Raw genomic sequence first — 144,179 nt, 5'->3', positions numbered from 1 at the left:
TGGAAAATGCAAATAGAAAAACACATTGTTTATTTTGCATCCCATGCCTGTTTGAGTGAATGTTGTCTGTACAGCGAATGGGGGAACATCTGAAAAAAATAGGAAAAAATCTGAGAAAAATGTGAAATTCATAATCATCTTTTCAATTCAATTTTGACTTATTTGTTATTGTAATTACATGATTTGAGAGCATTGTATTAAACTGTGGACATTCATGGATAAGTATTGGGAAGCTCTGTATTGCAGGATCCCTGGTGGTATGTCAAAGCTCTCGGTGCTTTTTATTTGTCTGAAGCAAAAGCTGTCCATTGCCTCTTTCGAGTCTTAACGTTCATCTCATGAAATAAACTACAAAGCTAATCTCTGATCAAGGTTAAAGTGCAACTTCTGTCAATAACAGGCACTGCATCAAGTGTGCCCATTCCCAAAAGCATTGCTAGTAGAGATTAGCTTTCATCAATCATTCACTAAAGCTAATGAGATTCACTAATAAAAGGTTAAGGCTGCACCGGGACTGCGACCTGATTCCCAAGCACTTACTCAAGGCTATGTCCTGTTGCAATCTAAACAAAATGAATAGTTGATGGATTAACTCTTTGTGTTGACGTTTGGATTTCCTACCCTTGGAAAAGATGCCTATAGATAAGTGGAAAACTTCTGTTTGCAGGAAGACAAGTTACACTTTTCAACAAATAAGTCATTTAAAGGTATTGGTCAAAGTTTAAAACTAAAAAAAAGGATGCACTGAGTTGCAGACTGGTGCAAGTTAATTTTTAGCTAAAAAAAAAACTACAGGTTCATTACCTAAATATTTACTCAACAGCTTGAGGTTCTCCCTTGTGAAAGTTGCTAAAAGACTTTTAAAAAGGGGGAAAAAAACACTTTTTAGACAACCTGGGAAATCCAGTTTGGTTTACACTGTAATCTAACACAACCACTACTATCAACCAGCAATGAACGGCAACTGGAGTGTTTTGCATACCTCTGCTGCCCTCTATGTGTTGGGAAAGAAACCAAGTCAGTTGACCAAAATAAAAATAAAAAACTGGGTGGATCACCTCCTCACACAAAGTCCTTGTAGCCTAAACGAATCGAACTATGACGGTCAATTTACTAAATACATTTAGGGTGGTAAATGACCTAAACAGGCGTCTTGAGCAAGAATAAACACAGCCTACCCCACAAATACTGGCACAACTGGTAAAGATGAGTATTAAGGATTATAGGATATTCACAATTTGGTAAATTAGCTTAATCTCACACTAAAAAGAGAGAAATCCAACCCTTAAATAAAGTATATTTATTCAGAGAGAAAGAAAAATCAAGAAATAATTATTTTTAACAAAACCACACATGCACAATTATTGGCACCCCTGAATACAATCTTGTTTTGTCAATAAAATAGCAAAGTCTTCTTACACAACATAAGGTTGGACAATACAGTTCAGGTAATTTGAGACTCTTTGTCTTTACAGAATCTCTCCAGATCATCTAGGGTCCTAAGTCCACTCTTGTGCACTCACTTCACAAGCTTCCCCTTCAGCTTTTCTATGGGGCTCAGATAAGGGTCTGAGATGGCCATTGCAGAAGCTTGATTTTGTGTTCGGTAAACCAATTTTGTGTTGACCTGGACATATGTTTGGGGTACTTGTCTTCACGGAAGATCCCAGAAATCCATAGTTTCTTGCCAGCGTCAGACAGATTTAGATTTTTTATTTTTAAGTCCATGATGCTAACTTTCCTAAGGCCTTTGTAAAAAAAACAGCCTCACGATATACATCATATTCTTTTCAGTGTTGTCATTTTTTATGCCAAACAGCTCAATTTATGGTTCAACCATAGAAAATAGAAAATGCATTTATTGCATTTACTTTGACTTGTATGTCATTGTAGACAGTTTGAACCCAAGATAGTCCATGTTTTGCCTGCTCAACTTCATTTCATTTGTTAATATACCTCCATTCCTGCTTTTCAGGCCTGCAACACATTCCAAAAAAAGTTGACACGGGGGCAATTTAGGATAAGTAATGAGATTTAAAAAAACTAAATAATGACGTTATTCCAAACAGGTGATGTCAACAGGTGATTGTAATCAAATTCTGGAAATATATTAGGGGTGTTTGACATGATGTGCTGCATTTCCATAGACATTTACAAAAATCAAGTGCATTTGGGCAAATGTGGGGTGGGTGTGGGTGTGTTAAGGTGTGAAAGTGTTTGTGTGTATGTCTGCCCTGCGATGGACTGGCGTCATGTCTAGGGCCTTGCGGCCATTGAGAGCTGGGATAGGGTCGATAGGATTGATGTAAACAACATAAGTTGGAATACTGTAAATTGTTGGTAATGGAATGTAATGTAATATAATATTACAATTATATATATATATATATATATATATATATATATATATATATACTGAACAGCCATAACATTAAAACCACCTCCTTATTTCTACACTCACTGTCCATTTTATCAGCTCCGCTTACCATATAGAAGCACTTTGTAGTTCTACAATTAATGACTGTAGTCCATCTGTTTCTCTGCATGATCTGTTAGCCCCCTTTTATGCTGTTCTTCAATGGTCAGGACCACCACAGAGCAGGTATTATTTAGGTGGTGGATGATTCTTAGCACTGCAGTGATAATGACATGGTGGTGGTGTGATGAGTGGATCAGACACAGCAGCGCTGATGGAGTTTTTAAATACCGTGTCCACACACTGTCCACTCTATCAGACACTCCTACCTAGTTGGTCCACATTGTAGATGTAAAGTCAGAGACGATCGCTCATCTATTGCTGCTGTTTGAGTTAGATCTTCATCAGTGGTCACAGGACACTGCCCACGGGGCGCTGTTGGCTGGATATTTTTGGTTGGTGGACTATTCTCAGTCCAGCAGTGACAGTGAGGAGTTTAAAAACTCATACTCAAACTCATGCTGTTTCTTACCCACTCATACCAGCACAACACACACTAACACACCACCACCATGTCATTGTCACTGCAGTGCTGAGAATGATCCACCACCTAAATAATAACTACTCTGTAGTGGACCTGGGAGAGTCCTGACCATTGAAGAACAGCATAAAAGGGCTAACAATATAAAATAACAAAATACTTAAAATTAACAAAGTTTGCATGGTAAAATACTAAATATCTCTATGTTAATAGTGTTATGTTATAACTTGTTATTAATCAAATATCAGCAAAGGACAGTTTACAAGTCTCTGCAGCTTGTTTTTTTTAGTGGCATTTTACCTACTGTCCCAACTTTTTTTGCAAGAATGGTTTTGCAAGGTATATTCAAGTAAAACCTTGCTATATAATAGCAAAACAAAGGTATAAATATGGTATATGGTATAAAATAGTACAAATGTAGTAATAACAACATAGTAAACAACTTACACTATTAATAATAATTACAACTTAACAAACTTACACTATTAATAGCGTTTGTACTGTATTGATATTCATTTTTTAGTTCTAGAAACTTCTAGAAGCAGGTTGTATGACAGTGGATTAGTGAGAAGTGCAACGATTTAAAATGGCACCACTGGAGGGCAGAATAAAACTGTGTTAAAAACACAAATATCTCGCCTATAATACAAAACTGGGCCGTCTTTATGATCAGTCAGTTGTCTTTACGGAATATAGTTTGGAGATAGTAACCCTGTAGAAATAAAGACTTAAATAGGTCACTACTAAAACTATGAGTAATGTATATAGCCTGATTTCCGCATAAACAGCAGAACTGTGTTGATACAGTTAAAGGGGAAATGACCTGCAACTGAGGAAGTTTCTTAAAGTGGGAAAAACCCACACACGAAGCTAAGGAACTGGCTTGTATTTGTTAGCCTCTGAGCTAATGTGTTCGTTTTACTTGTGCTTTTAAATCTGTGATATTCGTATGTTTAGTATTATTCGGAAGACATACAGTTAATAATAACGAGTATGAGCTCCAGTATAAACTCGGACACGTTGGTTCGAAAACTGAACCACTCCACTCTGCGAACACTTTCTGACTTTCTGGACCCACAGGATGGGTGGAAAACTGTTCTGGTCGACATAAAGAAAGAGACTGGGGAGCCGAGGTACACCCAGCTACACCTCAGGTACTGTAGCACTCCATGAAAACCTTACCTATGCCCGGTATCATTAGTAGAAAGTAAAGTATTTAAGATAAGGTAACGGGTGGATGGGCAAATCGATTCTGTATCGAGCAGGAATCATTTTAGGAATCGATTCGCGATAAATGCCAGTGACGTACACTATACTGCCAAAAGTATTCACTCACTCATCCAAATCATTGAATTCAGGTGTTACAATCACTTCATTGGCCACAGGCAGGGATGGACTGGCCATCGGGAGGGTCGGGAGTTTTCCCGGTGGGCCGCTCTGTATGTGGGCCGCTGAGAGGGAGTGAAAAATAAATTCTGTTTTAATATTCCTGAATAATAATCCTGAAGTGTGCATTAGCCCACCACAGTATCCTCACTGCATGTCCATTGGCCAATCACAGAAATGTCCCTCCCCCAGGATAAACCGCAATCACAAGCACCGGTACAAAAGCCATGAATGAGTGCGAGATGGAGAAAGGGTCGAAAAAGCGTAAAGGAGGTGCAGAAAAATCCCGTGATTAAAAAACAGAAAAAGCTGCAAGCAGATGCAGAAAAGTGCAGGAAACTGGACAACCTGTTTGGCAGTGAGGAACTACAGCATAGCCAAAGAGCAGAAAAGGAAAAGTTAGTGTTCAGTGACTCTGCTTCGTTAGTAAAGCCGTTTAAGAAGAGACTGTGGGCCCATCTCAAATGTCGCCTATGCCCTACTTAGGGTACTTCCTAACAGTACAAAACATTTCTTTTAACAGTCGCTGAATGATTAATAAGTAGTTATCTAAGCTACTGTTGGATATCAGGGGCTTTAAACCAGCCGTTTTAAGGACGATTCTTGTGAAAGTTCTATGATATCATGTCCAACATAGTGCACTACATAGGGCGGTGGATATAATTTGAGATGGTACCATTAGTCTCTGCTCCTCAGAAAAAATAAACACTATCTTGTCCTCTATAATACAGAAAAGGAAAATGCAGGTGTTCAGGACATTTTTTTGAGTGATTATGTGCATAGCTCACATGGTTAATTTCCCTTGTCAACATATAAAGTATTTATTTCTTTGCTCATCGGAGCAATGCACTAATTTGGAACAAACGTGAATCACGTGTAAATAAAAGTGTAAAAAAAGCATATTTACCAGTGTTAAAGGTTTAATGAAAGAAAGGTTTAATTTTATTTCTTGCGGTTTAATGAGACAGGATGGGGAAATCCAATAGAACCATTTAAGAAATTGTAAATTTTATGTGTGTGATAGATGGATAGAACTATTAATCCCAAAAGAAAGTGTTGGAAATATATATATTTGTTTGTAGTTATTTTTTTATTATTTTAATTTTTAATATAGTGAGTTATTAACTTTAGTGGTAAGATAGATGAAAACTATTAATATCAATCATCTAACATTTGATTAGGGGGTGATATGTGTGGCGCAATGTGCTTGTAGTGGGCTGGTCAAGAAAAAAGTCCAGGGCTGAATTTTGTTCCCAGTCCAGCCCTGGCCACAGGTGTATAAATCCAAGCACCTAGACATGCAGGCTGCTTCTACAAACATTTGTAAAAGAATGGGTCGCTCTCAGGAGCTCAGTGAATTCCAGTGTGGTACCGTGATGCCACCTGTGCAACAAGTCCAGTCGTGAAATTTCCTCACTACTAAATATTCCACAGTCAACTATTATAATATAACAAAGTGGAAGTGATTGGGAACGTCAGCAACTCCACAAAGTGGTAGGCCACGTAAAATGACAGAGCGGGGTCAGCGGATGCTGAGGCGCATAGTGCGCAGAGGTCGCCAACTTTCTGCAAAGTCAATCGCTACAGACCTCCAAACTTCATGTGGCCTTCAGATTAGCTCAAGAACAGTGCGTAGAGAGCTTCATGGAATGGGTTTCCATGGCCGAGCAGCTGCATCCAAGCCTTACATCACCAAGCGCTATGCAAAGCATCGGATGCAGTGGTGTAAAGCACACCGCCACTGGATTCTAGAGCAGTGAAGACGTGTTCTCTGGAGTGACGAATCATGCTTCTCCGTTTGGCAATCCGATGAACGAGTCTGGGTTTGGCGGTTGCCAGGAGAACGGAACTTGTCCTTGTGTGTCTAAAAAACTATTATTAAATATTATAATAATTATTTCAAATGAATGGCATTTAAAGAACAACACTGGCAGAATAATAATTTTATTGTTTTAATATATTATAATATCCTCGTTTGTATTGACTGCTTTCAAGGATTTGCTCTTTGGAAGACCCAGACACCGCACACCAAAATTTTTAGGTAGTCCTAAGATTTCATGTTGCCATGCACACAGTCAAGGCATCTAGTGCCAGAAGCAGCAAAGCAACCCCAAAACATCAGTGAACCTCCACCATGTTTTACTGTAGGTTGCTTATGCATCTGTGTCAGCAGTGGGGTTTTCCCAGTATCTTATTTATTCAGGTGACAATAGATAGTGTGAGCTGATACTGTTTTACCCTGTGTCTGCAGGTCTGCTTGAATTTGTTTGGAGATTGATGAAAGTACTTTATACAGCTTTTACGTTTACATTTTCAGCATTTAGCAGACACTTTTATCCAAAGTGACTTACAGTACTGTGGCAGTATATTGTCTAAGCAATTGAGGGTTAAGGGCCTTGCTCAAGGACCCAACAGTGGGAACCTGGCAGTGGTGGGACTTCACTAATCCAGTTTCTTAACCACTAGGCAACTACATTTAAATTATTATCCACTGAGGTCAGCTACAGTACCATGAACTATAAACTTCTTAATGCATTGGACACATGAACATGTTTGTTTGTTTGTTTATTTGGATTTTAACATCATGTTTTACACTCTTTGGTTACACGGTAGTTAGTCGTTCTCCAATTCACCTCATTTGCATGTCTTTGGACTGTGGGAGGAAACCCACGCAGACACAGGGAGAACATGCAAACTCCACACAAAAAGGACCCGGACCGCCCCATCTGGGGATCGATGCTGTGAGGCGACAGTTCTTCCCATTGTGCCGCCCACAGGAACATGAGATTGTCCATGCTTTTGCACAATTTTGGCACTCACATCCTCTGACAGTTCTTTGCAGTTCTATCTTTTCTCCATGTTCAGTGTGAAAATTACTGTTGGCTCATCTTTATTTGTCAAGGAGCACGTTATGAAATCTTGATGGTGCGTGACATTGCAGTCTGTCCTCTAACTTTGCGATGAACAGTCTGTACAGACTAACATTATTGCTTGTGGGTTTTTTCTCTTTACAGGAGATTTGAGAGTTTGGTGGCTAAGGGTAAAAGTCCTACTGTGGAGCTGTTATATGACTGGGGTACCACAAACTGCACGGTGGGGGAACTAGTGGACATTCTTCTAAAACACAAGCTTAATGCTCCTGCAACAGTACTACTGCCAGGTGAAAAAATAAATTGAACAAGTTATTTTACAGCTATCAAATAATTTTAAGTCATCAAATATGATTATAATGAGGATAGATTTAAGCTCTGTTTACAGGTGTTATAAGTACTATTGGTAAAGAAAAGCACCATTTGCAATTTTTGTCTTTTCAAATGGTTTACAAAAACACAATTACATCACAATTATAATAATAAGAAATAATTTCAGTAATTAATTTGGACAATTGAAATTGGAAATGGGAAAAGATGGATACAATTAGAGGAATAATGAACATGCCATTAAGAAAAGAAGCCCGAAGACCCAAACATACATTATGGAGAAACACTATCCAAATGTCTACTCAGTTATTTATAGAAACATTAATTATTATTTCATTTATTATAGGTCTTTTTGTCATATAATGACTTCATAAATGTTTGGTTTTGAAACTAGATATAGCTGCACCACCAGCTGTTTCTACAAATTGGACAGCATTAAAATGCCCTGTCCCTGAATACCATCAGCAACAGACCCAACCTTGTGGGATTAGACTGAGTAAATCACCAGTACAGGAAGATATACTGTACACAGCATCTGACAGCAGTACAGGACCAGAGGAGGATCAAGAGCCTGATGAAGAAGGTATGACTTAATTTATGCATGTGCTGTTCTGATACACAATTTATAATTATATACTTACAGAGTAATAAAATAAAAATTATTTTCAGTCTGGGTCAGATTTGAGACAAAAACTGGTGATGGTAGTGCTTTTTTATTCTTTTCTCCTATACCTCTTGGAGTTTTCTGGTCAATCATTTAAAAGCCATGTCATAAAAGAGATTTCTGCAAAACCATTGAATGTGACTCCCCTAAAATCTTCCCATTGTCTTGGTCATTCATCTCAGCAGAAAATATCCCAGTAATGCCATAAATTTGATTATTTTTCGATTGCTTTATTTTAAGTGATTGCACCAACACATGGACACCCCTTTGAATTACTAAGTTTAGGTGTTTCAGCCACTCCATTTACTAACAAGCTGCAGTAAAGGCTAATTACATTCTTTTCTCTCCCGAATGTAGGGTTTTACAAGTTTACATATAACGAGCTGACTCAGATTACTGGCAACTGGAATGATCACCCAGTTTCAGCGGGAGGCAACCGACTTGGAGAGGGTGGATTTGGAATTGTTTTTAAAGGCCTGCTCAAGAGCACACCTGTAGCAGTAAAGAAACTGAATTTAGTAAGTATGTAAACATTGTATATTAAGACCAGTGCAGATATTTTTTATCTGACTTATGACAATTACCAATTAATAGTAAGTGGTGTCCAGTAATGAACTTGTCATGTCCAAGGCGTTTCTGATTTGACCATAATCATGATGTAGGAATTATTAAATAAATAACAGGTTATACTAAATAAACGTAATTAAAGTTGTTTCTGTACTAAAATTAAGACATTAAGTACACTGAACTGTTTTGTGGTCTTTTTCCTACTTTTGATCCACTAGGTATAAATGCTACATAGACATGTACAGTCTGTCATCCATAACCACACAGACCAAATTACAGAGAAAACTTCAAATGTGTCAGATAATGTGTTGGCTCTACACCGATCAGCCATAACATTAAAACCACCTCCTTGTTTCTACACTCACTGTCCATTTTATCAGCTCCACTTACCATATGGAAGCACTTTGTAGTTCTACAATTACTGACTGTAGTCCATCTGTTTCTCTGCATGCTTTGTTAGCCCCCTTTCATGCTGTTCTTCAATGTCCAGGACTCTCCAAGGACCACCACAGAGCAGATATTATTTGGGTGGTGGATCATTCTCAGCACTGCAGTGACACTGACATGGTGGTGGTGTGTTAGTGTGTGTTGTGCTGGTATGAGTGGGTAAGACACAGCAGTGCTGCTGAAGTTTTTAAACACCTCACTGTCACTGCTGGACTGAGAATAGTCCACTAACCAAAAATATCCAGCCAACAGCACCCCGTGGGCAGCGTCCTGTGACCACTAATGAAGGTCTAGAAGATGACCAACTCAAACAGCAGCAATAGATGAGCAATCGTCTCTGTCTAAAAAAATGAACAGTGAGTGGACACGGTATTTAAAAACCCCAGCGCTGCTGTGTCTGATCCACTCATACCAGCACAACACACACTAACACACCACCACCATGTCAGTGTCACTGCAGTGCTGAGAATCATCCACCACCTAAATAATACCTGCTCTGTGGGGGTCGTGACCATTGAAGAACAGGGTAAAAGCAGTGCTTCTATATGGTAAGTGGAGCTGATAAATTGTAGTGAGTGTAGAAACAAAGAGGTGGTTTTAATGTTATGGCTGATCAGTGTATAGTCTCTATCAGAAAATAAATTGCATTTTATTTTACACCTGCATAGTAACTTTAAAACATATTGTGTTTGAAGATCATGAACCATTGTGCAGGGGAGGTTTTGTTTTTAATCTGTCTCTATAATAAAATATGTTGTTTCTCTGCTCTCATCTGGCAGGTAGAAGACATGCCTCCTGATGAACTGAAGACTCAATTTGATCAAGAGATTCAAACACTTAAGAGGTACAAAGTAAAGAAAGTTTTAGTTGACCTTCTGGTATTTGGGTATATCTAAGCTGTTATTACTGTTTATTTTGTTTTTGAAACATCTTGTTCATGGAATATAATTACGTGTTTCAGGTTACACCACATTAATCTGGTGAATATGGTTGGATATTCCATTGATGGCCAGCACCCATGTTTAGTCTATGCCTATATGTGTAATGGTTCTTTACTGGATCGACTAGCCTGTCTGGTAAGTTAAATCAGTGTTTTTTTCTTTTAATTTGATGCAATTAGCACTACTGTGTCACAAATAATATCCAACCAAATATTCACTGAGGATGTTACAAGCATTGCTGTATTATTGTAGTCTATTTAAAACGGTCTAATCCAGTGGTTCTTTACCTTTTTATATCCAGAGGCCAGCATCATGAGCCAGATACATAAACTAACCAGCTGCTAATGTATAATAATAATAATAATAATAATAGATCTATAGTGTTAAGGTGCAGGCCTCATTTCCATGTGTCACAGGCTAGAAGATATGCACTGTCAACTGTGGGACTTTATATAAGCAGGTGTTGGCAATCCCCAATCATGTCCAATCAATTGAATTTACCACAGGTGGACTCCAATTAAATTGTAGAAACATCTCAAGCAGTATCAGTGAAAACAAAATGCACCTCAGCTCACTTTTGGGTGTCATATCAAATGGTGTGCACACTTGTGTACATATATTTTACATTTTAATTTTAATAGTACAAATGTCTAAAAACCTGCTTTCAGAATTGTGTGACAAAAAATGAACTCAATCTATTATAGAATAATGTGTAGAATCTATTATAGAATAATGTATATAACTATAGAGTCTGTAATGTAATAAAATGTGGAGAAGGGGAAAGTGGTGTGCAGACTTTCCGGCTTGACTGTGTAAGAGCAGGTGTCCACATACTTATAAAAACATGTTTGTTGGTTGAATCTCTGTTCAGGATGGAAGTAAGCCTCTTTCCTGGCAGCTGAGGTGTTCTATAGCACTTGGAACAGCTCGAGGCCTTGAGTACCTTCATCACAACAACCATATACATAGAGATGTAAAGAGGTATTGAACAGCTGCTTTGTTCCTAGTTGCTTATTTCAACCATAGCATGCTGGTACTTATTATGAATTGAGCAGAGTGTCAGCTGTATAATATTTCTGTATTTATTTTTATCTTCAGTGATATGAAAGCAGCATGAAACAGTTGGTAGTGTTACTAATTATTTTATGTTTGTTTTTTCCTTTAGTGGCAATATCTTGTTGGATGAATCCTTAATTCCCAAGATTTCAGATTTTGGTTTAACTCGTGCATCCTCTAAGCATTCATTTTCAACAGTGATTACAGAGAGAATTGTGGGTACGACAGCCTACATGGCATCAGAAGCCCTCAGAGGAGAGATCACTCCAAAATCAGATGTGTTCAGCTTTGGAGTGGTATGCTAAACTACATTTAAAGAGAGTTTGGAGGCTGGTTGTGAATGTGACAGTTAACACATAATGGCTAATTTAATAATAGTGTTTGTTATTCAGACATTTATGTAATACAACTGTTTTATTTGATTGTTATTTTATATTTCTACACTTACAAAACAAATTCTAATACAGTTGGGACAGTACAAAAAATAAATTGCAAATCCTTTTGCCCTCTATTCAGTTAAAAACCAAATCCAAGATTTTTAATGTTTTAACAAATCAACTTCATTTATTTCTTTTTTTTTTTGTATGTAACAAAACATAAGCCAAAACATTAGGACTTTTATGTTGTTAAAAACAACTCTGACCCACCAAAACATGGACTCCTGTGACATCTGTAGCCTCTCTGTAGGTCTGTAGCAGACATCATAGCCTTCTTGTTCTCTGGCATCAATGAGCCACCCAACACCCTGGTTCTGGCTTATCCCTCCTCAGACCACTGTCAGTGAGTTCTTACTTCTAAGCAAGACAGGCTCTAGCCTAGTGGTTATGGTACTGGGCTAGTAATCAGAGGGTCGCTGGTTCAAACCCCACCACTGCCAAGTTGCTGCTGTTGGGCCCTTGAGCAAGGCCCTTAACCTTCTATTGCTCAGAGGGTATACTGTAATGTATGTAAACTGTAACTGTAATGTTAATGTAAATGAGCACCCCTTGCTGTTTTGTAGATATATCAGAGTAACTCAGGTCTTTATCAGCCCAACATTTAATACATCACCGACTGTGACATGCACAGTTATTACAAAATAGGTATTGTCATGCACATTGTCATAGGTATTGTGTTTTGGCTAATCAGTGTAAACTTTTATTCTTAATTTAATGGTTGCAACATGTTCACGAAAAATTTTGGAACAGGACATGTTTACCTCTTACCCTTCCTTTTAACAACCAGTTTTTTAAATTGGCAAATTCACCACCGTAACACATTTTTTTTTCTATGGCTGTTAAGCTGCTCAATATAAATTAATGGAAGTAATAGAATTAATAAAATAATATAAATTTCAAATAAGACCTTAAACAAGGAGTTCAAGACTGAAAATCTAGCAGTGTCAGATTAAAGTCTTTTCATGTTCACTAATGTCAATGACTATTATAGACACAGTTTTGTATGTAGCCAAAAAAGTAAACATAAGTACTTAGTTAAACATGAAATTGGTTTTGCAGGTGCTGTTGGAAATTCTGTCTGGACTTCCTCCTGTTGATGAAAACCGGGACCCGAAGCTTCTGGTTAGTATTTTTTCAGCTGGGAGCCTAAAATGTTTTATTTTAATGGAAAATTTTGCATGCATTAAAAAGTACAAGTAAGAGTGGTTTGCCAAGGTTAGAAAGAAAACTCAAACTAGATATTTGTATTTCAGTAAGTCATTAGATCTCCGGTTTGCATAGTTTCAGACGTATGCATATTTTGACCCAACATACTTTTATAAAACACACAATAAATTGATCAAATAAATTTAATTTAAATCAAATGCATGGATTCCAGTCATTGTGCCACAGAAAAAAAAAGGTTTAGAGAAATGGTTAAAATACATAGCAATAGTACTGTTATTACTAAGTTATTGTCTCTTATAAGTATGTAAACTTCAATTGTGGTTAATGCCCTGTGTATGTCATATGTATTAAGAGCTTTAACAAAATGTTAAATATGTTCTTTATTTATATACAGTATTTATTTATTTACTTTAAAGATGGAGATGACGAATGAGATAAATGAAGAAATTACACTGGAGGAGTTTGTGGATAAGAAAATGCTGGATTGTGATATGGATGCAGTAGGAAAGATGAATAGTGTGGCCTGTCAGTGTCTGAGTGAAAGAAAGAACCGAAGACCTGTGCTAAAAGAGGTATGTTTTCTACAACAATCAACCAAAATATTAGGGTGCATTCACATGGGAAGCATTTTTGATTGAGCGGTGCGGTAAAACGTCATCAAAGTGTTCCACAACACGAATATGCATTTGTGTGAAATAACCGTCAAATCCACTTTTAAACCATCCACATACATCTGTGTTTAGCTGTATTTTCCTCACTGTTTCACTTTTAAACTTGCGTTATAGATCAGGGTGCTGAGAAACGCTACGAAACAGCTTTTTCAAGAGAGTCTAAACCGCTTATCATAAAAAAAATTTTTACGTATCTTGATGTACTACAATAACGACATAGGAACAATAAAGTTTTCTACGTTATTACTGGTCACAAGTTCTCACTACGAATTAAATTTCCTGGTCATTGTTTTAGTACAATAAATCATGTTAGGCTTTGTTCAATTTAAACATCGTTTGTACTGCCTTTAACCACTTCATATCAAACAGTTCGTCTCATTGGAGGCGCTTTGAAAAGGTCAGCGGCAAACTGGGTCAGAGTTCAATTACATGGAACTTAGCGTGGCTGTCCTTACACGATACGGCTGTGCATAGGAACCAAACACTGGCAGGTGATAAGAATTGGCCACTGATTGATTTGAGGGGCGTGTGGTGTGCCTACTGTCCTTGATCAGATCAGGGGTTGCGCATAATGCAATTCCAGGTGCAATTCTGGCACCCACTATTATCACCTCTTGGAAAGTGTTCTTAGATTCCTTATGATACTTTAAGTTGTTACATATTAGTAAATTGCTTTGCAGGTGATAGATACTGCTCATTTCCATTTAAAATCCATACATGCAGCTGTTTGTAACTGTAATTGTTATATCCAAGTAAAGTTCTGCTGGTGCATTTCCTCTATTTCATTCACACTCAGCATATTGAGTATGTACATTAATTTCTTTGCATAATGGTGCTAAACTGTCAGCTGTGAAAGATATGTGTAGATTCAGTGTATACATATATTTTTTCTGTCTGGCAGGTGCTTGCTGAGCTGGAGGAGCTTACTCATTCAGATCCAAAAAGCTAAACAATAAAACTGGATTCTATACTGTAATATTAAATGAAAGTATGTAATATGTTAATAAATGTATTGTACTAGAATAAAGAATATCTTGGTCATGATCTGGATATTTTTTTATTTAAAAAAAAAAACATCTTACAGGAAAAAAGGTGTCAAAACCAGCAATTATGGGACATAACACACAATATTATTCCACTTACATTGGAAAGCTATTGGCTCATGCAGATGCTCAACAGTGGTTTTCCTCAAATTTTCAGTAGATACAGGTGCCTAATAGTGACTTTTTACTATGTAACACTCATTATTTAGACACCTTGTGCTACAGTGTGGAGGAGCAGTAGTAGCTGTGGCAGATTATCAGTGATAAGAAACTTGCAGGAATCCTTAATAGACTCATGTTATAAAACTATACTTGTATTCAGTTATATAATACTTATTTTAGAATTATTCATAAAGCCTGTGAAGCCAATTGTTTTCAGTTTTGTCTGTAAAGAAAGATGAAGTATATCTCTGCTGATCTCTTATAGGATGATGCTTTGGAATAATTTGATGCTAAAAATGACATGTTCAAAAAAATATGAAACCTAGGTTGCACTGGTGCTTAGCACTGTGCTGTTACTCTGAAGAAAGAATGGATAAGCACTTTAGTGCATCCTCTGAGAGCTGAGAGAGAACTGAATCTCATGGTAAGGCTATTTCTAAAGATTTAGATTTGGATTAAACTGCTACAGTGATAATCATGTCTAGTCAGTTAATGGGTAGCTTTTGCAAAGACTTTCTCCAGATGTCAAATTTCATTAGGGAAGGTAGCCGGCCTCACAGATCGTACATATAAAAGTTTAGGCTGTGATTCCATGCTTCCTGGCCTGCAAATTGACAACTGCTGACTTAAAATGTTTTGTAAAATCAAATTTAGATAAAAGCATTCTAGAGCTCAAATGACTTTTCAGTATTAATGGCCTCTATCCTAGGTACAACTTCAGAGCCATGGCTACAGACAACAGACACAAGACAACATTATTAGAACAGCATTAATATGTACATCGCTTGCATAGGAAAATACATTTCTTGGCAAATGGGAACATGAGATAATGACAAGTCAAGTCATACAAAACCAGGACATTTATTATAAAAAGCTAATCTCTTATGTTAAAATGTGTGCGCCTAAGCAGATTTAAGAGTGAACTTACAGTGTTTTGTGTTTGTTATGATCAAGACATTTATAACTTAGTTTGTGTGTAAAAAAATACAAAAATATGTAACACTAAAGTTGGAATGGAAATTAAGGAATTTAAAGGGGGTGGGCTGTGGAGGTCTTTTTGTTCTTGTTCACATTTCAGAGCTTACATGTACATGCTAAAGTGTTAACCATATATATTTCCAATATCGCATCTCCATCTGCACTTAATGACCAGTAAATCCATTTCATATCAGTGGTTGAGTAGTACAACCCACCAGTGTTACTTGCAAATTCATATACTACAATTATTACTACATCAGTGTTCATGCTGGTGTTTTCACTTTTGGAACTCGTATTTTAAACATGTAGGTATTATTCAGTACACATATACCACCTATGTTAAAGCTGTACTGGAATTAAGAATGGATTTTTACATAAGTCTTTTCAATTAATTACTTTGAGTTAGGCTACGGAGTTCAACCACATGTGCCATTAGATGCATAGTTCACCATGAAGCTGCTGTCTTTGTGTTAAATTAAAATAAACTGAATACCCTTTTTAATAGAGATAATAGCTGTATCAAACAGGCGTGGCCTCCACTGTTTAAAATGTTCCATTTTTCCAGATGTGCATTTAATCATCAGCCTCCTCCCCATTTCCAGGATGTCGAGTGATCCTGCGATCCCCTCTTCTCCCGGCAGGACCTTTAGGTTTAGCGAAGGCCTGTTTGTGTGCATGTTGTTTGGGATGAACCTCCTCATACAGGAAGTCAGGTGTCAGCTCATCCCCATTATCGATTTCTAGCTACGAGTGTCAAAAAGGATAGGATACATTAAGAAGTTAATACTTCTGAATCAGGATGCTGCATCAAAAACCCACAAGTCCCACGATAATGCAAATGTATAAATTGTATTTTACATCACCTTTAACATACACCGATGAGCCATACCATTAAAACCACCTCCTTGTTTCTACACTCACTGTCCATTTTATCAGCTCCACTTACCATGGTTCTACAATTACTGAATGTAGTCCATCTGTTTCTCTGCATGCTTTGTTAGCCCCCTTTCATGCTGTTCTTCAATGGTCAGGACCCCCACAGGATCACTACAGAGCAGATATTATTTGGGTGGTGGGTCATTCTCAGCACTGCAGTGACACTGACATGGTGGTGGTGTGTTAGTGTGTGTTGTGATGGTATGAGTGGATCAGACACCTCAGTGTCACAGCTGGACTGAGAATAGTCCACCAACCAAAAATATATCCAGCCAACAGCGCCCTGTGGGCAGCATCCTGTGACCACTGATGAAGGTCTAGAAGATGACCAACTCAAACAGCAGTAACAGATGAGCGATCATCTCTGACTTTACATCTACAAGGTGGATCAACTAGGTAGGAGTGTCTAATAGAGTGGACAGTGAGTGGACACGGTATTTAAAAACTCCAGGAGCGCTGCTGTGTCTGATCCTCTCATACCAGCACAACACACACTAACACACCACCACCATGTCAGTGACACTGCAGTGCTGAGAATGATCCACCACCTAAATAACACCTGCTCTGTGGTGGTCCTGTGGGGGTCCTGACCATTGAAAAACAGGGTGAAAGCAGGTTAAAAAGGTATGTAGAGAAATAGATGGACTACAGTCAGTAATTGTAGAACTACAAAGTGCTTCTAGGTTTTAATGTTATGGCTGATCAGTGTATACTGTATGTTAAATATTTTACACTAGTCTTTTCCATATTTACCATAATAAAAACTGACTCATACCTTTTTCTCTATTTCCATGTTTAGTTTGTTCTCCACCATGTCTATGAGAGGATTCTTACAGCTGGAATAAAGCATCCTTTCTTTAATACTGCAGTTGTAGCCAGGCATGGAGTAGATAAACACTGCAGCAGAGAAAATGATTTTTTAATGTACAATTAGAAATACAATCACATTCACTTTAACACAGCTGTTCATGCAACATTTTAACATTGCAATGTGTTTAAACTGAAAAAAACAACACAAAGCGAACAAAAATTAAAATGACATACAGCCAGGAAAGCTGGAGCAATAATTAAGTTTTAGCATAACTGTTATATAACAGCTACATTTCACCCCAAACAGGCTGTAGAAAACATTTTATTGCTTATGCTTTTGATTCAGCATTCAATGAGTTCAAAAGCTAAAGTACAACAAGAAAAAAAAACAAGAGGCAGGGGTAGCTTAGTGGTTAAGGTGCAGGACTAGTAATCGGAAGGTTGCTGGTTCAAGCCTGACATCTGCCAACTTGCCACTGTTGGGCTCTTGAGCAAGACCCTTAACCCTCAATTGCCTCAATAGTAAGTTGCTTTGGATAAAGGTGTCCGCTAAATGCTGAAAATGTAAAAACCCCTATATCTTATGATTAAAATCTGTATTTAATCTGTGTCAATTGTTGGCATCTGTAACAAAATAAGTATTCCTATTCCTATTTTATGTTTTAAAGTAGTTAGCTCTTTTACTGGACAGTAGTGCATTAGGTACAGCAGGGACAGTTCTGGATTTGGATATGCACCGTACTGTTTTGTATTGTATTGTAATGTCATGTTTTACACTTTGATTACATTCATGACAGACACGGTAGTTATTCGTTACACAAGGTTCATCAGTTCACAAGGTTATATCAAACACAGTCATGGACAATTTAGTATCTCCAATTCACCTCACTTGCATGTCTTTGGACTGTGGGCGGAAACCGGAGCACCCGGAGGAAACCCACGCGGACACGAGGAGAACATGCAAACTCCACACAGAAAGGACCCGGACCGCCCCGCCTGGGGATCGAACCCAGGACCTTCTTGCTGTGAGGCGACAGTGCTACCAACCATACTGTACTGTAGAATACCTTGTAATGGGCCATGTGTGTAAAGCTGCATGTGTGAAATGCACAGAACTAAGACAATATAGTGGTAAAGCTATTATTCACATCATTTTAAAGAATAAAAATGCTATGTAACAGTAAAAGAGTGAAAGATGTACCTATAGACTCCAGGTGGTCTCCTTCGTGTGTATGCTTGTAGAGAAAGAAGTGGTAGCGTGCAGCATCTTTGGAAATCCTCTTGGGTAAATCTCTAAGTTCTGTCAGCTCAGTATTCGACAACATGATGAGCTCCTTGTCAAAATCGATTTTCTGTTGATATATCATTAAAGAAATATATTTTTCAGAATGTACACATCACTACCAGAGACATTTAATGGTACAGTTATCCCCCCCTTTTAACTCACTTTCCTGGGCCACATGTTGTGATAGTAATTAGGGGCTTAAATGTCACTTAAAGTTCTCTGAAGCAGATAATTAGTCCAACCACTAGGGTGCCTTTCCGAGGAAAGGCATAACATTAATATTAAATTTATAACTAAAGATATTCATTACCATGTGTTGTCATCAGACAGAAGCTCCATAAGCTTGGAAAGCAATCATTAATACTGATTTAATGCCCACTTCTACACCTTTTGAGCCTACATGAGCTTTTACTGTTACAGGCTTTAGAAGTGTGTATGTGTGATCTGTGCCCATTCAAATTGAAATGGCCTGGTTCACAAACAAGTCTATTCATCCCAAAGATGTGTAAAGCGGTTGAGGTCAGGACATCGTGCAGGCCACAGTAGTTCCAGGCCATAACGAACGTCTCAAACCATGTCTTCAGGAGCTACTCTTTCTGCACAGAGCTAACCAGTTTAAGTTTTGCTAATACTGTATGTGATCTGTATCACTTACCTACCTACTACAGAGCATTTGCGCATAAGAAAATTGTTTTTTTCATTTTACTAAAGTACTTTTTACCAAGTTGTACATCCTCTACTGCTGCAGACCCCTAGCCTGACCTAGAAGGGCTGTACCTAGAACATAGTATCGTGTACGGAGTCCCTACATTAGCATAAAGTGGTGATATACAGTGTATCACAAAAGTGAGTACACCCCTCACATTTCTGCAGATATTTAAGTATATCTTTTCATGGGACAACACTGACAAAATGACACTTTGACACAATGAAAAGTAGTCTGTGTGCAGCTTATATAACAGTGTAAATTCATTCTTCCCTCAAAATAACTCAATATACAGCCATTAATGTCTAAACCACCAGCAACAAAAGTGAGTACACCCCTTAGTGAAAGTTCCTGAAGTGTCAATATTTTGTGTGGCCACCATTATTTCCCAGAACTGCCTTAACTCTCCTGGGCATGGAGTTTACCAGAGCTTCACAGGTTGCCACTGGAATGCTTTTCCACTCCTCCATGACGACATCACGGAGCTGGCGGATATTCGAGACTTTGCGCTCCTCCACCTTCCGCTTGAGGATGCCCCAAAGATGTTCTATTGGGTTTAGGTCTGGATACATGCTTGGCCAGTCCATCACCTTTACCCTCAGCCTCTTCAATAAAGCAGTGGTCGTCTTAGAGGTGTGTTTGGGGTCATTATCATGCTGGAACACTGCCCTGCGACCCAGTTTCCGGAGGGAGGGGATCATGCTCTGCTTCAGTATTTCACAGTACATATTGGAGTTCATGTGTCCCTCAATGAAATGTAACTCCCCAACACCTGCTGCACTCATGCAGCCCCAGACCATGGCATTCCCACCACCATGCTTGACTGTAGGCATGACACACTTATCTTTGTACTCCTCACCTGATTGCCGCCACACATGCTTGAGACCATCTGAACCAAACAAATTAATCTTGGTCTCATCAGACCATAGGACATGGTTCCAGTAATCCATGTCCTTTGTTGACATGTCTTCAGCAAACTGTTTGCGGGCTTTCTTGTGTAGAGACTTCAGAAGAGGCTTCCTTCTGGGGTGACAGCCATGCAGACCAATTTGATGTAGTGTGCGGCGTATGGTCTGAGCACTGACAGGCTGACCCCCCACCTTTTCAATCTCTGCAGCAATGCTGACAGCACTCCTGCGCCTAGCTTTCAAAGACAGCAGTTGGATGTGACGCTGAGCACGTGCACTCAGCTTCTTTGGACGACCAACGCAAGGTCTGTTCTGAGTGGACCCTGCTCTTTTAAAACGCTGGATGATCTTGGCCACTGTGCTGCAGCTCAGTTTCAGGGTAATGGCAATCTTCTTGTAGCCTTGGCCATCTTCATGTAGCGCAACAATTCGTCTTTTAAGATCCTCAGAGAGTTCTTTGCCATGAGGTGCCATGTTGGAACTTTCAGTGACCAGTATGAGAGAGTGTGAGAGCTGTACTACTACATTGAACACACCTGCTCCCTATGCACACCTGAGACCTAGTAACACTAACAAATCACATGACATTTTGGAGGGAAAATGACAAGCAGTGCTCAATTTGGACATTTAGGGGTGTAGTCTCTTAGGGGTGTACTCACTTTTGTTGCCGGTGGTTTAGACATTAATGGCTGTATATTGAGTTATTTTGAGGGAAGAATAAATTTACACTGTTATATAAGCTGCACACAGACTACTTTTCATTGTGTCAAAGTGTCATTTTGTCAGTGTTGTCCCATGAAAAGATATACTTAAATATCTGCAGAAATGTGAGGGGTGTACTCACTTTTGTGATACACTGTAACATGAAAATGAACAAATAAATGATCATAGAAAATAATGAATATTGTCATCACCACTGCATTTAAAATTAATGCCTCGCTACTTTAATGCACCCTGTATGACAGATTTTATATTTTTAAGGTAGATGTTTGTATCTGTGACTGATGTTGTGGATAGATTTTCTTGGACCTGGTACCTTGCTGGGCGAAAAGGAAAAAAACAAGCTTGGTAAACAAACCTAGCTTTTTGCAAATGCAGAGACTTAGACTGCAATAAGAACATACTCAAAACCTAGACTCATACAACCTTAAACAAGTCTTTAGACAGAATATGTGAATCTTAAAAACACATGTTTGCCTCTGTAATAAATGGCTTGATTACCTGAGGTAGCAAAGTGTGTATTGATTGATTGATTAGTTTTTAACGCCATACCGACACACTGGGGTCATTTATACGGCGGTACTCAAGTTGTTTTTTCATTTTGTGTCATTTAAACAAATTATAAAAGATGTTTTAGATTTAAATATGTTAAAAAATTCATTATTTTCCCTGGTGCTGCAGCTTTAAGCAGATTTTGTATTTAGTTTTCGTTAAAAAACCTCAGTCTTTCTGAGTGTAGTGTTTTGCATGCTATCAGTATGTGTTTTATTGTTAGTCTTTCTTTACATTGATGACAGATTGGAGCATCTTCTCTAGTGAGGAGGTGTTTGTGTGTTAACATAGAATGTCCGATTCGGCATCTTGTAAGGATGGTTTGGTTTATTCGACTGTCCATTCTAGTGTAGGTTTGTCCTACTTTTGGCTCTATTTCGTACAGTTTGTTTTGTGGTTTACTGTCCCATTCGTTCTGCCATTTGTTTTTGAAGAATGTGAAGATATTTGGAAAGGCGTCTCTGGGGGGAATGGGTCGTGTGGTGATCGTGTCTGCAGTGGATGTTCTGGAGATCAGATCTGCTCGTTCGTTTCCTGGGATTCCAATATGGTTTGGGATCCAGCAGTAGACTACATTATATTCCTGTTGTAATTCTTTATCTTTTCTTAGTATTTCGGAAAAAATGGGGTGGTCTGTGTCAAGGTGTTCCAAGGCTTTTAGGCATGATTTTGAGTCTGTAAAAATAAGGAATTTTTTGAGGTTGCTTGTTTGGATATATTCTAGGGCTAATAGTAGAGCATAGCTTTCTGCGGAGAATATGGAACTGAAGCTTGGTAGTTGTATGCTATGTTGGTAGTTTGCGGACGTGATTGCTGCTGTGACTCTTGTTTCAGTTTTGGAGCCGTCTGTGTAGATTGTCATATGGTGTGGGAAACATTCTCTGGTTTCTAAGAATAACCGGTGGTATTCATTTGGGTGGGTGTTTTGTTGTTGTTTTTCTGCCAGTTTCAGTATGATTTTTGGTGTTTTATAGTCCCAGGGGGGTAAAAGCTGATGTGTCTGATTTAATGAATCCATGTGAAGTTCTAAGGCTTCCAAGTCTGGTTTAATACGAAGTCCTAGTGGTCGGATTTGTGTCGGTTTAGCCTCATATTGATTTTCAAAGTGATTTCTGAATATGGCTTGGTGGACTGGGTTGGATCTATTCCCATAGATTTTGATAGTGTATTTCAGTGCCATAGTTTGTCGTCGTAGATGAAGTGGTGGCTCGTTTGCTTCCACGTATAAGCTTTCTACAGGAGATGTTCTGTACGCACCCAAGGCCATTCTTAGTCCTTGATGGTGGATTGTGTTTATAGGTTGTAGGTATGTTGTTCTGGTTGCTCCGTATATGATACTGCCGTAGTCCAGTCTGGCTTGCACGAGTGTTTTGTACAAGTGTTTAAGCAGGTGGAATTTGCTCCCCATCTAATATTGGCTAGTACTCTTATGATGTTTAGTGTTTTTTGGCATTTGTTTTTAAGTACTGAATGTGGCGTTTAAAAGAGAGTTTTTGATCTAGGAATATCCCTAGAAACTTGGTCTCTTTCTCTGTTTTGATGGCTTCTTCGTCCATGTACAAGGTGGGTTCTGGATGCAGTGATTTTAGTTGACAGAAGTGGTTGCATGTTGCACCGCAGGATGTTATTTATGGCAAGTTGAAGTTTCCTTTCGATAGCTGGCATGTATTTCCCTTTGTAGCATATACATAGATCGTCAACGTAAAGTGAGCACATGATGTCAGGGTCTATTATTATAAGGTTACAGATAGTATGCTACCTTGTGGTACACCCATTTCCTGTGTATGAGTTTCAGAGTAGGTGTGCAAAGTGTGTATTCAGAAGGACAAACTGAATATAGTTAGTTATGGTTCCACAGCTAAACAAACAATTATATACGGTAGAAATAAAAATCTGACCATTTATCAAGTGTTCCAGAAATGCAAACTTGAGACAGTTGTAGAAAAAAACTGGCTCCAGTCTGCCCAACCATACCATTTCTGACTGGTCAACATCTCACCAAGGTTGACAGATTGAATCTGTGATGTGGTACACTGTTCTTACCAACTGCACATAGTTGAACTTCTTATCCCTGAATTTCTCCAGCGCTGCCATAGCTTCCCTGTCCAGAGGGAAAGCCACACCTTGCAGTGTCTGCTGTTTGGTGTCCACGCCGATATCAGTCTTCACCTGCACACACAAAGCAGGCCAGTGCTTTAGCATAAATTAAGCACTGCCACAATAGTAAACTTTGGATGAAAAAAATGGAGGATCAGTAAACAAAAATGATCATTTGATAACATATGTTTAGGTGTTAATAAGATAGAGGAAACACAATCAAATAAAGAGCTTTTTAATTCGTTGGTTGGTGGCAAGAGAAAATGAAGTGGGTCTGAAAAACATCGCAAAAATTAAAATGACTAAACAATGCAAACACTGAGATTGAGAGCATCAATATTTAGATTAAAAAGTTAAACATTGTCAAATATTTACACAAATTAGATTGTAAATGTGGCATGGCTGGAAATTGTGCTTATGCCTATATCTGCATCATTAAAAAACTAATTTTATTTGCAGTAATAACATTAACCTGTAACAAATTCACATGTCTGTGAGGAAATTAGGCATGGCATTTATGGATGTAACAGAGTTGCCAGGTTTGTGTTTATTTTACTTAATACATTTTCAGTAGTTCAGTAAACATGAGCTCCATTCCAAAAAAATGGGATTTTGTTAACTGACAAAAGTACAAATAAGGTTTTCATTGACTAGCTTTCATTGACAACCAGCTGCTCAACCATGAAAATCAATGCAGTAAAGCTCCTGGCACATGGTTTTTGTGCTGATGTTAATGTCAGAGGAGGTTTGCTATGATTCCTAAACACTTCCACTTTTTAATAATACCACTCACAGTTAATCATTAAATACCTAGGAGGGAATTTCCTGAACTGACTTGTTACAATGATGGCTTGGTTGCAACATTATCCCACTGGAATTTAGTAAGGACTTTACAAACACTTTACAGTGGGTAATTGTAAAGGCAGACAGCATGGATAGGTGCTTGATTTTATACACCTGTGGCAGTGGGACTAATTGAAACACATGAAATCAATGATTATGAGGTGTGTCCCAATACTTTTGTCTGTATAGTGTATGTCAGAATACGCAATAATAGTTCATGATTTAGTGTAAGTAACACATTGCTGCTCTGAGCAGACATTTACAAAATCAGTGTGAGATTGCAGTAACTAGTCTGATGAGGAAGTTTGAGGAACACTTCTGTTTCTTAAAAAAAAATCTGGGCTTAAGCAAATGTGCCATCTAAATAAATAATTTTACTTATTGCAATGATTCTTTTTCTGTCCCTCTGTCTGTCTCTCTGTCTATCTGTCAAGAGCAATGTATTAATGGGTTTCACAGCAGTGTAAAATTATATATTCTTTTAAAGCAGTACTGACTGCTTCTTCCTTTTTGCAAGTTGTTTCTCTCTGAATGACAACACCATGCTTCATTCAGTGCATTTCCTTACATGGTATGACTTCACGACTATTACCATACAAAACATGCAACTCTGTAAATACTGCACAGGGCAAAACAGACAGTGCTATGGAAACGCCTGAGCTTAAGTGGCACCAAGCCAAAGAGCTAGTTAACAAGAAAAACTGATAAGATCAATAGAACAAAGAAAAAGAAGATGCATTAAAATTAGATTGTGAGCTTACTTAAAGTAACTATACAGGTGTTGTTAATGCCGACCAATTATTTAAAGATACAAAGTATTTTTTTGCTTTGTTAGATAGTGTGTTAGATAGTGTGTACCTCAGTGAGCTTTATCTGTCGGAGCTCCTCTTCAGCAGCGGTAAGTGGTAGAGGGGCAGCCTGGGAAGTGAGGTACTTCTTGTAACCAGTAAGAGAAACATCATCCTGATGGAGAAAGATAAAAATACATAGGCTTCTGGTTTAGCCTAAACATCAATCCTTACAGCAGATCATTTAACTGTTGAGCTATGAAGTCTGTATAACCAGGCATACTGATCTAATAAATTTACCAAGTTTTTATATATAAAATGTATGAGCTGCACCACCTATGTGCCCTACCATGTACATTTAAGACTAAATTGCATAAAATTGAATGTTCCAATAAGTTCAGCAAAACACATAAAAATCAATTTATGTATATTTTCAATCACTCACAGTTTTAGATAAACTGTCCTCTGTATTTGTGGACTATACATTTGATCATTCACTTTTACCCATTTAGTGTATGTTCACACAAGGCACTTTTTATATGGAGTAAATGCTGCCTGAAGCACGTTTTGGGTTTATATGGAAAATAAAACAGCTCAACATACCAAATCTGACCCAGATAAATAGAATAATCAACTGATTCTGTCCTGAACAATTTTTTTTTATTCTTTAATCCATCATTTCATTAAGTTCATTATATTTACTATATACTTTTTACCTGACGTTACTTTTTATTAGGCATCATCTTGGTTTTACTTTACTAGTTTTGTGAGGTGTATCATGACTGGTGTGTGATTTAAAAAGTACTTTTAAAAGCAATAAAAAAAAAGTGAAAGAGTGGGTTTTAAAAAGCAGCAATAATTTGACAATAAATATACCATTACATGGTATACCACACAGATGAAATTTAATCAGGTACATCTACTATTTATGTAGGCGCACTTTGTATCTACCAAAGGTGTTAGACTCCAGTCATGGAGGACCACATTACTGCAAACTGCCGCTGATTGGTAACTAATTCACAAGCCCTACTGATTGTATGTTGAAAGAGGGCAAAATGCAAATCTTTGTTCTTTTAAGAACCGTGTTTGTTTCTCCATTGTGTACTACTACTGAATATAGAACATCTGCCATGCACACATTTTCAGTCACACTTTACTCATTAATCAGTGGCAAGGGCCTGTCATATGATTGTTCATTCTCAGCACAGCTCAACATGTTCCAACTAACATGGAAGTGACATAGTAGTGTGTGCAGTACTGATAAAAACATAAAAGCCATGACGCCATTGCTGGGTCTCTGTTAGCTAGAAAATAGTCCAAGAACATCCATTCCCTGTGTTCTCCTTGTCTTATATTACATTTTGTATAAGATAAGATAAGATAAGATAATCCTTTATTAGTCCCACAATGGGGAAATTCACATCGTTAAACAAGAAATGGTAACACATTGGGAGAGTAGGAGATAAAAAAAACCAGCAACCACATTATGCTCCCTAAGGAGCACACTATGGTAACACGAAAAAAAGCTCCTTACAGCACACAAGCACATGTAAACATAAGAACATAACAGTCACACAACGAGCCACGGGTTAGGGATGTAGGGATAGGAAAAGTAACCAACTACGACAATATTACATATTACCAAATTATGATCTCCTATTATTTAATGTTTGTTATTCCAAAAATATAAAACAATAGTTCCAAAGAGCTATTTTTTACTGGATTCTGCTGTATCTTTAATCCCATTGTTAGGTATGAATGGAACAATCATCTATCCAACTCTTCCTCTGACTTTATAGCACATTGAGCTACCATGGAGTTTAATGCATAGTTTAATTTTAAAAGTATTACTACATTATTAGAATTTTTCACATTACTGTATAATAGTAATTGCCTTTATATAGTGAGTATAGTATTTTGATTACATAAGTTGTCATGGTGATGGTGGACACTGGCGCATTTGGAACGCACATCAATAACATTACACGATCTGCCTACTTCCACTTAAGGAATATCAACCGCCTACGCCCGTTCCTCAGTCAAACAAGTACTGCCATTCTCGTCCATGCGCTGGTAACATCCCGAATTGACTACTGTAATTCAATCCTATTCGGCTTACCTCATAAATCATTACAAAAACTCCAACTAGTCCAAAACTCCGCTGCACGGATTATCTCTAGCTCACCCTCAACTAATCACATCGCTCCAGTTCTCAGACAGCTTCACTGGCTCCCCGTAAATTATCGCATACACTTTAAGATCTTGTTATTCACATTCAAAGCTCTACATGGTCTAGCACCCTCTTACATCTCCGATTTACTCCAATTCTACAATCCCACCCGCACTCTTAGGTCTTCCTCAGCCTTCCAGCTTTCTATTCCTTCTGTCCGCCTGTCGACTATGGGTGCGAGGGCTTTTAGCCACTCTGCCCCTTCTCTCTGGAACAGAGAGTAGTATTCGTACTATCGATTGTTTCTGTACTTTTAAATCCCAACTTAAAACTCACCTCTTCAAGCTAGCCTACTACTAATCTTTCAAACTTGATTGGTACTACTACCCCAATATTTGTTTAATAGTGATTACATTTGACTGTTTAGAGATTGTATTGATTTTATTGTATTTATCTTTATTGATTTTTCTATTAGATTTGAATGGTTTATTGATGTCTGTTACTTTCTTGCTTTTGTAAGGTGTCCTTGAGTGTTTTGAAAGGCACCATAAATAAAATGGATTATTATTATCATAGTCCATATTTTATATTTGTTTCATACCTATTTTATTTACTCTATCTTCAATTGTATTTACTCTGTGCTGGAGCTACTGTAACACTCAAATTTCCCTCATATTGATCAATAAAGAAATCTTATCTTGTACACACCACAAACAATAAAAACACACACTCTTTAGTGCTTTAAGTGTCAAAGGCAAACATGTGTGTGTGTGAGTGTACAAACATAGAGGGTAAATCGGTTTACATACCTTTACAGTGCCAAATATTTCATCTTTAATATGGCTGCCCCCAAACTCCTTCTTCACTGTAGCCCTGGTAGCAGCGTACAGCATTTTGTGTCGCACCTGTTGAGAGGCAATCTGTTAACACTGTGTTTGTCCAATACAGGGATGTAACACACAACCTTTTTATGTCCATCTCAACAATCCCATAATTTATTGTAATTCACTGTTTCATCCTATTTAGTGTAGTGGTGGACAGCACCAACTGGAAAAACTGGGCACAATGCAGGAATACACCCTGAAAAGGGCACCAATCCATTACAGAGCAACACAGCAGCACATTTACTTTTTGAGGTAATTGATCTACATGAATACACCCAACAAGGATGGATTCAGGTTCCCAGGACTCATGTTGCTGAGCGGCACCCACTCTACCAGCCGTGTCACCGTGCTGCCCATAATTATAGCAAATTTTCCCTTTTTTATAACACTCAGCTTTTACTTTGTTATGATGAGCCTAACTGTTGAGTGGGAGTGTTACTTGTTAAGTAAAAAAAAATGTGCTGGAGGAACAATTGCTTCTAGTTTGTTAAAACCTAACAGCTCTTCTTTGTCTTTCTGACAAAGAACTGAAACTCTAAGGTTCTTACTGCATACATAGTCTGCACTGCAGAAATGCATAATGCAGATCCCTTTCTGTTCTGTAGATATTTTAACAAATGACTTGCACAAGAAGCAAAATATGTTAACCTTATGCAAGCACCAGGTAAGAAGACACCGATGTGCTTTTATTCTAAGCTCTATATTTTGAACACAAAATACATGGATCAATTTTGGGGTCTTAAAACAAACCTTTTAAACAGGAAATTCTAGTCGCATTAGTTCCGCACAAACAACAGCACTGAATCAGCCCTGTAAGCATCCACTAAAATCTTCCCCCTTTCACACACTCAACATTTTGCTGACAAGTCCAAACCTGTTACGGCTACAATGCGCCAAGAATGTCTTGGCTCTGCTGCTGCCGTGTTCTGATTGGCTTAAAAGTCTCGCTTTGGGCAGCGAATTAGCTTGATGAACTAGTCCCTGGTGATATGGGCTATACTGGCACTTTTTATCCTGAGACTTTGTCTATCCTGAAAAAAGATGGTTTCAAATTACAGGGAAAAAGGAAAGCGCATGTCATCATACTTTAAAAACAATAACAAACTGGGAACTTCATCCACTATGCAATTAAAATATCCACAATGTTAAATAAATAGTATTTGAACACAGACTTGGTGATCAATTTGGCTACATTTGAAATGTTAGCCATAAACTCAAAAACGTGTTGCCTTTTTACTCAAGTATCCCTAATTCAGTATCTTCTTTTCTATCCACCACAGCGGATTATTTGTCTCCATCACACCCTGTCCTGAACATCCTTCTCTGTCACATCAACCACCTGCATGTCCTTCCTCACCACATCCATAAACCTCCTCTTTGGCCTTGCTCTCCTCCTCCTGCCTGGTGGCTCCATCCTCAGCACCCTTCCACTGACATAATTCTCATCCCTCCTCTGCACATGCCCAAACCATTTTAATCTCTCCTACCTAACTTTGTCTTCAAAACATTCTTTCTGCACTGTCCATCCTGTCAATCCTCATCATTCTTCATCTCTGCCACATCCAGCTCCCTCTGCTGTCTTTTAGTCAGTGCAACCTCATCCAAGCCATATAACATAGCAGACCTCACTACTGTCTTGTAAACTTTCCCTTTCACTCTGACAGATGCCCTTCCATTAAAAATCGCTCCTGCCACTTAACTTTAGGCCACCCACTTCACCCTGCCTGCACTATTTTTTCTTTTAAAATACAGTACTGTTATTTAAATAATAATGACAAAATGTGATCAATCTGATTAACAGAAAAATTCTTACAGGAGAGCTGTCTGGCGACCAGGCAATGAACACCCACTCATGTCCTTGACTGTTGGTGGAGTCCAGCCTATATAAAATGTAGCATGGATGGTCCTTTTCTAGAAGAGGCAGGACGAGAGAATTGTAGTCTTCCTCCCAATTCTTAGAGGCCTTCTTGGTGTCACTCATTACTAACTGTTCTGTAAAGCACAAAAAGCAAGAAATAATAAGTCTGAGACCAATAAGCCAAAAGACATTTTTTTAACTTATCATATTATGGCAGTACTATAAACGCAAGTGTAAACTTGTTCAAAGCTACAAACAAAGCTATGAAGTGCCATACTACATATTATGGCAAAATTTCAAAATATCAACTTTTTAATACTTAACCTTTTATGACATTGAAAAAAAACAGGAATTATAGGACCCAAACATATTGTCTATTGTTTTTTTTTAATTTTGTTTATGCATTTTCTCCCCTTTTTCTCCCTTTTAGCGCGTTCAGTTGCCCGATTGAGTCACGCTTTCTCTCCACCAATGCCGATCCCCGCTCTGATTGAGGAGAACAAAGCTAACCCACGCCCCCTCCGACACATGGGCAGCAGCCGTATGCATTTTTCTCACCTACACTTTGACGAGTGCAATGCGGACACACCCTGACAGCACTCTTTTCCCGTCTCTGTGCAGGCGCCATCAATCAGCCAGCAGAGGTCGTAATTGCATTAGTTATGAGAGAGTCCCTCTTCTGCTTTTTAATATCCCACCCCTATCTGAACAACAGGCCAATCGTTGTTCATGTGGCTGCTCAGTCAAGCCGGCAGGCAGAGCTAAGACTCGATACGATGTATTAGAGATCCCAGCTCTGGTGTCCCAGTGTGTGCTTTTACCGCTGCGCCACCTGAGCGGCCCATATTGTCTATTAGTAGTAATGCAGATGATTAGTATGAGTTACTAACATCAGGATAAAGAATAAGAAACTTGCTTTAAACTAAATGTCAGCCTAGTTTTGATTCCCGTTTTGTTAGGACACATCTGGGTGTAGAGGTGCTCCAGTTAAATATTCTCATAGTTTGTCCCCCCGAAGTGCTTAACTTTTGACATCACTGATATAAGAAGCGGTGTCTGTGTACAAATAGCAGTTCTCAAGGGGCACAAAGAAGTAACAATGTTTTTTGTGAGCAATTTAATTCAATTGAAGTTTCATGTCTAGAAATCCTTTCTTAATTTCTTTGTCAGGTCACTTAGAAATATCTATACATATAAAAACAGAGGCAGAAGCCAATTGTTTTATATAAGAAAAGCTTTTATAACAAGATACAGCAGCCTTCTGTCACTAGTCTTGAAGGCAAATAAAAATAAAACACCAAGACTAAAGGTCCACGTTTGGAATGAATCATTTATGCCAAGTAACTATGTTTAAAATGTTCCAGGCTCAATTTTAACCATTGTGTTTTCCAAATATATCTATAAGGAACTTACATTCACATTTTGTACCCATTCTGGGCATGTCTAAACCAAACATCAGACACAAAGTAGCTGGTAGGTGTGTTAGAAGCTTAATACATTGGAAAAACATGTATTTATTAATCAACTGAATATTGTATTATGACTCGAACTATAACTGCAGTATGTACACTAGGGCAGCATATGTTATGGCTAAATACTAAAGTCATTATAATAATACATATATACTGACTTTAGTATTTAGCTATAACATGTCGCTTTGGTGTACATGTGGATAAAGGGACGGAATCATGTCTTGCGTTCTTACCATCACTGATCCCAATTTTCACGAGTCTGTAATCTCCATTCCTGGCACAGGCAAATGTGTCTTTCACCTCCTTAGAAGCTTAAAGATAAAAAAAAACACAGACTGAACAGCCAGCAAGGGAATTCACAATTAACTAACTGCACATATCTGCTCCCTTTTTCTTACACCCTGTGTAAGACATGTTTTATGTCATGTCACATACAAACACCAAAAGAAAAACCAACTTGTTCTTTGGCTAGGTGTTAAACTAGAGGGAGAGTGTCAATAGTAATATTATAAATACATAAATCTGAAAACCTTACAAAATAGAAATACAAAAGTAAATATATTTCCATAAGGATGCACCAATTTCATACTATGTAAATGTATTGGGGCAATTAATGACCTAAAATTGTACAAAATTTTTGCTTTAAACTACATTGACATTTTATATAAACAACAGAGGTTTACGGTGACGGTGTAAACTCCATTGTACTGGACTGTCACTGTGTAGCTGTCAGAATCAGATCAGCCCTGGTATCGGTATTGTGCCAAAAATTAAATAAAAATTCAGCAATGCACATAATTTACCAACATAATTTATAGTTACACACAATCTGAAATGCATTACATCTAATAACACTTCTGCTTTGACAGATTTTGTGATGCATGAGGCCCCACAATAAATTGACGTGCAACTGAAGATGTGCAACTGTTTTGCACCCAGTGATTTCGGGGAAAACGACTTACCGGGACCCTGACCAGGGTAAAGCAGCGGTATAACATGAAATTTAAATAAAAATGAGGGATATTGGTTTGTGTAGATTCCAGACTTGTTTTCCGTGGAGAACTTGACTAGGTAAGTTGTAGCCAAGTAGTTAAGGTACTGAACAGTAATCAGAAGGTTTATATACTGAGTTTGTATACTGTCACAACTGTAAGTCACTTTAGATAAAAGTGTCTGCTAAATGCCAAAAATGTAAATGTAGATTTAAACGGAACTCTGGATATAGTTTAATACTAGATCAATTTAAGATCATCGTAATGATAAATGCAGATGCCCTACAGTAAACTGTAGTTTGGAACACACTGAGATTTATATGTATGGATTAGGTTTATGGAAGAATTCATTACAAACAAAGTACTGATTACAATATTGAATGATTTAATCCATTTCAAATGCCTGGTAGGTAGGTAGCTCAGACAGCAATCCTAGGAATATGCTGGCCAGCCAGGGTGTGACGTCACATTGCCAAACTAAAGTAAAGCTGTCTTTCACTACAGAATAGTAACCTAGCTCAATATACAGCAGTGTTGGGCAGTATGCTATGGCATAGTTAATACAACAGCTGTAGGTTTCAGTAGGCAGCAAATCATAATCTATTGTTCGCAGCTAAAAGCTCTGTGGAGCATTGTGCAGATTAGATAGAGCCCACGAGTTAGTCAGGTAGCGTACGCATGACAGTGTTAATAGATGAGAGAGGTTTCCTCAATAAGGTGAAAAAAAAAAAACAGATGGAGGATGAAGAGAGGAAGATCAAATATGCACCTGCCAAAGAAATGAGGTGTGTCTGCAGTTTAGAACAGACTAAAACACTATATACTGTTTGGTTTGTCAAGCCATGGCTGTTGCAAACAACAACATTATGAATGCAGTCCACATCCACATAACAATCCACATATGCAAGGACACGATTCCTCTATAGACAGTCAAGAAAGAAGCTTTCAGAGCAATAAATAAAACACTGGATTTCAGGTATGTCTTACAGTGAAAAAATACTTAAGGTCAGTTGCTAAACCAACGTTATAAGCAAACTGGAAGCAAAGATATTTAAAGTTGTCCACTTTTCTACAACAGACCAGTGGTCAAGTTCTACAAAGGAGTTTGCAAACATTGTAATATACAGTGGTACCTTGAAACATAACGTCAATTGGTTCTGGAAATGGCGTCGAGTTATTTTTTTAAGATATTTTTTTCCCATAAGGATGTATAAGAAACCTGTTAATGTGTTTCATGGTCCTGTGGAACTACATATATTTTAGGCTAATGTAAAATAATGGGGTTGTTTTTGAGTATAGTATAATAGTATTGTGTATAATACACAAGTATAATATAAAAGAACACTGAAATACAATTAAAAAAAAAACTGTTAAAAATCAATTTAAAAAAACCCAGAAAAAAACCTTTACTTCTTTATTGTTTTATTATGCTTCTTAATTAGTGTAGAGAACTTATGAGCAGTAATAATTAAGAGAGGTTTAGTGTTTCTATGTCGCTCTTTTAGTACATTAAGTCACATTAAGCTTTTTTTAACGCTAAGCGTTTTAGACTCTCGGAAAAGCTGATTCTTACAATTTCTCAGAACCCTGAGCTGTAACACAAGTTTAAAAGTGGAACAGTGAGGAGAATGCAAATAAACACAGATACATGTAGAGCTTTCAGAATGGATTTGACGGTTATTCCACACAAATGCAGATTCGTCTCGTATTCGCACTTTGAGCACATTTTACCGCACCGCTCAAGCGGAGCGCTGAACAAAGCAGCAGTCGCACACACGTCGAGTTTAAGGGAAACCTTGAGTTTAAGGGTGTTGAGTTTCAAAGATTTTAAGTTTAGGGGACGTTGAGTTACAAGGTACTCTTGTATTTAAATATTAAACAAACAATAACAATTGTATTTATTGCAGCTGTTTCATGCATACAGATTCCATCATATATTGTGACATTTTGTGGGGCCAAGCAAAGCTTGTAGTACTCAAAACCTTCATTATATACATAGTAAAATTAAAATGTTTTATATTCTATGTACTTAGTAGAATAAGCCACAGACATATAAAAAGTCCCAGTCATACAAAAAAAACAATGTGATATACTGTGAAACCGTCAGAATCTTAAAAAATACCGTGATACAAATTTTTGGTCATACCGCCCAGCCCTAAATACAGTACTACATACTGTACCAAAGTAGTAGGTACTATGTAGTACTAGATAACATCCTGCACTGGTTAAACAGTTGGCAGTGATTATGCAGGTATTCAGGGTGGAAACGAGCAGCTGTGTTTGCGGGTGAAGGCGTTGCCACTTCCACATCTATATCACTGCACACACACTTCTACAAACACTGCTGCTGCTTCTAAACGCCACATTTGAAATCCTGACTAACATAATAATATAAAGCTACAAGCAGCGGATCCAAACCGAACATATTTACACTGGTATCCAAATCCAAACACGGTCTGCTCACAGCTTCAACAGCTCAGCGAACAACCAAAACCTATACAGACCTTTTTACAATGACTCCCTGTCATAAAACCTTTCACATTAAAAAGTAAAATAATTAAAACAGTAAATTAAAGCGTGCATACCTTGAATTCCAGTTTGATGAGACATATTTACTTCGAGTAGAGCGGTTGTCTGATAGGAAAAAAACCCAGGAAGAAGGAAATGCAACTACAGTCACGTGACAGTCACCGGTAACCGACGTCATCTTTCTGATCGCGAGTTCTCACTGTTGCGCAGGTGCAGCGAAAGTGAATTTGAAGTTGTTTCTCTGGTGGGTCATTTCAAAATATCTGTTTATATTATTTTATTAAATTTTACGACGGCGTTTTAGGGCCACTTTGAAGAAAAAAATTTTTACGTTTTTTTAAGTCGTAAAAGTTTTCATTTTGAGATTAAAGTCAAAATATAACGAGATTAAAGTCGAAATAATTACAAGATTAAAGTGGAAATAATTACGAGATTAAAGTCGAAATAATTACAAGATTAAAGTGGAAATAATTACGAGATTAAAGTCGAAATAATTACAAGATTAAAGTCGAAATAATTACGAGATTAAAGACAAAATAATTACGAGAATAAAGTCGAAATAATTACGAGATTAAAGTCAAAATATTACGAGATTAAAGTCAAAATAATTACGAGATTAAAGTCAAAATATTACGAGATTAAAGTCAAAATAATTACGAGATTAAAGACAAAATAATTACGAAATTAAAGTCGAAATAATTACGAGATTAAAGTCAAAATTTTACGAGATTAAAGTAAAAATAATTACAAGATTAAAGTCAAAATATTACGAGATTAAAGTAAAAAAAATTACAAGATTAAAGTCAAAATATTACGAGATTAAAGTCGAAATAATTACAAGATTAAAGTCAAAATAATTACGAGATTAAAGTCAAAATAATTACAAGTTTAAAGTAAAAAAATTACAAGATTAAAGTCAAAATATTACGAGATTAAAGTCAAAATAATTACGAGATTAAAGTAAAAAAATTACGAGATTAAAGTAAAAAAAATTACGAGATTAAAGTCGAAAAATTACAAGATTAAAGTAAAAAAATTACAAGATTAAAGTCAAAATAATTACGAGATTAAAGTCAAAATAATGACGAGATTAAAGTAAAAAAATTACAAGATTAGAGTCAAAATATTACGAAATTAAAGTCAAAATATTATGGTCATAGCAACCTCCTTGTGTTAAAATGAGGGATGTTCATGATTTGTTATACTTTCGTGTCAGTTTCACAAATAAAGAAATCAATCTTCTGCACATCAGCACCAGTTTGTTATTAGCATGAGGACAGTGAAATGGCTTTGCAATAAACTGGGTTTATTTAGAAAAACGTGTGCCAACGGCATCTGCGTCGTCAGCAGTACTTCAACTGAGCCATATGGACTCGTACGATAGACTAAAGCCGCATGGCATCGCTATGAATGGTTGCATTGACATGTTTAGTCATCATGTCATGTGAATGGAAGTGTACAATACAAACAACCACCCAAAGATTATCGCGGGTTATTGGATAACCACAATAACACTCATTATAAGCTGCCCTTGGCGCTTGCATGCCAATCCAGGAACTGAGACCCGTGCTTCTCTGAACTGACAAGCCTACGACGGATGCACACTCTCGGATGCACACTCTTTGGCCATCATTTCGACTTTAATCTCAAAATAATTTCGACTCATAATATTTTGACTTTATTCTCGAAATCAAAACTTAAAAATATTTTTTACAGTGGCCCTAATACGCCGTCGTACAATTTTAACGCTTTTTTAGCACTTTATCCCGCTCTGGGTCATGGTGGGTCTGTTCTCCCCAGAGTCAATGCAGTGCAATGCAGTAACACACCCCATACAGGATGCCAAACAGATGTGGGCCCTGGTCATACCCCCAACCCCTCATCTTACCACCAAACATAGTCAATCAAAGTCAAGTCAAGTCAAAGTCAAAGTTGCTTTATTGTCAAAACTGCAATATGTACAGGACATACAGAGGATTGAAATTGCGTTACTGTCTGACCCATGGTGCAACATAAAACATTAATTAACAATAACCTAGAATAAAAGAATATAAAATAGAATAAGGATAAACACTCTCTGAAGCGCAAATATATATACACACTGACATCACTGACACATAGACAATCATGTCTATAAGGAGACACCCCACTAGCCAATAGCACTGCTGGGGAAACCCTGGATTGCAGCAGAAGTAGATTAGCACAATTTACCATTTCAAAATTAAATAAGTCTGCATGAGTTTCCTCCGGGAGCTCCAGTTTCCTCCCACAGTCCAAAGACATGCAGTCAGGTTAACTGGAGATACAAAATTGTCCATGACTGTGTTTGACATTAAACTTGTGAAGTTATGGATCTTGTGTAACGGGTAACTACCTTTTCTGCCATGAATGTAATCAAGGTGTGTAAAACATGACATTAAAATCCTAATAAGTAAATAAAACAATTAAATAGGGTCAAAAAAACAATTTCAAAGCCAGTTTATTATGAATAAGCTGACCACATTTCATCTTTTAGAAAAGAAGACACTGGGGGCAGGAGTGCAAAACAGAGCAGGGTTTAGAGACTAGTCTGTGGGCACTAATATCTCATACCATAAGAGATCCTATATTTTAAAATATCCCCTAGTATCAATCTACACTTTTTTCTTTGACCTGGAAAATATGATGGTCATTATTTCTTTAAAAAAATATTCATTCACTTTATTCTTGTCAGGAGGACAAAATGGATTCACAGTCATTTTTAGAGATATTTTCTGTGGATATGTGTTTCTTCCTGAAGGAAATTTTAGCAGGCCAGCTCCTCTTTTGTACTGTATACTAAAGTCCTAATGAAATCAATTCTGGTTGTGTTTAATCAGCTAAATTGATGATTACAGTCTTATGAACTGTGCTGGAGGGATGAAACAACAACATGATTGTCTCTTGATTGATGTTTTGATGAAGGCCTAGTATATGTTTAAAATTCTTCCCTAGATGTTTAATTGTGGTAAGAGTTGGTGACTTTGAAGGTCAGTGTGTAAATGTTACACAATTAAAACATTCAGTAACCCTTGTACCCTGTGGGTAGAGTATTATTACATTGAAAAAATACTATTTACTAATGTTTCCTCTGAATCAAAATACTGTTAAATTAGTTAGTTTAGTCCTTTGGAAACGTCTGCCAGCTACACAGACTATTTGCCCCATACAGGGACAATCTAATAAGGCACATTAGCCAGGTTACACCACCCCAACTGTACATTTTGCTGGTAAACATCATGCCATTAAAATACATTTAGGACGTGGGGGCAATCAAGCTGGTCAGTAATGGCCAGATGATGCACATTACTTAAAAGTTAAAAAATGAGTGCAGAATTTGTTTTCATTTGGACATAGAACATAAAGTGACCAGTCTCCATTGATTTACCGTTCTTTTGCTGCTTATGGGGTTATGATTACATTTTAACGTTGCTATATTACACACTGTTTTTATATACACATTATATTTGTGCACTCTATTCATACACTCACCCAATATAATACTGTGTACTGGTCACTGCAGCACAACAGTCATACTGTCTGCACTGTCTGGTTTTGCCTTACACTCTTCTGTTATGTCTGCAGTCTCTGTATTGTCTTGGGTAATTACCTAACTTTCCAGATACCTTAGCTATGATAGGAATTATTAGGAGTGGTTGATTGATTAGTACATTTTTCACCAAAGTTTCTTTCCACTATTTTTTTAATTTCCACGATTATAGTTCCAGCACAAAATAACACGTTGACATTACCATTACCTTTTCATGCAGGTCAGAGCTGTTAAAAAGACTTAGATGAAGTGAAGGGCTGAAGGTGTGGTGTAAAAATAATAAGTGTCCCGTCAACAACTGATGGGAACACTGATAGATTAAATAGTGTCCACTCACTGTCCACTCTATTAGACACTCCTACCTAGTTGGTCCACCTTGTAGATGTAAAGTCAGAGACGATCGCTCATCTATTGCTGCTGTTTGAGTTGGTCATCTTCTAGACCTTCATCAGTGGTCACAGGATGCTGACCACGGGGTGCTGTTGGCTGGATATTTTTGGTTGGTGGACTATTCTCAGTCCAGCAGTGACAGTGAGGTGTTTAAAAACTCCAGCAGCGCTGCGGTGTCTTATCCACTCATACCAGCACAACACACACTAACACACCACCACCATGTCAGTGTCACTGCAGTGCTGAGAATGATCCACCACCTAAATAATACCTGCTCTGTGGTGGTCCTGTGGGGGTCCTGACCATAGAAGAACAGGGTGAAAGCAGGCTAAAAAGTATGTAGAGAAACAGATGGACTACAGTAAGTAAATGTAGAACTACAAAGTGCTTCTATATGGTAAGTGGAGCTGAAAAAATAGTTTGTGTAGAAACCAGGAGATGGTTTTAAATGTTATGGCTGATCGGTATATATATATACAGTATATATATATATATATATATATATATATATATATATATATATATATATATATATATTTGGCTTCTTAGCTGGACTATATAAAAATAAAAAGGTGCCCCCTGAATAGCTGACATCACTGTAAGTGTTTAGTTACACTGCAGTCAGGCTGTCTGCTGCTGCTTTGACTTCCCCTGGTGTATCCTCTTACAAAACAATTGAAATTAAATTGATATAAAAATCTAATGGCACCAGTAATTAGCAAGGCCATAGTTTAATCCTGTCCCAAAAAAACTTATTGTAGCCGCAAGTGGGCTCCTTAACGCCGTTGATTCATACAAGAAAGGAGACTGACGAATCCTGGAGGAAGGGAGATGTGGAAGGGGGAGGGGGGTTTCAACTGAAGAGCGAGCCCTGGCTCTTTTAGGTGAGTTATATAAATAGACTCCTTTAACCATGAAGAGTCGGCTCACAAATGACTCTTCTTTCAATAGCATTGCTATTATGTTTTTTTCTCAAACTTTGTCACAAACAGTTGTTGGGTTATTTTTTAACTGTTGAATAGTTAAAATATGCCACTGGAGTTTAGCATTGGACTGCATTAAAACATTAATCTGCATTGATCTATGCACTCCAGGGCCAGATAGGATGGATTCCTGCTGTTCCTGTCTATAGGAATATGTAACACACCACTCTTAAAAATTAGCAGGTATTTATTTACTAGGATCTGAAATTAGAATTTACATTCCTCAGTGAAAGAAAACAAAGTGAGCAAAACACGAACCTAAAGCAAGCACTTTGCATCTTTTACTTTATTTTACATGAACTACACCATAGCAACATGATAAAGAAACCTCTGTTCACACTATAAAACAGGCTTATAAAACACATTTTCAAGACAACAAAACTCACTAAAAGCATAACAGTTGGAAAAAACTAAGTCTGAGTTTGAAAAAGGCAACCCTCTTCAAAATAAAACACAACTAAAGTGCATTCCAACTTTAAAGTGGATAAAACACAACTAAAGTGCATTCCAACTGCAAACAATGTAAAAATAAAGTCAGTGTCCAGAAACGCTGCAAAATCCCCCAGAAAACGAACCTAGCCCGTTAACTTTTACATAGCTAATAACAAGCAATACAACACAATGTAAACACAACCCAAAATCATATTTATTCCCATATTACATACACAGTATCAAACATGGCTACTGTTCATGAATTTGCCATTTAGTTTAAAAAGCAACAGTGACCATGTATTAAAGTAAATCAAATAAAATACAATGCAAATTTGATACAAAATGAGGACTGTTGTTGCTGCTCAATTAATCTTTAAGGATTCAAATATGCACACTGATCTACTGTCTGATATATTTATTAATCTGTTTCATACTTTTGTCATCAGATGTAAAATTGTAGATTTTATTAATATTAAGGATTGTTTGCCTTCAAAAGCATGATAATATACACATAAACTTAACAAAAATTAAGTACAGAGTTCCATGTTAGACTTTGTTCTGATTTTTTTTTTCTGAAACAACAGCTAGTGTGACCTAATTTGTTAAAATAGTGACCAAAGGATCAGTGGCCTATCATATTACTCTTATTGATCCCAGTACAAAAATAATGGGCCCGCTATGTAAAAGCTTTAATGATTCATAAAGTGTGATAGAGGATGGTAAAGTATGTTGTTAAATTATTACATAAGTAATATGATAATGACTGGACCCAATAGAGATGTCCTGGTGAATGATGTAGTATTTTAGAGTGGCAAAATATATTGTTAATACTGCTATGTCATCACAATTATGGTAGTATTTTGTTAATACTGCCATGCCACAAATGTAATGGCTGAAGATTCCACAAGTAAGGCCAGAAGCACTGCTTGCACTTACCAGAATCACTGGATAGAGTTTATCAAGGCAAAATGATGTTCCATCAGATACTGAGGCTGGCTGATTAATAAGTTTGCTCATGGACATCTGCCATAAGTACTGGGCCTAGATGTTTTTTTTATTTTTGATTTTTTATCTTTATCCTGGCCAGGGTCACAGTGGGTGCAATTCACTGTGCGAAGGGTAGGAAACATCCTAGACAGGTCACCAGTCCATCACACTCTCTCTCACACTCACACAGTCACACCTTGGGCAATTTTGTATCTCAAAAACTGCATATTTTTGGGCTGTGGAAGGAAATCGGAGCTCTTGGAGGAAACCCACATAGACAAAATGAGAAAATGTAAACTCCAAACAGTAACCCTAACTGCCGTACCTGGGAACTGAACCCAGGACGTTTTTGCTATGAGGCGACAGTGCTAGCCACTGTGCCACCGTAGATTTTTTTTAAATTTAAACTCAAAATTATGCTTTGATTGCAATGCGATTCAATTGCCATAACTGTGATATGGAAGTATTAGCAAAATATCTTGCTACGCTAAAATACATCATTCGTCTGGATGTATTTATTGATACATAATAATAATAATAATAAGATTTTATTTGAAAATCGCCTTTCATGACACCCAAGGACACTGTACAATAAAAATAAAGAAAATCTAAGCAAAATTATGAATAAAATACACATTTACAAACATGGAAAACACCAAACATGTGGCACAGTTCTGAGTAACCCAAAAGCCAGCTGGAAAAGATGAGTTTTGAGACGGGTTTTGAACACAGCTGCTGATGAGCAGGCACATAGCTCAAGAGGGAGACTACTCCACAACTTGGGGCCTGCAACAATGAATGCCCTATCACCAAATGTACGTAATTTAGAGGGGGGAACTTTTAACAGATGCAGGGTGGAAGAGTGACGAGACGGAGCTGGAGAATATGATGTTAGCAGACTTCTAAGATATGAAGGTGCGTGGCCGTGTAAAGATCTAAAAACCTGCACCAACAGTTTATATTGTATTCTGTATTGTACTGAAAGCCAATGTAGGTGTTTTAAAGTTGGGGTGATGTGCTCCCAAGATCTAGTATGGGTTAAAATCCTTGCAGCTGACAGTGCAGTTAGGCCAATAACACTGGGAACCTTAGCAGGGCTCATGGCAAGTAAACAAATAACATCTTTATTGGGTCCCATATATCACTACTTGTGTAAAAATGTAAAAAATAACCCTTTACTTCGAGTCGGCTCTCAACATACTATACACTTAAGAGTCTATTCAAAGAGTCGACTCGTTCGCGAACGACTCAATACTAGTGTGTATACGGAAAGACGGGAGACGGATGGTGAGCAAAACGTGTGAGCTTGGCTCAGCGCCTCGCTATATCAGTGCCTTCTTTTAAACTTATTTATTATTACGGCTCGTAATCGCATAGTATTGTTGGATCGTGTGCTGTAAATCTCGATCGCTTTAGTCTTTCTTTGCCTTGGTGACTGGCTGTGTAGTGATTGTAAATGGAGACGGATAAAAGGACGCGGCATTAGTGGAAAGCAGATAACCGATGATGTGATGGGGTCGAAGATGCTTCCTGACTGCTTCTGTAAGAAAATAAACCAGTTCTTACTTACAGTGTGCATGATTTCATTACCTAACATGATAGAACGAATAAAATAATAAATAAATATAGTTTCCCTTTTCAGATTTAGTTTCTAGATTTAGCTGGAGCAGGTGTTGGAAAGCAAATCCGCATGTCACCCATAACAGACCATGTTACAGTTCAAACTGTTCATTCATAAAGTGACAGTGTGTTTGTTACGTCTCTTGTGATTTATCAGTATTTACCATGTTGCTTAATAAATCTGATTTGGCTGCACCGATTACATGGCACCAAAATGCCCCAGCAGGTGCAACAGCAGCAGCGCTATTTCGAGTCCTCTACTCACCTAACCACTCATTCTCATCAGGATATTCTGAGCAGTTGCTGTTGACTAGGATCTGGATTAATCATAATGTTGGATTCATGGTAAAAGCCTGCATACATGTCCAAATAAAACCTGAATTTACTGAAAGCAGATTATTTGCAAGCAGCTTAGTATATCTGAAAGATTTAGAAAACAGCATTCAATATTTGGTAGTATTTAACAACTTTAAAGGTGGCAAGTGTATTGTTTGACCACTGGGTTGCATGAATCATAAGAACAACTGGGACCCCATAAATAAGGGCTGCTCAGCATTTTCCATGTCAAGGCCCACCTATTTATAGCCACTATGCAAGACCCACTGAACCAAACAAAATAGCATCAAGGTGGTAAATATATAATGCCCTGAGTTAGATTTGTATTTTGTGTTTTTAGTGCCTTTATTTATTGCCAGGGGCCCATTGGGACCATAAACAGGATCAGGTAGTTTTTTTAAATAAGTAAATGAAAAAAAAAAAATTCCACTTAGTGTGTGCACATAGTGTGTGACTATTCTTGATTCTGCACATGATCAGCCATAACATTAAAACCACCTCCTTGTTTCTACACTCACTGTCCATTTTATCAGCTCCACTTACCATATAGAAGCACTTTGTAGTTCTACAATTACTGACTGTAGTCCATCTATTTCTCTGACGTTAAAATCCCAATAAAACAAAAGACTAAACATACTTTTTAACCTGCTTTCACCCTGTTCTTCAATGGTCAGGACCCCCACAGGACCACCACAGAGTAGGTATTATTTGGGTGGTGGATCATTCTCAGCACTGCAGTGACACTGACATGGTGGTGGTGTGTTAGTGCGTGTTGTGCTGGTATCAGTGGATCAGACACAGCAGCACTGCTGGAGTTTTTAAATACCGTGTCCACTTACTGTCCACTTCTACCTAGTTGGTTCACCTTGTAGATGTAAAGTCAGAGACGATCGCTCATCTATTGTTGCTATTTGAGTTGGTCGTCTTCTAGGCCTTCATCAGTAGACACAGGACCCGCTCACAGGGCTGTTGGCTGGATATATTTTTGGTTGGTGGACTATTCTCAGTCCAGCAGGGACAGTGAGGTGTTTAAAAATTTCAGCAGCATTGTTGTGTCTGATCCACTCATACCAGCACAACACACACTAACACACCACCACCATGTCAGTGTCACTGCAGTGCTGAGAATGATCCACCACCTAAATAATACCTGCTCTGTAGTGGTCCTGTGGGGGTCCTGACCATTGAAGAACAGCATGAAAGGGGGCTAACAAAGCATGCAGAGAAACAGATGGACTACAGTCAGTAATTGTAGAACTACAAAGTGCTTCTATATAGTAAGTGAAGCTGATAAAATGGAAAGTGAGTGTAGAAACAAGGAGGTGGTTTTAATGTTATGGCTGATCAGTGTAAATTGGCATGTTGGTGTGTACTCTGCAAAAGGAGAAAGTCAGAGTTATGAAAAAAGTTGTGTTTTTATGTCATTCCTGTGTGATAATCGGGTACTGTTTCTAATTCCAAAGAGGCATTGATTATTTGAATGCTCAAGGCTTTCTTTCTTTGTCTCAGGTGGCCGATGGATGGCGAGAATTAGAAGAATGAAAATAGATGCCCGCTTCCGTTATTACTTTCAGCACCCATGGTCCCGCTTGGTTGTGGCCTATCTTGTCACCTTCTTTAACTTTCTCGTCTTTGCTGAGGACCCAGTGTCCCACAGCCAGACAGAGGCACACATGATAGTGGTGGGAAACTGTTTCTCCTTTTTATTAAATAAGTATCCAGGAGGAGGATGGAATGCCCTGAAAGTGATAATGTGGATTCTGGCGATCTTCACAGGCCTCATTGCTGGGAAGTTCTTCTTTCATCGAAGGGTATTTGGTATGTACACTGGTGCTGTTTATATTTTTTGACTGTAATGCTTCCTTTATTTTATGGACATACATAAAGTTGTAGGACCACACAATAGGTTAAACATATACAAACCCCATTTATGGAAAAGTTGGTAAAATGCAATTAAAGCAAGAAACATTTTTAGTTTTCTTGAACCTTTATTTAATTGACACAAGTACCAAGATTTCCATTGTTTTCACGTACCAACTTAATTTTATAAATATAAACAAATTTATATTTGATGCCTAAAACACACTCGAAATAGCAGAGGCATGTTTAACACTGTTACATCACCTTTCCTAATAAGTACACTTTTGACAGATCTGGACTGCAGGCAGTCTAGTCATGCACATGCACTTAATGTCCACAAAGTCAGTGTTCTAGTGTGTACATTGTCTTGCTAAAATAAACATGGAAAAGGCATTGTCTGAATGGCAGCATACGTCTCTCTAAAATACAGATAAACGCAGTGATGGATTGTGAGCCATGACCCATATTTGCTGGCAAAAAGAGTAGGCCTTTGGTGCGTCCTATTTTTATACCCATGTAACGATTGGGCTAACGTGACAAGAGGGGGCAGACACATGCAGAGATGTTGTAATATTTTATATTAACAAAAGACAAGACAGGGGTACACAAGACAAGACCAAACACATACACATGAACTAAGCTAAATGCTAATGCTAAACTAAACGCACATGAATCCTGACTAAACTATACAAGACCCTAAGCTAAGCTAACACCAAACATGAACTAAAACAAGACTTAAACACTAAAGAAGACTTTAAGCAAGATCATGAATATGAGCAAGAGCATTATTAAAAATCATGACCTGACAACAACCAAAGATCTATAAACAAGCATGACAAAGTAAAAACCGTGACAATCCTAAGAAACCAAAAGCATAATAACCAAACCATTACATGAGCATGAAAAACTAAAATAGTCTCTGCTGACAGATCCCTTAAATGCCCTGAGCATTACAACTGAAACAAGGAGCAGCTGTGGATCATTAGCTCCAATGACCAATCAAAATGAGGAGGTGTAGACATAAACAAAAGCCTCCTCAACCATGTGCTCCCAGAGACCGGGGTGTGGCACATACACAAACATTAACTCTGGACTCTGGGAGCACAGAGAGGCTCGTGCTTCCGATGATTCGAAACAACCCAATTATGATTTTTTCACCTGTTACCAGTTCACATGCTTATTTTGGAATGTTTCAAAATGGTATAGCATAAATATTCTATAAACGTTTCACTCTTTTTTTTTTTTTTGCTGTCCCAACTTTGTTTTAAGTGTATTTCAAGCATCGCATTTAAATTTATATTTTTTATATTTAGAAAATGCTATCAAGTTGGCCTGCCAAAACAATAAAGTCACTTTTTTGTACCTGTCAGTTAAACAAAGGTTCAAGAGAATAAAAAAATCACAGATTTTTGTTTTTATTGCATTTAGCGAAATCTACCAACTTCTGTAAATGTTGTTTGTATATTAGGCTGCCAGTCTAGTAGGTACAGTTGAAGTCATTACAGTATTACTCTTGGCATTTAAATTGCTGTACTGTGACTGTATGAGTGGAATACAAATGGCTTATCCCCAAAAATAATGTTGTTGGTTATTTAAAATATGACAAAACCTGTTTTGGTGTAGAAAGTTTTATAGTCTGTCATAAATGAGAATCTGCAAAACAAGTGACATTGTCCCCCAGTCAAGCATGATTTATATGTATGTGTATATATACAGTGTATCACAAAAGTGAGTACACCCCTCACATTTCTGCAGATATTTAAGTATATCTTTTCATGGGACAACACTGACAAAATGACACTTTGACACAATGAAAAGTAGTCTGTGTGCAGCTTATATAACAGTGTAAATTTATTCTTCCCTCAAAATAACTCAATATACAGCCATTAATGTCTAAACCACCGGCAACAAAAGTGAGTACACCCCTAAGAGACTACACCCCTAAATGTCCAAATTGAGCACTGCTTGTCATTTTCCCTCCAAAATGTCATGTGATTTATTAGTGTTACTAGGTCTCAGGTGTGCATAGGGAGCAGGTGTGTTCAATTTAGTAGTACAGCTCTCACACTCTCTCATACTGGTCACTGAAAGTTCCAACATGGCACCTCATAGCAAAGAACTCTCTGAGGATCTTAAAAGACGAATTGTTGCGCTACATGAAGATGGCCAAGGCTACAAGAAGATTGCCAACACCCTGAAACTGAGCTGCAGCACAGTGGCCAAGATCATCCAGCGTTTTAAAAGAGCAGGGTCCACTCAGAACAGACCTCGCGTTGGTCGTCCAAAGAAGCTGAGTGCACGTGCTCAGCGTCACATCCAACTGCTGTCTTTGAAAGATAGGCGCAGGAGTGCTGTCAGCATTGCTGCAGAGATTGAAAAGGTGGGGGGTCAGCCTGTCAGTGCTCAGACCATACGCCGCACACTACATCAAATTGGTCTGCATGGCTGTCACCCCAGAAGGAAGCCTCTTCTGAAGTCTCTACACAAGAAAGCCCGCAAACAGTTTGCTGAAGACATGTCAACAAAGGACATGGATTACTGGAACCATGTCCTATGGTCTGATGAGACCAAGATTAATTTGTTTGGTTCAGATGGTCTCAAGCATGTGTGGCGGCAATCAGGTGAGGAGTACAAAGATAAGTGTGTCATGCCTACAGTCAAGCATGGTGGTGGGAATGCCATGGTCTGGGGCTGCATGAGTGCAGCAGGTGTTGGGGAGTTACATTTCATTGAGGGACACATGAACTCCAATATGTACTGTGAAATACTGAAGCAGAGCATGATCCCCTCCCTCCGGAAACTGGGTCGCAGGGCAGTGTTCCAGCATGATAATGACCCCAAACACACCTCTAAGACGACCACTGCTTTATTGAAGAGGCTGAGGGTAAAGGTGATGGACTGGCCAAGCATGTCTCCAGACCTAAACCCAATAGAACATCTTTGGGGCATCCTCAAGCGGAAGGTGGAGGAGCGCAAAGTCTCGAATATCCGCCAGCTCCGTGATGTCGTCATGGAGGAGTGGAAAAGCATTCCAGTGGCAACCTGTGAAGCTCTGGTAAACTCCATGCCCAGGAGAGTTAAGGCAGTTCTGGGAAATAATGGTGGCCACACAAAATATTGACACTTCAGGAACTTTCACTAAGGGGTGTACTCACTTTTGTTGCCGGTGGTTTAGACATTAATGGCTGTATATTGAGTTATTTTGAGGGAAGAATAAATTTACACTGTTATATAAGCTGCACACAGACTACTTTTCATTGTGTCAAAGTGTCATTTTGTCAGTGTTGTCCCATGAAAAGATATACTTAAATATCTGCAGATATGTGAGGGGTGTACTCACTTTTGTGATACACTGTATATATATATAATTTATTAGTATGGTGTAGGGCCTCCTTTTGCGGCCAATACAGCGTCAATTCATCTTGGAAATGACATATACAAGTCCTGCACAGTGGTCAGAGGGATTTTAAGCCATTCTTCTTGCAGGATAGTGGCCAGGTCACTACGTGATGCTGGTGGAGGAAAACGTTTCCTGACTCGCTTCTCCAAAACACCCCAAAGTGGCTCAATAATATTTAGATCTGGTGACTGTGCAGGCCATGGGAGATGTTCAACTTCACTTTCATGTTCATCAAACCAATCTTTCACCAGTCTTGCTGTCTGTATTGGTGCATTGTCATCCTGATACACGGCACCGCCATTGGATGCACATGGTCCTCCAGAATGGTTCGGTAGTTCTTGGCAGTGACGCGCCCATCTAGCACAAGTATTGGGCCAAGGGAATGCCATGATATGGCAGCCCAAACCATCACTGATCCACCCCCATGCTTCACTCTGGGCATGCAACAGTCTGGGTGGTACGCTTCTATGGGGCTTCTCCACACCGTAACTCTCCCGGATGTGGAGAAAACAGTAAAGGTGGACTCATCAGAGAACAATACATGTTTCACATTGTCCACAGCCCAAGATTTGCGCTCCTTGCACCATTGAAACCGACGTTTGGCATTGGCACGAGTGACCAAAGGTTTGGCTATAGCAGCCCGGCCGTGTATATTGACCCTGTGGAGCTCCCGACGGACAGTTCTGGTGGAAACAGGAGAGTTGAGGTGCACATTTAATTCTGCCGTGATTTGGGCAGCCGTGGTTTTATGTTTTTTGGATACAATCCGGGTTAGCACCCGAACATCCCTTTCAGACAGCTTCCTCTTGCGTCCACAGTTAATCCTGTTGGATGTGGTTTGTCCTTCTTGGTGGTATGCTGACATTACCCTGGATACCGTGGCTCTTGATACATCACAAAGACTTGCTGTCTTGGTCACAGATGCGCCAGCAAGACGTGCACCAACAATTTGTCCTCTTTTGAACTCTGGTATGTCACCCATAATGTTGTGTGCATTGCAATATTTTGAGCAAAACTGTGCTCTTACCCTGCTAATTGAACCTTCACACTCTGCTCTTACTGGTGCAATGTGCAATTAATGAAGATTGGCCACCAGACTGGTCCAATTTAGCCATGAAACCTCCCACACTAAAATGACAGGTGTTTCAGTTATTTTGTCCAACCCCTGTATATATATATATATATATATATATATATATATATACATACATATAAAGTACATTAACTAATACAAATGAAAATGGTTGAGTAAGCTCTTTAACACACTGTATGCCAGCTTACAAGTGTATGATCACTTTTAACTGTATCTGTACACCTGTATCTCTTGATGCATGCTCAATAATTCAGCTACACAGTCCCACCAAGTTCAATGAGTTCGTCTGGATATAAAGTTGTAAAGATACGCTTGTCACTCCTGTACACCTTTGTAGTGCTTTATAAACTGGCAGCTAAATGTACACACAGTAAACAGATGTTTTGAAAGTGTTCTGAACTCTATGAGAACTGGATATTGAGGTGACGAGTTCAATTTTAATTCTTATATAGTTACATAGTTTACACTTGTGTGACTACACATATGTACAACAGTTAAAACAACATCTCACACCCCATTCATTGTATGTCCTTATTACGAGGAACGAATAAAGTTTTAAAAGCTTTTAAGGTTTACCTATTTTGCTTCAATGTTAGCACTCATATTTCATCTGCAAGAAAGCTTATAGGTTACAAAAGATTGACACTCTCAGGTGAATGTTATCACAGGAACCAGGTTTCTAATAGGATGTAACCAATAATTAGGAGGTGGTTTTATAGTAAGCAAGAACAACCTGTGTAATTTAGTATGGACGATGGGTATGTAAAAGTTGATGATATGATATTTCATAAAAAAAGGCAATCAAGTCTTTGCAGTCTTGAATTTAACATTCCATGAGTTGCCCGTAGATCCCGTTCCACCTCAGACACAGCCAGTGCTCGCGTTGGAAAGTCTTGATGACTAGTGTTTGCTTATCTGTCCAGGATGAGATGAGCTATGAGTGCACAGACTTGGGCAAAACTTAAGCTTCTGGATGGTGAATGTGCCAGGTACTCTCAGATTGATAGAAATCATGTTTATGCAAAATGAAAAGCTTTACCATTGGCCACCAGTAAGGGCTTTTAATTCTAGTGATAACTTAAAACATTAACTTACAGATTTAATGCAACCAGCACAGAAAAAACACGTAGGCTAACACTAAATGTGATATAACTGATTTAAAGGCTGTAATTTTGATTAGATTGGTCATGGTCATTCTTCAGACAGCTTCAGTTTTTAAGACTTCTTGTAAATGCACGCAACGAAGGGCTCATGACTAGAGATGAGGGCGGACACGCACGCAGAGATGTGACAAAACGTTTATTCATAATAACAATAGACAAGACAGGGTTACACAAGACAAGACACAAAAACACATGAACTATGCTAACAGCTAAGCTTAATGCCAACTGCTAATGCTAATCTAAACATATGAAACATGTCTCTTAACTAAAATAAACCCTAAGCTAAACTACAAAAGCTAACACTAAATATGAACTAGACAACATAAAACAAGACATGATTCTCTAAGCAAGATACATGAACTAGAGACAAGATTAACTAAGATCAGCCAAGGTCTGAAACAATATACTGTACATGAACTACAATACATGATTCTTATAGAAAGCTACTAAATATAACCACCAAAGTCAGCAACAAAGCAATCGTCAAAGTCAAGAACAAAGTTACAGAACGTCTATCCAATTTTCTTTCTTAATTTCAAAGTAGTAAAGAAACTGTGTATATACAGTATATATATACAGTATATATATATAACAGACATAACATTAAAACCACCCTTTTGTTTTTACACTTACTGTTCATTTTATCAGCTCCACTTACCATATAGGAGCACTTTGTAGTTCTACAATTACTGACTGTAGTCCATCTGTTTCTCTACATATTTTTTTAGCCTGCTTTCAACCTGTTCTTTAATGGTTAGGACCCCCACAGGACCACCACAGAGCAGTCAGAGACAATCACTCATCTATTGCTGCTGTTTGAGTTGGTCATCTTCTAGACCTTCATCAGTGGTCACAGGACGCTGCCCGCAGGCCGCTGTTGGCTGGATATATTTTTGGTTGGTGGACTATTCTCAGTCCAGCTGGGACAGTGAGGTGTTTAAAAACTCCATCAGCATTGCTGTGTCTTATCCACTCATACCAGCACAACACACAGTAACACACCACCACCATGTCAGTGTCACTGCAGTGCTGAGAATGACCCACCACCCAAATAATACCTACTCTGTAGTGGTCCTGTGGGTTTCCTGACCATTGAAGAACAGGGTGAAAGCAGGCTAAAAAATTATGTAGAGAAACAGGTGGACTACAGTCAGTAAATGTAGAACTACAAAGTGCTTCTATATGGTAAGTGAAGCTCTCTAATTTCCTTCAGGATCAATAAAGTATCTATCTATCTATCTATCTATCTATCTATCTATCTATCTATCTATCTATCTATCTATCTATCTATCTATCTATCTATCTATCTGTCTATCTATCTATCTATAAAATGGACAGTGAGTGTAGAGACGAGCTGGTTTTAATATTATGGCTGATCAGTGTATAGTGATTTTTAACAGATGTGTTTTAAGTGTGAGTTTTATGACCCATGTACAAGTATCTGTAAATATAATTACTTAGGCTAGCATGTATAAGACCAGAGAGAGAAGTTCTGGCTAGAAATGAAATAAAAGAGAAAAAATACTGAGAAATCAAAGACGCAGCTGGTTCCACTACAATGTAACAGTTCTGTTTTAGTCAGCTATATTTTTCTTTACTACTGGGTATCTTAGTGAGAGGAAATTCCTTTTAATATAAGCTTTATATGATGGAGTTTAGGCAGATGATAAGAAACTAAGAACCGGAAAAATAGTGTAAGCTTGAATATACTTCTTTTAAAATGTGGCTTTTACATAAACTCATGTTTTCTTGTGTTACCGCTGTTTTATTCTGGTCAGGACACCAGTCCCTTGTGGGGCCTTGGCTGCCCCTGTCATTGTCAATCATTTTTGTATGTAGATGTCCAATGGGCACTGCTGTTTATGTTAAATATGTTTCAACTGATGTACATATTAATATTGAATAAAACTAAGTTTAAACATTCAGTGTTTTTTTTTTTTTATAACAGATTAGTAGCAGTTCCTGGTGTGATATGCTGTTTTTATAAGCAATATTATGTATATTCTATTGACATATTATAATGTTTGTTACTCTGTATGCCCTAAATCTTATATTACTATTAGTGTTGTATAGAAAGTAATTAAAGTATTTATTTAAATAAATATGATTGTGCACCTTAAACTCATATTTAATCTTAGTTTTAAGGTCAAGCAGTCTGCATGTTCTATACCTGATCTATACCTCAGTTTCTTGCCAGAGGGGAGTGTGTTGAAAGAGTGAATGTCTGGGATGGAAGGGATCAGCCATGGTCTTTCCTGCTCATCTCAGTGTTCTAAAAGGGTGTAGATCCTGGAAAGATGGCAGGTTACAGCTGATGCACTGTACACTGATCAGCCATAACATTAAAACCACCTCCTTGTTTTTACACTTGCTGTCCATGTTATCAGCTCCACTTACCATTTTTGTAGCACTTTGTAGTTCTACAATTACTGACTGTAGTGCATCTATAACTTTTTTGGGGTGGCATGGCGGCTAAGTGGGTAGCACTGTCGCCTCACAGCAAGAAGGTCCTGGATTCGATCCCCAGGTGGGGCGGTCTGGGTCCTTTCTGTGTGGAGTTTGCATGTTCTCCCCGTGCCTGCGTGGGTTTCCTCCGGGAGCTCAGGTTTCCTCCCACAGTCCAAAGATGTGCAAGTGAGGTGAAATGGAGATACAAAATTGTTCGATATAACCTTGTGAACTGATGAACCTTGTGTAATGAGTAACTACCGTTCCTGTCATGAATCTAAGCAAAAGTGTAAAAACATGACGTTAAAATCCCAATAAAACAAAAGACTAAACATACTTTTTAACCTCATTCTCAGCACTGCAATGACACTGACATGGTGGTGGTGTGTTAGTGTGTGTTGTCTTGGTATGAGTGGATCAGACACAGCAGTGCTGCTGGATATTTTTTTTGGTTGGTGGACTATTCTCAGTCCAGCAGTGACAGTGAGTTGTTTAAAAACTCCATCAGTATTGCTGTGTCTGATCCAGTCATACCAGCACAACACACACTAACACACCACCACCATGCCATTGTCACTGCAGTGCTGAGAATGATCCACCACCCAAATAATACCTGCTCTGTGGGGGTCCTGACCATTGAAGAACAGGGTGAAAGCAGGCTAAAAAAGTATGTAGAAAAATAGATGGACTACAGTCAGTAATTGTAGAACTACAAAGTGCTTCTATATGGTAAGTGGAGCTGATAAAATAGACAGTGTGTGTGTAGAAACAAGAAGGTGGTTTTTAATGTTATGGCTGATTGGTGTATTCTGCCCTTGTACTTTGCAGTGGCTACAGGGTACCAGATGGTGATGGAGGAGCAGAGGATGACTCAATGATGGTTGTGTAAAATTGCACCATCAGTGCCTTTGGCAGGTTGAGCTTTTAAATAAAGGGCATTTTATGCCTTGCACCCAGTTTCTGTGTGGTGCAAGATTGCTTCGACTGTGACCCTGACCAAGACTTTTACTTTTAAGTGTGGTTTAAAAAAAAAAAAACACTAAAACCACATAATTGTTTTCATTATTAATCTAGGTGCTTAGATTTATACACCTGTGGCCATGGAAGTGATTGGAACACCTGAATTCAATGATTTGGATGAGTGAGTGAAAACTTTTGGCAATATAGTGTATGTGTTCATAGTGCCTGTATGGTGTTGTAAGCTTAGCACCAAGGCAGATCATTTTGTTGTTTACAAAGTACCTGACTTTCATCCTACAGGTCAAAGAAAGTAAGTGTGCTAGTTTTGGAGGATGTGGATTAAAAATTCAATTGGTCAAATTATCTTACTGTTTTTATATAAATTTATTTTTAATGTACTATTTTTAATCAGTTTGGTTTCTTTCATTTAGTGTCTGTTTTACCAGCCCTTTTTACTATCGAATTTTAATTCCACCAGTTGGACACTAGATGTCAGTATTTGCTTAATGTGAGCATGTACTCATTGAAATGAGATTTTTCTGCTGTTTGTGAACCTCACAGTCATCACAATATGTTTTAAAAATAATAAAGGATAATTTTAAGTACAGATATTTTAGTGCAGCCCAGTGGTGAAGCTGGTATAGTAATATGTATTTTGGGAAACTGCGTTCGAATGAGTTTAAATCTCAGCTCTGTTACCGGTCAGCTGGGCACTCCCTGTAGCTAACGAAATTGGCCATTAGTCTGCTGTGTGGGAAAAGACTGGACTTAAAACGGGTGGGTGTAAGTACCCCGGTGTACGGACCCTGGTTATGAGTGGAGAAATGTGGAGATCAGTGCGTAACTCTCCGTGCTCGAGACCAACCTGACACGCTAATTCACCAAAGTACGGGTAAATAAGAAGGCTTCGGTGGACTGCGCATTTATTGGAAAGAGCATGTGTCAGGCAAATACACCCTCCCTAGATGCAACTAGGGCCTCCAGCAGCAGAAGACTAATTGGGTATGCTAAAAATGAGAGAAAAATGGAGAAAATGCATAAATAAAATAGTTTAAAGCTGTCGCGATCTCTTCTGTTGTCCTCACTGTTGCACTGAGTCTGCAGTGAGTAAATGTTTTTTACAAGGTATGATGTCCAGCAGACTTAGATTAGAAGTAGATGCACTAAAATGCGTCAAGCTTACAGACATGTTCACCTGTTCTGAATAAAGCTTAATGGCTATTCAACAAAATCAGGTTTTATTTAAGTAAGCACATAATGAAGGCTTATGTATATGTTTTTCTCATACATACATGTTCATAGACACTGATACAAATCTTAAATATAACAGTATCACTACGCTAGCGTTGGCTGGTAAACAAAAATGTTAGCTAAGGGGTAACATTACACGTCTGGATCTTACCTTCATAATTGTGGACATAGCTTGAATATAAAACCCTTCTCGTTCTTGGTTGCTGACTACAATTACTGCAAATTAGCCTGGACAAATCTTGAAGTGACCAAAAAAAACCCAAAAAAACCGTATATCTTCTCTGTTGTATACGAGTGTTGGAAGTGACTGGTATGTGGAGGAGAGTGTTTATATAGCCTATAGGTGAAGGGCTTCAAACTCACAATTACTAAGTTAAGATCTAGACATGCAATGTTACCTTTTAGCTAACATGTTTGTTTACTAGCCAGTGCTAGTGATATATTAAAAAAATACACTTTGCACTTTAATTAGGACAGGTGTACATGTCTCGTTGAGATCAGTCTCATTAAGCCAAACTGCTTCCTCAGAGTAAGCATGGACTTCAGCTGGACTATCTCCTCTCTGAGAGATTTTTTTTCTTTGAAAACCAAGTCTGAAGCATAGTCATGGTCCTCGGAGTGTGTATAAGCCTGACAGGTGTGCCATTTTCCGCCGGTCGCTTTCTCCCATTCCAAACCTCCGATCTTGAAAGTGGGACAGAGAAATTGTTTCACTCAAACAACGCCAGAACCGCCCCCTTTTTTAAATTAAATGTCGTCCTGTCTTGGACCCTGGTGCATGAACATCCTCCTGTTTAAAATGCCGGTTATAGATGCAGGTATGCAGACTGAAGTTCTTTCGGATAGTGACTATCAGTTTATTAATCCTTTGATGCACAAGCTAAGCAAACCCCTTCTAATGCACAACATGGGTGGAAAATGACCCATATTCATCCATTCAAGAATATTTTCATATGCACATTATTCAGTTATTCATGTATTTACTGTCTTAGCTAATAAAAGCTATCTATAATAGAATATGTAAACAGCTTGCAAGCAAATAGTATTGGACATATTGAAGATACAAGAGCCTAATCTTTGGTTGTCTTTCAAAAGATCAGTAAATATGTTTTTGACTACAAACACTTACAAATGTCAGTAGTTCCTGTCAAATTCCATAGTAAATACATAAGGGTCATTTTTGACCCATGTTGTGCATTAGAAGGGTAGTGATACAAAAATGATTTTTATTAAAAAAGTAAAAAATATAAAACTGAAATAAGGATGATTTGTGATGATCAAAAACAAGTTGACTGAGGAAGCTTGAATGACAAAATTAATTTATTACAAAGATATAGAAAATAAAAACTCAGTTGGGTCACTTTTGACCCAGGTTGTGAATCAAAGGGTTTCAATAATTTTTATTCCATGGTGGTGCCCATCTGAGTGCAGCATGTGGATGTCTGGTCTTGCTCATCCGTAGGACGTGGCCCAGCCATCTCCAACGTCTCTGCTTCACCTCGTCTACAATGTTGTTGATGCCTGTGCGTCTGCTTATTTCCTTATTGGTGATACGCTGTTCCCAGTGGATTCTGAGGATTGTACAGAGGCATCGCCCTTTGAAGCCTCTGAGCCGGCTCTCTATCTTCTTGTTGGTTCTTCAGGTTTCCGAGGCATATAGCAGAACTGAGCAGACATTTGATTTGTAGATTTTCGGTTTGGTGTTCATTTGCAAGACTGATGATTTCCAGATCTTTTGCAAACTGTTGAAGGCTTGTGCTGCACAGCCAATTATTAGTCCAATTTAATTAAACCCATTTATCAATAAAACATGGCTTTTGATTATGCACCTAAGGGGGAATTACTATATTTTCCAGGGTCAATTGATGTTGGATAACTTTTATTGTTTAGGAAATAAATTAAAGCTGTATTATGTGTTTACATAGTGTTGTATATTACATTTGGTTTGAAGATGCCAAGCAATTAAGTTTGACAAATATGCAAAAATAGCACTGTGTTTTACTGTTGTACTCATTAGCAGTTACAGTGCCTTGCAAAAGTATTCAGCCCCCTTGAACTTTTCAACCTTTTGCCACATTTCAGGCTTCAAACATAAGGATATGAAATTGTAATTTTTTGTGAAGAATCAATAACAAGTGGGACACAATCGTGAAGTGGAACGAAATTTATTGGATATTTGAAACTTTTTTTAGAAATAAAAAACTGAAAAGTGGGGCGTGCAATATTATTCAGCCCCCTTGCGTTAATACTTTGTAGTGCCACCTTTTGCTGCGATTACAGCTGCAAGTCGCTTGGGGTATGTCTCTATCAGTTTTGCACATCGAGAGACAGAAATTTTTGCCCATTCTTCCTTGCAAAACAGCTCGAGCTCAGTGAGGTTGGATGGAGAGCGTTTGTGAACAGCAGTTTTCAGCTCTTTCCACAGATTCTCGATGGGATTCAGGTCTGGACTTTGACTTGGCCATTCTAACACCTGGATACGTTTATTTGTGAACCATTCCATTGTAGATTTTGCTTTATGTTTTGGATCATTGTCTTGTTGGAAGATAAATCTCCGTCCCAGTCTCAGGTCTTTTGCAGACTGCAACAGGTTTTCTTCCAGAATGGTCCTGTATTTGGCTCCATCCATCTTCCCATCAATTTTAACCATCTTCCCTGTCCCTGCTGAAGAAAAGCAGGCCCAAACCATGATGCTGCCACCACCATGTTTGACAGTGGGGATGGTGTGTTCAGGGTGATGAGCTGTGTTGCTTTTACGCCAAACATAACGTTTTGCATTGTGGCCAAAAAGTTCGATTTTGCTTTCATCTGACCAGAGCACCTTCTTCCACATGTTTGGTGTGTCTCCCAGGTGACTTTTTATAGATATCTTTGAGAAATGGCTTTCTTCTTGCCACTCTTCTATAAAGGCCAGATTTGTGCAGTGTACGACTGATTGTGTCCTATGGACAGAGTCTCCCACCTCAGCTGTAGATCTCTGCAGTTCATTCAGAGTGATCATGGGCCTCTTGGCTGCATCTCTGATCAGTCTTCTCCTTGTTTGAGCTGAAAGTTTAGAGGGACGGCCGGGTCTTGGTAGATTTGCAGTGGTCTGATACTCCTTCCATTTCAATATGATCGCTTGCACAGTGCTCCTTGAGATGTTTAAAGCTTGGGAAATCTTTTTGTATCCAAATCCGGCTTTAAACTTCTCCACAACAGTATCTCGGACCTGCCTGGTGTGTTCCTTGGTCTTCATGATGCTCTCTGCGCTTTAAACAGAACTCTGAGACTGTCACAGAGCAGGTGCATTTATACGGAGACTTGATTACACACAGGTGGATTCTATTTATCACCATCAGTCATTTAGGTCAACATTGGATCATTCAGAGATCCTCACTGAACTTCTGGAGTGAGTTTGCTGCACTGAAAGTAAAGGGGCTGAATAATATTGCACGCCCCACTTTTTAGTTTTTTATTTCTAAAAAAAGTTTAAAATATCCAATAAATTTCGTTCCACTTCACGATTGTGTCCCACTTGTTGTTGATTCTTCACAAAAAATTACAATTTCATATCGTTATGTTTGAAGCCTGAAATGTGGCAAAAGGTTGAAAAGTTCAAGGGGGCTGAATACTTTTGCAAGGCACTGTACATGCAGTAGCGGCTCCTGCCAAATCTCTCAGGGGGGGCAATTGTTGCGATGATGGCCAAGATGACCCGTTCAATGGGTAAATTAAAGCTTAAATAATTAACATTTTAAGTCATCTGTCAGTTTGCCCTCACAAATAACTTTGAACATGGAGAGAGACCAGCTTTACCATTACTCATAAAATTAAGTAAAGCCTTCACTAACAATTTAATTCAGTCTTCATAAGATAGCATTTTATTTTAGGTGCAGCAGATCCAGAATAAAGATTGGCATCGGGGCTGAATAAATAAAGAAGTACAATTAAACAATTGGGGAGATACAATAAGTGCAATCACAATTCACTATTTAAAAATTATATTACTTACTTGTAATTTACTTGTAACTTATATGATTTTCCTCCCTTTGTAGATACTTGCTTGATGTTTAAATTTGGTTACGCAAGCATGTAAGTGCGAGCCCTCCCGGAACCCATTTAGATTGTATTGCAGTGTCTACAGTTAAAAAAAAAGAGCCTTAACATGAGAGTCTATGAGAGCAATCCGGGGCGATTTTTAGTCAGACTGAAATCGCCCAAAAGGCGCGGTACTGTACGGAACACAACTCGACGCTGATTGGACTACGATATTCAGAGGCAAGACAGACTGTCCAGAACAGTCACAGCTGTGATAGAAAAATTTCTTCCCTTTCGCCCTTTGGTGGTGCGTTGCCCGATCGCCCTAAGGAACGAGCCGCCCCTGGTTACATGTCTTGTACATTTGAGCCTGGATAATCATTTATTGCAGCTGATATAATTGACCAGGCACTTTATTAACAGGGTAAACATTAAATTGTGTTTTGCTTTCTAGAACAGGTGGCATGAACATATGTTACCATTGTATAAACACCAAAGCTACCAAATGTAACAAGCAGGAAATTGCATACTGTATGAATTTCCCTGCCTGCCGATAATATTTATATATATATATACAAAATTCATTGTTTGTTTTACCACCGCTTTATCTTATTCAGGATTGCAGTGGATCCAATTGGTGAAGGGTAGAAAACACCCTGGACTGGTTGCCAGTCCACCAGTCTATTTTGCAGTGTTTCTTTATGTTGTTGGTATATGGCTTAGGCTTTTTAAGGTCAGGTCTTAACTTACATTTGTAGATGCAGTGATAAACTGAGTTTACTGACAAAGGTATTCTGAATGATTACCAAGTCTGATTGGTTATAACCATTACAGACGCATGTGTGTTTCTGGCCTTGTTTTTTACATGCAGAAATTCTCTGAATCTTTTAATAATGTAATGGACCGTATATGTTAAAATCTCAAAATTCATTGCAGCTGTTCATCATTACACATTCTGATGTTAGTGGATTATTAATTCATGCAATTTTTCACTAAGCAAAGAAATCTTGACCCATTCTCCTCACAACTGATCCTTTTGTTAATTTTCCTTCTACTTATCATGACAGCATCATCTGTAAAAAAAAAGTTTTTGATCATTTCACTTACTTTCTAGTCTATGTTTCCCATGCCATTCATTCATGATGAAATATACACATATAATTTTAAGAATGTTTTAAACCCTTTGGGACTACATGGCCAGAAATAATTACAAGTCAAAGCCGTAAACATTGGGCACAAAGCAGGAAGAATATCCTGATCGTGGCATCAGTTCATTGCCAGACATTTACTTACTTAATATACTGTGGGGCAATTTAGAGTAGCCAGTCTATATAGTGGCATGTTTTAGGAGGTGGCAGGAAACTGAGTATTGTGAAGAAACTCATACAGACATGGGGAGAACTTACTATGGACATTGACAAGAGCTTTAAACTCAGGAACTGTGCAGCACCCACAACCACTGCTGCCCTATCCACTGTCCACTACTAGAAAACACCCAGAGTGTTATTGGACATTCACCTAGAGTAAATGATAGTTCTAATAAAAATCTGACATTTGCAACAGGTTGCCTGAATGTTCTGCTGTACATTTTTTTTATATATATATTTCCTTTATGCATTTTCTCCCCTTTTTTCCCTTTTTAGAGCGTCCAATTGCCCGATTGCATCATGCTTCCTTTTCACCAATGCCGATCCCTGCTCTGATTGAGGAGAACAAAGCTAACCTACGCCCCCTCCGACATGTGGGCAGCATGCCTTATGCATCTTATCACCTACACTTTGACGAGTGCAGTGCAGCTCAGCGTTGTGTACAGAGAGGACACACCCTGAGAGCACTCTTTTCTCATCTCTGTGCAGGCGCCATCAATCAGCCAACAGAGGTCGTAATTGCACCAGTCATGGGAGAGAGACCCCAACTGGCTTAGTCCCGCCCATATCTAAACAACAGGCCAATCATTGTTCATGTGGCCACTCAGCCTTAGCCGGTAGGTAGAGCTGAGATTCAATACGATGTATTCAATATCCCAGCTCTGGTTCCAGCGTGTGTTTTTACCGCTGCGCCACCTGAGCGGCCTACTGTACATTTTGAATGATGTTTTGTGGATAGAGAGATGTGGATATAATGGCTTGGGACCAGCACTGAGTGTGCACTGACAATATCTACTGGCACCTCACAATAACTAGGCTGTCCAAGACACCCCCCACCCAAAAAAAATGCTGATTGTGGCTATAGGAAACATTACTGCTACTGAGTGGAATTCTCACATTTGTTCAATACAAGGGTACACATATTTTCAGCCAGGACTGAATAATCACTGATGTGTAATGTGATGTGTAGAAATGTAGTTTAAAATCATAGGATTTACAATGTTTGATTATGAACAGCTCATCTAGTAGTTCTACATCAACATTCTGTGGTGTAATCTAACAGAGGCCAAACAGCATAAATCAGAGGCAGAACAGCATGAGATTAATGATTGTGACCAGAGTTTCCGTGTTTATCACCTCCCAAAGGTCGGTTATGGCATGTAACATGATGAATGGGTTCTTTTTGGCTGAGTCTACAGAGACCTGAGCACATGTAGTTAGGACTGAGGTTTTCAGCCAGTCCTATTATGTGGCAACATCATAGAACACCGTAATGGTTGTTAATGATTAACTGATTAAACCATAGCCAGCAAACAAGCCATTGTTTAATTTATGCTGTTGGTTAAAAATTTCATTTTACTTCCTAGAGTTAATAGGTGTGTGTGTGTTTGTGTGTGTGTGTTAATGGTTCTTGGTAAGCAGTATGTCTCTGCTGGTAAACATTATATAGCCACTGGTAAATAGTGCAAATCTGCTGGTAAATAGTATAGAGTATGAATACACAGCATAGTGTCGCTGGTGAACAGAGAGCATGTAGTATATTAAAGTCAGCACATGTTAATATGTGTTGCATTATTTTACAACAAAAATCATGTTTTTGTTATATTATAATTGTTGTATATGCACTAATGGTGCCAGTGGCTCTGTGGGTAGCACTGTCGCCTCACAGCAAGAAGGTCAGTTTCCAGGTAGAGCAGTCCGGGTCCTTTCTGTGTGGAGTTTGCATGTTCTCCCCGTGTCTGTGTGGGTTTCCTCCCACAGTCCAAAGACATGCAAGTGAGGTGAATTGGAGATACTAAATTGTCCATGACTGTGTTTGACATTAAACTTGTGAACTGATTAATCTTGTGTAATGAGTAATTACCTGTTCTTTATTTTTTGAACAGCTTTGCTTCAAATGTACATTCTGATTGCTGAACTAACTGGTTTTGATATTTAGCGTGCATGTAACCATTTTCCCATTACTTTAATGTTAAGCTGTTTTTTATTTCATATTTTTGTGGGTCACTGTAAACTTTTTTGGGTTTGTTTGTTTATTAGAATTTTAACGTCACGTTTTACACTTTGGTTACATTCATGACAGGAACGGTAGTCACTCGTGATAGAAAATTTTGAGTAAGGGGCTTCTTATAAAATCATATAAAAGCATTTAACATATTTAAAGTGTAAGATGGTTTTCACATATCCAGTAAGAGGGTTTTAGAGCACTACGACCAAGGTCACAGAAGAGAACAGAACAATCAGGTAGAATGTGCAAACCTAAACATAACAAGGATGTAAAAACAAAAAGATTCATTATATTGCCAAAAGTATTCACTCACCCATCCAGATAATTGAATTCAGGTGTTACAATCACTTCCATGGCCACAGGTGTATAAAACCAAGCACCTAGGCATGCAGACTGCTTTTACAAACATTTCATTTCAGTGAATTTCAGCGTGGTACCGTGATAGGATGCCACCTGTGCAACAAGTCCAGTCATGAAATTTCCTCACTACTAAATATTCCAGTGCGATATTCTAATATTCAGTGCTATTATAACAAAGTGGAAGCGATTGGGAACGACAGCAACTTGGCCACGAAGTGGTAGGTCACGTAAAATGACAGAGCGGGGTCAGCAGATGCTGAGGCGTATAGTGCGCAGAGGTCACCCACTTTCTGCAGAGTCAATCGCTACAGACCTCCAAACTTCATGTGGCCTTCAGATTAGCTCAAGAACAGTGCGTAGAGAGCTTCATGGAATGGGTTTCCAAGTCTTCCAAGTGCAATGCAAAGCGTCGGATGCAGTGGTGTAAAGCACACCGCCACTGGACTCTCCATCTGGCAATCCGATGGATGAGTCTGGGTTTAGCGGCCAGGAGAACGGTACTTGTCTGACTGCATTGTGCCAAGTGTAAAGTTTGGTGGAGGGGGGATTATGGTGTGGGGTTGCTTTCAGGAGTTGGGCTCGGCCCCTTAGTTCCAGTAAAAGGAACTCTTAATGCTTCAGCATACCAAGAGATTTTGGACAATTTCATGCTCCCAACTTTGTGGGAACAGTTTGGGGATGGCCCCTTTCTGTTCCAACATGACTGCGCACCAGTGCACAAAGCAAGGTCCATAAAGACATGGATGAGAGAGTTTGGTGTGGAAGAACTTGACTGGCCTGCACAGAGTCCTGACCTCAACATGATAGAACACCTTTGGGATGAATTAGAGCGGAGACTGTGAGCCAGGTCTTCTCGTCCAACATCAGTGTCTGACCTCACAAATGCTCTTCTGGAAGAATGGTCAAAAATTCCCATAAACACACTCCTAAACCTTGTGGAAAGCCTTCCCAGAGGAGTTGAAGCTGTTATAGCTGCAAAGGGTTGGCCGACATCATATTAAACCCTATGGATTAAGAATGGGATGTCACTCAAGTTCATATGCGTGTGAATACAGATGAGCGAATACTTTTGGCAATATAGTGTATCTAAGAAAAAACAAGACCATAACTATTTAGAACATAGCAGACTCTATGGCGCTATGGCGCCAAGATGTATTTTCTTATTGCTGTATAGCACATGTGTATGTAAGAATCATCCTCCTGATGATTCTCTTGTGTCTGACTCCGAGGAGGAGGGGTTGGCAATAGGGTATAAAGGACCTATGTAAATTTACTTAGTTCTTCTTACTGCGGTATGCTTCTATTCTGTATGTAAGAATCCACAATTGTGCTTTCATTAAACTTCAATCCAGCTAAAAAGAATCTCTTGTATCTGAGACAGGAAAAGTTCCACCACACTCATCAGTTCACACAAGGTTATATCCAACACAGTCATGGACAATTTAGTGTTTCCAATTCACCTTACTTGCATGTCTTTGGACTGTGGGAGGAAACCGGAGCACCGGTTACAAACTCCACACAGAAAGGACCCGGACCGCCACCACCTGGGGATCGGACCCAGTACCTTCTTGCTGTGAGGCGACAGTGCTACCCATCTAGCCACCGTGCCACCCACTTTTTTGTTTAAACCATTAAATGTAACATTCAGTTATTACATTCGGTCATTAGACAGTCAGCAAAGCTACCCTCGTCAACAACAGCAACAAGAGAAAAGCTATATTTGCTACCATATTGCCACATGTAGAGTTAAAGAATAAGGAATAATGGTTTGGGGCTGTTGTTCATGGTTTGGGTCCGTTGTGAAAGATTCACTTTGTTAACTTTGTGGCAAAATTGCCCATAGGTGTACCTGAGTAAGTAAATAAGTGCTTGTATAATGGCTTGATGCACTCTTTACTGCTACCCTGATTTAAAAGGAAGAGCTGTTTTATTTACTCAAGCTGGATTCTGGATCCCCACCCTTCTGTTGTTTCTGCAGCACAAGCTCCTCTTTAGCTTCCTCCATCTTTGTTGAAAGTGCTGACTGGCCAAAATGTACAGCAAAGGGTCCAGGCAGCTACTTATACTGCACATGGCTTCTAGAAACTCATAAGCTGTGTAGAGTGTGTTCACGTTTTTAACCGTCACTTTGCCAATAAATCTCATAAACACTAAAGTTACTATCATAATGTGGTAAGGAGCATAAGACACCAAGAAGACAAGAACAGCTGCAGTGATGAGAATCAGAGGCTTTCCAGTTCTGCGAGGAGCAAATCTCTTCCCTCTGATATTTTTCTTTCCTGGCATACTCTTCAACACCTTCACCATACGGGCGTAAATGGCACCCATTATGCTGAGTGGAAGCAAAAACCCCAACAAAGCCCGCAAAACCGAGATCGTCGCAACATAACTGAATGGTCCGTGGATGTGGTCCATACAGACTGTGATGTTGCCAGGGCGAGTAAAAGCAAAAGTCATAAAGAAATCCGGAATGGAAGCCAAAACAAGGATGATCCAGGTGAAAATGGAGCAAAGGCAGGCCTTTTTACCATCCCACCAGCGCAGCGAGCTGATCGGGTGCACTGTTCCAGTGTAACGATCAAAACTTATCAGGGCTAAGAAAAGGATGCTGCCGTACACATTGATATTAAAAAAGACTTTCTTGAATTGGCAGAACATGTTGATATCAGGTAAATGTGGCTGATGCAGGCTGAAATAAAGTGTAAATGGCAGAAAAAGGAGCCAGGTGATGTCACACAGCGCCAGGTTTAACAGGAACACAGTTCCTGTGGTCCATGAGTGTCGACAACAGGTGTAGTTTAAAATGGCCACGATATTTCCGAGCACCCCCACTGGCAGACCGAAAACAAACAGGACCAGCAGGATGGAGCAGTACCACTGATCGTCTTTAAACTGACTGCAGAATAGAGTGGTCTCATTGGGGTAATCCAGAAATTGATTCTTATGGTGCTCTGCATAAAGATAAACAAAAGAAATGATATTACATTTAAGTGTTAACTTAAAACATAATTAATAGTTTTACATTATACCCCAACCAGGCATAACATTACGACCACTGACAGGTGAAGTGAATAACACTGATTATCTCTTCATCACGGCACCTGTTAGTGGGTGGGATATATTAGGCAGCAAGTGAACATTTTATCCTCAAAGTTGATGTGTTAGAAGCAGGAAAAATGGGCAAGTGTAAGGATTTGAGCGAGTTTGACAAGAGCCAAATTGTGATGGCTAGACGACTGGGTCAGAGCATCTCCAAAACTGCAGCTCTTGTGGGGTACAGGGGTCAGTATCTATCAAAAGTGGTCCAAGGAAGGAACAGTGGTAAACCGGCGACAGGGTCATGGACGGCCAAGGCTCATTGATGCACGTCGGGAGCGAAGGCTGGCCCGTGTGGTCAGATCCAACAGAAGTTAATGCTGGTTCTGATAGAAAGGTGTCAGACTACACAGTGCATCACAGTTTGTTGCGTATGGGGCTCTATAGCTGCAGACCAGTCAGGGTGCCCATGCTGACCCCTGTTCACCGCCAAAAGTGCCAACAATGGGCATGTGAGCATCGGAACTTGACCACTGAGCAATGGAAGAAGGTGGCCTGGTCTGATGAATCACGTTTTCTTTTACATGACATGGATGGCCAGGTGCGTCTGCGTCCCTTACCTGGGGAACACATGGCACCAGGATGCACTATGGGAAGAAGGCAATTCAACGGAGGCAGTGTGATGCTTTGGGCAATGTTCTGCTGGGAAACCTTGAGTCCTGCCATCCATGTGGATGTTACTTTGACACGTACCTAAGCATTGCTGCAGACCACGTACGCCCTTTCATGGAAACGGTATTCCCTGATGGCTGTGGCCTCTTTCAGCAGGATAATGCGCCCTGCCACAAAGCAAAAATGCTTCAGGAATGGTTTGAGGAGCACAACAACGAGTTTAAGGTGTTAACTTAGCCTCCAAATTCCCCAGATCTCAATCCAATCGAGCGTCTGTGGGATGTGCTGGACAAACAAGTCCGATCCATGGAGGCCCCACCTCGAAATTTACAAGAGTTAAAGGATCTGCTGCTAACATCTTGGTGCCAGATACCACAGCATAGCTTCAGGGGTCTAGTGGAGTCCATGCCTCGACGGGTCAGGGCTGTTTTGGCAGCAAAAGGTGGTCATAATGTTATGCCTTATCGATGTATTTACAACTACAATAGAGTTAAGCACCGAAAACAAATAACTTTTTACCTTTTGTCAGTTAAGTAAAGATTAAAGTGAATTAACAAATTAAAGGTTTTTACTGCATTTTACGAAATGTCCCAACTGGAAATGTAATTAAACGTCGGGAAAATCCTACTAGAAAGAGCCGACTACTATTTAACATGAGTTTGAATGTGATTGGTTCATTCTAAACAGCCACATCCACAGTTATAAGAAGGTGTGCACACCTATGCAACCACATTATTTAAGTGTTTTATTTTTATTTTTCCTTCTAAATGCTTCCAGTTTTTTTCATAATTTAACTGGACAGACTAAAGGTCACATTAAAGGTGAACCTTTCTGGTTTGTCTACCTAACAGAATTTTAGGGTACAGCTACATTTGTAGGTCTCTGTGTACAGTGAATTTAAAAAGATTACATTCAGACGCTGACGTTTTGTACACCTTGTGTTGTGGATTTCATATTGAATGGATATGGGTCATTCCTGGGATTGGGTGCCTTTTGGACCTTAAAACTTTTTGAAAATTAAACACTGTTTTAATTTGTTTTTCATGTTTTATTATAAAAAGGACATATTATACTTTTCCAAACTACAGTAATATCGGTCAAGCTAAATTACACATGCACCTTATATACACTGTGACGTCCAACCTGTTACGTATTAGGTCGTAACAGGGTGGACCATAACAGGGTGGACATTCTGACATCAAATTAGCCATTAGCTAGCGAGTGAGCAAAACCATGCTAGCATACAAGTGAATTCAGACAAAGAATTCTCTGCTTTTTAGTATGATTATTTTTAAAATGATCAAATCTTATTGCTTTTCCCCCATATATCCCATAACAGGGTGGACATGTTATGGTTGACCAAATAAGACTTTTAGGATAAAATGTGGGAAAAAAACAACAATAAAATGAGGAGTTTAATAAGCCACTCATCTTCCACAGTTGTTTTCCCTCCGAAAAGATCATGTGAGCTCCAGGAAATGATGTCAGTATGTAAAACAGCTCTTCATTTTAAGAGACAGTAGTAAGAAATAACAGGGTGGACAGCAACTTGAGAGACGTGTGAAAAACCCTTATAATCAGCAATAAAATCAAACTCATAAAGAAAAAAAATCCAAGTTTTAGAGGGACTTAAAACCTTTTAAACAATATTGAAAGACTGAGATATTTTCATGATTAAACCTCATATATCCATCACTAAATCAGAATGTACAGCACTGGGGACATGGGGAAACCTCTGCTATCTAAGAGATAAAAACAGTATGTATACAGTCATTTTATTGGGGGGGGTAGAAAACATTGTGTTTAGTATTTGAAAGTGTTCATTATTTCAGTAAGATGTTTAGAAATTCTATTGTTTAAAATGTACTTAATAAATACAATGATCAGTACTGGGGACACAAAAGGCACCGAATTGTAGGAATGACCCATATAATTCTCATTTTACCGACTTTATATCCATTAATCACCCATAATGATGCACAGAAAACATGTTTTTAGTTTTTCAAAAAAAGTATTAAATATAACGACCTGCAATATATAATTTTAAATGTCCTCAGACCATTTAATTAATACTTTGTAGAAGTCCAATTGAAAGCAATTACAGCTGCAAGCGTTTTTGGATTCGTCCTTTTTGGACCACTATTATTTGTTGTATTAAACGGCTAGGTCTGTGTACCTGCTGGCAACTAAAAAAACACCGTAATTGAAATGCATCTTTATACTACAGACAAAAATGAATCACACACAATACAAGAATGAAAAAGAAAGACATTTTTTAAAAAGCATTAACCAGGATGTAAGTAGAACTACAAGGTCAAACAGTTATCTATATATTGTAATCATTGCTATGCTTAATCCTCTATGAACAACATTTTATAAGCTTGTATTTGATGTGTGATAAAAGTGTAAGTGTGTGTAAAATGTTGAGTTCTTACCATGCTTATCAGAATTATTGATGAGAAGTGGGTTCATGCTGACAGTCGGCTGCTCTCTGCTCTCTTTCTGTCTACCAGCCCCACCCATCTCATCAATCAACACCTAGCAGTGTGTTTCACCTGTGTTTGTGTGCAAGACAGGGCAGAGAAGTGTAATGTATCAATAAAAGCGTACAAGTATGTAATTACACTTCTGTGACTGAATAATTAAAACATATAGTTCTCGGTGGAACATGAGTGACACTCCGCAGTCAAGCAAGCTTTACATCACTGTGGCTACAGACATCTGTCACTCTCTGTTGTGACTTTTTACTCCTTCTTAAGACAATCAGAGGTTTTAAGACCAGTATATTATAAGTGGAGGACGTATTAAGTGCATACAAGTAACTGACAAGGTGTGTGATGCTCTATGGCAATGACAGAGCCTGCGGGTTATAACCACCAGAGGGTGCTGTCTGCAAATAGATGCTTTTTAGCAAAGCCATGCACTTTAGCTGGGTAATTGCCACGCTTAAAGCTCGTGTAAATACTGTGTTAGCTTCACCCGTAATAACATGTCTTTGTGTCGTCAACTCATACAGCTATTACACAGCATGTTACTGAGACTTACCTGGTGCACACATTGTGTTAATCCCATTTACAACAGCTTTGCTGGAAGTGTTAAAATCCTAACATTTATCTGTTGCATCTTTTCTCTGCTTAAAAGGGATTCATCGTTACAAACAAATTACTAGATACAGACAGGCACTTATATTCCTTCATCAATACATTATTATTTAACACCTCAGAATTTACATTACTAGTAACATTGAGTTACTATGATTTTTTAATATTTTTAATACTGTTTTAAAAATTGCTTGCTTAGTAGGCATTATTATTGCGGTATTAGACTTTATGTATGTACAGTGTATCACAAAAGTGAGTACACCCCTCACATTTCTGCAAATATTTTATTATATCTTTTCATGGGACAACACTATAGAAATAAAACTTGGATATAACTTAGAGTAGTCAGTGTACAACTTGTATAGCAGTGTAGATTTACTGTCTTCTGAAAATAACTCAACACACAGCCATTAATGTCTAAATGGCTGGCAACATAAGTGAGTACACCCCACAGTGAACATGTCCAAATTGTGCCCAAAGTGTCAATATTTTGTGTGACCACCATTATTATCCAGCACTTCCTTAACCCTCCTGGGCATGGAATTCACCAGAGCTGCACAGGTCGCTACTAGAATCCTCTTCCACTCCTCCATGATGACATCACGGAGCTGGTGGATGTTAGACACCTTGAACTCCTCCACCTTCCACTTGAGGATGCGCCACAGGTGCTCAATTGGGTTTAGTCCATCACCTTTACCTTCAGCTTCCTCAGCAAGGCAGTTGTCATCTTGGAGGTTGTGTTTGGGGTCGTTATCCTGCCATGAGGCCCAGTTTTCGAAGGGAGGGGATCATGCTCTGTTTCAGAATGTCACAGTACATGTTGGAATTCATGTTTCCCTCAATGAACTGCAGCTCCCCAGTGCCAGCAACACTCATGCAGCCCAAGACCATGATGCTACCACCACCATGCTTGACTGTAGGCAAGATACAGTTGTCTTGGTACTTCTTACCAGGGCGCCGCCACACATGCTGGACACCATCTGAGCCAAACAAGTTTATCTTGGTCTCGTCAGACCACAGGGCATTCCAGTAATCCATGTTCTTGGACTGCTTGTCTTCAGCAAACTGTTTGCGGGCTTTCTTGTGCGTCAGCTTCCTTCTGGGATGACGACCATGCAGACCGAGTTGATGCAGTGTGCGGCGTATGGTCTGAGCACTGACAGGCTGACCTCCCACATCTTCAACCTCTGCAGCAATGCTGGCAGCACTCATGTGTCTATTTTTTAAAGCCAACCTCTGGATATGACGCCGAACACGTGGACTCAACTTCTTTGGTCGACCCTGGCGAAGCCTGTTCCGAGTGGAACCTGTCCTGGAAAACCGCTGTATGACCTTGGCCACCATGCTGTAGCTCAGTTTCAGGGTGTTAGCAATCTTCTTATAGCCCAGGCCATCTTTGTGGAGAGCAACAATTCTATTTCTCACATCCTTAGAGAGTTCTTTGCCATGAGGTGCCATGTTGAATATCCAGTGGCCAGTATGAGAGAATTGTACCCAAAACACCAAATTTAACAGCCCTGTTCCCCATTTACACCTGGGACCTTGACACATGACACCAGGGAGGGACAACGACACATTTGGGCACAATTTGGACATGTTCACTGTGGGGTGTACTCACTTATGTTGCCAGCTATTTAGACATTAATGGCTGTGTGTTGAGTTATTTTCAGAAGACAGTAAATCTACACTGCTATACAAGCTGTACACTGACTACTCTAAGTTATATCCAAGTTTCATGTCTATAGTGTTGTCCCATGAAAAGATATAATGAAATATTTGCAGAAATGTGAGGGGTGTACTCACTTTTGTGATACACTGTATGTATATATGGGGAGAGGCACTATCTTGCACCCAGTAATTCCAAAAAAGCTGGACCTACTGCAACCATGACCAGGATTAAGCAGTGCTAAAACATAAGAAAATTGGCTAACATGTCTCATGCCAGTAATTTCAGTGATTAGTTTTAAATGTGTCTTGGTTGCATTTGCACATTTTTGGGGATAAGAAATGACTAAAAGTGAATTTATTCATGCAAAACAGTCCTATTATGCAACTGAGTCAAAACCAAATATTACCCAAAAGGATGTTGTACAGAATGAAGAAAACAAAATTGTGAAGAGGTTCAGTGGTGTAAGGATCTAAGTGTAATGTTTCAAATGAAGAAGATGTTGGGATTAAGTTTGTACTTTTGGCAATATAGTTAATGTTAAAACATTTAGTGTCACTAGGACATTTATCATACATGTTATAGAATTAGTCAGAAAATTAATAAACCTGTAAGTACACATGGGCAATATACCATATAAGGTAAAAAGTTCTAGAACCTGTAGGAAGAGTGTATATGAGTGGAGTTAGCACACTATATCCTCTATATCCTGCATCCCTTATCTTGTTCAGGTCAGGGCGGGGTGGGGGTGGAATCACCTGGCACAACACTGTAACACATTCCGGACAGGACGGCAATCCTTCGCAGGAAACCTCTGCAACCCCCCTTAGACATAGCCAATCATAGCCGATAGCACCGCTGGGGATTCAAACCTTAAATCCCAGGTACTGGGCTAGCATACAGGCTACTGAAATATATGAAATAGACTAATTACGGTGTTGTTGACACAGTACCCTAACTGTTAAAGTTTCCACAATTTTTTAAACATTTAAGACATGTGTTCTTTAATACTGTATTTCAGACAAAACATGAGTTGTCAAGCAACATTTTCAGCATCACACATAGCATAGAAATTCTAGGAAAGACTAGAATAAATACACAACAAAAAAATCTATTTTCTGAGTTTTTTCACTGACAAAGCCAAAGGCGCTCATAACAGTCTGTCAGACCAAGATTTTCTTAAGCTGTTTATGTTATTACACCATATATCAAGTCTTACTTTCCCCACACTTATCTCCATAGACTCAAAGCCTTGCTCAAAGGATTTGGTATTTTCTAGTAATATAAATCAATAAAGGCATTATTAAGTATTAATATTAGGCATTTCAGAACTCTTAATAGTGATAAAGATATCTGCAGTTTATTAAATTGTATTTAGCTAAACATACATTGCAAGCTGTAATTTTAAAGTATGTAAACATTCTGGCAAATTGATGACACTGGCAAAATAATGCCAGTTTGAAAATAGGTCAGGTCTGTCCTGCTGAGCTTTTCTGGCTGGTATAAATGTTACAGCTGTATCATTTATTTACAGGGAAATCCTAGCAGGTAGCCGTTGACAAAAGGCCAAGATTATTTCATAAGTGACGGATTGCTGTGTGCACAGCTTGAAACAAGACGGGCTTATGCAGATTAATCATTGTTGTACGGAAAGGCCCACCATTATTGCATGATTAACAACCATAAGTACTTTAATATCAGTAATAAAATACTTGTATTAGTTATTTGTGCAAAGAAAGAACAAAAGTAGAGAAATAATGCAGCTCTAAAGGATAGGGGGTCCGACACCTAGGGATCAGGTTACACACAATGGAGATGATTTAGAATTTCATGGACAGGTTGAGGACAAACTGCGGAAGTAGCTTTTATGTGATAATTTTGTGGGAAAAAAAAGCCAAGTCCAAATACTTCACAACATAAAACATCGTTCACCACATCCTTGACTAAGCATTTGCCCTGTAGGCAAACCTGTAAAGGATTCTAGAGAGCGTTCATGAAAATTTAGAGGTAGCAATGCCAAACCAGCCCTCTTGAGCCTCAGGACCTTAATGTAATGGGAAAGTAAATGGACTCATCATGCCTGAATGAAGGCAAGCGTGCCGTGTCTGGTAAAGAATCTAATACAAGCCATAACTCAGCCGTAAAGCAGATCGACAGGCTCATAAAACTAACAGCACACTAAGAACATAAATGTTTGGTCGGCGAGTGGGAACACATTGTGTTTATATACACAAGCACTCAGTTTTACCTGAAAGTCATGTCATTTATAGGTTTTAAATCTGTTACATCATTACTCATTCTGCCACATGAATGCACATTCTGAAGAGCAATAATCATATGCATTCTGAGAGACTGTCAAAGCACTATAAATAAACTATTGCTTACGAGCCTATGTTTATGTAGTAGCAAGTGCGTGACATGAACATGTAATTAGGATTTAAATAATTCATAATTCATACATTTCTAACTATTCAGTGAGCTAAAACAGTACATAAAAAATGCTCAGGAAGTAAGTTTCCTTGAAGTGCTTTTAATAGGAAACAAAAAACAACATAAAGCAACTGCAAACTAAACTGCTTCAGAATCCTCAGAGGATTCTAATAAGTCATCGACTTATAAGTCAGGTTATTTGGAAGCCCTACTTAGACAGCGATTACATCAGTTTTTGCTTACTAAGCTAACACAGTTAGCCTCATGCCATTTAAACCAATGGGCTGAGGTGGCACAACGCCCTAGAATGTCAACCAACATCTCCCTCTGTGTACCATAACGGTTAAATTGTCGCTGACGAGCCTGAATTTACAAATAAATCACTTGTACACGTTAATACAAATTAAAAATGCAATGAGAATTTTTTTAACATTTGAAAAGAACTCCACATTCGTCCACCATATTTGTCATTTTTTTGTGAGAAAAGTTGTGACGCACAGAATGCTGGGATTGCCTTCACCACTAAGAAAGCATTGAATGCTCCTTCGTTATTTAGTCAAAATACTGGTCAAATTTAAGGTACCTTGCTAGGCAGCATTTTAAGGCATATAAGAATTCCGACATTCTTTTTCTCGGAAGCGCACGTAGGATGATGTAAAATGCTGTCTATGTAGAGAGATCACTAGGTTTTCGGATAGACCCATGAATACGCACTGCTCTCCATTATCCCTTGTTTTTGTTTAAAAAACTTTTATGTCTTTCCAAGTGGGTATACTAAAATTATGACCAAATCTGCTTGGCAGATATACTGTACATACACCTAATATATCTAATATTTAGTTATTTGTCACATAGCTCATTTTAATCGAATATTTGCTTTTAATAGCTATTGTTGATGGTTTGATGGGTTAAATGAGTCTTCTTTATTTATTGTTTTATATTATTATTTTGTCAACTTTCTGCAGTTCATTAGTTTGACTGGCAGAAAAATTTCAAAGCATAATACTACCACTTCAGCTTTAGAATGTATGTATGTATGTCTTTTTAGGTTTGAACTCTAAGATTTGCAAATCTTTTTTGGTCTTTATTCAGTTACAGTACTATCTTAAAAAAGGATGCAAGGGATCTTGAAAAAGTTTCCGCACTTTTATATTTTGCTTGGAAACAATGATGGCGGGAGGAGAAGTAATTGGTTGTGTCTGAGAGACTGAGAGAGAGCTTATAGTCCGGATTTAGCGCCATCTGATTTCCACCTTTTTGGACCGCTCAAAGAAGCTTTAAGGGGAAAAAGATTTTCATGTGATGATGATGTGAAAGCAGTGGTGCATCAGTGGGTACATTTTGCTGATGGCATTAAAAAGTTGGTTTGACACTGGGAAAAATGCATCGGATGGTGACTGTAGAAAAGTGATTTAATTTGTTTTTGAATTCTTAATGAATAGAGTTTTAAAAAAGTGCGGAAACATTTTGAAGAACCCTCGTATATAATGTTTCAACTACACAGTATCAGTGTTTTTTGTATATATACGCTTATTCTAAATTTGATGGCTGATACCACTATCTCCTGCTAACCCCTCGCTATATGCTCAGTCAGTGTAGCTCTTCATACGTCATATGGTGGGGGGACTTTTTTCTAAAAAAGGTACTTTTTTTTTGTTGAGACAGCAACATATGGATAAAACTAAGTAGACACGGCTGCTAATTGCTGAGTTCAAGTGTTTAGTCACATGTATTATTAACAGATGTAGAAAATCAAATATAATAACTACTTTATATTTTAATATTTGTAGCAACTGTTTGGGAAAGGCCCCTTACTTATTTAGAATGACTGTGCCCCTGTGCAGATCACTGACTGCAGTGGAGGCTAGCATAACAGACTGCTGCACCACATGAATACCTGTATATACTGTATATGCATATACTAAACAGTCTATTGACTGAGAGACATTCAGACCCACTTAACAGGTACTGATGTTCTGGTGTTGCGCTGGGTGACTGAACAGTTGGACGTTGGTTTTTTTTAATTAAATTACTTTAATTTGAACAAATAGCATTAATCTAACAGTAGTATTTGCTGATTATCAGTTAATCAGTTACACATAAACATATTTTATTTAAAATGTTTTTTTTTTTCAGTCAAGGTGGGTATATTGCTGGTCACGCCTTCTCCGACCCGTGCACAGGCGCCTCTCTATCTGCCAATTAGGGTCCTTACACAGCGTTTGAATACCACTTGGCTTACTGTGTCATAAGCGGAAGAATGAAATGATCAATGTGCTTGTGTACACACACGCATATCACAGCTTTTCAGCAGCTTGTAAAGCTCCAACCTTTTGTGAGTTGCATGAAATTCAGAATCATTTTTAAAGTGACCAAAAAATGGATTTAACTCAGTTTGCAGTTGTAACTCAGTTACTACTGGAGTAATTCATAAACTGTAGTCGTTCGTAGTGTTACTGATGCATGATTCTTCTCAAATGAAATTACATGCAAACAAACACACCAAGAAAACCAGTGGTGTACAAAACCTGTCAAAATGACAAAACCATAAATACTGTTTTGAACAGACACACACACACAGACTTGCAGAAAGGAAACACTGTTCATTAAAGCACAATTACAGTCACAAATGCATAATTTAGTACGTTTTACATGGTTGTGCTTGTGTACTGTTTTATACAAAATAAATCCAGCAATAACACTGGTCAATAGAAACCAAATCTATTAATTATGTAATTATTTTAATAATTTATTATTTTAAAAATGCACACCAGTATTTAGTGATTACTTAGAGTTCAACTTTAAACTCAGCTTTGAGAAAAGTCCCACACAATGATACTTTAACTCGATTTCCTTGAAACATCAAGGCAGAGGAGAAACAGAAGGACATGATTACACATTCAGAGCAGACTCATTGCTATCTAAATCAATCTCATATTCTCAGAGACCAAGCAAGAGTTAGCCTGCAATGATTAGATTTTTTTATGCAATAATTTGATTCCCAGGGGAATGGAAAAGAAAAAAAGCTGTATAGGTTGTGTGTGTCAAAACAATCTCATCATATAAAGTCACTAGAAAACCCAAAGCATTGATTGCCAAGCAGATTAAACTGGTGTTCCACAGAGTACTGAATAGTTTATGTTATCTAAAACCCATTTACAGCTGGGTGAACCATCATTAATGCTAAATAAAGGTGTTGTACATGATGTGAATTCATGATAAAACAGTGTTGATATCTCGAATGTTGTGATAGTTATGTCCAGGTACCCAAGCTTTTCTTTTAAAATGTGCCAATAATGTTTTTTTTACAAGCTCCCACATGGTTAAATAATGCTTTCTTTAATTGTTACATTTCTATGCTTTTCTGCCACCTTCTAAAAAGTGCCCATGGTTTTGCATATTCTCCTTTTGTTTGCTTGGGTACCCTGTTTTCCCTTCACCTTACAAAAACATGACAGCTAATTACAGGCCCCTAAATGTGAGTAAGTAATGTTCTGTAATGTACTGCACTACTCCCAGTCTTCTAGTGGCACCAGACCCACAGTGATCCTGATCAGGATGTAATGGTTATTAAATTAATGAATACATGAATGAATAAACAAACTGATAAAAAATATGTCATTCATGGCCACTCAGGTGGTGCAGCGGTAAAGAGTTGTGGTTTTGAATACATTGTATCGAATCTCAGCTCTGCCTTTCCGACTGGGCTGGACAGCAGCATGAAAAATGATTGGCTGTTGTTCAGGGTTATAGGGTAAAAAAAAGTCAGATCATGGGCTGAGGAATAATGCTGATGGGGGTGTGGCCCTCCATACACAGTGCCCGAGTGTATGAACTTGACTCGTGCAGGTGAAAAATGCAGTCTGTACTGACTGTCTGTGCCGGAGGGGGCGTATGTCAGTTGAGAGGCGTCCTCAGTCAGCAGTAAAGGGTCTTAAACAGCAATGTCTTTGTACTTACAACTGCATCCTTGCCATTGCCAAATTAAAAACCTATACAGTGGTACCTCTAGATACGAGTTTAATTAGTTCCAGAGCCGAGCTCGTAAGTAGAGCAGCTCGTATCTCTAACTAATTTTCCCCATTTAAAATAAAGGAAATAGAATTAATCCGTTCCAGCCCTCTGACAAGTCCCCAAAATATCGTAAATTATGAAAAAATACACGTTTTTAATTAAGAAAAACACATGTATAAACATATAAAACATAACAAAATAAATAAATAAATAAAAGAAAAATTTATAAAAAACAGTAAGAAAAATGTATAAAATACGTAATAATCAGTATTATTATAAAAAGCACGCCTTGCTCATGCTTTTCTATTATCTCTTGCTTTAACTCAATCGACATCATCCTCTTCTTCTTCTCGCCATTGTCACTTGCACTTACTTTCTTGGGACCCATGAGAAGAACGGGATGAGGGGATGCTAGAGGATTGTGGGAGCGAGGATTGTGGGAGCGAGGATTGTGGGAGCGAGTACTGTACTAGTAGTAGTAGTAGTTGGGAAATTCCTTTGAAACGGCTCCCTTGCGCCGACGCGCAAACTAGCGGTAGCGTCCCCGAAGCTCCAACCCGGCTCGTATCTTGGATCTGGGCTCGTATCTAGAGCAGAAATTTTGTCCGAGCCTCGGCTCGGATCTCGAAAAGCTTGTATGTGGAGCAGCTCGTATCTAGAGGTACCACTGTACATTTACCAGCCCTTTTTTGTTTTTTTTACAATGTGATTGCATCCCTTACTATCTCTTCTCTTATCTTATTTTATCTTATTAGAATTTAAAAATCGGTACGGGGGCAACAAAATTTCAGTTTTTAAACTGAAATTGAAGACAAATTATGACAAGTTTCCTTTTATTATTTCTCTTTAAAAAAGACAATAAAATACTGTATTTGTGACCTTTTATTTATCTTAATAATGAATGCCCTTTTATTTCTGAGGTAGGTACAAACTATGCAAAACATTTTTGAATTAAGCCCAATTTGGCTGAAAAACCCTGAATCTGGCAACCAGGCATATAGCGCCAGTGACGTCAACCAGACGAGGTGTATAGCACCAGTGCCCTCTGCTGTTTAAAGTGAATATCGATTCATTTTACATGTTAAATTGATTTGAATTGTGGAATTTTTGAATCGGTTATTAACTGTCTTGTGGTGCATCGTTACATCCCTAATTTTAGTATGAGCTGTTCACATGTGTACTGATATGTGCACATTTGTACTCACAGTGTGTCATTCTTTGTGTACTAGGACGGTACCTACGACTGAAGATGTTTCGTGAAGATCATGGCTCCTGGATGACCATGTTCTTTAGCACCATCCTTTTCCTCTTCATCTTTTCGCATATCTACAACCTTCTTCTCCTTATGACTGGGATGGGGTAAGCCTTGCTTTAGTTTTTGTTTTGTCATTGTACTACTACGCTTTAATTTTTCCTTTAGTTAATAAAAGCCACAGTAAAATTTAATACGATTTTCTGTCAATGTTGACCACATGCACACACACACATGTATTGTAACGAGCCCACCTGCCGCATAGATCTGCAAGTGCCGCAGATTACAGTGTTATGCCAACCTGCCATGCCATTACTGACTGGTTCAAGTTATGGGGCATCAATGACTGACAGTGCCAGTTTCTTTAAATGGCAGTCTCTGTGCCTCATCAAGTGTTAATTTGCTGCAGCTGGGAGATTAACCCCAGTCTGGGTTTACCCTTTTTAGCTGCTGCTGGTTTCATCAATTTCCTTGTCTTTGTTTTCTCTCGAGAGATTGGGTTGCTTTTGGCTGGTGAACTGAGTAGCTGGTGCTGGTGTTAACTCTGCTTACGTCCCTTGTAGGGTGAACGTCTTTCTTTTTCTGGTTGAGCGTGAGGAGTGTGGTGTGCCTTATTCCGACTACTGTGCTCCCCTAACTCTTCTTTCTTCTCTCTGTTTTGGTCCTCTTTTGTATTATGTCCACTCCAATGCCCACTAATATCTGCAGATAGTGATTCTGAGACAGTGATAGTTTTAATTAGCAGGTTTGGGGATCATGTGAATAGATTAATATTCACTCTCTAAAAGTAGGTATATATTGTTATTTAAATATTGCATTGTCAATTTTGGATCAGTTTTATGAAGGAAGATGAAGGACCAATTTACAGGTCATTACCTGAGCCACTGTTTCACTGTGATGTCTTTCATTTCTGAAGTATCTGAAAGCTGAAAACGATCATATTTCTCTTAAAGATTAAGCATGTTTGTTGTACAGTTATGACCACAATTCATCTCCCCAAGGCTTCTTTCAGTTGACAGAAAACATACCAGCTGTTATTGTGCAAAAGACCTGATAGCTGTCACTGTGTTGTTTCTCATAGTACCCTTGATGATCTACAGTACACCTTTTGTATACTAGAGCTAAATGATGAACTTAGATATATCTTCTGTAGTCTAATACATCTATTTAATTAAAGGATAACATTGACTTCTTTTACACTTTAATATTTTGTCATTGTTTGATTAGCCTTGTCTTTTTTATATTCTGTACATAATGCATCTGTAACTTTACATTCACACTAAATATTTTATTCATATAAAAGTTTTTAACTTAAACTCAAAATAGAGCTGTGAATAAATGTTTAGTTGATTTAGTTTATTTTAACAAAAAATAGTAATTTTCTACCACACTTCCATCAAAAGTATTGTATTGTGATATTTCAAACTACATATGTACACTATATGGACAGAAGTATTGGGACACCTACACATTTCATATTTTTTTTTCAGGATGAGACACTAATATTGAATGAGAGAGCCTGGCATCTCATTTCTACTTCATCCCAAAGAGAGCTCTGTACAGGCCAGTCAAGTTCCTCCACACCAAACTCATGCCTTTATGGACCTTGCTTTGTGCACGGGGGCACAGTCATGCTGAAACAGAAAGGGACCTTCCCTTAACTGTTTTCACAAAATTGGAAGCATACAATTGTCCAAAATGTCTTGGTATGATGAAGCACTAAGATTTTCCTTCACTGGAACTAAGGGGCTTAGTCCAATTCCTAAAAACAATCCCATAGCACTAGCCCTCATCTACCAAACTTTATAGTTAGCACAATGCAGTCAGGCAGGTAACATTCTCCTGGACTCGTCTATCAGACTGCCAGATGGAGAAGTATGATTATTCACGCCAAAGATCATGTTTCTACTACTCCAGTCCAGTGCCCTCTTTAGAAGGACCAATTTCCTCACAAGTGTTTGTAATGGCAGAGTGCATGGCTAGGTGATTGATTTTATACACCTGTGGCACTGGAACTGAATGAAGCACCTGAACATTTGTCCATATAGTGGATAAAACTACATATAGTATTAGAAAAATATGAGGATACAGTGGAATAAAAAGGTACAATCCCCATTTCCAAAAAAGTTAGGACTATTTGTAAATTCCAATAAAGACAATAATGTTATTTTTTAATTCTTCTAAAACTTTATTTGACCAAAGTTCAAAGAAAATCTTGGACCTTTTTCATTCTTGCAGGTGGCTTAACCTTTACTCACGACGTGTAACCCACCCTATTACAATATTTTAATCCATGATATTTAGGGCCCTACTAAATTCACGGGAGAATGTGGGTAATTTCACAGACCTTGTTTTTCAAAAATCACAGATTACACAGATTTTTACACAGTGTCACATTTCACGGCAGTCATTAAATAACACTCGTAATAGAATCTATTGGAAGCTTGGAAATGATAGAATCAATAGAAGCTACAATAAACAGCACAGCTACCTTAATAGCCTCTAAAAGACGGATATTCTCATCCGTGTTTTGTCACACCATCTTCTGTGTCTACAGAATCGGTTGGAAGTTTTTCAAACTCAGTTACCCAAGTTGTGTTTTTAGCTGCTTTGGACTTTGACATCTTGAACATTTTGTCTAACCGATTTCTAGTGTTACCAAGCGTCTCGCATCCGGGTGTCTCGCATCCGGGTACTTTTTGCGTACTACATATTCGGACACACTACCCGCTCTCACGTACTGCTTTCACGTACTATTCAGTATGGAAGTATGCAATTTAGGATGCGACCTCAGTCAGAACACTACACAGCGATAAGTCTGTTACACTAACGTAAATGCCGTATGATTGCTAGGACTGCCTAATATTGCATATTGCGCCTCATATTTCATACGCTACGAAATGAATGAAAAATTTGAAATCGCTAAACAAAAATCTTTTGACTTTTACAGCAAATCTCATATTACAGGTGAAACTGCTAATTACATGGTCCGTGACGGCTGTGAATTAGGTAGGGCCTTAAATACAAGGTGTGTTCGAAAACCTAGGGAGCTCTGTACATAGACAGCATTTTACGTCATCCTACACGCGCACCCGAGATAGAGGCTGTTCGAAATCCTAGATGCCTTAATATGCTCACTAGTAAGGTATCTTAAAATTTCAACGCTATTTTGACTCGAGAACGAGTGAGCATCCGATGCTGCCTTAGCGGTGAAGGCAATCCCAGCATTCAATGCAGCACAACTTTTCTCACAAAAAATAAAAAACATGGCCACACCCTCTACTGCACTTCTTTCCCATGTCCGTGAAGGCACCACCAACCAGCCAGCAGAAGTCGTAATCGCACTAGTCTGAGAGAGAGTCCCCATCCGGCTTAATCCCGCCCCTATCTGAATAACAGGCCAATCGTTGTTCATGTGGCCGCTCAGCCTCAGCCGGCAGGCAGAGCCAAGATTCGATACGATGTATTCGAGATCTCAGCTCTGGTGAACAGCGTATGCTTTACTGCTGCGCCACCTGATTTTTAATTTGTATAAACTTGTACATGTGTCATTTATTTGCAAATTCGGGCTTGTCGAGCGAATTTAACCATTTTTGGTACACGGAGGGAGATGTTAGTTGACATGCTAGCGCTTTGTGCCAGCCCATCTCATTGGTTTGAATGGCATGAGGCTAACTGTGTTAGCTTAGTTAGCGAAAACTGATGGAATCGCTGTCTGAGTAGCGCGTTTGAATAACCTGCCTTATAAGTCAATGACTTATTAGAATCCTCTCTACTTAGGCAGCTGCCTAAGTCGGCAGTAAGACAGCAAGGCAGCTCACTAGGTTTTTGAACACACCCATACTTTAATAAATCTTGGTATTGGTACTATATTGCTTTGTATAAACTTGTTTGCATTCCACTTTTTACATAAAATTTTAAGAGCTTAAGGAAGGGAGTCCTTTTCTATTTTCCCCCACTTTTTCCCCCAGTTTATCTCCCCTAATCTAGTCGTGTCCAATTACCCTGAATGCGTCCTCTATACTGATTCGACCCTTCACCGCTGACTGAGGATGCCTCTCAACTGACATACACCCCCTCCAGCACATACAGTCAGTACAGATAGTGCATTTTTCACCTGCACGAGTCGAATTCATACACTGACCGTATGTTCCGAGAGAGCTCCGCTGATGACGTCAGCGTGTTTACGGAAGCGGTTGTGGGATTTGTTGGGAAACTGGTGGACGATACGGTGGAGAAAACCGTAGTGAAAACTTTTCCCAACCAGAAGCCGTGGGTGGATAAAACCGTCCGCGACGCTCTGAACTCTCGCACCGCTGCCTACAACGCGGGGCTCATCAGCGGTAACATGGAGGAATATAAAGCTGCGTCTTACGGAGTACGGCGAGCGGTGAAGGAGGCGAAGCGGCGCTACGGGGAGAAGATAGAGACACAGTTCCAGCAGAGTGACTCTAGAACCCTGTGGCGGGGACTACGGACCATCACGGACTACAGAAGCCCACCCTCCAGACTGGTGAGTGCGGACGCGTCTCTGGCAACCGAGCTGAACACTTTCTACGCTCGCTTCGAGGCTGCAGCCGGCAACGCTAACAGCGCTAACGATGCTATCAGTGCTAACGATGCTATCAGCGCTACCGGTGTGACCAGCATGCAGACGGAGCTCGTCGAGACGCAGAGACCCCTCATCATCAGGGAGAGTGATGTACGGAGAGCTTTCAGGAGAGTGAACACCAGGAGAGCAGCAGGACCGGACGGGATCGCCGGCCGAGTCATCAAAGCCTGCGCGGACCAGCTAGCACCGGTGTTCACGGTGATCTTCAACCTGTCCCTGACCCAGTGCATCGTACCAGCGTGCTTCAAACAGTCCGTCATCGTTCCAGTCCCGAAGAAGAACCAGCCAGCCTGCCTCAATGACTTTCGCCCAGTGGCCCTGACATCAGTCGTGATGAAGTGCTTCGAGAGGATCATCAGAGACTTCATCACTTCATCACTTCCGGACTCTATGGACCCTTTACAGTTTGCATACCGCCACAACCGTTCCACAGATGATGCCATCACCTACCTCCTTCACACCACATTAACACACCTGGACGCTGGGAGGGGTAATTATGTTAAAATGCTGTTTGTTGACTACAGCTCAGCATTTAACACGATTATCCCCTCTACACTAACCATCAAGTTGGAGAACCTGGGACTTCATCCATCCTTGTGTCACTGGATCTCTAACTTTTTGACGGACAGAACACAAGCTGTGCGGGTAGGTAAACACATCTCACCCACACTCACCCTTAGCACTGGTGCCCCCCAGGGCTGTGTCCTGAGCCCCCTGCTGTACTCGCTGTACACACATGACTGTGTGGCCACTTCCAGCTCTACCACCATTGTCAAGTTTGCTGACGACACTGTTGTGGTGGGCCTGATCTCTAACAACGATGAGAGGGCCTACCTAGAGGAGATTAAACACCTGGAGGACTGGTGCCAGGACAACAATCTCCTCCTCAACGTCAGCAAGACAAAGGAGCTGGTAGTGGACTGCAGCAGAAAGCAGGAGAGGAACTATCACCCCGTTATGATCAGTGGCACCGCAGTGGAAAGAGTGGACAGTTTCAAGTACCTTGGAGTTCACATCTCTGAGGACCTGTCATGGTCCTGCCACACCACTGCGCTGGCAAAGAAGGCCCGTCAGCGTCTTTATCACCTCAGACGCTTGAGGGACTTCAAACTACCATCCAAGGTGCTTCGTAACTTCTACACCTGCACCATTGAATCCATCATAACGGGAAACATCACAACCTGGTTCGGAAACAGCACCAAGCAGGATCAGCAGGCTCTACAAAGGGTGGTGCGTTCAGCTGAGCGCATAATCCGGACCGAGCTTCCTGACCTGCAGTCCATATACAGGAAACGGTGCTGGACAAGGGCCAGGAGGATAGTAAAGGACCCCAGTCATCCCAGTAATGGACTGTTTTCTTTGTTACAGTCTGGGAGGCGTTTTCGTGCTCTAAAAGCCAAAACGGAGAGGATGAGAAGAAGCTTTTTCCCACAAGCTATTCGTGTCCTCAACGAAAACAGCATTTAGGACCATTTACACAATGTGCACAATCTAATTTATATCTGTATGTATGTGTATATATGTGGACATATGTATGTGTATATAAGTATATGCGTGTATACTGTTATGTGTATATGTATGTATATGTATAGATTAGTACTGTGTATTTATTATTTATCACATCTGTATAGCATTATGTAGCATCATGTTGCACAGTTTCTGCACTACTTGTCACTTGTTCACTTTAAACTGCCCTTTGTAATTATATTGTAATTCTTCTGATGTTCACTTTACTTTAAATTGCTCTTTTAATTATATTGTTAATTTTTCTAATGTCTTAACTCTTACTTTTAAAAACTTTTTATATTTTGTTGTATAATATATATATTTTTTTAAACTATTTTGTAATTACTGTGGCGGAGCAGTCACTAAAGCATTTCACTGCCAGTTGTACTGTGTATGACCATGTACAGTGTATCACAAAAGTGAGTACACCCCTCACATTTCTGCAGATATTTAAGTATATCTTTTCATGGGACAACACTGACAAAATGACACTTTGACACAATGAAAAGTAGTCTGTGTGCAGCTTATATAACAGTGTAAATTTATTCTTCCCTCAAAATAACTCAATATACAGCCATTAATGTCTAAACCACCGGCAACAAAAGTGAGTACACCCCTTAGTGAAAGTTCCTGAAGTGTCAATATTTTGTGTGGCCACCATTATTTCCCAGAACTGCCTTAACTCTCCTGGGCATGGAGTTTACCAGAGCTTCACAGGTTGCCACTGGAATGCTTTTCCACTCCTCCATGACGACATCACGGAGCTGGCGGATATTCGAGACTTTGCGCTCCTCCACCTTCTGCTTGAGGATGCCCCAAAGATGTTCTATTGGGTTTAGGTCTGGAGACATGCTTGGCCAGTCCATCACCTTTACCCTCAGCCTCTTCAATAAAGCAGTGGTCGTCTTAGAGGTGTGTTTGGGGTCATTATCATGCTGGAACACTGCCCTGCGACCCAGTTTCCGGAGGGAGGGGATCATGCTCTGCTTCAGTATTTCACAGTACATATTGGAGTTCATGTGTCCCTCAATGAAATGTAACTCCCCAACACCTGCTGCACTCATGCAGCACCAGACCATGGCATTCCCACCACCATGCTTGACTGTAGGCATGACACACTTATCTTTGTACTCCTCACCTGATTGCCGCCACACATGCTTGAGACCATCTGAACCAAACAAATTAATCTTGGTCTCATCAGACCATAGGACATGGTTCCAGTAATCCATGTCCTTTGTTGACATGTCTTTAGCAAACTGTTTGCGGGCTTTCTTGTGTAGAGACTTCAGAAGAGGCTTCCTTCTGGGGTGACAGCCATGCAGACCAATTTGATGTAGTGTGCGGCGTATGGTCTGAGCACTGACAGGCTGACCCCCCACCTTTTCAATCTCTGCAGCAATGCTGACAGCACTCCTGCGCCTATCTTTCAAAGACAGCAGTTGGATGTGACGCTGAGCACGTGCACTCAGCTTCTTTGGACGACCAACGCGAGGTCTGTTCTGAGTGGACCCTGCTCTTTTAAAACGCTGGATGATCTTGGCCACTGTGCTGCAGCTCAGTTTCAGGGTGTTGGCAATCTTCTTGTAGCCTTGGCCATCTTCATGTAGCGCAACAATTCGTCTTTTAAGATCCTCAGAGAGTTCTTTGCCATGAGGTGCCATATTGGAACTTTCAGTGACCAGTATGAGAGAGTGTGAGAGCTGTACTACTAAATTGAACACACCTGCTCCCTATGCACACCTGAGACCTAGTAACACTAACAAATCACATGACATTTTGGAGGGAAAATGACAAGCAGTGCTCAATTTGGACATTTAGGGGTGTAGTCTCTTAGGGGTGTACTCACTTTTGTTGCCGGTGGTTTAGACATTAATGGCTGTATATTGAGTTATTTTGAGGGAAGAATAAATTTACACTGTTATATAAGCTGCACACAGACTACTTTTCATTGTGTCAAAGTGTCATTTTGTCAGTGTTGTCCCATGAAAAGATATACTTAAATATCTGCAGAAATGTGAGGGGTGTACTTACTTTTGTGATACACTGTATGTGACAAATAAACCTTGATTTGATTTGATTTGATTTGACGGGCACTGTGTATGGAGGGCCACACCCCCATCAGCATTATTCCTCAGCCCTGTGCAGGCGCCATCAGTCAGCCAGCAGGGGCCGCAGTTACACCAGTTATGAGGACCTATGATCCGACTTTTTTACCCTCTAACCCTGAACAACAGCCAATCGTTGTTCATGCTGCCGCCCAGTCGGAAAAGCAGAGCTGAGATTCTATATGATCTATTCAAACCCCAACTCTGGTGCTCTAGCGTACTTTACCGCTGTGCCACCTGAGCGGCGGGGAGTCCTTTACTTATACTGGTATTTTTTTTTTTTAAGATTGATGTAGCAAAAAATAATTGATATGGATACATCTTTGTTCGGTTTTATGCCCCTGTCAGGTAGTCATTGTGAAATATTGTGAAATTTCGTCGCTTTGATACAGTATTTGGGTCATTTAGCACAAATTGCTGAGGTTACGCTTATATGACCAGGTGATTTCTCACAGTTTCAGAGCTATATAGAGATATATGCATCCATCATAGCTACTTGCTCTGATTGGGTGAGGAACGGAAAATGTGTCACTGCAGATAGCTGGTCAATAAAAAATTGCCTCAGTAATATTGCCAGCTTAATATTCTTTTACAAACATGCGTAAATATGTTCTTGTTTTTTATATTTTGTTTTGTTTTATAACAGCTTGAATTGTGAATTTGGCACAGCAGCCGTTTTGCTACTAGCCTCCGTTGATACTAGCCTCAAACCAAATGTATTTATTTAGTACATGTCACAGCCAATGGGTGGTGCTGTGGCACAATGGGTGAATACAAAAGCCTATAGTAATATTCTGGACGTTTTGCTCATTGTCTCAAGTCTTTCTCTCTGTCCTCTTCTCTCTCCTTTTTACTTTCCCTTCATCTTTTTCCCCACCATCCTGTCGTGTTCTCTGTGAGAATTGTTTTTGCTCTGTCATGAGAAATTAGTGTTTACACCTGTGTAGACAACAGACATGTGGGAAGCTCAGCATGCTGTGCTGCAGGATACCTACTGCAGACACTCACTGCATGAGCACTGCTAAAAGATTTTCTTTAAAAGACACTGTTTTAAAATATGATTAGATTGGCTACAGTTGTAATAAAAAATAAGCTGCATATTAATAAAATGTCCAACATAGTTTTTTACGCCATCATAGTTTTTATTTGTCACAAATAAAACATTGCTACCTCTTTCACTGAATCATCTTACGATACTGTGGGAGCAAAACAGAAAAACACAACGTGCTGCTGATGTTCACATTAGCTCACACTAGAGCCAATATTCTACCCAGGACACTATTTCTGTATTATTTATTTAGAGCTGGGTGGTATGACAGTACATTCGGTATTTTTTTTCTATTTTATTTATGCATTTTCTCCCAATTTAGAGTAGTAAATTTGTCTTCTGCTGCTGGGGGATCCCCGATTTCAGTCGAGGTGGGTATATTGCTGCTCACGCCTCCTCCGACCGGTGCGCAGCGGAACCCTTTTTCACTTACGCACTCTGCACAGGCGCCTCTCTATCTTTCAATCAGGGTCCTTACACAGAGTTTGAAGACCCCACCCACATAGTCCAGTCATCCCGCCCTAGCAGAGCCATGTCTGCTACAGGCACTGCCATTTATGCCTGCTAGATGGCGCCCAGCTGACCGGTGGCAACGCAGAGTTTCGAACCGAGGAGTTCAGAATCTTGCTAGCGGATTATCCCACTGCACCACCTGGATGCCCGTTATACCAGCTTTGATTCCTCGTACGGTATGGATTGTTCATATACCGCCATACCAAAGCACAGTTAATACAACAGCTGTAGGCTTTAATAGGCAGCAAATCATATAATATTGTTCGCCACTAAAAGAGTGTTCGCCGTGCAGATTAGTTACAGCTCACTTGTTAACCAGGTAGCGTTAGCACAACAGTGCAGATTAGTTACAGCTCACTTGTTAACCAGGTAGCGTTAGCACAACAGTGTTAACAGATGAGAGAGGTTCTCAATATGATGCAGGGCCGGCGCTAGGGGGGGGCTGAGGGGGGCATTGCCCCCCCAAATTGTGTCTTTGCCCCCCCAAGCACAATGCAAGCAACGGCTATTTTTAAAATTATCTCTGAACCAATCACAAAAATGCATTTTGTTTTACAGTGTGAAGATATTTCCTTGCTTATTCCTGATTGGCTCTTTGAGTCATATAGAAATCGGCAGACTGCCCCAAACAGTTCAGTTCGGCAGTATATGTTCTGTTAGTGTGAGCGAGAGGCAGGTATACTGGTAAACACTTTTTTTTTACAGAATTAGTATTCTTTTGTTTTCTTTATATTTTAATTTCCCAATAATATAAATATTCTCACTCATTCCTATTTCCACGTTTGAATATTCTCAGTCTGTGTGTTGGTACATTTGTCAGCTTTGACTTAAATTTGTATTAAAGCCTTTCAAGAAATAGAGTTGTTCTATTAGTAATGGCAATTTAATTAAGGGGGCGTATTAAAATGAAATACAATTAGATAATCTTTTTTCTCCATTTACATAATCAACATGTATTTTTTAATCATTGGGTTTTAAGTTTAAGTTCGAAAACATGCATTTTTATTTCTTTACCTCATACATCACTTTAAGCCAGTATCAATAGCTTGGCTGTCATCATTCATGCACAAATCAAGCCTTGAATATATTTCTGGCTTCAAAAACATGACTATCAACATGCCCCCTCATTAGGTTTTACTGCCCCCCCAAGCAAAGCAGTCCAGAACCGGGGCTGATATGATGGAACAAAATAAACAAAAACTGTGTCAGCTTTTTAATTATTTAGTTATGTTACTACTGGGGCAAAAATACTTCAGTTTAATTGCTATATCGACATTATATCAACAACACAGAAGCAAGCTGGAAGCGTAGATATATAAAGTCATCGGCTGCGTCCGAAATCGCATACGTACTAGGTACGTACTAGCTTCGAGGAAGTATACACTGCTCGGCCAGTAAAGCAGTAAGCTCTTTCAGTACACAAGTGTGTAGTATGCACGCAACCTCATACGTACTACGTCCGCCATCTTACCAACGTCACGTGATGCATGACGTCTCATCGCAACAGTTATAACAATTTTAAAATTGAACAAAACTAGTTTGTCGTTTTCCACAAAGGTACTGATAATATTATTCAGGGTTGTACTAAATCATAACATGTTTAATGTTTGTCTTACTCCGCTTTGTGCCATATTTCTTCTTTGCTACAAACACCTTTGCAGCTCCAGTTGCATTATGGGATAGATTATCAGTCCGTAAGTGTGCATCGTTTGCATACTTGAAAATGGCTGCCCAGGCAGTAGGTCCTCTGGGTACCTTTTGCGTACTTTTTAATGTATACTACGTATTCAGACACACTAACTGCTCTCGCGTACTGCTTTCGTGTACTGTTCAGTATGGAAGTATGCGATTTCAGACGCAGCTATCCACTTTTTTTACAACAGACATGTGATCAAGTTGTACAATCAGTGAAATCATACCTCAGTATAACGATATAACTGTGCACTTCATCACTGGTGACTGGGAGACTGCAGACATCTTTTTGTTTGTTAAAGGGAGAGCTAACAGTAATTGTATAATACTTAAATATTATATTAAAAATAAAAAACATTGTATATATTGCACCTGTTTCACACGTACTGATTCCATCATATATTGTGTCATTTGTGGGGCCAAGCAAACCTTATAGCACTCAAAACCTTTATTATATACATGGTGAAATTAAAACTTTTTATATTCTATGTACTTAAGAAAGTAAAATCAGCCACAGACATATAAAAAGTCTTCATTTAATTAATGTCTGAATAGTTTCGGAAGGATCAGAAAGCAGATCAGATAATGCTACAGGTACTGTATGTACAGTAAAAGTCTATTTAAAACAGTAATGTGCCATTTGGGACAGCCCACATGCCAACATTACATTAAGCTCTGCCTATATAAGTTGAGTGTTATTGGCATATCAAATTTAATTGGCTTTTGTTACCACTCTAAAAAGACCTTGTTTCCACCCATGAATGCCAGGGCCGAGGTTTCCCAGCAAAGCTTAGCCTACATCATCATATTGCCTTAGTGAGTACAAGTCAGCTTAAGTGCTTAGTAAAGAGGTGGGTTTTTAATCGTCTATTGAAGACAGCGAGAGAATTAGATGTTCGGACAGACAAAGGAAGCTTATACCACCACTTGGGTGCTAGTACAGAGAAGAGTCGAGCGAGACTAGTGGCTCAGAGGTTGTGTGGTACAGAGCAGGGTTTTATTAGACCTCGAAGGTAGTTTGGGGCTGGTCCATTTTTGGCTTTGTAGTGAGCATCAGTGTTTTAAATTGAATGCAGGCAGCTACAGGAAGCCAGTGAAGAGAACACAGCAGTGGGGTGATGTGGCAGTGTTTAGGTTGGTTAAAAAACAGCATTTTTGGATGAGTTGCAATGGTTTAATAGTTGACATGATATAGACGCACCCAGCCATTCACATGGCCCACCTTCCTTGCTCAATGGCCCATTTCTGATGCTCTTGTGACCATTGTAAGTGCTTTTGGCGGTGGACCTCTGACCAGTCTGCAGCTACATGGCCCCTTACGCAGCAAGTTGCAATGCGCGGTGTGTTCTGACACGTTTTTGTTAAAGCCAGCATTAACTGTTTTGGAACCTTTGCTCCACACATGCATCAGTAAGCTTCAGGCACCCATGACCCTGTTTCTGGTTACCCGCTTTCTTTCCTTGGACAACATTATTTAGGTACTAAGCACTGCATGCTAAGAATACCCCACAAGACCTGCCGTTTTAGAGATGCTCTGAGCCAATCTAGCCATCACAGTTTGACCCCTGTTTAAGTTGCTCAGATCCTTTTGCTTGCCTTTTCTGCTTCCAACACATCAAGAGTATTCACTTTCTGCCTAGTAAATCCCACTCCTTGACAGGCACCATTCTAACAAGATAATTAATGTTAATAACTTCACTTAAAGTGTTTCTGGTACGAAATTCCTATTATAAATGTATTACCCTTGTCTATTGTGAAGAACACATTACCTTTTCACACCTGAAGAAAATAGTAGTGCTTGTAACTGTAGAATAGACATAATCCATTGTAATGCTAATCAGCACTACTCTTTTCAAAGCTTGTTTGGGATTTAGTGACCCATTCAGTGACCCTCATTTTGTTCTTCTAGTTAGCCAGAAGGCAGGTTCTACTTTGTCTGCTAAAATATTCAACATACTGCTTCTTTGTATTTTTTTACAAGGACAAGAGCTGTGTTTAAACCCTTTTCTTCATAAAGAGTTGACTTGATATGTTAGCTTCCAAGTTTACTAAATAAGCATTTGTTGTGCTTTATAAAAGTATTTTAAGAATATGTTCGCCATTTGAATGTATATTTAAAAGAAAATTTTTGAGCACTTGTCCTCATTGTGTAGGATGTGTTTATCCTCTCACAAATACATTTAGACATCTGTGAGTTGGTGGTTTTGGATGAGCTTCCTGGGTGTCTCTTGGTCTTCCTAAAACACCTTTCTTATGTGTGAAGGGTAGTACTGCCTGTCTCACCTGCTGTCTTTCTGCTCACACAGCATCTGTTGCCTCTCAACCCGTCTCATTGATATTCTTTTATTTCTTATGACCTTCCTGCCTACAGGGGGGTGAGGAGGGGCTATTCACCAAACACCATTCAACCCTCAGCACCAAAATCGAGTTTGAGCATCAGTGGTGCACATGCTTCCTACTGCTTTCCTTTCTATTGAATAAATTAAATTACTATCAAACACTGGATTATATTTTAATGCTGTATGAATAAAAATTTGGTGGATTGTCAGTGACAGTAAACACATTAGGTATAAAAGTGCATGTTCCTTATAAAATAACTTTATTTAAACTTACTAAAATCAACTAAAACTCATTTTGAAATACACCTCAACACTAAGCTTAATGTAATACAAGTCTTAAAGTTTTCACATTACTGTGGGTCAGTGTATTTTACCAGTATTTCAGATTTCATTAATATGACCCCACTTTGTTTAAAAATGCTTGTTTTAACAGAACAGATTAACAAAAATAATGAAAAATAAATTACAGTGGTACCTTGAAAGTTGACGTCAATTGGTTCTGGGATTGGCGTTGAGTTTAAAATGCGTTGAGTTTCAAGGTACTTTTTTCCCATAAGGATGTATCTGAAACCTGTTAATGCGTTTAATGGTCCTGTAAAACTGCATATATTTTAGGCTAATGTAAAATGATGGGGTTGTTTTTGACTCTTATACACTGAAAATAACACATATAGTATAAACACACTGAAATACAGTACAATTGAAAAACAGTTAAATACAATAAAACCTGCACTTTACCTTTACTTCTTTATTGTTTCCTTATGCTTCTTAATTGTGGAGATACCGTATTTCGTTCAATAAAGGCGCATTTACGTGAGAAGCAGCAAAATAGCTTTTGTGCTGGCTGTGCGGTTAATTCCTGTAGAGTGTGATGGTGCACAAAGCTTAACGTGACTTATTGGACTAAAACAATGAGCAAGGAAATTCATTAGTGGAGAGAACTTATGAGCAGTAATAATTAAGAGAGGTTTAGTGTTTTTGTGTCGTTTTTTTAATTCATTAAGTCACATTTTTTTAAACGATTTTTCTCTCTCAGAAAAGCTGATTCTCGCAATTTCTCAGAACCCCGAGCTATAACACAAGTTTAAATGTGAAACAGGAGGAAAATGCAGCTAACACTGATACATGTGGACTCTTTCAGAGTGAATCTGGCGGTTATTCCAAACAAATTCAGATTCATCTCATATTCGCACTTTGATGACGTTTTACCACACCGCTTCAGCCAAGCCCTAAACAAAATAACAGTCGCACACACGTCGAGTTTAAGGGAAACGTCAAGTTCAAGGGTACAAATTTCTTGACAAAGGGCATCAAGTTTTAAAGATTTCGAGTTTAGGGGACGTCGGGTTACAAGGTACCACTGTAAATAAAACAAAATATGGTTCTGTCAGTATACTTTGGATTGATACCCAAATACAAACTGTGAAACACTGTGCATTGTAAATAGTCATGTACTGATCTGGCAAGAAGAATCAGTAGATGGATACGTATCGAATTGGGTTTAATATATTCTCCAAATTCCTTAAATCTTTTGTATCTGATATGTTAGTTAAAATACTTTATGTCAGTGGTCCCCAACCACCGGGTTGGTCATTTATTAGCGTGCTGCTCAGAAAGAATAAATAATTAGAGATTTCTACAAAAGCAATAAAAACACTGCTTCCATTTCCAACATCCTAGATTTTCTGCAGTAACGGCAACCTAAACAAAGTTACAGAGTTAAAGAGTAGATTAGACATATGAAACACATCGTATTGTATCGTTGCAGCAAAAAAGCTCAGGGTTCCCACTGATTTTCCATCATTGGTGAGTAGTATTGTTATGTACTTTGTGTTTTGTCTTTGTGCTCATCGTATAATTTTATTTTAAATCCTCCCGCCCCCGCCGGTCTGTGAAATTATATGTTATATGAAACCGGTCCGTGGTGCAAAAAAGATTGGGGACTGCTGCTTTATGTTGTGAAGATGTCTGACCTCTATCAGTGGTCACAGGACACTGCCCATGGGACGCTGTTGAGTGGATATATTTTTGGTTATTGGACTATTCTCAGTCCTGCAGTGACAGTGAGGTGTTTAAAAACTCCATCAGCATTGCTGTGTCTGATTCACTCATGCCAGCACAACACACACTAACAAACCACCACCATTTCAGTGTCACTGTAGTGCTTAGAATGATCCACCACCCAAATAATACCTACTCTGTGGTGGTCCTGGGAGAGTCCTGACCATTGAAGAACAGCATGAAAGGGGCTAACAAAGCATGCAGAGAAACAGATGGACTACAGTCAGTAATTGTAGAACTACAAAGTGCTTCTATATGGTAAGTGGAGCTCATAAAATGGACAGTGAGTGTAGAAACAAGGAGGTGGTTTTAATGTCATGGCTGATCGGTGTAGATTATATAAAGCATTTTGGGATACATACTTGTATATTAGCATATTCCTTATTGACATGTATGCTATAAAGGCTGATGGTAACTTACAAAACACTGATCATCTATGTGAATCTAGTAAAAACTTAAGGTAATTAAGATGAACTCATATTAAAGTTTAACACCATATCCTTATGTGTACAGTACAATGAAATTCTTTTTCTGCTTTTCTCAGCTTTTTTGGACAGTGGTAGTCTAGTGTGTAGAGCTGTGGGTTACCAAGTGAAAGGTTGTGGGCTTGAATTCTGACTCTTTCATGCAGCCATTGTTGTGCCCTTGAGAAAGGCCCTTTACCCTCTCAGCTCCAAGGGTGCCGTCCAAATGCTTCTGCGCTCTGACCCCATGCTTATAATGTTGCCAAAAATCTGCTCAATTTTATATGAACATGGCAGAAACTGGTTTATTCCTAAATTAATTAAATAATTGTTAGTCATTAGGAGAAAAATACCCCAATATATTTATTTTACAAACACAGTTGTGCAAATGTTATGATTATTAGGTAAATACTAGGGCTGGCTCGATACCACTTTTTTTACGTCCGATACCGATACTGCAAACAACTAAGCAGTAATAATACATGTCTCAATGCACCATGGTTAAACTAGCTATCTAAATAACAATGCTCAGACTGTGAAACAAATATTCTAAAGGAATAAAAGAACCTACAACATCACACTTATGCAAAACTGCTGTTTTTATTTTAACTTTTACACACAGAACATTTAGCATAATTTTTGGCTTGTTTAACAAAAGTGTCTACAATTGGAAGATGTGGATGTCAATCAAACTCGATGGACCAATTAGAGTTGAGATTTTCTATTAAAGTTCTGTCACTTTTTTAGATTATTAAAAATCAAAGCGCACTTATTAAAAAACCCTGCTGTCTATTGTCTATTTTACCATTGCTTTATCCTGGTCAGGATCACGGTGGGTCTGATATACCAGGCAAAATGTAAGAAACACCCCAGACAGGTTGCCAGTCTACAATTCTCCTGACTGAGCATTTAAATGAACACATTACAGGACAGTAACTTGCACTAGTTAGCCAATGCAGTCTCTGTCCATTTGCTTATTTATTAAGACAGTGGGATGAGTAAGGGGGAAAGGATATGCAATGCAGCTCATACTGCCTTCTTTGGGGAAAAAGAGAGGGAGACTGCACACAGCCATTCTTTTTCTTTTCCTCATTCTACAGCGTCCATTATGGGCATAAATCATTTGCTAATTAAGCAGTGTTATTTAATTAAAAACACCCGGTGCATGGAGATCTCATTTATCACGCCCGATTTAGAGCCATGACGCGTCTGCGCCTGGTGAAGAAGGGAATCTACAGGGACCCTGTGACACATCTTCCGAGAAGAATAAAGGAAGGTGGTTAAAATAAGGGGGTGGTGGAAGGTGAGGGACAGAAAGGTTGACTGAGAAGGGTGGGAATGATGGAGAGAAGGACAGGGGATGACAGACAGATAAAAAAGAGCATAAGGAACGTAAGGAACCAGATGAATAGAAATATATATACACCGATCAGCCATAACATTAAAACCACCTCCTTGTTTCTACACACACTGTCCATTTTATGAGCTCCCCTTACCATATAGAAGCACTTTATAGTTCTACAATTACTGACTGTAGTTCATCTGTTTCTCTGCATGCTTTATTAGCCCCCTTTCATGCTGTTCTTCAATGGTCAGGACCCCGACTGGACCACCACAGAGCAGGTATTATTTGAATGGTGGATCATTCTCAGCACTGCAGTGACACTGACATGGTGGTGTTGTGTTAGTGTGTGTTGTGCTGTTATGAGTGAATCAGACACAGCAATGCTGATGGAGTTTTTAAACACCTCACTGTCACTGCTGGACTGAGAATAGTCCACCAACCAAAAATATCCAGCCAACAGCACCCCGTAGGCAGCATCCTGTGACCACTGATGAAGGTCTAGAAGATGACCAACTCAAACAGCAGCAATAGATGAGCGATCGTCTCTGACTCTACAAGGTGGACCAACTAGGTAGGAGTGTCTAATAGAGTGGACAGTGAGTGGACACGGTATTTAAAAATCCAGCTCATACCAGCACAACACACACTAACACACCACCACCATGTCATTATCACTGCAGTGCTGAGAATCATCCACCACATAAATAATATCTGCTCTGTGGTGGTCCTGTGGGGCTCCTGACCATTGAAGAACAGGGTATAAGCAGGCTAAAAAATGATGCCAAGAAATAGATGGACTACAGTCAGTAATTGTAGAACTACAAAGTGCTACTACAAGAGTAGTACCTTCATCATGAGGACCATTAAGCTGGTCCTGTTTGTCATTTAAATATTGTGTAAAACTTGTTAGTGTGCACAAAATGTGAATGAAGCACAGCTTCTCCGCAGTCTACAATCAATCACTCGCAGAGAAAGAGGGAATCAATCCTGATTTGTTTGCAGTTTATCTCCTCTTGTGCAGAGGCCAGTGGGGGTGTGGTGGGTCAGATTTAACAAGGTCACTGGTGGCTTAAGGTGCTGAGCTAAAGGGATGTTGACCTACAAAATCTAAAAACTGATCTGATGATGGATCTGCTATTTTAGCTACCTGTCCCAGTGGGCTAAACCCCTTCAATGCACACAGCATTTTTTAACCAAATCTCTGTCTATGATGTATGAGTGATTATCATGGACAATCACTCTAATACATTTCCTTGTACCAAGGGGGGAAATAATTGGATGAATTGGCCAAAGGATTAATTGGCGCTCTTTCCTGGAAAACTTGACCCAGTGTTACCCTGACCAGGATAAATCAGACCTGATATTATTGATGAACCTCGTATGGAAGGGCGAGGTGGTGGTGTTGCTGCAGTCTATAGGGATGATATTAAAATAACCACTTTGTCTTTTCCTGCTGCTCTTTCTTTTGAACACCTGGCTTTCAAGTTGTCAGGGCCTACTCCTCTGGTCACTGCTGTAGTTTATCGTCCGCCAAAGCCAAACGCTTCCTTTCTCTCTGACTTTTCAGATTTTTTAACCCAGCTTAGTGCCCTCTCATCCTCTGTACTGCTTATGGGTGATTTTAACATCCATATTGATGACAACAACTGTAAATTTGCCAGGGAATTTTTGGAATTGTTACAGTGTTTTAATTTCACACAACATATACATTTTCCAACTCATAAAAAAGGTCATACTCTTGACCTTGTCTGCTCTACTGGTGTCCTAGTTCATCAGCCGTCCAGCCATGACCTTACTGTCTCTGATCATTTGACAATCATCATGGACATTGAGGTCACTAGGCCCATCACTAGAGCTAAACGTAAAATATCCTTCAGGAATCTTCAATATATCTCTCCCTCTGCTTTCTCAGATTCTCTTGTTAAAAAGATGTCTGTCTGTCCTGTACTGTCTAGTAATTCATCTGACCTTGTCGATTACTATAATGACATACTCGCCTCATGTCTTGATGAGCTGGCTCCTTTGAGAACCAAATTTGTTTCATTTAGTCATTCTGCACCATGGTACACAATTGAGCTTCACCAAATGAAATCCCGTAAACGCCAGCTTGAAAGACTTTATAAGAAAACCGGTCTAACAGTACATTATCAGATTTATTCTGATTATCTTCAACATTACAAAGACGCTCTTACGGCAGCCCGATCCACTTACTATTCCGAACTCATACATGCTGGATCAACAAATCCTAAGACTCTCTTTTCCACAATAAATAAACTTCTCAAACCAGTTGACAATACTACCAATTCCTTTACAGTTGACAAGTGTAACTCTTACCTCTCATTTTTTCAAACAAAAGTTGAGAATATCCACAATTTTCTGACAGTTTCCCCTGTCATCTCTGTTTCTCCGCCTATCTCACCTCAATTTATTACCCAGCCTCTGTCTCAGTTCTCACCTGTGTCTCATTTGGACCTATCTGAGATCTTAACAGGGATGCGAAGCTCCACTTGTGTTTTGGATCCTGCTCCATCAAAACTTGTTAAGGGTTGTTTTCCAGTTATCTCATCACTTATCACAGAGATAATCAATTCCTCTCTTAGTTCTGGCTCAGTCCCTCAATCACTCAAATTGGCTGCTGTTACTCCCATACTTAAAAAACCTGGACTTGACTCTAACATTATGAGTAACTTTCGGCCCATTTCCAATCTTCCATTTCTGTCGAAAATACTGGAACGTGTTGTTGCCTCACAGCTCAAAGATCACCTAAATTCCAATAATCTATTTGAATCATTTCAGTCTGGTTTCCGCCCCCAGCACAGCACTGAGTCAGCCCTCCTCAAAGTCACAAATGACCTTCTTCTTTCCTCAGACTCTGGACAAATTAATATTCTCGTCCTCCTTGATCTTACTGCAGCTTTTGACACCATTAATCACTCCATTCTTCTGTCCCGCCTTGAATCCTCTGTCAACATCACTGGTACTGCCCTTTTGTGGTTAAGGTCATATCTCATAAACAGACAACAGTTTGTTAATATCAACAATTGTAGTTCTGCCATTGCTCCACTGTCCCAAGGCGTTCCCCAAGGCTCAGTGTTAGGTCCCCTTTTGTTTATTCTTTATATGCTCCCCCTTGGTGACATCATACGTCGGCATGGTTTACATTTCCACTGCTATGCTGATGATATTCAGCTTTACATCTCCTCCAAATCCATTAATACTGAACTTCACTCCACTCTGACAAATTGCATCACTGAAATGAAATTGTGGATGAAAGCTAATTTCCTCAAATTAAACTGTGAAAAATCAGATATGATCATCGTAGGTCCTACAACCCTGGCAAAAACCACAAAAAAATTTTGAAATTACCATTGATAATGACACTTGATAATGTCTCAGTCTTCTAACATCCGAAATCTTGGTGTAATTTTTGATAGCAACCTCTCTTTTGACCGCCATGTAAATCACATCACCAAAACTGCTTTCTTTCATCTAAAAAACATAGCACGTCTACGTCCATCACTCTCCTTTTCTGCCGCCGAAACCTTGATTCATGCTTTTATTACATCCAGAATTGATTATTGCAATAGCATCCTTTATGGTACATCTAACAAAATCCTAAAAAAACTTCAGTATATCCAGAATTCAGCTGCTCGCCTCCTTACTCATACTCGCTCCCGTGATCATATTACACCTGTTCTACAAAAACTTCATTGGCTTCCCGTTGCTCAACGCATTCAATTCAAAATTCTTCTATTCACTCACAAAGCTCTCCATAATCAGGCCCCATCCTACCTCACCGACCTGCTCCATCAGCACATTCCCTCCCGTAGCCTTCGCTCTTCTGAGGCTAACCTACTGTCCATACCCTCTAGGACCAAGCACCGGACCTGGGGTGACAGGGCCTTTTCCATAGCTGCTCCATCTTTATGGAATGCTCTCCCCAAACACCTACGAGATTGTCCTGACCTGTCCAAATTCAAGTCACTTCTCAAAACTCATCTATTCAATATGGCATTTAACTTGTAACAACACGAAATAAATGCTTTTATTTTTGCTATTCTTTTTAATAGTTTTTATACTTAGATCACGACAGAAATGTGAAGTCCTAGATCCTAAAACTTGTAAAGTTTTCAGTTTCCTGATTGCATGTAAATCTGTCCTGTTTCTGTCTAATTTTAAGAAATTGTTCTATATTTGTTGTTCTCTCTCATAATTTAGCTAATTTTTAATGAACTGTCTTATGCTGCTCTCTTTGTTTTTATCTTAATTATTCTTGATGTTGATGTACTATTTAGATTTTGTACTATGATTTGATTTGTATGGTGTATGTACGTATTTGTTTTGATTATTTGTCTTATGTAAAGCGTCTTTGAGTATCTTGAAAAGCGCTATATAAATAAAATGTATTATTATTATTATATATAAACTGCTGTTCATAAAAGTACCAGAATGGTCTTAAATTCTTTCTCACTGTGATAAGAAATTTGATAAGCAGTTATGGCAACCCTTCTTTAAGTGTATTTTTAAATGTTTTTTGTGTTCTTCTAGTGTTCTTCACCCCTACAAAATAGTATCATTGGGACTAACTAGGTCAGTAGGCAGGGTATATGCCAAAAAGACATCTGCAGGTTAACCCAACAGGGGGAGGACCTGTGCCTTTGCTTTGTTACCGTGACAACTGGGTGGTCCACTGGGAATACCACATACACATGAAGCTAGAGCCATACATCGGGAATAACAGGAGCTGCACAGAGCCACTGAACAGCTTTGGAATGAACTGGAACATCAGTTTAGACTTACTTGACCAACCATACAAATGACTGAACGGACACAAATTCCCACAGTCTTGTGAGAAACCCTTTCAGTGGCTGTTGTTATAGCCATATTCTATTTTACAAACCCCATTACCAAAAAGTTCTGCAGGTCAACCCTACAGGGGGAGGACCTGTGCTTTTGCTTTGTTACCGTGACAACTGGGTGGTCCACTGGGAATACCACATACACATGAAGCTAGAGCCATTCATCAGGAATAACATATGCATTTAGGTGAGAGAGAATGAGTGTGTGTGATCATGTGTGTGATCATGTGTGTGATCATGTGTGTGTGCTTGAGCTAGGCAGTGTCCTAGTCTATAGGATCCTGAATTACAGCTCAATAATCCCATTACTCTGCGTATGGCTTTACCTGCAGCACTCATTATAAATTAAACGGTTTCATCCCTGTTAGCCTTGAGCTTTTACGTTAAATATGTCCCATAAAACCCTGCTTGACATTTATAAATATCACTCAGCCCAAAGGAGGGCAAAAACCTTATTGTTAATTTTCATTTAGAAAAATTATTTAGTGAGAATAATTATTTACTGCCTAATTGCTCATCATAAACTGTGTTAAACACATCTCAGTGCAGAGGCTGATTGGAATTGTAAATACAGCAGGTGCTTGTAATAATGAGATATTAATATTCACACCAGGTTTATTTGGATTTGCATTCATCGCTTACTTTATTCATTTTTATTGCATTCAGTATGCAGTGAATATACTTTATGCTGAGTCTCTGAGCTTCTTTAAGGACCGTCAAGAAGACTAGCAGTGCTGATACAGCCCTGATTACAGCCTCCACCAAAATAATTCAGGAAATATCCAGAGCATAGTAGTGAAATTTTAAAATAATAGAAGCTTTATATTTCTATACGGTTCCTTATGTTAGAATACATTTTCTTTCATTGGAGAACTGCTTACCACTGAATAAATCCTTGAGGAACTTTGTACACTGGAAATTCTTTCATTAATTTTAGCCAGTAAAATGCCGGCTGAGTAAGTTTGTATCTGTATTAACAAAAGGTACTGAAGCAGGAGGTTTATAGCTTAGCTGAGCAATAGAAAAGTATTAAAGTTCTTTATTCCAAGCAAGATCAATTGTCATTACATACACTGTATGGACAAAAGTATTGGGAGATTCCTTCTAATTATTGAATGCATGTGTTTCAGCCACAACAAACCCTTACAGGTGTAATAAATCAATTATATCAAGCGAATTTTATGCTTACAGCGGTTTATTAAGGTAAAGGCTATTTCCTGTTTCAGCTTTCAGCCAGGTCTATAAAGACATGAAGAAAAGCTTGGTTTAAAGAAACTCGAGTGACCTGCACAGAGCCCTGATTTTAGCTCCACTGAACAGCTTTGGAATGAACTGGAACATCAGTTGAGACTTATTTGACCAACCATGCAAATGCTCATTTGTGAGAAGTCTTCTCAGTGGCTGTTGTTTCTATCCATGTTCCATTACCTTTTCTATTAAGGATACTTTTTAATGGTTTGGGAATAGAGGACACCAACTGTTGCAGTTTATTAAGTGAATTTTTCTTCATTCATGCTTGATTCGAGACTTCAGCTACTCAACAGTCTGTGGTTGCTGTTGTCTGATTCTCCTGTTCATGATGTACCATACCTTTGCAATAGGAGACAGATCTGGACTGCAGGCAGGCCAGTCAAGCACACACATTTACATTTACATTTTCAGCATTTAGCAGACGCTTTTATCCAAAGCGACTTACACAATGAGCTTAACACGATGAGCAATTGAGGGTTAAGGGCCTTGCTCAGGGACCCAATAGTGGCAACTTGGTGGTGGTGAGGCTTGAACCGGCAACCTTCTGTTTACTAGTCCAGCACCTTAACCACTGAGCTATCACTGGCCCCACACACACACACTCACACTGTGTCTACAAAGCCATGCTGTTGTAGTGTGGGCAGAAAAAGGCCTGGAATTGTCCTGTTAAATAACTACATACTTTTCAGAAAAAGATGTCACCTTGCTAGCATCATGGCCACTAATGCACCCCCATGCAATGACAGTTGTTGGCTCTTGAAGCTTATGCTGATATCAGTCTGGAAGTTCCTTTTTGTCTTTGTCATGGATAACTCAATGTCCTTTTTTGTCTTTTAGTCCATCTGAGATGAGCTTGGGCCCAATGAACTCGTGGTGTTTCTGAATTGAATGAAAGTCTGGGTTTCTCTTTGTGTAGTAGAGTTTTAGTATTCTTTGATGCAGTGGCGGACTATTTTAAGTGAAAATAGTTTTGTGAAGTACTCATGAGCCCATGTGGCTATATTTATTACAGTAGCATGACAGTTTGCTGTTTGAGAGCTCAAAGGTCACACACATTCAGTAGTGGTTTTATCCTTGCCCTACACAGACTGAGATCTCTCCAGGTTCCCTGAATCTTTTCACAATATTATGTATGGTAGGTGGTGAAAGAATTATTTGCAATCTTGCATTGAGAGATATTATTTTTAAATTGATTAGCAATTCTATAGTGTAGTCCTGTTATACAGTATTATTACTAGATGATCTCTGTAATTATTATAACACTGCACACAAACTTTTTTACATGCATCTGTGGTATGTTTGCTATATCTTACCTTTTTGGAAAAGCAGTAGATCTCATCTAACTGCACTTTTAAATTTTAGTGCTCTGTTTTACACACTACCGTCACTTTATTTCTGTTTGGTATGGATAATGAAAAATATAATACATAATGTATAAAATGTGATACAAACAACTCATCCATGGTGCTCCATAAAAATGTTTAAAATTGCAGTTTAGATCTGAGCTAATTCATTTATTTATCAATGACTTTGAAAAAAAAAATCTTATAGTTAATTGCCTATTGATTACACAGTCATGGATATCTGAGAAAAACTTACTAAATTGCAAACGACAGTGACTCACCTGCATTTTAAATACCAATTCAGACTTACACCAATCAGGCACAACATCATGACCACCTTTCTAATACTGTGTTGGTCTCCCTTTTGCTGCCAAAACAGCCCTGCAACCAGCATTAACTTCTTCAGCAATTTGAGCTACAGTAGCTCGTCTGTTGGATCGGACCACACAGACCAGCGTTCTCTCCCCATGTGCATCAATGAGCCTTGGCCACCCATGACCCTGTCGCCGTTTTACCACTGTTCCTTTTTTGGACCACTTTTGATAGATACTGACCACTGCAGACCGAGAACACCCCACAAGAGCTGCAGTTTTGGAGATGCTCCAACCCAGTCGTCTAGCCATCACAATTTGGCCCTTGTCAAACTTGCTCAAATCCTTACATTTTTCCTGCTTCTAACACATCAACTTTGAGGATAAAATGTTCACTTGCTGCCTAATATATCCCACCCACTAACATGTGCCGTGATGAAGAGATAATCAGTGTTATTTACTTCACCTGTCAGTGGTCATAAATAATGTTATGCCTGGTCGGTGAATGTGTGCAATCTAAACGGCATTGTCTAGTAATTGTGACGTGCAGGGACAACCTTGATTAACTCATTAGGATTTGTTAGGCAAATCAAGAGCTATCATTAGAAACAGGCAGTTGATGACAGTTCGACACCAACCTGCAGAAAGGTGTAGCTGACACATGCGTGCTGGTACAACATTTTACTGTGAAATTGCCAAGTAATTATTTGCATGAAAGAAACAATGCAACAAATTATCAGTATTTTGTGGATATGTGTTTAAAATGCTGTAAATGCAGTGATGTAACTATGCATAAACATTTACAAAATGCCACAGAGACTTTATTAACCGCTTTTTAATGACCCAATTAGTGTTGCAGTATTTTACGTGCATGACGCAACAGTGTAAATTACTTTGTGAAATCTACATGGGTTGAGGATGCAAAGGCAGACCTTTAACAGTAAACGCAACCAGATGAAAATCAAGAAAAGGCTAATTGCATTAAAGCTAGGGTAGAATTATATTGCGATGCCACATAAAGTATGAGTTAAACAGCTAGTCTTTAATCACAGTGACTAGGTTGATTTGTTCAGCAGGGGAGCAGGCTTTATGAGTGAGAGCTCTAAAACAGCAGGCAGCAGGTCTGAGGGAGACTGTAAAATTAGCACATGCATATTAATGTGCATGGCTGAAGCCCTCTCAGCCCATGGGCTTATGATCCAACTAGTGCCTGCTGTGACTGGACGTACTATACAAGCATACATTTAGGTTCATTTATAATCATGGCACGATCATTGTCAGCTTTAAAAGGAATGAGGGCTTTTCAGAGTACTTGATCTCCTTGTCCAAACCGAACACATTCTAGTGGGAATGACTATGCAATTTTGCAATTTCTCACATTGTTAAAATATAGCAACAAGAGGGAATTTTAAACACTACGACTAAGCAGAACATGTGACCTCTTTCTTGTAAATTTAGGTAATGCTTTGTATATGCATTTGGCCCTGTCTTCATGGGCTGCTGTCTTGTTGTGCAGTTCTTGTGTATAATGGACTTCAAACCTGCTCTAATTGTAATTGTTTGTTTGTTTGTTTGTTTGTATTTTAACGTCATGTTTTACACTCTTTGGTTATATTCATGACAGGACAGGTAGTTACTAGTTACACAAGATTCATCAATTCACAAGGTTATATCGAACACAGTCATGGACAATTTTGTAGCTCCAGTTCACTTGCATGTTTTTGGACTGTGGGAGTTAACTGGAGCACGAAATTCACACAGACATGGGGAGAACATGCAAACTCAACACAGAAAGAAACCCAGTCCGCCCCACCTGGGGATCAAACCCAGGACCTTCTTGCTGTGAGGCGACAGTGCTACCCACTTAGCCATTGTGCCGCCTTTCTAATTGTAATGAATAAAATAGCTAGTGTACACCTTGTTTATGGTTCTATTTTGTACAGGCTTTCTAAGCCTTATGATAGTCGGTTAGTTATTTTGGATGTGCAGAGTAGTTTGGAAAAGTCACACTACAAATGAGCATCTAAGCTCTTCGCCCACCTGCACAGTAGAATCAGCCAGTAAAGATGTGTGATCAAGTGTTGGAGCTTTGAAGCAGCTGTCTTGATGGCATTTATACAGTTTTGCAGAGCTCACAATGTACTGTTCTGTCTATGCTAAATCAGTATATCAGCAATAGTGTTGTCACAATTTTGACGTATGCAGTATCAAGGCATAGGCTAGTCTTGTAGGGCCAATTCTCTGAATGAGATTTGTTATCTGGAAATTGTGGAAAGGGTTGGCTATGAATCTGCCAGGAAACACACAGCTTAAAAGCATAAGTAAACATAAGTAAACAAGCCAAGTGTTTAATGTAAATGGCTTAAAATAGACTGACAATTTTATTCCTTTCTCTAGAAAATGTGTCTCTCAAGTGCTTATTTGCATTATTTCATGAGTGATAGCACAGTGTTTAGCTCCACTCCACAATTATTCACTTTCATTCATTGTACAAAGATTTCCTATAATGCTACAGTGCATTGATTATCATAATGGTAATGTATATTTGCACCCAATTGTTCTGACTTGCAAGTTTGACATTACATTTTATTTACATATTATCTGGTGAATCCTAATCATTATTTACAAATAGTTTTGTCTGGGTCCCAGGTTGCCTTTAACAAAGAAGAAGAAGAATGTCTTTATTTGTCATATTAACATATAAAGATGTACAGTACAACGAAATTCTTTCTTCGCATATCCCAACTTGTTTGGAAGCTGGGGTTAGAGCACAGGATTAAGGGCCTTGCTCAAGGGTCCAACAGTGGCTGCATGGCAGATCTGGGATTTGAACTCTCAGCCTTTCAGTTTATAGTCTAAAGCCCTACCCACTAGGCTATCACTGTCATTACCACTGCCATAAGCTACATATAATACATTATTTGTGTGATATTTGGTGTACATCTGCTTTAAATACCTTTTGAACCTTGAACTTGTTTGATGGTGTGATTAACATGTAGGTAAGTCTAGTTCCCACCGTTGGCCTTTATTCACACCCACCCGAAGTCGTAATTTCTGATAAGATTCTTTAGGCCTTAGCAAACAGGCAGCTGTTTTGGTCACATATGCCACGAAGAGGGCTCAGATAGAATAAACTTGCGTAATATTAACATACTGTATGTCAGTGGTTCTTAACCTTTTGTTACCTGGGCCTCAATGGGTGGACTAATCAGTGTTCTAAGCCAGGCTGAAAAGGCTGTGCCAATGCATTATTGTATAATAATGACAGCAAAAGATATCGAATTGCCTAAGTGTATTCATCTGAAAACAGATTACACTATAATAAATAACAAAATACAGTTGCAGAAGTTACTGCAATCCCAAGCCATAACCTACATCACATAAACGTGTATGTGCTATAAATACTTTTGCTCAGCCCTGTTTATAAAGTACCGGTTGTTTGATGAGTAATTGTGTGTTTGTGTGGGTGTGCATGTATTGTTTCATAGATAGTTTTATAAATTCAATATTTTTTGTGTGTGTGTGTGTTTGGGCAGGTGGTTTGGGGGAAGCTAAAAGAAATCATATGTTGATGTTTCAGCACCCTTCCTTATTCAACCATGTTGCTTGTACTGCATTAAAATTTCAGCTCTTATAAATTAGTTAAAACCCCATTCTTTAATCACAAGGGGTCTGGACTAAATATATGAGAGCAATATTTAGAGCACAGACCCATTCTGTCCACTTGATATTTTGAGAAAATGGTCCAGCTTGTTTATTGTTTTTAGAATGATGCAGGGACAAACCACCTCAGATAAATCGATCAGAACTGTGTCCTCTGTGAAGGACTCCCTGTGGGATCGTTATGGTGACTGACATTCCAATACTGTACGGTATTCTATATTGTCTTAACAGCATGACATTTGCATTGTAATCACAGAGACTATATTCAGACTTAGAAAATGTTCTCCAACCCCAAGTCAGAAAAAGTTGGGACAGTATATAAAATAAAAATGCAGTGTTCCTTACATTTACTTTGACTTTTATTTGATTACAGACAGTTTGAACCCAAGATATTTCATGTTGTGTCTGCTCAACTTCATTTCATTTGTTAATATACCTCCATTCCTGCACTTCAGGCCTGCAAAACATTCCAAAAAAAGTTGGGACAAGTTAGGGCTAGTAATGAGGTAAAAAAACTAAATAATGATGTGATTCCAAACAGGTGATGTCAACACATGATTGTAATCATGGTTTGGTACAAAAGCAGCTGAGAGGCTGAGTCTTTGATAAACAAAGATGATGTAGCTTAAAGAAAGATAGGAAGGGATTTGCATATTGCTCCCTCTACAGTACATAATATCATTAAACCATTCAAGGAATCAGGAGAAATTCCAGTGTGTAAAGGCCAAGGGCGCAAGCTTAAGCTGAACGCCCGTGATCTTTGATCCCTTAGACGGCACTGCATCAAGAACCGCCACTCAACAATAGCTGATATAACCACATGGGTGAGGGATTACTTTGGCAAACCTTTGTCAAGCACTACAATACAGAGTTACATGCACAAATGCCACTTAAAACTTTACTGTGCAAAAAGAAGCCTTATGTTAACCATGTCCGGAAGCGGCGTCGACTTTTCTGAGCTCGGAGGCATTTAGAATGGACCATCACACAGTGGAAATGATGCATTCCAGGTCTTTTTTGAGAAAATAATGGACGCTGTGTGCTCTGGACCAAAGACGAAAAGGACCATCCAGACTGTTATCAGAAACAAGTTCAAAAGCCAGGGTCTGTCATGGTATGAGGCTGTGTCAGTGCCCTTGGCAAAGGTCATTAACACTTCTGTGATGGCAGTATTAATGCAGAAAAGTACATTGAGATCTTAGAGCAACATATGCTGCCTTCAAGACATCATCTTTTCCAGGGATGTCCATGCATTTTTCAACAAGACAATGCGAAACCACATGCTGCACACATTACAAAGGCGTGGCTGCGGAAGAAGAGGGTACGGGTACTGGACTGGCCTGCCTGCAGTCCTGACCTGTACCCAATAGAGAATGTGTGGAGAATTTTAAAGCAAAAAATGGACCCCGTACAACCCTGTACTGTTGCACATCTTAAGACGTGTTTGCAGGAAGAATGGGACAAAATAAAAGCTGAAACACTAAATCACTTGGTCTCTTCAGTGCCAAAACATCTATTAAGTGTGGTGAAAAGGAATGACAACATTACAAAGTGCTTTACTATCCCACTTTTTTGGAATGTGTTGCAGACCTGAAATGCAGGAATGGAAATCTCAGCCCATTTGACTCTGCCCAATGCTTTTTTATCATCAAGATAGAAAATCAAAGCTGAATCCATGTTTCTACTGAAACGGTCTATAATATTGAGAGCTTGATGCACATTGTCTTATCCAAATCTTGATCTTACAAAACCTGTTTGATCTGGGTGTTTCAGCCATGGCAACAGACCTACTAGCCTACGAGCAAGTACTCTGGCAATGATTTTTACATCCACATTCAATAAGCTTATTAGCCTGTAAGAAAAGCATTCAAGTGGATTCTGGTTCTTTTGTTAATGCAAGCTAATGGAGACTATTCTTCTTGCTTTTTGTAATGGCACTATGCTCATCTTTCAGATGACTGTGCTGAATAAACATTTATTTAATACAATTTTCTGAAAGTTATATTAATTAGGAGTGGATCATATGTAATAGTGCCATTACATGTACTAATTGCTTTTATAGATTTCATCTTCTGATTAATGAGCTAATAAGCTGCTTGGCCTGTTGCTATTTATTATTTTACTTTTCTTTCTTTTTTTGTGAAGGCTGAACTGTGCCCTTGCCTTAGCCAGATGGTTCATCTTGCTTTGGGTTGGTGTTTGTGGTGTTGTTTTTAGTAAATTACCTCTGCCTCCTAATTTGTTCTTTTTTCTCCTCATTTATTTAGAAAAGAACATTGACAGATTATGTGGCCATAAAAAGTTGCTTTAGTGGCATCCCATACTACAGATGGTGACACTGACACTGGGGAGTGTTAATTATCTAACCAATAATGTTTTATTATTTTGTTTTTGCATTTTCTCCCCTTTTTCTCCTGAATTTTTGGTATCCAATTACCCAACTGCATTATGCTTCCTTTCCACCGATGTTGATCTCCACCCTGGTTGAGGAGAGCCGAGACTGACACATGTCCCCTCCGACACGTGTGCAGTAGCCGACTGCATCTTCTCACCTGCACAAGGCGAGTTCATATGCGGATCAGCTTTGTGCACGGAGAGCCACACCCTGATCAACGCATTGTCCCTCAACTCTGTGCAGGCGCCATCAATCAGCCAGAAAAGGTCATAATTGCATCAGTTATGAGGTCCCATCCGGCTCCCACCCTGTATGAACAACAGCCAATCGTTGTTCATGTAGGCGCCCAGCCTGCCCGATAGCAGAGCTGAGATTCGAAACGACAAGTTCGAAATGTCAGCTCTGGTGTGCTAGTGTGTTTTACTGCTGCGCCACCTGAGCACCTCAATAATGTTTAATTAAGTCTCAGACTGTTTTACAGATGGCTTCATTGTTCAGAAATGATAAGTTACTTTTTCAGGTAAAATTTTCTGGACTGTATGGTATGTGAGGGCGGCACGGTGGCTAAGTGGGTAGTACTGTCACCTCACAGCAAGCAGGTCCTGGGTTTGATCCCCAGGTGGGGCGGTCCGGGTCCTTTTTGTGCGGAGTTTGCATGTTCTCCCCGTGTCAGCTCCGGTTTCCTCCCGCAGTCCAAAAACATGCAGGAAGGTAATTGGAGACACTGAATTGCCCTGTAGGTGAATGGGTGTGTGTATGAGTGTGTGTGTGTGTGTGTGTGTGTCTGTGTCTGCCCTGCGATGGAGCGAGTGAGTGTATGGTATGTATATAATTAGCAGGTATAAAAATATAGTCCAGTCTTGAATAAGATTGATAAGGATTAGAATAAAAAGTGTAATCTCTGTCCAAAGGATGTTGCTCTATCTATATATCAGCTAAACCGGAATCACTGCAAACTCTTTTGAGGATTTTAGAGAATTTAAGGTTTGATGATGGAACAGAAGATCTAATTTAGCTTCAAGAATACAATTAAAATCCCCAGCTAGTATACCAAACCCTTTACAGTGCTGAGTAAACAACAAAACTACACTGGACATAAACTGCAGAGAGTCTTCATTAGGAGCATAAATGTTCATTATAATAATATGCTGTTCTAGGGTACTGCCAGAAATGAACATAAAAAGTTAATTAAATCCTTATTTAACAGACAAAATGGCAAAGAATTTTTTTTTGTAAGTGTTTTTAATGATGAACTTCAGGTCACATCACCCTTTCTTTTAATTATACTTTTTAATTGTTTGGGAATTGAAGATACTTATTGTTGCAGTTCTTCAAGGGGAATTTTTTTCAAGGGGAAAGCTGCTCAACAGTCTGTTGTCACTTTTGTCTGATTTTCGTGTTTAAAAGACACTATTGTGATGGCAGCATGTATCTCTCCAAATTCCCAATATAAGCATTAGCATCAATGGTACCATCAAATATATGCAGATCACCCTTGCTGTGGGCGCTGACGCACCCCATCCCCCAATCACAGATGCTGTTTTTTTAACGTTTTGTTAATAACAGTCTGGAAAGGTTTTTTTCATCATTGACACATAGAATCCAATGTTCTTTTTTCCTAAACAATCTGAAACATGGACTGACCACAGGACACGTTTCAACTATCCTTTGGTCCATGTCAGATGACTTTGGGCCCAGAGAACTCACCAAATTAATTTGACTTTAAATTAATTTATGGCTTTCTATTTGCATAATACAATTTTAGGTTCAACTTGTTGACTGTGTTAAGTAACAATGATTTTCCAAGTCCATGAGAGAACTTGATAGTCATGCACATTTAGCAGTGGTTTCCACCCTTGGCCTTTATGTACAGTGTATCACAAAAGTGAGTACACCCCTCACATTTCTGCAAATATTTTATTATATCTTTTCATGGGACAACACTATAGAAATGAAACTTGGATATAACTTAGAGTAGTCAGTGTACAACTTGTATAGCAGTGTAGATTTACTGTCTTCTGAAAATAACTCAACACACAGCCATTAATGTCTAAATGGCTGGCAACATAAGTGAGTACACCCCACAGTGAACATGTCCAAATTGTGCCCAAAGTGTCAATATTTTGTGTGACCACCATTATTTTCCAGCACTGCCTTAACCCTCCTGGGCATGGAATTCACCAGAGCTGCACAGGTTGCTACTGGAATCCTCTTCCACTCCTCCATGATGTCATCACGGAGCTGGTGGATGTTAGACACCTTGAACTCCTCCACCTTCCACTTGAGGATGCGCCACAGGTGCTCAATTGGGTTTAGTCCATCACCTTTACCTTCAGCTTCCTCAGCAAGGCAGTTGTCATCTTGGAGGTTGTGTTTGGGGTCGTTATCCTGTTGGAAAACTGCCATGAGGCCCAGTTTTCGAAGGGAGGGGATCATGCTCTGTTTCAGAATGTCACAGTACATGTTGGAATTCATGTTTCCCTCAATGAACTGCAGCTCCCCAGTGCCAGCAACACTCATGCAGCCCAAGACCATGATGCTACCACCACCATGCTTGACTGTAGGCAAGATACAGTTGTCTTGGTACTTCTCACCAGGGCGCCGCCACACATGCTGGACACCATCTGAGCCAAACAAGTTTATCTTGGTCTCGTCAGACCACAGGGCATTCCAGTAATCCATGTTCTTGGACTGCTTGTCTTCAGCAAACTGTTTGCGGGCTTTCTTGTGCGTCAGCTTCCTTCTGGGATGACGACCATGCAGACCGAGTTGATGCAGTGTGCGGCGTATGGTCTGAGCACTGACAGGCTGACCTCCCACGTCTTCAACCTCTGCAGCAATGCTGGCAGCACTCATGTGTCTATTTTTTAAAGCCAACCTCTGGATATGACGCCGAACACGTGAACTCAACTTCTTTGGTCGACCCTGGCGAAGCCTGTTCCGAGTGGAACCTGTCCTGGAAAACCGCTGTATGACCTTGGCCACCATGCTGTAGCTCAGTTTCAGGGTGTTAGCAATCTTCTTATAGCCCAGGCCATCTTTGTGGAGAGCAACAATTCTATTTCTCACATCCTCAGAGAGTTCTTTGCCATGAGGTGCCATGTTGAATATCCAGTGGCCAGTATGAGAGAATTGTACCCAAAACACCAAATTTAACAGCCCTGCTCCCCATTTACACCTGGGACCTTGACACATGACACCAGGGAGGGACAACGACACATTTGGGCACAATTTGGACATGTTCACTGTGGGGTGTACTCACTTATGTTGCCAGCCATTTAGACATTAATGGCTGTGTGTTGAGTTATTTTCAGAAGACAGTAAATCTACACTGCTATACAAGTTGTACACTGACTACTCTAAGTTATATCCAAGTTTCATGTCTATAGTGTTGTCCCATGAAAAGATATAATGAAATATTTGCAGAAATGTGAGGGGTGTACTCACTTTTGTGATACACTGTACCAAGATTTCTCTGGACTCCCTGAATCTTTCTATGATTTTATGACCTGCAGATGATGAAAGACCAATTTTTTTGCAATCTTGCACTGAGAAACAATGTTTTTAAATTGACTTACTATTCACTCACAAAGTTCCTTGCTTGCATGACTAAGGCTTTGACTGATGCTTTATTTATACTCAATCCTAATGACCTTATCTGTTACCAGTTAAATTGCTAATTGTGGACCTTTCCAGATTGGTGTAACATGTATAACCTGTTATTTTGCCTCTGATCCAACTTTTGTGTTTTTGAGTGTGTTCTTTCTACTGTTATTTGTTATTTGTATGTAAAGTTCAAGCCAATATGTCCCAACTTTTCTGCAAATTGTGTTTGTACATGGTTGAAAAGAGGTGATCAGCAACAATGCCTCTAGCATTCACTCTAATATCTCCCTGCCCACCAGGTCTAAAGAATTGAATATAGATGCAGTTCAGTAAATTACCAGCACCAGACTCTGTAGAGCAGTGCATGAAATATGGTGTTTGTATAGCTAGACAAATAAATGAAGAGAAAGGGAAAAGAGTGGGACTTAAGGTGTATGCTTTTGGAATAATAATCATATTGCTAGCTCTTTCTTTAATGACACAGTAATGGAAGGCCCTGCTATGGGGAGGAAATGTCAACTGATGGAAAGTGGAAAGGGGAGATAATTGGAATTCATTAAGATGAGAGCCTGTTAAACCTGTCTGTACTTGTTAATAAAATAATGAAATTAGCACTTCAGTGACAGAAGTGAGAACCCAGGGCGTAGGTGGAGGAATTGGTTGCATTCATTCTGGCATCAGCAAATCCTAAACCTGGTCACCCACAGCACCATGCGCTCAGACTCTTGTTGTTTTCAGTTTAATTTTATTAAACCCTTGACGTCTGTTCTGCTGAGCCTGATTCATGTTGCTTGTTCAGGCAGTAAAAATGAATACTAAAGTGTGACAGTCAGTATCATAGCACTTTACATTAATGACTTCTCTTCCCTTTTTGTCATTGTGTTTTTACATAGCCTTTCTTTTCTTTGTCTCTGCAGTCCACACATGGTTACAGAGTACATGGGCATAAGGAATGAGAGCTTTATGAAAATGGCTGCAGTTGGCACATGGATGGGAGATTTCGTGACAGCATGGATGGTAAGTTGGCTTCCAGTTACCCTTTTCATTACCATATAGTCCTATTTTCTAACTACATTATTAACACCTGTTATAGACACAAATCTGCTAATTTCAGTGCATTCGGTGCATTGAATTTATGTTTGAAACTGGTGCACAAGCCTAAAGGTGCATGACATGTCAGAACTGATATTCCTTACGTCTTTTTCACACATACGCAAATACTAAAGGTCATGCAAAGTAGAAAGTCAAAGTGTAAATTGTCCAGCATACTGCATATTCTGATTAGTTCGCAAAAAATTCTGCAATTAATACAAATATAGTGTTAAATTACTAACACACACAATGCTTATTAAGGAAAGTTGGGCTCACATAATAAGAGCAACAGCTAAATTACGAACATTCAATAATAACATTAGTAATATGCAAAACATTCAAACAATAATTTAAGTGCAGCCATATATGCAACAACAATATGGATTCATTGTGACTGGGTTTAGAAATTACAACTATACAATAGGACAACCTTAACATTTGTACACTCTTTGCTTAATGTTTTATGTTTGATAAACATTGCAAAAATTATTTTCACCTTTTATGAGAATATATGTAATAATACTCTACTTATAATAATACGCCCCCTCCGACACGTGTGCAGTAGCCGACTGCATCTTTTCACCTGCACGAGGCGAGATCATATGCGGATCAGCTTTGTGTACAGAGAGCCACACCCTGATCAACGCATTATTTCTCAACTCTTGCAGATGCCATCAGCCAGCCAGCAGAGGTCGAAATTGCATCAGTTATGAGGTCCCTATCCAGCTTCCTACCCTGTATGAACAACAAGCCAATCGTTGTTCATATAGCTGCCCAGCCCAGCCTAGCACACAGCTCTGATGTGCTAGCGTGTTTTACCGCTGCGCCACCTGAGTGGCACAATACCCCACTTTTTAAAACAGCATTTTGAAACAATGTCAGGAAACAATAGCTTTAACATTGACCTTTTAAATAAAAAATCAAGAACTCGAATCTTACAATTCTGATCATATCAGCAGTCATAGGCTTGATGAAAGTATTTTTTATTTTGCCTATTTTTCAAAAACAGGATCCACAGTTGATCATAAAATTGAAAAATGTTTTCACATTTTACATATAATCCAAGCGCATACTATTATGACACACTTAGTATTGCACTTCATCATTTTATTGCATCTAACTTTTAATTTTAAACAACATGAAACTACTAATGACTAATGTTTTATGGAAAACTGATCATTCATTCAGGCTTGGTGCTAATGAAACTCTCATGCTAATTTAATTAACGAATAAATGGGCCAATTACTAATGCCTCTGGTTTGATGACTAAGTATAAGTTTCATATAATGAACAATTTTAGTACATTAGTCCTTAGTAACTGAGTAAATATTTAAAAAATAACATACAGGGTTGCTCAGTTGGCGCAGCGGTAAAACTCGCTAGTGCACCAGAGCTGACTTTTGAAACTCAGCTCTGCCATACAGCTGGGCTGGGCGGCCACATGAACAATGATTGGCTTGTTGTTTGTACAGGGTGGGAAGCTGGATAGGGACCTCATAACTGATACAATTACCACCTCTGCTGGCTGATTGATGGGGCCTGCACAGAGTCAATGAATAATGCGTTGATCAGGGTGTGGCTCTCCGTACACAAAGCTGAACCGCATATGAACTCGCCTCGTGCAGGTGAAAAGATGCAGTTGGCTACTGCACATGTGTCTGAGGGGGCGTGTGTCAGTTCGCTCTCCTCAATCAGCAGTGGAGATCAGCATCGGTAGAGAGGAATCGTAATGCAATCAGGTAATTGGATACGGCTGGATTGGGAGGAAAATGCAAAAAATAAAATAATTAAATAATGTACAGATCTTTGTTTTGGGGCTGATACTAGCCTGAATTACTGGATCACTATTGGATTGGATTTTACTTTTTCTGATTCAAACCACTGACAATGTTTAGGCTGAGATAGTGTGTAATACACAGATAATCCATGTGATTATAGTACACGAGGTTCAGAAAAATAAAATAATAATTTATTTGGAAACAAATAAAAAAAAAAAATAGGATCAGAAAATCCCAAAACATATATTTTTAGTTTAATGACACTGACTTCTATTTAAATGTTAAATGTTAAATGTTCTTTTTTTTTCTTTTTTCTATCTTAGACACGTCTCATGTAGAATTATTTTAATGCAACTTGCAAAAGAAGATTTTCCAACTTTTCATGGCACAGCAGTACATTGTACCAAACTCATACTGCCAGGTTCTTTTTCATACAAAAACATGTTTAAACAGCTTTTTATTTCTACTAACTAAAAATAAATAACACTTACCTTATTTATAATGAACAATTTTACTTTAGCAAAACTAAACATGGTAATAAACTGTTACTGACAATCCTGTTCTGCTCTATTGAAATATCAAACAATTCACTGTGACGGGGCAGGCCAGGCCTTGCCATTGAGTTGCCAGGTGTAGTCTTGCACCTGCAAGAATTTAAACTAAACCCATAATTAAGGATCCTCATCTGGACTGGCATCTTAGTTCCAAAACAAATTAGGTTGCAAACAGAGGAGCCAGCATCTCTGTGAGAAAGAAACCGTGACAAATAGAAACACTTCCACTTGGAGTGAATTAATGCTCAACGAAGCGCAGGCAACATGTCAATGTCCTCTTTGCCCATTTTGCCAGTTATAAAAGGCATGGCAGATGGGCATGATTCCAGAGATGGGGACACGAGTCTGCGACTCGACTCGTGACTCGCATAAAATGACTTGTGGACAACAAAAGTCAGCAACATTAGTTACATGTGACAGTTATATACTGTATATATGATCCGACATCATTGTGATCGTGTCATTTTCTGCTCTATAATAATGTTCCGGCCGTCTTAACCCGCAACGCACGCAATGGGTAAATGTTCCAGCCAGCTTCCGGTGTAGTGATGTGTAGTGAATACGTAGTGCACTTCACAGTAACAGTTAATGTGAATGAAACGCTCCTACAGAATTGGCGCTAATGGTTGAAAGAGCGCCTTCTGAACCAATCAGACCTTATGATTGTAATTGTTAGTAAAAAAATGCTGTTATTTGCATGTATTCAGTTTGCAGCGTCACACAGATGATGTGTCAATGAAATGCTTGATTGGCTTTCTAACGAGTTCGTGTTTTACTTCACAACCGGGAAAAGTTTGGAGGTTTTTAATTATAAGCACATTTACAAAATAACAGATTATATATAATGAGACACACGCTTATAAATTTAATAGCATCTGGAACAACATAAGCTAAGGTAAGCAGTGGTTATGGATTTTTTGCTGTGTTTGGCCGCTGTGCCGTAATTTGCAATGAAAACAAAACTTTTAACTGGTACCTAGGAAAGTAAAGGCACTAAGTAAAACGGCAAAATACAGTTGCTAATCTGTTGTTGTTTTTATCTGAACCTACATATGATTTGTTTATTTCTACGCTACATTTCCAATATATGTTTTGTGTAGATTATATTGACTCGTGACTTGACTCTGACTCTAGCCTAAAGACTCGTGACTTGACTCGGACTCTAGCCTAAAGACTCGTCACTCGACTCGGACTCTAGCCTAAAGACTCGTGACTCGACTCGGACTCGTATTTTGTGACTTGTGAACATCTCCGCATGATTCTGTATTTCATGAAGTGTACCCCTCCACCAACACCCTTATCAATCTGGCATCATTGATCTGCATGGCAGGTGGGCCTGTTATTTTCACCATGTAAAGCATGTTTGCAGTTAGTATTGATAGGTTCAAATAAACATATATGGCATAATCAGAGTTACTTCAAACATTCAAATTTTAAACAAAGAGAAAGTTGCTAGTGCACGATTACACACATTTTCAAGCTAAATAGTGTATAAAATTTGTGGGGGTCACTATATATGTACATATGTGTATATGTATATGTATATATACAGGGGTTGGACAAAATAACTGAAACACCTGTCATTTTAGTGTGGGAGGTTTCATGGCTAAATTGGACCAGTCTGGTGGCCAATCTTCATTAATTGCACATTGCACCAGTAAGAGCAGAGTGTGAAGGTTCAATTAGCAGGGTAAGAGCACAGTTTTGCTCAAAATATTGCAATGCACACAACATTATGGGCGACATACCAGAGTTCAAAAGAGGACAAATTGTTGGTGCACGTCTTGCTGGCGCATCTGTGACCAAGACAGCAAGTCTTTGTGATGTATCAAGAGCCACGGTATCCAGGGTAATGTCAGCATACCACCAAGAAGGACAAACCACATCCGACAGGATTAACTGTGGACGCAAGAGGAAGCTGTCTGAAAGGGATGTTCGGGTGCTAACCCGGATTGTATCCAAAAAACATAAAACCACGGCTGCCCAAATCACGGCAGAATTAAATGTGCACCTCGACTCTCCTGTTTCCACCAGAACTGTACGTCGGGAGCTCCACAGGGTCAATATACACGGCCGGGCTGCTATAGCCAAACCTTTGGTCACTCGTGCCAATGCCAAACGTCGGTTTCAATGGTGCAAGGAGCGCAAATCTTGGGCTGTGGACAATGTGAAACATGTATTGTTCTCTGATGAGTCCACCTTTACTGTTTTCCCCACATCCGGGAGAGTTACGGTGTGGAGAAGCCCCAAAGAAGCGTACCACCCAGACTGTTGCATGCCCAGAGTGAAGCATGGGGGTGGATCAGTGATGGTTTGGGCTGCCATATCATGGCATTCCCTTGGCCCAATACTTGTGCTAGATGGGCGCGTCACTGCCAAGGACTACCGAACCATTCTGGAGGACCATGTGCATCCAATGGCGGTGCCGTGTATCAGGATGACAATGCACCAATACACACAGCAAGACTGGTGAAAGATTGGTTTGATGAACATGAAAGTGAAGTTGAACATCTCCCATGGCCTGCACAGTCACCAGATCTAAATATTATTGAGCCACTTTGGGGTGTTTTGGAGAAGCGAGTCAGGAAACGTTTTCCTCCACCAGCATCACGTAGTGACCTGGCCACTATCCTGCAAGAAGAATGGCTTAAAATCCCTCTGACCACAGTGCAGGACTTGTATATGTCATTTCCAAGACGAATTGACGCTGTATTGGCCGCAAAAGGAGGCCCTACACCATACTAATAAATTATTGTGGTCTAAAACCAGGTGTTTCAGTTATTTTGTCCAACCCCTGTATATATGTATATATATATATATATATATATATATACAGAAGAGAGAGAGAGAGAGAGAGAGAGAGAGAGAGAGAGAGAGAGAATAGACAATAAAAGTGCTGAATGTAGTTACTTCTTAACATTCCATTAATTCAGCACAGCTCTCTCACAATGACCTCCCCTACTCTTCTCTGGGGCTTTGCCCTTTTATGGAGGAAGTGTCAGGGTCCAAGTAAGGGACACACAGGCAGCAGGCAGTTTCATACCGGTGGGCAGAGTCCAGAGATTTGATGCAGGTTCATTTCCCAGTGAGGGGGACATGCTGTGCTCTCACCTCAAGGCACACTAATCAATCGACAACATAGCCTTGGACAATATGTGTCATACTGAAAAGGCCAGATTTGCATAGAAACCGAAAGGAGGACAGGGACACTGGACCAGAGAGGGACAGAGAGGCAACCGAGTTTAATTACTTTTACTGATTCCTCAAGGGTGATATTTTTTCCAAACAGCAGTAAACTTTGACAGCAAAAGCGTGCTCAGACTATGAAATCTGTCTACAGGGAACTCATAGAAAGAGCAAAAGGGGAAAACTGAATTAAACAGCATTGTAAGATTGATCAGAGCTCTGTTTACGAACATATTTTATGTTTTGCCTGGTCAGCTTAATTTCATTTGTTAATATACCTCCATTACTGCATTTCAAGTTTGCAAAACATTACAAAAAAAAGTTGGGACAGGGGAAATTTAGGGCTAGTAATGAGGTAAAGAAAAATATATAATGAAGTAATATCAAACAGTTAACATCAACAGGTGATTGTACTCATGATTTGGTACAAAAGCAGCATCCAGGAAAGGCTTTTAGGAGCAAACATAGCAAAGAAAAATGATTGAAATGTTTAAAACAATGTTTCTCAAAGAAAGATTGGAATGGTTTTGCATATTTCTCCCTCTACAGTGCATAATATCATTAAATGATTCAAGGAATCTTCAGGAATTGTAGTGTGTAAAGGACACAAGCCTAAACTGAACACTCGTGATCTTCGATCCCTCAGAAGGCACTGCATCAAGAATTATAGCTATTTATTATTCATCAATAGCTGATATTATTACATGGGCAAGGGATTACTTCTGCAAACCTTTGTCAAGCATTACAATACAGGGTTACATTCACAAATGACACTGTGCAAAAAACAAGCCCTATGTTAACTATGTCCAGAAGTGGCGTTGAGTTCTCTGGGCTCTGAGGCATCTAGGATGGACCATCACACAGTGGAAACATGTATTGTGGTCAGACAAATCAACATTCCAGATCCAGATTCCAGATTTTGGAAGAAATGAACACTGTGTGCTCCAGACCAAGGATGAAAAGGACCATCCAGACTGTCATCAGCAACAAGTCCAAAAGCTCTTTAAATAATTTTAAATACCCTAGCAGATAATTTACTCTAGCATGTGTAGGAATGTCTTACTTTGTAATGTATCTGCATCTGTTCCCACATGAGCCCTCTTTGTATTTATTTGGGAATTGTACAAGTTCCTGAGACATTTTGAGGTTCTGGCTAAATGTCAATGTGTGCAAGAGGCATTACTAATACCCATCTTTCTTTTTTGAGGTGACAGATATGATGCTACAGGACTCCCTTTACCCAGACTGGGGGCGAGCAGCCCGACGCTTCTGGAAACAAGGAAACAACAGGATTGTGCTATTCTGGTAGGCAATGCAATAATTTGCCGGTGCAGATTTAAATAATACCATTACATCCCGAATGAACAGGCAATATCATGTGAGAAATTGCATGTGTACAAGTACTTTTAACAGAAAAGGACCTGTGACCAAAAGGTTGCTAGTTAAAGCTCCACCACTGCCAAGTTGTCACTGTTGGATTTCTGAGAAAAGCCCTTAACACTCAACGGCTTGAATGGGATTTGGTGACAGTTGTAAGTCGCTTTGGATAAAAGCATGTGCTAAATGCCATAAATGTAAATGCATGTAGGTGTATGTGTGCATGTACAACACCAAATCAGAAAAAGTTGGGACAGTATGGAAACTGCAAATACAAAATGCAGTGCACATTTACTGTAACTTTTATTTGATTGCAGACAGGATGAACCGGAGATATTTCATGTTTTGTCTGGTCAACTTCATTTCATTTGTTAATATACCTCCATTCCTGCATTTCAGGCCTGAAACACACACCAAAAAAATTGGACGGTGAAGCTTTCATCACTTTGTAATGTTGCCTATCCTTCTTACAACACTTAAACACACTTTGGCCTCGAGGATACCAAGCAATTAACTGTGTCAGGTGTTATTTTGTCTCATTCTTCCTGCAAACACGTCTTAAGATGTGCAACAGCACGGGGTCATCGTTGTCGCATTTTTTCATTTCAAAATTCTCCACACATTCTCTATTGGGGACAGATCAGGACCGCAGACAGGCCAGTCGTACCAGTACCCTCTTCTTCCAAAGCCATGCCTTTGTAATGTGTGTAGCATGTGGTTTTGCATTGTCTTGTTGAAAAATGAATGGACGCCCCTGGAAAAGATGTAGTTTTAAAGGCAGCATATGTTACTTTTCAGAATTAATGCTGCCATCACAGAAGTGTAAATGACCTTTGCCAAGGGCACTGACACAGCCACATACCATGACAGACCCTGGCTTTTGGACTTGTTGCTGATAACAGTCTGGATGGTCCTTTTCGTCTTTGATTCGTCTGAGGACACGTTTCAACTGTGTGATGGTTCATCCCAGATGCCTTTGAGCTCAGAGAACTCAACGCTGCTTCTGGACATGGTTAACATAAGGCTTTTTTTAGCACAGCACAGTAAAGTGTCATTATTGTTAAAAAAGTAATCCCTTGCCCATGTGGTTATATCACCCATGATAAATGATGGTTTTTGATGCAGTGCTCTTGCCCTTTACACACTGAAACTCCTCCAGGTTCCTTAAATCATGAAATTATATTATGCACTATAGAGGGAGAAATATTAGTTTCCGTCTTCCCATCTTTTTTGAGGTACATTGTTTTTAAACAACAATGTGTCGCCTCACAGTAAGAAGGTCCTGGGTTTGATCCCCAGGCGGGGTCCTTTCTGTGTGGAGTTTGCATGTTCTCCTTGTGTCTTCGTGGGTTTACTTCGGGTGCTCCGGTTTCCTCCCACAGTCCAAAAACATGCAGTCAGGTTAATTGGAATACTGAATTGCCCTATAGGTGAATGTGTGTGTATGTGTGTCTGCCCTGTGATGAACTGGCGCCCTGTCCAGGGTGTTACTGTGTGCCTTGCACCCATTGAAAAGCTAAGACAGGCTCCAGCTACCACCCACCCCCCCTTTGCGAACCTAATTGGATAAGCGGTTAAGAAAGTGATTGAGAGTGAGTAATGCTGCCATCACAGAAGTGTAAATGACCTTTGCCAAAGGCACTGACACGGTCCCATACCATGACAGACCTTGGCTTTTGGACTTGTTGATGATAACAGTCTGGATGGTCTTTTTTGAGCTCAGAGAACTCAGTGTTGCTTCTGGACATTGTTAAAATAAGGCTTTTTTAAGCACAGTAAAGTTTTAAGTGGCAATTGTTGAAAAAGTTTGGTTATATTAGCTATTGATAAACAACGGTTTTTGATGCAGTGCTCTTGCCCTTTACACGCTCCTCCAGGTTCCTTAAATCATTAAATTATATTATGCACTATAGAGGGAGAAATATTAGTTTCCATCTTCCCATCTTTTTTAAGGAACATTGTTTTTAAACATTTCAATAATTTTTGTATGCATTTGTTGACAAATTGGAGATCCTCTGCACAACTTTGCTCTTCAAACACTCTGCCTGTTAAGGAAGCTGCATTATTTTATTTTTTTTATTACTGGCCCTAAATTGCCCCCGTCCCAACTTATTTGAAGTTGACCAGATAAAACATGAAATATCTTGGATTCGTACTGTCAGTGTTAGTGCTACTGTCGGTGTACAGTGCTAAACACATTATACTTTCATTGCATTTCATCATTGTTTTTGTGGAGTTTGTCTATTTTAAACTTAACTGCTTTTTCATATTTGGATTATCATTTAATTAGTAAGATAATAATGCAATCTAAAGCACAATTAGGAATTATAAATAAATAGAGGGGTTTTTAATAGCATTGTAAATGGTACTTGTAACTGTAAATGGTGTGCTACAGAGCATTTATGTTTTTTTACAGTGAGGTTTCATTAAGCTTTTTCTGCTGCACAGGCTTTTGATTTTATCTAACAGCTTAATGCAAGAATCATTCTGGGCTCGTATTCCTAATGAGCAGAAGGATGTGAGATCAAAAACCAAATCAACTTTTCTTTTACTCAACAACTTTCTCACAAAGACTATAATTTAATACTAATAATAAAGTACTTCAGTTTAAAAGATCTTAACATTTTTTGATCAGATATGCACTGATCAGCCATAACATTAAAACCACCTCCTTGTTTCTACACTCACTGTTCATTTTATCAGCTCCACTTACCATATAGAAGCACTTTGTAGTTCTACAATTACTGACTGTAGTCCATATATTTCTCTGCATGCTTTGTTAGCCCCCTTTCGTGCTGTTCTTCAATGGTCAGGACCTCCACAGGACCACTACAGGGTAGGTATTATTTGAGTGGTGAGTCATCATCTCAGCACTGCAGTGACACCGACATGGTGGTGGTGTGTTAGTGTGTGTTGTGCTGGTATGAGTGGATAAGACACAGCAGCGCTGCTGGAGTTTTTAAACAACTCACTGTCACTGCTGTACTGAGAATAGTCCACCAATCAAAAACATCCAGCCAACAGCTTCCCGTGGGCAGCATCCTGTGATTACTGATGAAGGTCTAGAAAATGATCAACTCAAACAGCAGCAGTAGATGAGCAATCGTCTCTGACTTTACATCTACAAGGTGGACCAACTAGGTAGGAGTGTCTAATAGAGTGGACAGTGAGTGGACACGCTATTTAAAAACTCCAGCAGCGCTGCTGTGTCTGATCCACTCATACCAGCACAACACACACTAACACACCACCACCATGTCATTGTCACTGCAGTGCTGAGAATGATCCACCACCTAAATAATACCTGCTCTGTGGTGGTCCTGTGGGGGTCCTGACCATTAAAGTACAGGGTGAAAGCAGGCTAAAAAAGTATGTAGAGTAATAAATGGACTACAGTCAGTAATTGTAGAACTACAAAGTGCTTCTATATAGTAAGTGGAGCTGATAAAATGGACAGTGAGTGTAGAAACAAGGAGGTGGTTTTAATGTTATGGCTGATCAGTTATACTTCTAAGGCAGAACGGCAGTGCAGCAGGTAGTGTTACTGTGTAGGTTTGGTATATACAGTATAACACCTGTCTGAGTTTCTCTTACTCTGAGTCATATACTTCTGAGTCAAGAAAGCATGTTAGCGGGTGGTTAATCAAAATTGTCCTTAGGTGTAAGTGTAAGCTCTGCTATGGATTGGCATTTGGCACTCAGTTCAGGGTGTATTTCCCCTATGTGCCCAGTGTTTCTGTGGTAACCTACTGATACTCATAACCTACTGTATCTAACTAGGATAACAAGTTTACTTAAGATTTATAAAGTAAAGAAATAGTTCTGATACAATGCTCTCTTTCCCTCTCGCTATCTCTCTCTTTCTTTTTTTCCCTCTCTCTGTATCTCTCTCAGGACAGTGTTGATCTCACTGACCTCAGTGGTAGTACTGGTCATTAGTACAGACTGGATCAGCTGGGATAATCTGAATCGTGGGTTCCTACCCAGTGATGAGGTCTCTCGAGCCTTCCTCGCCTCCTTTATTTTGGTCTTTGACCTCCTCATTGTCATGCAGGTGCAGTACAGCCCTCGCCCGTGACTTATTAATCATAAAACTGTTTCCTTTTGTCCCATTTCTTTTTCTCTCTTTTGTTTTTGTTCCTTTGCAAGGCTTGCTTTTTTTGCTTTACCCTCTGCTTCCTTCTCTTTCTCCCTTCGATTTTCTGGAGATTTAAAGAAAACCTAATATTTTAGGTTAATATGACTTTTTGTAGATGTATTTGTGTAATAGGGTTGTCACATAAATTCCATTCAAATTTTTATTTTGTAAAAAAAAACTTACAAGCATGTTATTTTATGTAATTTTATGTTATTTTTACAACAGATCTTATTTATGTATTAATGGTGTGTACAAAAATTATGCTGAGCAACTGTTTACATAAAGACAAGAAAGAGCAACTAGATGGAAGGATGTGTGTATTCCTCAACATCCACTATGTAAGCAGAATGCAGAATAAATCAGAAGAAGCTCAAATAATGTTTTAATGAAGGTATTGAATTTTTTATGGTTTACATAGATAGCCAGATTTTGTAATGATAGAAAATTCAGTCGTCTACATACTGACATGATTGGTTGTGTCAGGGTGGGGATGGCTGAGGCTTCACAATAAATGTGTGTCCTGTCCAAGGTGTAGTACTGCATTGTGCCCAGGGATTCTGGAGAAAGCAGACCTTTGAAAATTTCAGTGAATTTTAGTTGCCTTTCTTGATCCAGTTACTAAAACATTAGTTTTGTGATGTTTACCATAATGAAGCTGGTACTAAGTATTTATGTAGCTATTATTTGGTTGAATTATTTAGGTGTTTGGACTCTTTATATGTACATCTGGGCACAGATATTGCTGTGACCTCATTGTCCCAAATAAGAAAAGACAAGCTAGCCTTTAAATTCACATTGAGTTTAATTGGTGATAAGAGCAGGTGTGGTATGTGTAGTTTTTTTTATAAATCTGTCAAAACAATAGCACAGACAATATCAGATACAGCATATGCATAATGTTAGTGGTGATTCAGAGATACAATTCTGTACTCATATACTAAAAAAGTTAACAAAATAGGCTTTTAAAAGCAGTCTTAATCTGCTTAACCTTTGAATCAAAGTGTGATTAAATGTGATAAAAATCCATCCAAAGTACAATAATTGGATTGCAAAGATAACAGCTCAGAGTCTTCTTTCATGATCTTTAATGAAACTGAAGAATACATCTGAAGTAATCCATCCCCCCCATCCAAAGTATTTCCAAATCCTTCAGATTTTTAGGTAAATGCTTATTCCTAGCTCAGCCTAAATATGAAGTAAAACTTTAAGTCAAGGCTGATCATTCAATTGTTTCTAATCACTCAGGTAAACACAAAAAATGGAAATATGCAGTGTATTCAAAAGTATTCAGACCCCCTTTTCTTTTTGCACACTTTGTGAATGGATGCAATTTTGCCCATGAATCTACACTTTTTCACCCATAATTAAAAAAGTTTTTTTAATAAATTAAAAATCAAAAACTGAAATCTCTTATTCAGAAAAGTATTCATTTTATTAGCAGCATGCACCTTCCCAAACAACTGGAGGACAGGGTGAGAAAACAAAAGCCTATAGAAGAGGCTTGAGTCAAAAGAAAAACAGGTTAAATAGAAATCCTGCCCCGTACCTTCGAGACCAAGTAAAAAAAAACCTGACTGCAGGACACATAACCAAGTTAGAACATACTGTGGCTAAAGAGCCACAAATAAAAGTGGGCAGGACAACTAAAAATAACAAGTGGCCAAAATAATGAAAAATGAAACTAAGAGAAAAACCTAATTAACATTTACAACCCAAAACAGAGGCAACAGAACAAATAAGCAAGCGCTGAAAAGAAAAGGAGGATGCTCGTAGACTCTAGATATTTTATGTGATTAAGCTTTTTAAGCATGTAATGCAGTAGTTGGGGGCCTTTAGTTTCAGTCTTTATTAACCAAAATTTATGCTTAGTTTAAAACAGAGACTGATTTTCCCTTTAGTAACATTTGTCAGACTAAAAACAACTCTATTTTTTCAGATAGTACTTTTAGGTTATTGTCTTGCCGCAAGGTAAACTTTGAGTTTCCAGGACTTTGATCAAAATGGGGCAGATGTGTTTGTCTCTTCAGAATTGATCCTGCTGTTGCTGTCAGCATTCATATCTTCACTGAAGTGTGTCAACTCCACAGGCAGCCGTACATGCACATGTCACAATGTTTTATACATGAGGTGGTTTGCTTCGGATCTTCAGCAGATTCTGTTTTTACTCTTTATAGTTTTTTCTTTCCATCTGTCTGCAACAGTCGATATTCATCTCATCTCTCCACAAGACTTTGTTCCAGAACAGGCCTTTAATATAAAGTGCTGTAAAAAAAACTAAACAAAACACAATGACAGCAAGTAAACATCATAATTCTGTCTTTTAGATCACATGTTGTGTATTTCTTATCAATGCATGCTCAATGGTCTTTAAAGAGCTGCTTTAAATCACTGGAAGAAGTTTTCAGACATTAACTGCTGGTTTCAGTTCTCACCACTGCGTCTTAGCTCAGTTCATGAAAGATTACATCGTGTTTTCTAGAATTTACCATTTACTGATGATTATTACTTTTAAAGATTTGGGGATCATAGGTGTTTTTTTGCAAATGTTTGATGTACATTTACAGTTTTGGCTTTTAGCTTATTTTCCTCAAATCCTGACAAATGTGACATATTAAAAATGCCGATTGAGGCGCCCAGGCACAGCGGGATATTCCGCTAGCACACCAGTGCCGAGATTCTAAACACCACAATTTTAATCTCGGCTTTGCTATGGTCAGCTGGGCGCCATCTAGCAGGCACAATTGGCAGTGCCTGCAGCAGACGAAAAATTGGCCACCGTGTCTGCTGTGTGGGAAAATGACCGGACTAAGTGGGTGGGGTCTTCAAATGCTGTGCAAGGACCCTGGTTTGCAGACTGAGGCGCCTCTGTAGAAAGTGGATTAGCGTCACGTGCGAATCCACTGACACACGGACGTAAAAGAAGGGGTCCGCTAAGACTGCACACGAGTCGTAGGGGGCATGGAGCAGGCAAATATACCCTCCTCGAACTCAACTGGGATCATCAGCAGCAGAAGACACACTGACTTCGCTAAATTGAGAGAAAAAGGGAGAAAAAATGCAGATTGGCTGATAGTGAAAAAGTGTGTAAGAAAATACGAACTTCCTTATTATTGTTTTATGTGAGCCTCCAAAACAATTGCAGCATGCGGAAACATGTCTACATGTTAACAACACTAGATGTTACACAGTTTGGCTGTTATTACAGTACACATGACCAGTTAAAACCTTCCCCTTTGGGTGCAATCAGCTGGCCCTAGCTGTAAAAGAGTGTAAAATCCATTATGTTGTCAAAGATCATGTCCTTGTGGACAAACCTCATTTAAATAAATCCTTGTACAGAACTAGTAAGCAGAAAGGACAGAATCATATCTATGGTCTTCTCTTCAGACTAAATGAGATGCTATAGCTAATAAATACTGTTTTATTACTGTGCTTGGTGCCAACACTGTACCAGCCTATAATAGAAATGTCTGTATAGCTGCTGTGTAGAACTAAACACAGCTTCTGACACAGGTTTAGCATATTTTGATTTAAACTATTTAACACTCAGCTTATGATGCTCATTCTTCTGCATCTGTTAAAGAGATGTGTTTTTTTTTATTGATGCATTCTAGGTCTAGTTGCTACTGGCTATAGCAGTCAATTTTATTTTTAAAAAGTATCAAACATTTTCATATCAAAACAGCTTCAAACTGATTCTGCTTGGTTTGGCTGTAAACTGTAAACAGTTGTAGCCTTGCGGTTAAGGTACTGGACTAGTAATTGAAAGGTCACTGGTTCAAGCCCCATCGTTGCCAGGTTGCCACTGTTGGGCCCTTAAGCAAGGCCCTTAACCCGTAATTGCTTAGATAGTATACTGTCTCAGTACTGTAAGTTGCTTTGGATAAAAGCGTCTGCTAAATGTAATGTTCCAGGTGTAGCCCTGCACCTGCATGAACTTAAAATGAACCTACAAGGGCAGTTGTAGCCTAGTGGTTAAGCTACTGGATTAGTAATCAAAAGGTTGCTGGTTCAAGCCCCACCACTGGCCACTGTTGGGTCCTTGAGCAAGGCCCTTAACCCTCAGTTGCTTAGACAGTATACTGTCACAGTACTGTAAGTTGCTTTGCGTCTACTAAATGCTGAAAATGTAAATGTAAATGAACCTAATTTGGAGAACGCTTAACCAAGGTAGAACGATACTGTGGCTTAAAAGTCACAAACAAAACGGTACAGCATTAAAATAAAAGTGGACAGAACAACAGAAACAAAGCAACAAATGAAAGCATCTTACCTTAAAACTATAATGTTAGAGGTAATTCAGTACTGTAATAGAGATGAGGTCTTATTGTGAATTTGAATATGTACAATTACAAAAGTAGGATTTTGGAGTTAAGGAAAAAAACTAATTTTAACAATCTCAACAAAATCTATAAATAGTCCAAATAATTAGCTTTTTTTCTATTTAATTTATGCATTTTCTCCCAATTTAGCGTAGTCAATCTGTCTTCCGCTGCTGGGAGATGGTTGAGACCTGATTGCAGTCGAGATGGGTATCTTGCTGCTTATGCCTCCTCCAACCCGTGCGCAGCCTTTAGCGGAACCCTTTTTCACCTATGCACTCTGCACAGGCACCTCTCTATCTGCCAATCAGGGTCCTTACACAGCGTTTGGAGACCCCACCCACATAGTCCGTTCATCCCGCCCTAGCAGGACCATGTCTGCTGCAGGCTCTGCCAATTATGCCTGCTAGATGGTGCCCAGCCGACCGGTGGCAACGCCAAGTTTCAAACCGAGGACCGTTCAGAACCTCTGTGCTGGTGTGCTATAGGAATATCCCGCTGCACCACCTGGGCACCTAAATAATTAGCTTTTTAACGTTAAATTAAATATGATAGTGATTTTTTCTGTCCTAAATCAGGACTGTGCTTCGTTTTGATTTTCTAAGGAAAACATTTTTCGTCAGCTATTCTTCTTTATTTAATTGTGTTTTATTAAATTATTACAACATTTAATTGTAAACTTGACCTGAGTGTACCCTTAGCCTCCTCGTGGACAGATTTGGCTGTCAAAGAAATTAGGCAGATTTTACATTGCAAATAAGCAAAAATGGTTAGACCGTCCAATTAATTACGGACATCACTGCAGCTATTATGCTTAAGTTCTCTTCATTAAGTCACCATACTTTCATTTAAAGTAAAGTGCAATCCACCCCCACAGGACCTTCATTTCTGCTCACTAGGCTACTTTCTATTGGATTGATGGATCCATCTAGTATTAGAGTTTTCCATTTGCTGTCTTGAGTACTCACAGAAAACATCTTTATTAGCCTTATTTATTATTTCAATTAGTCCTTTACAACAGCAAAGTACATCTCCCTAATCCATTCTCTCTCACAAACACAGTCAATAAAGGAAGGTCTCTTAAGACAGGGATGCCTTATTTTACTTTTGTCCATGTTTGCTTTGTGCGATGGCTGATTTCCATGCCCTTTCATATAATTAATTTTATTCCTCTGTTGATCTTGGTCAAACAGACGTTCCTCATGTTCTAACATTTACTGTATAGCCAAGATCTTTCATTAAGTTTTTTTCTGGTGCTGTTATTTCGCAGAGTTAGGGCTTTGTTATAACTGTCATCATTACCTGAAATGAGCTGAGGCTGGGGTTTGAGAAAGAGAGAGCACTAACAGGGGAGAGACTGCAATTATGAACAGTATTTACTCAGAAATCTAAGTAATGCAGTTCATAAAGCTCTTTGCTTAAGTGTATGTATGGAATATGGCTTTTCAATGGAGTAAACTATTATAGGCATAATTGGAGACTGCTTTGCTTTAATTAGATGTTTATTCCAGAGGTTTTTAAGTTTTTTCTACACAAAAAAGATGAGCTGATAAATCAAAGCATACAAATGTGTAAAAGCCATGCATCATCTCCACCTGTCACCCTGTCAGAATTATTCTATGTATATATATACAGTATATATACACTAAAACTAAAAAAAAGAAATAATATACTTACATTAAATAAAAAAAATACTAAATAAACTATTTATGTAATTTAAAATACAGTGGATGTGAAAAGCGGCGACACGGTGGCTCGTTGGGTAGAACTGTCGCCTCACAGCAAGAAGGTCCTGGGTTCGGTCCCTGAGCGGGGCAGTCAGGGTCCTCTCTGTGCGAAGTTTGCATGTTCTCCTCGTGTCTGCATAGGTTTCCTTCGGGAGCTCCGGTTACCTCCCACAGTCCAAAAACATGCAGTCAGGTTAATTGGAGACACTGAATTGCCTTATAGGTGAATGTGTGTGTATGTGTGTCTGCCCTGCGATGGACTGGCACCCCATCCAGGGTGTTACTGTGTGTCTTGCACTCATTGAAAAGCTGGGATAGGCTCCAGCACCACCACCACCCCGCGACCCTAATTGGATAAGCAGTTAAGTAAGTGAGTGAGTGGATGTGAAAAGTATTAAGACCCCTTGAGTTTGTGCACTTTTTTGATTTTCAGTCGATAAAAAAATGCCATTTTACCATCAATATGCACTTCATCACCCATAATGATAAAGTAAAAACATATTTGTAGAGTTTTTTAGCAATATTAATTCAATATTAATAATTGAAATCTCTTATCTCTTATTATACTCAATATTTTTTTAGAAAACTGCCATCTTTAGTATAGTACCTTGTAACTCAACATCCCCTAAACTCAGAATTTTTGAAGCTCAACTCCCTTCGTCTGGAAATTTGTACCCTTAAACTTAACCTTTTTTCTTAAACTCAGATTAACAATGAACAGTCGCTTTGTTCAGTGCTTGGCTTGAGCGGTGCGGTAAAACATCATCAAAGTGCAAATATGAGATGAATCTGCATTTGTGTGGAATTACCATCAGATTCACTCTGAAAGCTCCACATGTATCTGTGTTTATCTGGATTGTTTCACTTTTAAACTTGTATTACAACTCTGGGTTCTGAGAAATTGTAAGAATAAGCTTTTTATTTCAGTGTTTTTATATTATATTTGTGTTATTTTTCAGTGTTAATTTGTCAAAAACAACCCCATTCTTTTACATTAGTCTAAAATATATGTGACCATGGAACGCATTAACAGGTTTCCCATATATTCTTATGGGGAAAAAATACCTTGAAACTCCATGCTTTTAAATCACTCCCAGAATTTACGTTGAGTTTCAGGGTACCACTGTACATGTTTGGCTGAACCACACAGGGACATTCAGAGACTTGTCCAGAAGTTACTCCAATTAGACTATGTATATGTATATCTATGTATTTATCTTTCTTTCTCTGTACAGTGAATTCAGAAACTGCAAGTACACAACCCTATACATAGCAGGGTTAAAAAAACAGTAATTAATCAGTAATTAAAATATATAAATATCAAAATTAATACATTTAAATAAATAAACTATAATAACACTAAATACTACATCATCTAGATGCTGTGTGATTGTTTTACTTGGGTTTATAGCCTTCAGAAAAGAAGGCACTATAGCCAGATAACTAGCAAATCTGCTCATCTATTGTTTAATGTCACAAACTCTCAGTGCACTGCGCAGATCTGCAGATTCAGCATTTTCTTTAGTTCATGCACACATTTTATTGCTGTTCTCATCTTTGACCTTCTCAATTAATTAAACAATGGACTTCAATATTGATGAGCCTAGCTAATTTGAGTTAAGTTGTTTAATGTGTGTATTTCTCTTTTTAAAAATCTTTATTTATTAAGCCCTTTTTTATTTAGATGTATACATTTCATGCAGAAATCTATCTGGAGCTGTTAGATTTATATTATATGTAAAGTGAGTCCTAAATATGTAAGCATATACAGTATAAACAATGCTTAGTCCTCATCTTTAGATTCGTAAGTCAGTGTGATAAACACAGTATTAATTATTCTTATGTTTTTATGTCTTCATTTGTTAGGACTGGGAGTTTCCCCATTTTATGGGAGATTTGGACATGAACTTACCTGGACTGCCTACAACCCAGCTAAGATTTAAACTGCCAGTCTGCACACAGATCTTCAAGGCGGAGTATCATATACACATCACAGGTACATCTATACACTTTACTACCTTACCTTATGCTTTAACACACTATTGTATGCAATTTAAATGTAATTATCAGGCTATTACATGATTATATGCTCAGAAATCATTACAACCATATAACCAATTAATATATTCTTATAGGACTGACTACATGTATTCATTCATTCATTGTCTGTTTTACCATCACTTCATCCTAGTCAGGGTCGCGGTGGGTCTGATTCATTGGGCAACAATACACACTAACTCACACTTTGGGCAATTTTTAGTAGTTTTGATTAGCCTGACTGCAAGTCTTTGGACTTTTGGAAGGAAACCAGATCATCTGGAGAAAACCCACGTGGACACAGGGAGAAACTTGCAAACTCCACACAGAAAGGACCCAGCTGCCCAGCAGGGGAATAAACCTAGTCCCTTCTTGCTGTAAGGCGACAGTGCTACCCACTGTGCCAGCATGCCGGCCTTGACTAAATGTACTTTACTTTTCAGCATATTCACATTCGATCAGTGCTACAACCTACAGGAAAAACACTTTTTACCTGTCATTGCATATTTGCACAACAGATACCATTGCAGTTTTAGCAATCAGCAACACCAGGTCACGAGCTCATTCCAAAAAGCTGACCTAGTATTAGAGTTTCAGACAAAAACTCCATGGAGTTTTACTCTTGTGGTTATCAAGGGCTAAAAGTGCCATATTATCCAGATCAACAAAGTTGATGCTTCAGTGTACTAAAGCAATTGAAATAATGGATCATTGTATTTTAAATGTTGGCACATCTTCTATTGCTTTTGTGTTTAACTGTCGACTAAACACTCTAGTGGGGCCTAAAAAATGTGTGCTATTAAATGCATCAGTGCTCATGTTAACTAGGCCTTAGAGGTAAATATCTCACAAAGCATTTTAAAATGAGCAAAAATACTTTTTTTAATGAGACTTATCCATTACCTTATACAGAAGGTAAATCTTTCATCTGTGAAACATTTTATGCATAATAAATGACCTGCTTCTTTGCAGTTGGTGTTATTGTAGAAAAAGACCATCTAATTCAGATTTCACTTGCATGTAAATATTCAAGAACTGCAGTTTTTATTTAAGCAATCATGAGCAGTCGTGCTACATTATGGGCATCACTTAAAGCACAGACATGCAGACACACACGCAGAGATGTTTCTAAGATTTATTTTAAACAATAGACAAGAAACAAAACAGGATTGATCAAGACAAGACACTAAAACATGACCTATGCTAAAGCTAACCTAAATGCTAATGCTAATCACTAAGCTAACGCTAATCTAAACACACAAGAACAAAGCTAAAGCTAAATTAAATGCTAACGCTAAACACACATGCAACCTGACTCAACTACACTAGACCCTAAACAGGAACTAGACTAAGACAAGATATGAACTAAACAAGATTTAAACAAGAAGCATGAACAAACTAACAAGGGCATGAACTAGACAAGAGAATTCCAAACCAAACATGAGCTAGGACGCAAACCGACATGACAAAGGCAAAATAGTGTCTGCCAAATGATCCACCGCATGTGCCATGAGCACATTACTGGAGATGAGGTGCAGCTGTGGATAATTAGCTGAAGACCAATCACAATGAGGGGGTATTGGTGAATCTCTCATGATTTCTCTTCACTACATAGGAGCTATACAAAGAGTACATTAGAAAGGTGTTCTTACCCTACAGTGCACTAGAGGTCAAGGGAATGCTATCATAGATTCAGGCAAAAAAACAGTCATGGATTTAAGGCAAATATACTAGCATATAGGAAGAAATGTACTCAGGTTTGTGATAAAACTACTTCCAGTATAAACTACTGTTACAAGTACAGTTTGTTTAAAAAATTGTTATTAAACGTAACTGAGTAAATTCACCTTTACTACTCACCCACTTCTCATACCACAAACAACTGTAGAGTTTCCAGAGCATGCCTATTATAAAGACTCTGAGACAGGACATTTATCCCAGAAAATGCATTTCGAGACCTACACAATCAGCAGCATATAAACAAAGAGAGGTGGTAAATTTGACGTTACTTAGATCTTATTGCACAATATTGAGCCATAATCGTTCACCAACGAGCTGTAAAATGAATTTACATTATTGGCACATGGTTCTGATCTTGTGCCTTAGTCAGGTTTTTCAGTCTACCTTTAAGACATCTCATATCAATCTCATTTACACTTCACTGTCATAATAATAATAATAATATCCACTTTGCATGACTTTTTATGATTTAAGTTCACTATTAGGTAAGTTCAAATTTGTGTATGTGCCAAGTTCACACTACACGACATTGGGAGCAGTCAGATCGCTGTAGAGTTCACACTACATGACTGGATCTCTTGAATCTGGGAGTCTTTTAAGTTGTTGTGTATTTCACACCACTTGACTGATCGGAGATAGGGGGTCACATACTACACGATCTACCTTCAGGAGGAATCGCAGACGAAAACACAAGTGAGAAGTGACGAGGGGTTTAATGATACCATGTCTAAAAATGCACGTCAACAATAAGCGAGCGATCAAAGTTGAAAAATAAATGAATTTTTTGCAGTGCAGCATTGGTATTATGGTTTGGTGTGGACAATAAGATCACAAATATTGTAAAGCTTGTGTGTGTGTCGATGTATGTATAATAGGATAGAAACTATATTACTCCCCTGTCCAACATTTTTACAACTCCTCCCCCAGGTTTCCCCTCACCCCGTATCTTGCGTTCTCATTGGCTGTACTTTGACATAGCCTCCGCTGCCACTTGCAACCTGCTTGCAACACCTTTCACACTACATGATTTTGAGTCGCTGACTGGTCCAGATATTTAACATGCTAGATATTTTTCTTCAGTCCGCTCAGATTGAGTCGTTGAACAGTTCACACATAGCTATCGAGAGCCGAGTTTCAATTCCTGAGAGAACGCATAGTTGCTACAGAGCTGGCATATCTAGCGGTGACCAGTCGGTGAGCGAAATTCAGGGCAAAAATCATGTAGTGTGAACTAGGCATTAACAGCATTAATACTGTCCATGATATTTAACCATTATACATATAGACATTTGTTAAATATGTTTATGCTTTTTTATGTTTGTTTTGCTCTTTTTACATTACTTGACATTTGTTATTGATGTGCTTTTTAATAAATTCTGACCCAAAATTTGTTAATTAAGATGTACTGTAAGCAAATAGAGTTTACATTGCTCAGATCTAGTATATCATTTTTAAACAACTTCATGCATTTACTTAAAAGCTATTGAATGAAAGACATACTCAACAGTTTGCTGTTAAGTGTAATGTGTTGCACAGCAATTTAGCATTATGAGAATAGTCTTGTATGAATAAATAAAAACGCATAAAAAAAGTGAACTCATTAAGGTCTTTTCTAGAGAAAATGATAAACTGTTTGTAATTAGTAATTTCAGGCTTTCTTTTGCTGTTTTACTGTTAGAATAGTTTACACTTGTTTGTTTCTTTAAACAGACCTGTAGACCGACTGCTGGGCTCCCACACAAATGCAATTGGCCATGTTTGAAGGGCAAAGGTTGGACAGGGGTTGTGCAAGTGGTAGCGGATTCACAATCAGGACCACATTAACAGATAAAGGGGGGAAATCCTGAAGAAAAGTATTTGGAAACCTTAATTATGAGCTTGTTAAACAACCCATTTCAAAACGATGGCCATTTATACAAATTTGCTCTTCACACCAGCTATAGCAGCATTCACTCTACTGGAAAAACATTTAATTTAACTCACATTTAATTTAAGATTTTGGATTAAACTGTGAGTTTAGTCAAAGACCATTGATGAGGTCATGTACTAATGTTTCAGTTTATCCCAAAGGGTTTAAGTGAAGTTGAGGTTAGGATGGAGTTTCTCCACATTAAAAATGTTAGCCCATTTTTTAAAGAGCTTGCCGTGCACTGGGGCAAAGTTATACTGAAATAGGAATGTGATCTCCCCAAAGTGTTTCCACAAAGTCAAGAGTCAATTTATTTTTAATTTTACACTTATGTTTTACACTTATGTTAGCAGTGGGTGTAGCTGAATCCCCTGAACTCAACAATTAGGAGGAATGACAACATACTTTTATCCATATAGTGTCTTGGGATTTCAATCTTTTAAGCTGAATAATTGAAACCTATACTTCGTTATGTAAAAAGTATTTTACATATTTTATATGGGTTTAGCAATAATATATGCGCTGGGTCAATGTGATGTCCTTCATCTCTTTTTGTCCTGATCAGACACTTTTAACAAGCTTTTGGCACAATTCTGGTTAAAGCTTTGACCACGCTACCTTGTAGAATTCTGTGGGTTTTTTGGCACATACTTTTTTTTTCCGTTAATATCAAGAAATGCCATTAAAAAAGCTTCATATATTGTAAAGTCAAGGTTAAATGTCTTTTAAAAATACTGCAATGCTTTGTTTCTTTTGCTGATTGGTTGAAATTTGCCTCCATCTCTTTTTTTTTGTTTACGTAAACATCCTGAACATACACATAATGCACAAAAGTATGTCAATAACTCTTCCCATTATTAAATTCAGGTTGATTTGCCACACCCATTGCTAGTGTTATCAGTTATTATCTATTAATAATAGTAATTTATTAAATCTATTATTAAAATTTATAGTTTGCATGTTCTCCCCGTGGGTTTCCTCCTGGAGCTCCGGTTTCCTCCCACAGTCCACAAACATGCAGTCCAGGGTGTTACTGTGGGCCTTGCGCCCATTGAAAAGCTGGGTGACAGGATACTGGAGTACCCAGTTGCATAATAATGTGTCACTTGCCTCTTTAAATGTTTATAGAACATTGTTCTGTTTAAAAAATATATGTTTGGAAATAACAAAACAGTTTAGTACTGTACATTTGCTAATGTCTTTACATTTACTACTGTATTTTGGTCTCTTAAAGGTAAATGGTTCAACTATGGCATCATCTTCTTGGTTCTCATTCTTGACTTAAACATGTGGAAGAACCAGATCTTCTATAAACCCTATGAGTATGGCCAGTATGTTGGTCCAGGAGAGAAGATCTTCACAGTAGAAGAGCCGGACACACTTAGCCACTTCAACCACAGCACTCTAACGTGGCAGTGGCGCTCAAATAACATAGACCCTCTCACCAACAGGACCTACATCCAAGAAGACATGTTTCTCCACAGCCAATACGTTGGTGCCAGCCTAGATGTGAAGTGCTTGGCGTTTATTCCAAGTCTGGCTGCCTTTGTTCTTTTTGGCTTCTTTATTTGGCTTTTTGGACGTTTCCAGGATAATGAGACCTTTCCAGAGAGCAAGGACAAGACGTATGAGCGCATCAAACGCAAGTCACCGTCAGATTTGGGTGTCACACCAGACGAGATGCACATCTCTATGAGTGAGACTTTAAAAAGTAGTGGTATTCCTATGCTGCTGCTAGTGGACACACACCATTTCAGGTCCTCTGCCAACTCCATATCACCTTGCTCTAATGAGACCCAGGAGACACAGTCTGGCATGTCTTTGGATAAAGCATCTTGTCCTGGAGCTGCAGATGTTAAAAGATTGACATCATGAACTTACGAAGCTTATATAATCTCTAGAAAGCTGAAATTTGTTTCTGCTGAGTTCCTTCAGGTGCATATTTGCCTTGATGGGATTGAATGGATTGATGGGATTGAATGGATTAAATAGGTATGAATAGAAATGTAACCTTGTATCATGTAGGATTATGAGATCATGATCATGTAAAGACCTGCACAACGTGAGACATCTTTCTTTATTTACAGTCAATCAGGAAAGTCTGCACATCCCTTTCTCCTTCTCCCTATTTTAATTACATTACAGACTCATTCTATAATAGATTGAGTTCAGTTTTGTCACCAAATTTTACACAAAAAATAGCCCACAATAACAAAGTGAAAGCAGATTTTTAGACATTTGTGCTAATTTATTAAAAATCAAAATGTAAAATATCATATGTACACAAGTGTGCACACCCTTTGATATGACACCCAAAAGTGATGAAGTGCATTTTGTTTTCACTGATACTGCTTGAGATGTTTCTACAATTTAACTGGAGTCCACCTGTAGCCAATTCAATTGATTGGACATGATTGGGGATTGCCAACACCTGCTTATATAAAGTCCCACAGTTGACAGTGCATATCAGAGCAAACTCCAAGCCATGGGGTCAAAGGAATTATCTGCAGACCTCAGAAACCGGATAATGTCAAGGCATAGATCTGGAGAAGGGTACAGAAGAATTTCTGCAGCTTTACAGGTCCCAAAGAGCACAGTGGCCACCATCATTCGTAAATGGAAGAAGTTTGGTACCACCAAAAATCTTCCTAGACCTGTTGCGATCTGGGAAGAGCAATCGGGGAAGATGGGTCTTGGCCAGGGAGGTGAGCAGGAACCCGAGGGTCACTCTGACAGAGCTCCAGCGTATCCTTGTGGAGATGGGAGAACCTATCAGAAGATCAACCATCCAGGCAGCACTCCACAAATCACGCCTTTATGGTAGAGTGGCCAGACGGAAGCCATTCCTTAGTAAAAGGCACATGACAGCCCGCTTGGAGTTTGTCAAAACGCACCTAGAGGATTCTCAAACCATGAGAAACAAGATTCTCTGGTCTGATGAAACCAAAAGTGAACTTTTTGGTCACGTCTGGAGGAAACCAGGCACTGCTCATCACCTGGCTAATGCCATCCCTACAGTGAAGCATGGCGGTGGCAGCATCATGATGTGAGGATGTTTTTCAGCAGCGGGACCGGGGCGACTAGTCCTAATAGAGGGAAAGATGAATGCAGCTAAGTACACAGAAAACCTGCTTCAGAGTGCTCTGGACCTCAGACTGGGGCGAAGGTTTACCTTCCAACATGACAATGACCCGAAGCACACAGCCAACAGAACAAAGAAGTTGCTTTGGGACAACTCTGTGAATGTCCTTGAGTGGCCCAGCCAGGGTCCAGACCTGAATCCAATCAAACATCTGTGGAAGCTGAAAATGGCTGTGTACCGACGCTTCCCATCCAACCTGACAGAGCTTGCAAGCATATGCCAAGAGGAATGGGCAAAAATGTCCAGAAGCAAGTGTGCCAAGCTCGTAGCTTCTTTCCCAAGACGCCTTGAAGCTGTAATTTCTGCCAAAGGTGCATCAACCAAGTATCAGGCTAAGGGTGTGTACAGATATGTAACCCCTAAATAAACCAGTTTTGTCAGTAAAATTAAATTGCATCTTTTCTAAACCCTGTTTTCACTTCGTAATTATTGGTGATTGTGTGTAGATGTTTGAGGCAAAAATAAAGTCAATCTATTATAGAATGAGTCAAGGTGAAAGGGGTGTGCAGACTTTCTGGCTTGACTGTATATCTTGGCAATTTTCTTTTAAAATGAGTAATTTTATACATATTTGTATCAAGCTATTTTGGTGCCTACAGGGGAAACCTGTTTAAATACAAACTGCATGGCATAATGGTCATGATGAATATTCTTTTAAAGAGCTGTGCCTTTAATCTTGTGTGTGTCCATTGACGGACATTGGAATTAAAACAATTTTTAAGATGTCATGTTTTACCCTACGCATTGTGCTAAACTAAGTTTTGTATTTGTGGTTTATTGTTTTATTTAATTATGCCTAACTTCAAAGTCAGGCAATAGGCAATAATAGACAGTGCCAAAAAACATACAATAATCAGTGCAACTAAAAGTGCAATAAAGGGTAATTACACAGTATGTCATAAGTTACCTGGTCAAATGTTGGAGTTTTTTAATGATCTGCTTTAATCATAGTTATTTATCATTTAGTTGTTGATAGTTTATCTATCAAGATACAATATAGCATATTTTTACAATACATCAATCCTTGAAATGTACCTACATTTTTATTTAACTGCACTCAATGTATTTAATATTTTTGTATAACTGCTTGAGCCTCTTTTAGCAGCAAGTGCTTCCTATAACTGATAATCAGACTGTAGATCAGCTCTAAATTCCTTTATCTTTATCAGGTCATGCTACAGCATCTCAAATAATGTAAGCTTGTTCCTATTCCATAGCACATATTCCTCCTTTAAACACTTGTCCTGTGTGTTTTGTCTTTTTGGAGCTACTTTGATATACACTGATCAGCCATAACATTAAAACCACCTCCTTGTTTCTACACTGTCCATTTTATCAACTCCACTTACCATACAGGAGCATTTTGAAGTTCTACAATTACTGACTGTAGTCCATCTGTTTCTCTGCATGCTTTGTTAGCCATGGTGGTGGTGTGTTAGTGTGTGTTGTGCTGGTATGAATGGATTAGACACAGCAGTGCTGCTGGAGTTTTTAAATACCGTGTCCACTCACTGTCCACTCTATTAGACCCTCCTACCTAGTTGGTCCACATTTTAGATGTAAAGTCAGAGACGATCGCTCATCTATTGCTGCTGTTTGAGTTGGTCATCTTCTAGACCTTCATCAGTGGTCACAGGACACTGCCTACACGGCGCTATTGGCTGGATATTTTTGGTTGGTGGACTATTCTCAGTCCAGCAGTGACAGTGAGGTGTTTAAAAACTCCAGCAGCAGTGCTGTGTCTGATCCACTCATACCAGCACAACACACACTAACACACCACCACCATGTCAGTGTCACTGCAGTGCTGAGAATCATTCACCACCTAAATAATACCTGCTCTGTGGTGGTCCTGGGAGAGTCCTGACCATTAAAGAACAGCATGAAAGGGGGCTAACAAAGCATGCAGAGAAACAGATGGACTACAGTCAGTAATTGTAGAACAACAAAGTGCTTATATATGGTAAGTGGAGCTGATAAAATAGACAGTGAGTGTAGAAACAAGGAGGTGGTTTTAATGTTATGGCTGATCAGTGTATATTTGGTGTGTTAGTATTTATGTAATTGATTTAACTTTTTTATGTAGCTTCAAAATGACTGCCAATTAGATTATTTATTGGCACATTAAATCCAAATATTGCTGCTATGTTATTACTTCCTTGGAAATTCCAAACCTGTTAGACATTTGAATGAAGATGTTCAATATGGCGTAAGTTGTTTTTGTTGTTTTGTTGTTGTTGCTGTTGTTGCCATTGTAATACATATTTTTGCTTTGTTTTTATATTGACAATGTGCGTTCACCAATAATATGCATTCTATAAATCACTGTTTTGTTTTTACAAAGAGCTAGTGACTTTTTTTCAATATATGTACCAAGTAACAGTTTTAATAAATGGCATTTTGAAACATGTAGCTCAGTGA

General features: G+C 38.9%; 4 protein-coding genes across 4 annotated transcripts; 2 read left to right on the top strand and 2 right to left on the bottom strand.

Annotated features, from left to right (window-relative positions):
* Window positions 1–3,690: 3,690 nt before the first annotated feature.
* irak4 (interleukin-1 receptor-associated kinase 4) lies at window positions 3,691–14,537 on the top strand. The gene is made up of 11 exons (XM_062992941.1): window positions 3,691–4,111; window positions 7,358–7,503; window positions 7,938–8,126; window positions 8,565–8,725; window positions 10,001–10,065; window positions 10,183–10,297; window positions 11,034–11,143; window positions 11,328–11,514; window positions 12,715–12,777; window positions 13,239–13,394; window positions 14,395–14,537. The coding sequence occupies exons 1-11, from the start codon at window positions 3,951–3,953 to the stop codon at window positions 14,440–14,442; spliced, it is 1,401 nt and encodes a 466-aa protein (XP_062849011.1). The 5' UTR covers window positions 3,691–3,950; the 3' UTR covers window positions 14,443–14,537.
* twf1a (twinfilin actin-binding protein 1a) lies at window positions 14,532–35,343 on the bottom strand. Its single transcript, XM_062992953.1, has 9 exons — window positions 35,283–35,343; window positions 31,939–32,016; window positions 30,189–30,367; window positions 28,301–28,396; window positions 25,392–25,496; window positions 23,637–23,762; window positions 18,624–18,774; window positions 17,388–17,509; window positions 14,532–16,420 (listed from the first exon to the last, which is right to left on the bottom strand). Exons 1-9 carry the CDS (start codon window positions 35,305–35,307, stop codon window positions 16,250–16,252), a joined length of 1,053 nt encoding a protein of 350 aa, XP_062849023.1. The 5' UTR covers window positions 35,308–35,343; the 3' UTR covers window positions 14,532–16,249.
* Window positions 35,344–43,097: 7,754 nt separating this feature from the next.
* On the top strand, window positions 43,098–140,584 carry tmem117 (transmembrane protein 117). Its single transcript, XM_063002876.1, has 8 exons — window positions 43,098–43,128; window positions 45,052–45,360; window positions 79,621–79,750; window positions 115,674–115,773; window positions 122,574–122,671; window positions 126,638–126,797; window positions 134,797–134,926; window positions 139,851–140,584. The coding sequence occupies exons 1-8, from the start codon at window positions 43,098–43,100 to the stop codon at window positions 140,489–140,491; spliced, it is 1,599 nt and encodes a 532-aa protein (XP_062858946.1). The 3' UTR covers window positions 140,492–140,584.
* Window positions 65,354–69,703, bottom strand: LOC134318275 (P2Y purinoceptor 6-like). Its single transcript, XM_062999116.1, has 2 exons — window positions 69,616–69,703; window positions 65,354–66,423 (listed from the first exon to the last, which is right to left on the bottom strand). The coding sequence occupies exons 1-2, from the start codon at window positions 69,701–69,703 to the stop codon at window positions 65,408–65,410; spliced, it is 1,104 nt and encodes a 367-aa protein (XP_062855186.1). The 3' UTR covers window positions 65,354–65,407.
* Window positions 140,585–144,179: the final 3,595 nt, after the last annotated feature.

The sequence above is a fragment of the Trichomycterus rosablanca genome, chromosome 1, assembly GCF_030014385.1.
Source record: "Trichomycterus rosablanca isolate fTriRos1 chromosome 1, fTriRos1.hap1, whole genome shotgun sequence".
In the NCBI taxonomy this organism is placed as follows: domain Eukaryota; kingdom Metazoa; phylum Chordata; class Actinopteri; order Siluriformes; family Trichomycteridae; genus Trichomycterus; species Trichomycterus rosablanca.
This window is presented reverse-complemented; position numbering and strand designations above follow the sequence as displayed.

What these genes read in the sequence shown, in the direction of transcription:
- twf1a (XM_062992953.1), bottom strand. Translation starts at nt 35,307, where the DNA reads ATGTCTCATCAAACTGGAATTCAAG. An exon ending in GACAGATAAAGCTCACTGAG is followed by an intron (nt 23,763 to 25,391) that starts GTACACACTATC and finishes TTGTGTGTGCAG; the next exon opens with GTGAAGACTGATATCGGCGT. An exon ending in AGTTCAACTATGTGCAGTTG is followed by an intron (nt 18,775 to 23,636) that starts GTAAGAACAGTG and finishes ATATATCAACAG; the next exon opens with AAAATCGATTTTGACAAGGA.
- tmem117 (XM_063002876.1), top strand. Translation starts at nt 43,098, where the DNA reads ATGGGGTCGAAGATGCTTCCTGACTGCTTCT. An exon ending in CTTTCATCGAAGGGTATTTG is followed by an intron (nt 45,361 to 79,620) that starts GTATGTACACTG and finishes TTTGTGTACTAG; the next exon opens with GACGGTACCTACGACTGAAG. An exon ending in GTATCATATACACATCACAG is followed by an intron (nt 134,927 to 139,850) that starts GTACATCTATAC and finishes GGTCTCTTAAAG; the next exon opens with GTAAATGGTTCAACTATGGC.
- LOC134318275 (XM_062999116.1), bottom strand. Translation starts at nt 69,703, where the DNA reads ATGGGTGGGGCTGGTAGACAGAAAGAGAGCAGAGAGCAGCCGACTGTC. An exon ending in CAATAATTCTGATAAGCATG is followed by an intron (nt 66,424 to 69,615) that starts GTAAGAACTCAA and finishes ATCTTTATGCAG; the next exon opens with AGCACCATAAGAATCAATTT.
- irak4 (XM_062992941.1), top strand. Translation starts at nt 3,951, where the DNA reads ATGAGCTCCAGTATAAACTCGGACACGTTGGTTCGAAAACTGAACCAC. An exon ending in TGCAACAGTACTACTGCCAG is followed by an intron (nt 7,504 to 7,937) that starts GTGAAAAAATAA and finishes TTTTGAAACTAG; the next exon opens with ATATAGCTGCACCACCAGCT. An exon ending in TCAAGAGCCTGATGAAGAAG is followed by an intron (nt 8,127 to 8,564) that starts GTATGACTTAAT and finishes TCCCGAATGTAG; the next exon opens with GGTTTTACAAGTTTACATAT.